Here is a 144,179-nt window from a genome sequence, read left to right as displayed (position 1 = left end):
TAGATAGTGACTTGTGCTTATGCTTGGAAGCACTAGCACCACTTTCTTTGCATCATGGTCTCTTTGAAGACATATTGAAGGGTTAAATGTCGTATAGTAACTTCTTGGGTACATCCTGAGTGTCATCTGCAAATAATAGATAACTGTGAAATGTATAAATAAATAAGTAAAACTCATCTGAAAAAAATTCACAAAAACAATTTCTTAAACAGTAACACAGCATGGACATAAAAAAAAAAAAAAAAATTATAATTTTTAATGGTAACTTGCAATTCAATAATATACTGTTGAGGTACAGTACACAAAATAATAATACACAAACTTTTCATTACTGTATTCAAAACAAAAGTAAAATTCGATATACCTTCAGGATACAGTAGCCACAAAAAAGTATAAACAATAACGAAGTCAATGTTACAAGCACCAAATTTACTAATAACATTTCTTATTCCACAAAATAACTCTCTCAAAGTTTTAGTAACTTGGTAAAATGTGAAGAAATCAACACTTAAACAAACAGGAGATTTGTTGTAAAATTTCCAACACAGTGTTAGCCTTATGAGGGTGTCTGGCCTTATGAGGGTGTATGGTAATGACTGGTAGCCTTATGAGGGTGTACGGTAATGACTGGTAGCCTTATGAGGGTGTATGGTAATGACTGGTAGCCTTATGAGGGTGTATGGTAATGACTGGTAGCCTTATGAGGGTGTATGGTAATGACTGGTAGCCTTATGAGGGTGTATGGTAATGACTGGTAGCCTTATGAGGGTGTATGGTAATGACTGGTAGCCTTATGAGGGTGTCTGGTAATGACTGGTAGCCTTATGAGGGTGTCTGGTAATGGCTGGTAGCCTTATGAGGGTGTCTGGTAATGACTGGTAGCCTTATGAGGGTGTCTGGTAATGAGGGTGTCTGGTAGCCTTATGAGGGTGTCCCAGTAGCCTTATGAGGGTGTCTGGTAATGACCGGTAGCCTTATGAGGGTGTCTGGTAATGACCGGTAGCCTTATGAGGGTGTCTGGTAATGACTGGTAGCCTTCTGAGGGTGTCTGGTAATGACTGGTAGCCTTATGTGGGTGTCTGGTAATGACTGGTAGCCTTATGAGGGTGTCTGGTAATGACTGGTAGCATTATGAGGGTGTCTGGTAATGACTGGTAGCATTATGAGGGTGTCTGGTAATGAAAGTAATCTTGTACAAATGGGGCTGTACAGTATGTGTCATTATTATTTAAAAAAATTCACTACTAAACTTATTCCATCTTGTCTTGCAGGAAAGAACAGGAAGCAATATTGTACCCCCCCCTCCCACAAAATAAATACAACCTGTACAACCTGTACTACTGCTACCACTTAATGTCTTAATCACTCATAACTATCTCACATGGTCAAGAAATTCCCACCTGGCAGTCTATATCATTTTAATGTTGACATTTATGTGAAATGTGGTCTTAACATCAATTCCAGATTCCAGCCAAAACTGACCTGGCACTGACTGTCTTTTGGGGTTAGATATGGTTCTTTATTTATAGAGGATGATATAATGTCAAACCACTTCAGATTAAATCAATAATGAGATTTTACAAAGAAAATATATCCATCTATTAGAGCTGTAAGTGTTTTGAGATAAAAAAATCTAAACCTATCAATTATTGAGGAATAAAAAAAATTAAGCTCCAAGTATTTCCAGATTCGAAAAAGAAGAAAAAATCTAGACCTATCAATATTTAGAGAATTAAAAACACTTCAATTTCCAACATGATCATTACTGTACCTTTGAAATTATAAACAAATATGATTCACTTAACAGAAAAAATATCTTTCAACCTTTAGTGGCTCACTATTGTGACCCACTAAAGGTTGAAAGATATCAAGATATCAACTATTAACATATGAAGCTCTTATTCAATGTCTATTCCTCAAAACATAACTCTTTTACAGTATTCCTGTTTTGCAAGTTTTCATTACAAAATGCAACAAGGCAAACTAAAATCCATCAAAAGTCAGGTCATAGCTTACATAAGTAATAACATGTAGGTGCTCTAAGAATGAGTTATGCAATTGTATATAACTTTTATGACTAATTAATCCAGTCTTTCTTAGTGCTGGATGTTGATGGTGTATCCACTTGACCTTGTTTCTGCCTTGGGCTAATACTACTGTAAGTCTTGTATGTCCTGGCTGTGTCTAGTTTTACCTGTAAAAACAAACTCCTTTTTCACTCTTATCACTACATAGTATACAACAATCAGGACTGGAACAAGCCACAAAATTTGTTGTGTACAGTTGTGGACAAAAGTCCTGTCACCTTTCCTGCTACTCCACAAACTGCGAGATTCAGGCTCATGAACCCAAAGCAGCTGACACGAGGCATTACTCTGTCCATAAATGCTTCAGATTCATGAGTCTGAATCTCAGGGTTTGTGGAACAATAGAGGTGACAGGACTTGACTTTTGTTCACGAATGTACATCACTACTCTTTAAGCAGTGTTTATTCACTTAGGGAGGGAGGGAGGAAGGAAGGAAGGAAGGAAGTGAGTGTGTGTGTGTGTGTGTTTTTTTTGACATTAATAATGCACAAAAAATTTTGACTAACACAATTAAAATCTCTTACTAAGCATATACAGTAAAACTCCCATAATTCGAAAAAATAAGGGCTCTAGCCCTTACAAAATATGAGATTTTACAAAATTAGAGGGACACCACCAGAGGGGAAGAAAATCAATGGAACTTTCCATTTAAACCTTAATGCAAGTAAATCACTGTAGGTGCGCGTGATCTAGGTATATGCTGATAACCACAAAATTGTCCAGCTTGCACAAGCTGGACAATTTTGTAATTAAGAAGATTTGTGACCAGGTGAGAAGGCCGGGTCACCTGACCATCTGACCTGACCACCAACCATTGTGTGCTATTTAAAGATTAGTAGGGTCATTACCTAATACCTGACCATTGTGGACCTGGTCTCACCCTTCTCTGTATATATACACCTTGATTTGTATTTCTCTCTCTAGTCTGTGCTCACCCCTGAAGATGTGAATTACACGAAAGCGCTTGGGAACTTCGTGTTTTCTTCTTTCTTTAAACCTTAATGTTTCTAAGTACAGTGCCAGATTTAGGTGCTTGGTCCAGGGTTACCAGATATAATGGCTCAAACACAGGGCAATGATAGTAAAACAAGTGGAAGAACCTTGTGAGGTATACCGTAGATGTATACCCCATGACTCACTAACGTGAACTGATCGTGACCAACGTGTTTACACTGAGGCAGTTGGTCACATCCCATGGTGACATGTGCGTGATATATATTCGTAAATATCTTTCATAATTCAAAATTTTACCAAATATTACGAAAAAATTTTAAACACATACACATGGGAATTAAGACAACAAGCATCCAGTCTTGTAGTGTGACTGCTTGAAGGTGAATTAAAAGATCAGCTGTTGAGAAGCTTATCGCTTGGCAACACTGGTGTATATTATACTACTCCTTTCCACTCCGTCTCTCTAATCACCCACACAGCTTTCTGTTTTCTCACTCCATATTTTAAAATGTTATGTAATGTAATGTTGAAGGGATACAACTTTGCGTGCAAACGCTGTACGGATCTACTCAAGTCTTAAACCCACCAGTTTACCATGTGATGGACTTCTAGTCGTCGGCTTAATAACAGTACTAATAATATTGATCTTTATTATTACTATGATAAATGCTTCTAATCTGTGTCTTGGTAGCAAGGCTTTAGCGTCAAGGTCCCTTTAAAAGCCCCGCTCCACTGCGTATCTAGGCCGCTTTGACTTGTGCCACCCACCAAGCTAACACAATTAATTTCTTCTGACTGAGAAATTTACCCCTTAGTGAGATGACTTCCTTTATAATCATCTACGACTGTCTGCTAAGGGAGATGTGAGGATCATGTTCTCTTGAAAGCATGCCTAGCTTATACCTAGGTATGTTAATGCCAAGCAATAACTCGCCAGGTCAACATCGGTTAATGAATTAGCTCCCATAAGGATCTTCAATTCCTTTAACGAACAAAACTTCGATTAACGAAATCCTTACAATAAACACGTTTTGTTGTGAGCATCAGCTGATCAGCTGATGGGCTAGTCTGCCAATTCAGTAGTCTGTTCTATGTTTACATTCATTTCCAGTGGAGTAAATATCAAGAAAGTTATGCTCTTTAATATTTTTGCATTTTTTACATTACAGTCAACCCTCGCTTTACGCGGTCCCACATTCCGGTTTCCACGTTTACGCAGTACCCTGCCGAAACCGGAATACTCACATTCCGTGGTGCGTGTACCCCTTTACGCGGGTGAAGTATAATTTTTTTTATTTAGCTCATAAAATTCATACAAATTATCCGGCCAGAATATAATTTACATTACTGGAATTCTTACAATTTGATGGTCATTTTGAATATAAACATCATAGATTTTGCATTAGACATACAAATTTTAGATCTAATGTAAGTATTTTGTTTACTCTGAGTAAATATGTTATCTTTTGTGCAAAATATGACTTTATATTCAAAATATTCCTGGTCTTACAAGGAATCCAGCAATGTCAATTATATTATCCTAACTTTAATTGAGGTATTATTTATTACTATACCTTAAAATCTAGTGGTTTTCCCCCCAAAATTTCTCAGAGGGAAGAACCAGCAGTGTAGTGTGAGAAGAGGGGGAGGGAGTTGAGTCCATTATTTGAATGGACATTAACTTGGCAACTGTATTTCTCTATTTCTCTTAAGTATTAATTGTGTGCATGTACCATCATAAAATTAAGATGATATTTTTACTAGAATTATGTGTAACGATATCACGGCCTATAAGACGAAATTTGAACATTAAAAAAATCTGCCCAAAGTTAGGGGGTCGTCTAAACCACCAAGTTTAAAATTCTTACCTCTTAAATATTGTGGTTTAGTGTGTCAAGAGTGGTGATGAAAACATCATAAGCCACTCACAAGGTCTTACCACTAATTATTTTATACTGAAACTTACGTTTGGCAAGCTGGATTCAAATTAAGATTACCGGTATATTAAAATAATAAAAATGTATTATAAACCTGTCTAACATACCGTAAAAGAGATTTATACCCCTGTAATAAACACAGCTATCATCACACACCCCTCCCCACGCCCCCCCCCATTTGCCAGTGAGGAGACAAGAAAGGAAAAGTGCATTAATTCTTGAAACTATCGACGGTTAATTACAGACGCTCAAGTGACGTCACTAGTGTTTACACTACACCAGCTGGTAATATTTGATGCCATTACTTGAAGTGAATTGGCCTTATTTTAAGTAACTAACTATAAATAAATACAAAAATTAAAAAAAAAGATCAAAACTGAGAAATAATATACTGTATGTATGTTGTGTTGTCAAAGTAAGAGGAAAAATTGTGTAAGTACGTAATATTTTTTCACTCAAATCCTAATGAAACACTACTGGAGAACATTCCTTTGTCGCAAAACAGTTTATAAATTAAAGAAAATAATTACAGTGTGTTTAATATATTACAGTATATTATAAATAAATAAATAAAACAAATAATTCGGTAAATCTATTTAAAGTAAATGGAAAATAAGCAAACATGTTATTTACCAAGACCCTTCCGTCTGGCTCAGGGTGAGATGGAGGGGAGATAAAGCTATTTATAGCCCATCAGAAGTGGCCAGTACCCTAATGCACCATAAATAATTCATTGAACATTCATTTTTTGTACTTAGTATATTCAGTATATATATATATATATATATATATATATATATATATATATATATATATATATATATATATATATATATATATATATATATATATATATATATATATATATATATATATATATATATATATATATTTGTGTAATAAATGTATGTAGTAAGTACATACTGGTAACCTTTTTCACTCAAATCCTAATGAAACACCACAATTAGAATACGGTGGTTGCTGTTGAACCACATGTTGTATAAATAGTCACACCACCAAGACGAGGGAACACTCCCACCACGCTTCAGTGACGTCACTAGTGTTTACACTACACCAGCGGGTATAATTTGATGACATTACTTGAAGTGAATTGGCCTTATTTTAAAAAATCAAGGATGGTTGGTAAAGGACTACTGAGTCAGTGGGTAAGTGTCACATTTGGGGTACTGGTCTTATACAGCAAATAGAGCTCAAAAGCTACTTTTTAAATGGAAATTTGGGGGGGGCGTCTTATGCACCCCGCCGCCTTATAGGCCGTGATATACGGTATTGTGTCGGAAAAAGTGGAGTTTGGGGGTCAGCCGGTCTCTATTTCATTTAATCCCATATGTTATGTTGTTCACTTTACGCGTTTCTCACTTTCCGCAGTACCCTGTGGGTTGAATTAACCGCGTAAAGTGAGGGTTCACTGTACATTTATTAGTCCTTTTAAAATTAATTAACATTGATAATATATGCAGTACAAGGAACTAGTTTTTTGTGCGCCCATCAGCAGCTTGACTCAGCCACCAGGTGTCAGTTTGGCATGGTTGACAGTGGAGTGAACATCAATTTTGTTGGTGTCTTGAATATTTTTGCATTTTTACATTAAAATTATGGGTCATTCTGAAATTTAGTTAACATATTGATAATATATAGCGCAGTGCAGTGTTGATTTAAATAAAATAATATTGAATTACAGCTAGTGAACTTAAAATTTTATTGGTGAAATTACTGCATCAAGCATGGGTTCGAAGAAAGGCGATTTCTCCTCCATTCACACTTCCTTCTCTTCTCCCTTCTCCACCTCCACCCCCACTTCTAATTCCCATCATCATCATCAGCCAGGAGCCTTCTACATACACACCTCAAAGTAAGTGTACTTTACTGCATTTTGTTTATACTTTGTATGTACTCTTCTGTGAGCTGGAACCAATTACCCAATATCCCATTGAAACAATGGATTCGGTTAACAAACGACTCTGTGGAAAGAATTGTGTTCGTTAACCGAGGAACCACTATACAGTAAAAATAATCAATAATGAAGAATGAATACAGTGTTACTGTGCACTTACCTTTAATGTAGTCAGCTGAATGCACACGGGTCCCCCATAATTTTCTATTTACAGGTATACATGGAGACTATATTAATTGGATGAAGCAGAGGAGGAGACAGGGCTGGGTGGGTCATCAATGTCACTTTCTTCAGACAGGTTTATGTACTGTGGAAACTTGCTGGTTGAAGGTATTGGATCATCTTTAGGGAGTGAAGAGGCAGCAGTGGTGGGGCGTAAGGAGACAGCAATGGGGGACTTCTTAAAATAGATGTCCAATTTAGACTGCACAGTTTACTTTTTCTGTTTGTTATAAATCTCCCTGTAGCAAGCAAGTGCATCTTGGACCATTCTGTCAACTTTGGCAAAACGCTCAACATTTTGATCCATTCCGTCAAACATTTGCATCCCCTTAGTAATTGTCGCAAATGCCTCTGCCATTTGCTTTACTGAAAAATTTTTGGGGGTGCAGGTTCTTCTAAATTTACTCTCTCTTCTTCCTCTGCATTTTTCTGTGCTTCCAGTTCGATAAGATCCTCGTTACTTAGCTCTTCTGCTACACTTTCAACCAACTGTTCAACATCTTCATTATCAATTTCTAACTCAAGCTGTTTACCCACCTCCACTGTCTTGTTACTAATCCCAGAAATTACTTCATCTTCATTAAATCCTCTGAAACTGTTCACATATCTTTTCAGGACTTTCTTCCATATTCCATTCATGCACTGACCTGTAACCTCATCCCATGCTGCAGCTATGTTCATTATACATTTCAAACTGTTGTAGTCCTTCCAAAACTCTGAGCATTTTCTCACCTTCAGTAGCAGCAACAGCCTGAGCGAAGGTCGTACGTAAATAATTTGCTTTAAAAGCTGCAATAGCACCTTGATCCATGGGTTGGATGATAGAGGTAGTGTTAGGTGGAATGTAGACTACCTTAACATCAGTGTGCATGTCGTCCAGGTGTGGTGGGTGTCCCAGAGCATTATCCAAAATTAACAAAATCGTGAATGCAATCCCTTGTTGCAGACAATACTCCTTGGCTCGTGGAATGAAACAAGTCATGAACCAATCCTCAAACAGTACTAGGGTCATCCAGGCTTTCTTGTTACTTCAATAAAACACTGGCAGTGTGTGCTTGCTGACATGTTTAAAAGCCCTTGGGTTCTCTGAATGATAGATCATGAAGGGCTTTATCTTGCAACCAGCTACATTCCCCCCCAACAGAAGTGTAATTCGGTCCTTGAATCCTGGCATTGTTTTCGCCTCTTTGTGGATGTATGTCCGTTCAGGCATGCGCTTCCATAATAATCCAGTTTCATCCACATTGAATATTCGCTCAGGCAAATAAATTTCCTTCCACGATGACACGATCTAGCTCCTCCTTAAAAGCTTCGGCAGCACCACCATCAGCACTAGCTGCCTCTCCACTCACCTTAACATTATGTAAACTGTAGCGGTTCTTAAATCTGTTAAACCACCCATGACTTGCTCTGAAGGTTTGCTCGCACTCATCTCCTGCCTGCTCCTTCAGGCTTTCGAAAAGGCTTCTTGCCTTAGCCTGTAAGGTTAGAAGGCTTAAGGGTACACGCTTTTGTATCTGGTCTTCCATCCACACCACAAGTAATTTTTTCATCTCATAAATGGGACCTTGTCTTTTCTTCCTTATTATAGTTCCCTTTATAGGTGCGGGAGGGGGTTTCGAGAATTGCAATTAAATGTCAGGTAGCGACGTATCCTCCTAATATTATGTATTTATGTAATTATTAGATGTTGTAATTGTCTGTATGTTGGCCTGGTGAGTTAATGCTAGGCATTTACATACCTAGGTATAAAGCTAGACGTCGAATTCAGGATTGAACAAAAATCCCCATTTCCTGGAATATTTTCAGGCACTGAAAATTTTTTCTTGGAATTTCCAGAAAATTTCCCTGATTTTAATGTCTCAAACCCAGAAAAAAATAATTCCTCAACCCTGAAAATTTTTCAGAATTTTCCAGAAAATTAGCCCCTCGGAAAATCCTTCCCAAACCGGAAATTTTCTGGAAAATTCCAAGCAAATTTCAATCCCGACTATCGAAGAGTTCCGGTTCAGAGGGATTCCGGTTAATGGATATATTTCTTATAATAACTTACTGTGACTAATATTCACAAGCCACATGGTGTGCCATAACCTAACATGTGGAGTTAAGGGAGATTTACTGTACATACCTGGGCACATGTAAGCTTCTTCACCTGTTCATTCAACTGTTGGCTAACTCAGGAACCTACACAGGCCACTGGCCTCCTTCCACCATCCTGTTTAGGTTGCCTTTAGGTGGGATGACCATTAGGAAGGGAAAATTGCATTAGAAGTTAATAAAACATTACACTCTAAAGACCACTGACCTTTTTCTTCTTCTTATGCAATGTTTCACTTGGAGATTTATTCTTTTGGCCAATTACAAAGGTAGAAGTTTGAGAACTATTTACATCACTTGTCTTGGTGGTTGGACGAACGATAGGAACAATGTTAGCTTTGGGAATTTTGTCACTTCCAACAAATGGTAAACGCCTTGGATGCCGCTTCACTTCCTCAAAGGCGTCATCAGAGTCGGCAATCTAGAGAGAGAGAGACAACTGTTAAGCTGTTGCATTAACACAAGCAACAGCCCTATTTATCCATATTTACAGAATATTCTGACCAGAAAACACATTTCAGAATTAAATATACTTACTTCTCATTCAACTATATAATATTAACAAAAGTACTGTATGATTATATTAGATTGATGTTTTTGTTTAATGTCAGCTAACCAGAAGTGACATTAAGATACTCACTACTACTATGCACAAACCCACGACATACAGTATTAAGGTACAGCATTAAAAAATTAAAATTAAAATCAATAACAAGCCAATCAGTGGCTAAGAGGATAAAGTATAAAGAATATGGTCATGAAACTGTTTTGTTCACCCCTTAATATGTACTATACAGGCAAACCACTGATGTGATGCAAGGTATGAACACTAATATCCCCTCTAGCACATTTGTAATAAAAAATAATTAATATAGTACTGTATATTGATTAAATTCCCATGTCCAATGCAAAGTCACTAGGTTTTTAAATCTGTACATTATCATGATATGCATAAACATTTTTGTCAGATCATCAGCAAAAGCAGAACTTTGGCCAAGGCTGGGAATATAATCTCTTTCTATGGAAACCTGTGTTTCTTTATACAGTACAATGCCGGTTTCACATATACAGTACTGACCTTTTCTTAGAGCACAACCCCTGGCATTAATAAAGCCAAGTTTTATGTTAACAACAGGGTAACAAAACATCTACTACATTGAGTCCAGTTTTCCATTGCATTCACAAAATGTCACATTCAGGGAAGTACTCTTACTTCCCACCACTTATCAGTTTACTAGTTGTTCAGATGGTTGGTCTGTTCTTTAGTACGACCCACAATAGTCCAGTGTTAGTGCAAGAGGAAACCCGAGTACCCAGAAAAAACCTGCAATGTTTGGTAGGATAACACTAGATAACACCCTTCTTACATCCAACCTGTTGATTGAACCTAGGACACAATGGTGGAGAGGCATGTGCATAACCATATCAAATTAAAAAATAAGGCTTTCTAGGTAAACATGGAGTGTACAATTTAAGACAAGTATAACTTACCTCAAAGACATTTGCATCAGAGCTTGAATCACCAGAGGTCTCACCCTTGCCACAGGATGTCCGAAATACCACACGTTTCTTTTCATTAGGCAAAAGCATGCGTCGTCCAGTCTTCAGAATACCAGCTGTTTGCTGCTGTCAGAAAAAATTAAATAGGGCTTGTGAAGAGTCATTTTGAAGCTGAGAGGGAAGTTCTGCAAAAGTATGTGTGAAGGAAATATCCCTAAGAACTGGAATTTAATAAATGTGAGACCCCCAAAAAATGACAACCAACATTGCAGGATTAGTTATAGACCTGTGAACTTAACCTGTACAGTACCTACAGTGTAAGGGAGAATGGACGAGTTGACGGTTCTGGGTAAGCACAAGAAATACACTCTGCCAAGTTTGTAGAGTGCTACGGTATATATAATTTGTAATAAAAGTTTAAAGTCCTGCTATAATAGTAGATAAGTTTATTTCTCTAGAAACAGAGCCGCCATTTGCAATGACGTCACTAGTTTCAAACTCATCGCTAGTTTCAAACTCATCGCTGCAGTCGGATGTAGTAGAAAGGATGGCCTCTTCAGACCCCAAATGCCATGTTCAATTAAGTTTTAAAGGTGTTTTTTATGGTCTAAGTCATGGACATTTCATAAATGAAGAAATATGCCATGAAGAGCTGCTTCAAACATGGGTTGGATGGATATACAGTATGAGCGATGGGGGCTTGGTGTAAATGGGATTGCACAGTATGGGCCAATAGGTCCGCTGCAGTTTCGTCCATACTAATGTTCTTTTGGACATAAAAAACGCCCATGTTCACACCAGCTCAGCTGTCATGTACTTTTACCTGGTAGACTTTTTTTTTCAGTGCATTTACAGAGTATATCGGAACTAAATGGATTGTCAAAATTTGTCCACCATGACAGATGAATCTTGATCTGAATAAGAAGAGAAAAAGCAATATTTTTGTTTCTGTGAAGCAACTTTGACCCCAGATGAGTTAGTTGCTTCTTCCTTAACTGGCCCAAGGGAACTACTAGGGTGGCAAAATTCAACAGACCCAGTAGGTTTTCCCAATCGTGCCGAGAAACCTCTTGATTTATACAAAAGGCTTCTACAGTATACAGTAGTCTGGATTTACGCGGTTTTTTGTTTACGTGTTTGGTCATTTACGCGGTGCCTTGCCAGAATGAAATGTTTTAATTACACGGTAAATTTGGTCATTTACGCGGCGAGGTCTGGACGCACCGCGCCATTTTTTACTCACGCGGTCCATTCTTGAATATACGCAGGAAGCGGCACGGTGAATGGTCCGCATTAGGCCGCTCTTACGTTATCGCTGATGTCATATGACGTATCGGACTGTGATTGGGCCACGCATCCTTACCGCCCACGCATTCCCTCCGCCGCTAGCTGTGATTGATCTAATGTAACATGACGTGCCCTGCCACCAGAGGGTAGAAGTCGCTGACCTAGTCGGGCCAGTCTCATTGTTCTCAGTCCGCATATACTGTTCTCTCTCTTGTGCCTGCTATTCCCCTCACAATGGCTTCCGCTAGACCCCCACCACCCGAGAAAAACCTTGAATTACCTGGACCAAGCCATAATAATGTGAAGGAAATCATCGAGTTGAGGGAGAAAATTAAGCTCATCCTTGACAACGACCCAGATAAGCATCGGTATGAAGTGTCTAATAATCATCTGAAGAAAGTTATGGAGCCGTATATCCAGATCTATCTCGACAACATCAATGCTAGTCGTCAACGTAGTATTAAGGACTTCTTCGCCCGCAACCCACCACAGCCAGCCCAAGTCAGTGACAGTAACAATATGGACTTTGAGGGGTTTGTCTGGGAGGCCCTGCAAACCTCTGCGAGTGGTGAAAGTGATTCATTGGAGGGCAACTAATCTGCCCTCTGCCTCGGTACCAGCCGCCATCCATGTGTGCCGACCCATCTTTTCTACTAACGTAAGTTGTTAAAAAACCTAATATTATTGATATTTCTCTTAAATATTAATTGTGTGTGCATACCATCATAAAATGAAGATGTTATTTTTACTACAACGTAGGTATTGTGTCGGAAAACGTGGAGTTTGGGAGTCGGCCCAGTCTCTATTTCAATTAATCCCATATGTTCTGTTATTTCGTTTACGCGTTTCTCGTTTTAAGCGGTACACAACACGGGTTCAATTGACCGCATAAATGCAGACTATACTGAACTTGGTTTATCACATCTGTTACCTTTGCTTCTGGTGGACTGTCTAATATCCATTGAATCATTTTATGTGCTTAGTAATATTTATATATTCAGAATAGTATTACTGTGCTGCACAGTAAAGCACAATTAATTATCTAATGATACTTATTTACAGAGACGATCAGCCCAGAAGGTTGGACAACTACAGTTGGCTGCATCCCGCTGGGAGGCTCACCTCAACCAGTGATGTCACAACCAATCACAGAGTTTTTCACAGTCACCTGACTTTAAGCAACTTTAACCCTTATTTTTACACTTTTGGGCCTAATTTATTAAAAAATATCATTATCATAGTGAATCTAAGCATATTCTTTACCCATTGACCTGCCATCTTACAAAAAATTTTGACCGTCAACTTGTCCATTATAATGGGTAATTCACAAAAAATCAGCTTAATTAAAGAATGATAGATCGGATTCATGCCTGATGTTCCTGCTTGGCAAAATTGCAGAAGGTATTGGATGTACAGTAGAATCCCAGTTATCCGGCACTTACAGAGATTGAGAGGTGCTGAATAGAGTTTTTCCGGTTAGCTGAAACTCACTCTTCTTAGGATCCCCCAATAAATCCTTCAATGCACAGTGCTACAGGCTGACCTGACAAATTCATGGCACAGAAAAACGGATTTCTTTAACATTTATTCCACTGTATAAAAAAATGTGGCTTTGAAATAAAGAAAATATGATATAAAACTATAAAATAAGAACAATAAAGAGGATGGGTGTATGTGTAGGGAGTGAATGTGTGCGGTGGTGGGCTATAACTACAGTCGGCCCTTAACATACGCGGGGGTTACGTAACAGAGATAGCCGTGGATGTTAAAAATCCGCGAATATGTGCTGCCCACCCCCCCAAAAAAAACCTGGCCCCCATGTCCTTATTTACCGTATATACCTGTGTGTAGTTTGAGTTTTTAAGACCAAATTATTTGGCAAAAAATTGGGGGTCGACCTCTAAAAGGGTAATAGTTTCGTTAGGTTGAAAAATATTTACCAGTAACTACCAGTAAACAATGGAAACGATGCACCAACACACCACCAGCTGTGAGTGTCGGTACAGTTGCCAGGGCAGATCTCTTGCGAGCCCAAAGTAGCCAAATCCATGGTATGGTAGCACAGGACGATGTAAAACAAAGTATTCATTTATTAAAGTTAATTTGTAGATACTGGACATAAATTTTTGTTCATTACATTTGAAACATCAATCTTTGTTAATTAAATTTGAAACAAAAGAAAACTACGATACTGGATTTTCATTAAAATATTACATCACAAGTACATTTTACCTTAACTGTGACTGAATGAATATATTCTCGGAAATAAATATGGAAATGTAATATTTTTGCTTGAATGACGTACATATTATAGTGGGAAGTGGGATAAAATCATGACGAAAGACTTTCGCTTTCTTTCGTTGTTCAAAATATTTTACCGTAATCGCTTTTCGAATGGTTTTCAGTTAAAAAACTGTTGTACTGTACTCGTACTGTATTACAATAATATTCTATCCTATCATTAGCCTTATAATCCCACAACTGAAAACCATTCGAAAAGCGATTACGGTAACATCTTCTGAACGAAAGAAAGCGAAAGTCATTGCTTTTGTCACTTTCCACTGTAATACGTACATCATTTCAGCAAAAATATTACATTTCCATGTTCTCAGAAATAAATGGTAGTTTTGTTGAAACATAATGTACAGTATTTAACATTAAAATGCAAAAATAGCTATAAAAACAATTAATACACCCGTAATGTACTGGCTGGCATCTCCACTCATCCCTGCTCCCGCCAGTCACCTCCTCCCCGCTCTATCCCTCCGCCTCCTCCCTGCTCTATCCTTCCGCCTCCTCCACATCGTCACTACTGTTGTATTACAATAATATTCTATCCTAAATGACTTGATTAAATACTACGATACCAAATTTGTAAATATAGTAGTCTTCTCGGCCAATCTAACTCAACTGGCTCCAGAAGGTCGTTCGTTAACCTAAACGCTCGTTAACCTAAACCATTGTTTCACCGGGTTTTTGCATTGTTCCAGTCAATTTAAAATTTCCTAAATTCAACAAAAATGGTAGAAAAGTTCACTTACTTGAGGTGTGTATGTAGAAGGCTCCTGGATGATGATGATGATGATGGGATTTAGAATGGGGGTGGAGGAGAAGGAAGAAGAGAAGGCATTGGGGTGGAAGAGAAGTCACCCCATGGTGCCATTTCACCCATAAAATTTTAGCTCTCTGGTTTAATTCAAGATTATTTTCTTTAAATCAACGCTGCACTGCATTATATATTGTCAATATATAAAATATATTTCAAAATGACCAATAATTTGCTTGGAAACACAGAAAAAAAGCGTTTAGTTGAAGAGAGTCTCAAGCAAGATGTTACCTCCAGTGAAAACAGAGAGAGACTGACGCCTGTTTGCTGTGTTAAGAGGCTGGATGCCGCGCATTAAACTAGTCACTTTACCTTCAATTTTGTTCAATAATTGTTAAAATTACTAAAAAATTGAATATTAAACTTTTAAAATTATTGAATAGTATAAACTTCTTGATATTTACAAAAATAGTAAGGAATTTAAGCCCTAGAACCGATTAATGTATTGGCGGACTGATACTAAAGCTGGTTGCCCGGTCAGTGCAAGCGAAAACATGTTGAGGTCGGTTCGTAAGAAGTTCGTTAAGCGAATTTTTTTTCGTTAACCGGACTGAAGATCCTTATGGAAGGCAGTTCGTTAATCGAAATTACGTTAACCGAGGTGTTCGTTAAACGAGGGGTCACTGTATTTTCATTAAAATCCATCCAAATCATTTTCCTTGCCATCGACTGCAGCACCAAACAGCTTCTCCCAGTCCTCTCCTTGAACAGGGCTAGAGGGTACGTGTTATTCAAATCGTTTTCAATTAAAAAATTTTTACATCACACGTATATTTTACCTAAACTGCGCCTGAATGAATATATTCTTGGAAATAAATAGTAATTTTGCTGAAATGTGATGTATTTCAATGTAAAATAGGATAAAATACATGACGAAAACAAAAGACTTTACCTAAGCTTCCAATGTTCAAGAGATGTTACTCGTTTTTTTAATAGTTTTCGGTTAAAATACTGTTATATTACAATGATATTATATTCATACTGTGCTTGATATACTACATTCACAGAAATGAAATATTTTTGCTGAAATTACGTAAATATTACAGTGGAATGTGGGATAAAATCGTGACGAAAACAATGACTTTCGCTTTCTTTCGTTCAAAAGATGTTACCGTAATCGCTTTTCGAATGGTTTTCAGTTTAAAAACTATTGCATCACAAGTGAATTAGGATAGAATATTATTGTAATACAACAGTTTTTTAACTGAAAACCATTCGAAAAGCAATTACGGTAACATCTTTTGAGCGAAAGAAAGCGAGTCATTGCTTTCGTCACTTTCCACTGTAATACGTATGTCATTTCAGCAAAATATTACATTTCCATATTCTCAGAAATAAATAGTAGTTTTGCTGAAACATGATGTATTTCAATGTAAATTAGGATAAAATACATGACGAAAACAAGAGACTTTACCTAACCTTCCGATGTTCAAGATATGTTACTCGTTTTTTTAGTAGTTTTCGGTTAAAATACTCTTATATTAGTGATATTCTATTCATACTGTGGTTGATATAATACATTTATGGAAATGTAATATTTTTGCAACTACAATGCTGATGTCAACACAAGTGTGGTTACAGCGAGACTGACTGAGTGAGGGAGAGCTATGCGTGTGTGTGTGTGTGAGGTTGCGGGAGCGGGCGGTGTCCCGTGTGAGGTGCCACGCGATTTGAATGTACTTCAATGTACAGAATATTCCTCCGGCAGGGCAATCCGCGTATTTGCAAATCCGTGTATTATAAACCCGCGTATGTTAAGGGCCGACTGTACATAGCCGACTCGCCAGCCAGTGTGCTACAAATACAGGTTGACAACCCTTTATCCGAAATTCCGAAAACCGAAAAGCTCTGAAAACCGAAAGGTTTTTTTTTTTGTGGGTCATTTTTTTTAAACAGGGATTAGCCCACCCGGGCATAGATCACTGACCCACATCAGGGCCTGGGGGGCGAAAATGTAATAGTAATAATAATTATAATAATAATTATTCAAAGTAAATAAAATTTTTAATAAAAATACACCAAAATAAAATAATGATAATAATAATAATAATAATAATAATAATAATAATAATATTAATAATAATAATAACAATAATAATAATAACAATAATAATAATGTAATGTAAAAATGTAATAAAATAATAATAATAAAGAAATACAAGAATGAAAAAAGATCAAAAGTGAGAAACAAGACCTAGACCTATGAATAATAATAATAATTATTATTATTATTATTATTATTATTATTATTATTATTATTATTGTTGTGGTTGTTGTTGTTGATGTTGTTGTTGTTGCTGCTGCTGCTGCTGCTGTTGTTGTTGTTGTTGTTGTTGTTGTTGTTGTTGTTTTTATTTTTATTTTTATTTTTATTTTTATTTTTATTTTTATTTTTATTTTTATTTTTATTTTTATTTTTATTATATTTTCGCCCCCAGGCCCTAATGTGGGTCAGTGATCTATGTCCGGGTGGGCTATACACATTATAAAAAAAAAAAAAAAAAACTAACCATTCTGAAAACCGAAAAATAACGAAATCCAAAATAACTCTGGTCCCAAGGATTTCGGATAAGGGATTGTCAACCTGTAATTGCTCTTCCACACTCAAACCATCTTTTGGTCAGTCAACCAGATGACTCACAAACAAGTGGCTGCTGTGCTGCAATGCCATGACCATCACATCAGGGGCACGGCTACACAGTTATAGCCCTCCGCTTCCATGCACGTTCACTTCCTACACATACATACCAATGCTCTTCAATTTACTTACTTATATCCCCTGTAGTTTTATATTTCGATACTTTCTTTATTTATATGCCACATAGATTATTGTAATGATTATTTAATTTCTTCAGAAAAACGGATTCCTGAGACACACATTTGCAAGGTACAGTAAACCCTGGATGTAGTATGCCATACCTCGATTTACCGAATTTTGGCTTTAATGAACCACGTGGGACCATCGAACATGTACCACTTTTAACAATGTTCTGTGTGGCCTGCCGCTAGTGACCTAGCTAGCTGGTACAGCGTGTTACCTCGCTAGGATTTGTGTGCCACTAGCCCACCACAGCAACTTCTCAACATAGTGCTCACACCCTCAATAATGGATGCGGCCTCCAGTGTAACCCTGTGTACATGAAGTCCAGTTGGCCTGAGTCGCCAAGTGACACCAGGCGCCACATTGGGTGCCATGTGTACATGAAGTCCCGTTGGCCCGAGTAGTCAAGTGACACTAAGCCCCACCTCTACCAGCCATGATTCATATTTTGTATGGTCTCCCTACTATGCTGCCACTATTCTGAATTTATTATTGTTAATACATTTTTGTGTTTATACTTATTTTTATTTCTCCTTTGGTACAATCATTCATAGTTGAGAGATAAATGCAGAGTTAATCATAATTGGTGTGAAGATCTAACAAGCTTTAACAAATACCTTGACAGGTGGTCACCCCTTTTAGTCCAGATCTTCGAGGGTTCACCGTATAATCGGTTTATGAAGCTTCCTGGAAACCTGATAAACAGTCCTATACGTGCCTATATACTGTATAATGGTTTAATAACTCCCTTTTCAGCCTGATTTCAGTTAGCACTCACTCTCTTCTCTAGAAATGCATCCTAATTAGGATACCTTATTACCATACTTTTCATTACATCATAAATTACTTACAGCATCTTCTGTAGAGGGAAGGAATATTGCTTCTGATTTTTTCTGTATACGAGATGCATCTGGTGTCTGTGGTTGTATGAAAGTATTAGATGGTTTAAAGTATTCAGCAGGACTTGGAGTCTTGAATACTGTTTCACTCACTGCAGCCTTACGTGTTACTTCATTCTTGGTCTGGAGGGAAGAAAATACATGAAGGTAAGAAAAAGCCATTTCTTTGTTCAATCCAGAATGCAACTTCTAGCTTTATACCTAGGTATGTAAATGCCTAGCATTAACTCACCAGGCCAACATACAGGCAATTAAAACATCTAATAATTACTTAATAAGTAATATTAGGAGGACACGTCGCTACCAGGCATTTAATTGCAATTCTCAAAACCCCCTCCTGCACCCTCCACCACACGCATTGCAACCGTCATCTCTTGGCCTAGAACGAGCAGTAAACAAATGTCAACTCTCAAGGGGTGGAGATGGGTGGGATGTCGACCTCGCATTCTGGACTATATCACAAAAACTGGTTTTAAAAAAAAAAGTACTTTTTGTTCAATCCAGAATGCGATGTCTAGCTTTGATTACCCGAGCAGGAGGTGGAGAGGGAGGTGACATTGCATATAAGGCTCCGCTAGCTTAGGTACAGGTTATAATTACAAACTTTTTGGAATATTTTCCAATATTAGGAACATTTACCAGAAGGTAAAATTTTAATTTACATATCCCAATTATGATACTCACTTTATTCTGATGAGGAAGAAGAAGGTCCTGGTTGTGGAGATTGACTAGGTGGGGGAGGGGACCCATGTACCACCACATGTGAAGCATCTTTCAGAGATAGATGAAGACAGCTGTTTTGAAAGGTTTTTGAAGATTTCCAAAAGCCCACTTCTTTGATCTGACTGAGGCTCATATGACGCAGAGAAGCCACAGACCCTGCATATTTCCTGGTGTCAGGTGCCAAAATTTCTAGCCAGGGTCTGCTTGACTCACTAACTGAGATAATGTTTTGTCATCTGACAAGGAGACAATTTTTTACCATCCTGTGAAGATAATACAGTGACCCCTCGTTTAACGAACACCTCGGTTAACGTAATTTCGATTAACGAACTGCCTTCCATAAGGATCTTCTATTCGGTTAACGAAAAAAAATTCGGTTAACGAAGTTCTTACGAACCGACCTCAACATGTTTTCGCTTGCACTGACCGGGCAACCAGCTTTAGTATCAGTCTGCCAATACATTAATCGGTTCTAGGGCTTAAATTCCTTACTATTTTAGTAAATATCAAGAAGTTTATACTATTTAATAATTTTAAAAGTTTAATATTCAATTTTTTAGTCATTTTAACAATTATTGAACATAATTGAAGGTAAAGTGACTAGTTTAATGTGCGGCATCCAGCCTCTTAACACAGCAAACAGGAGTTAGTCTCTCTCTGTTTTCACTGGAGGTAACATCTTGCTTGAGACTCTCTTCAACTAAACGCTTTTTTTCTGTGTTTCCAAGCAAATTAATGGTCATTTTGAAATATATTTTACATATTGACAATATATAATGCAGTGCAGTGTTGATTTAAAGAAAATAATCTTGAATTACACCAAGAGAGCTAAAATTTTATGGGTGAAATGGCGCCATGGGGTGACTTCTCTTCCACCCCAATGCCTTCTCTTTTTCCTTCTCCTCCACCCCCATTCTAAATCCCATCATCATCATCCAGGAGCCTTCTACATACACACCTCAAAGTAAGTGAACTTTTCTACCATTTTTGTTGAATTTAGGAAATTTTCGGTGAGCTGGAACCAATTACCCAAAAACCCATTGAAACAATGGTTTCGGTTTACGAACTTTTCGGTTAACGAACGACCTTCTGGAACGGATTGAGTTCGTTAACGGAGGGGTCACTGTACATAGGCGCCTCGATTAGGGAATCTGGTTAACCATCCTTGAAGATTCTTAACTGGGCACATTATAAGAGAAACCCTTGTCTCATCCAATAGCAGTTTCATCCTGATAGGTTGAGCTTGAAAATCTTCCCTTTCATTTTTTCTTAGAATATCCGTGGGAAAAAGGGTGACATCTTCCTCAGAAAATACCAATAATGATGGATTATTGGGAAATGAAATCAGTTCACTGATTCTCATACCTGTTGCTATTGCAAGAAGGAAGGCTGCCTTCTGGAGCAATCTGTCCCGGTTCAGATTTATATTGTAATTAGGGCCCATAAGAAATTTAGTAACTTTATCTATAGACCAAAGTGGGATTCTCTTAGGCCGAGAGGGTCTCTCAATGAAAAAGGACGATCTGAGCATTTGATAAATTCTTGGGTTCAAAGTAATATTAAAACCCCAAGCCAGAGGGTCAACCAATGCTCATTTATAAGATGCAGTTGTAGAACCTTGAAGGCCTTTAACTCGTACAGAAAATCTAAAAATTTAAACACCACTGTTTCCGAAAATCTGATTGGAGTCGTTAACCTGATAAATTGTTGAAAAAGTTTCCAAGCTTTCACATATTACATAGAAGTTTGGGGTCTATGACCTGCTATCACTTGGTTAACTGTATTGGCATTACCCAACAATCTATTTAAACATCTTTTGAGAAGCTCCAACCGTGAAGTGCCAAGGATATCTCACATTGAGGGTGCAGTACCTGGTCTAGACATCCTTGTTGCAATTGTAGTGGATGTGGACACCAGTCCAACAGATCCAGACACCACAGTTGTAGGATCCAACATGGTGCAGTTAAGAGGACCTTTCCCTGGAAGGATCTGAGTTTAACCACTTTGGGCAACATTTTCACAGGTGGGAACAGATAGATTGAATTTCAACAGTTCCAATCTTTGAGTAGAGCATTTCCTAAAAGATTTGATCGTTCCAGAGATGCATAAATTAGCATCTTGTGATTGTTTTGTGAGGCAAAGAGATCTACTTGTGGAGTCCCAAACCTCCTCACTAGACTCTTGACTTCGATATCTTTAGGGACCATTCTGTTTCCGTTGATACTGGCCTGGGACAGGACAACGCATCTGCCTAATTGTTTTGTACTCCCGGTATGTGAGTTGCTTTGACGTAAAGTCTTTGTGTTCCACAAACTTTGAATTTTTTTTTTTCAATGTAAGTAGGGGCCAAGATCTGGTTGAGCCTTGATGATTGAGACAAAACACTGCTGCTTTGTTGTCCATGGCAAACAGAAACGACATGTTTTTGAAATTTGGGTTTGCCAACAAAAAGAATAGGACTACTGCAAATTCTTTTACATTTATGTGTTTGTTACTTGCAAAATACAAGATCTTACTGTATATTATTCTATCACAAAGCTTAGTACAGGAACACATCCCCACTTATTACATTAATTTATATGGGATTTTTTTTTTTTATGAACATAATCCACCCAGTAAAAGCATTTTAGTGGAATTTAAACCTTTCATTCAGTGTGGACCCTCGCCACACTAGATCTTCCTATGAATGGTGAATCATATACACAATCACAGTCCTTAAGAAATCAGACAAATTCCTTTCTTTGTGGCATCAATTTTTTTCCTTTGTTACTTCCAGGCACTCATGCTTGCTGTTTCCTCCATTTATTCCACTTAAATTATTTTCAAGTTTCCACAGCAGTCACTGTTATCACAATACTACTGTCATATCTGAAGGCTGAAGCCACATAGTGCACTCTCTCATCATCCTAAGGATGGTCAATCAAGACCATGGACACACCTAATTTAAATTTTTGGTATATATCTTGGTATATGACATTGATTTTATGGTTGTACCCTCACAGCTCACCTCTAATCAAATAGAAAGAAAATTTCAATCTTTTCACAAATGACAACAAAAGTTCTACAACAATTGGCAACTGACACATTCACATCACTAAAATTATCTTGATGATCTTATGAATTCACTGCCCAATTTCTGTCACTCTACAATGCTACAATGAGGGACCAAATGTGAACACTCTTTGTTACAGGGACGCATCACGACACATAACCCACCTAAGTAAAAGATACAGTATAATGCACTTACCTGGAGACTGACAGTTTGCATCCTCAGTTCTTCTATTTCAGACTTCAAATTCTTTATCTCAGTTGCTTGACTTTCCTGTAGGAGAAAAATATTTTCTTAAAATCTTTCATATATGAGCAACAGCATGAAGATAATTATCTCAGTACCAAAATTTAAACTTTTGAGAGATAAAAAGGATAAGAAAGAGATATACATTTAAGTTACTTCTTTAGAAGAAATATGAAGCAGTATACTGAATCACATTTTAGAAAACATGGCTGTTTACTTTTACATTTTCATATTTTAATCTTTTCTCTCTACTCCTTCTACATTCCTTATGTATATATCTGCAGATCAGAGGCATAATGGAGATGAGAAGAACAGGAAAATGAACATGGCAAAGCTTAAATCTCTATCCAGTACAGTAGAATCCCAGTTATCCAGCATCTATGGGGGCTCGATTGATTGACTGATTGTGGTCATTATATCCCTGGCGATGCAACAGCTTAGGTCATATACCACCAAATTAAAATAAAACCTTAGAAGAATAAAATCAAATAATACAAGGTAAAAAACATGAATAATAAATAGCATAAAGCTTTATAAACCATTTAAACATTAATAAATAATACACAAAGTTTGTGTAGAAGGCCGGCTTCCTCCACAAAGGAGAAAACGTCCCCTCCCATGCTACCCACTCCAACCCTCCCAGCACCAAAGAGAGACAGTAAGACCCGTCTCCCCCCAGTGCCTCCACAGGAGGTGTCGAACAGTCAGTGGGACAGGCAGTGTTCACAGTGGCGAGGGGGCACCCTTCCCATTAAAAACCATAAGTCAGCAGTTTGTGGCCAATGTAGAGGCAGGCCAAAGCAGTCTCCCTGCTGAGCAATAGTCCCTAATTTGCCCAGGCACCCAAAGCAAGGTGGATGTTGTGGCGTTTGTTTTCTCCAATGGCATCCCACCTGCATTGCCAACTCGAGCAGATGGCAGATTTTATTATCGGCTTCATATCAGAGGCAAGTAGAGGGGAATAATGTGCCACAGGGCGAGAAGCAGTTGCTTTCACCACAGCATCATCATGCTCATTTCTTCTCCCCACATAGGTTAGAACCCAGCAAAAACTGATTTTCTCCCCCAACGTTGGATGAAAGGTGCCGGATAAAGAGATTTTCTGTTTAGTTGAACCTCACATTTAGGATTCCCCAATAAATCCTATAATGCACAGTGCTACAAGCTGACCTAGCAACTTGGTGTCTCAGAAGTTTGTTTTCCACAAATCAGTGCATTTTTATAAGTGTTCCCCAATTACTAAGTTTTTCACTTGTCCGTGTTCATTTGAGAGAGTAAAATAAAATTGTCTCGAAATTTAAATACTCACAAAAAATACAAGGATTTGCAGAAAAACAGACTTCGTTAACACTTATTCCACTCCGTATAAACAATGTGGCTAAGAAATAAATAAAATATAATATACAGTAAAACTATAAAATAAGAAAAATGAAGAACATGGGTGTGTATGTGTGGGAAGTGAAAAAGACCTGGGTGTGTACGTTGAAAATGAATTGCTCAGATCATCGTGAGAAGGTTAATCATACTATTAAAACTAATGTTTTTTACAAAGATCCAACACCTACCTAGATGATCTGTCCCTTATAAGGCTCTCTAAAAGTGAGGTGATTCCCCATGTGGAGGACTGTCATCCTGTTTCGTCCACGAGATATGTTAGAGAACGTCATTTGACTGAGAGTATCCAAAGGAGAGCCACCAGACTGGTGCCTAAATTCAAACAACTCAGGTACCCAGAGAGATTAGAATGCCTGCAGTTGCATGAATTGTCAAGCTTATACTACAGTTGGACAAGGAGTGATTTAATAAAATACTATAGTTGGACAAGGAGTGATTTAATAAAATACTACAGTTGGACAAGGAGTGATTTAATAAAATACTACAGTTGGACAAGGAGTGATTTAATAAAATACTACAGTTGGACAAGGAGTGATTTAATAAAATACTATAGTTGGACAAGGAGTGATTTAATAAAATACTATAGTTGGACAAGGAGTGATTTAATAAAATACTACAGTTGGACAAGGAGTGATTTAATAAAATACTACAGTTGGACAAGGAGTGATTTAATAAAATACTACAGTTGGACAAGGAGTGATTTAATAAAATACTATAGTTGGACAAGGAGTGATTTAATTAAAATCATTTAGTACAGTATCCTAGACAACATTACAACAGCCTCAGGTTAATGAAACAACAAGATCAAAAAATTGTCAGGGCAAACTTTTCTGGGGTGAGAGTAGTGACCTCTTGGAACAATCTGCCAAAGAGCATGATGATGATGTCGAGTATGAACTTATTTAAGGCCAGACTTGACCAACACTGGCACCAGTGGATGCCCAGTACTTGCCAACAGTGTGTAACAGAGTATGTGACTGACAATCCAAGAGGCTAATTTGCTGATCAGTCGCAAAGAGGATACATTAAAGTAAATGAACTACAGATGATGTGCTTGAGAGCAATTTGTGGGATGAAGAGGATACAGAAAGTAAGAAATACAAAAATAAAAGTGGTCTATAGCAAAAGTAGCGTCAGACAGAAAGCAGATCATAAATTTCTCAGGTAGTATGAAACTACCGGAGAATAGTTGTGAAAAATTAAATTCTGAGAAGGATGGTATACAGTACAAGAAAAAGTAGATCAAAGATGAAGAAAGGCTTTAAAGTGACCACTAGAAGTGAAGGAGATGAACATCCAAGAGGAACCATAGTGGTGTGTGTGATGTTTGGAAAGCATTTTGTTGAGAGTTTTTGGAGGGTTGGGAATGAGTGATACCAGATTGTGCAGTGGAAGAGTTAAAGCAGCAGATACAGTTAAGGAAGGAGAATGCCATAGAAGTGGAGAAAACCTTTTACAGCAGTAAGTACAATATAAGAAATTAAAGGTCTTGTGATATATACCTCACAGAAGGTAAATGGGGTATTAAAATGTAGGCAAACCCTCTGTACATATAAAGTTGACTATCAATTCTTTATTTACCTTTTCAGAGGTCACCTGTGCAATTTGAGCTTGGCTGTCTAGTAGCTGCTGTTCAACATTTTTTAGCTTTGTTTCTTTTTCGTTCTTGTATCTATCCAACAGTCCAACCATTTCCTGCAAGTAAATAATTTTTTAACTTTATACAGTATTACTAAATTTCTGGGAACTACAGCTCATAATAATAACAATTGTTGATGAGATGAATACAAGGAAAACAAACTTTATAGAACAGTAATACAGGTGTCTGCCAGTTAGCCCTTCTAAACCTAATTAAAAACCCTTTAGAGTACATAATGGTCATATTACCTTCTAAACTTCTAACAATTTTCATGAAAAAATCTCCAGTGTTTTCTGCATAATGAATGAAAATGGAAAAAGTGATAAGTTGGTAACTACTGTACTTCTTTTATGAAACTCAGAAACATTCAGAGTGGTCTTATAGCTAATCCTCTAAATTCTGTTCACCAGTTTTCATTAAATCCACATATGATTTTCTGAATCTTAACTTACTGTACTTAATGAGAAACGAGGAACTACTGTATCCTAAAATCCTGCCTTTAACCAGCATGGATCAGGTGACTCAGATACAACACCTAGATAGCTTCAGGTCAAATCTCTGTACTTGTGCTTATACACCAGGAATCCAGTCAAACCACAACACTATATAAAATATCTTTCAGCTCGATCAAATGAGGGGAAGGAGGGAGTAGCAAAGTTGAACCAGCTGCCCCAAATTACAAGCTTGGAATCTTTGCCACCATTTAAGATATGCATGTACGCCATGATCCACAGACCATACACCAGGTTCAATCTACAGACACCCCATTTTCCAGCTCACTCCAGCTTCCTAATGGAGGGCAAAGGGATCTGAGTTGCCCAATCCATTATCATTATAAAATTGGCATTGAGGATCAATAACTGATACAGCAGATCAGGCAACTCGTGTATGCTAAAGCCAGTCAGTACAGATGGGAGGAAGGAGACAAGATTCCAAGCAACAATGTAGGTCAAAAACTTTATTCCAGGAGCAAGGGTTTACACGCCACAACAGGTTCCCAGGTGCCATGCAGCCCAAATACACTAGAGAATCATCCAGATAATCCTAGATGAACTCCCTCTCTAATATTCATATTCCTCCCCAGAGGAAGGACTTCAGACATTCTTCATAGAAAAGCCAAAATTAAGTAGTTCCCCAAGGTCATGTCCATGCACAATGCAATCTGGCTACATGAGTCCAATGGTTTTCACCATGAAAACTGTAATGCCCTATAGGCCCCACACCATGACTTTTGGTTAACAGAGAGAAAGAAATGCTGGTTAAGCCGATCTGTCTACAAACATGCCTGTGATTCATTTTACTGGACCAGACTGAACAGATCCCAATATGGTTTCCATCCCTCAAAGCTAATCTTCTTATGCCCAACATTAGAAGTTTGGTTTGTTGACAGCACCAATACTGTGATGCAGCTTGAACCCCAACAGTAATGTACCAAGAGAAAGTAACCTTGCCGAGTCTCTGCAAAGACCAAGGATATGGGCTTTGGACCAGGATTTAACAATGGAGTGACAGTACAAAGCCTAAGGTCTTTCTCAGTACATGAAGTTCTAACATTCTACTAGAGCTGCCACATGTAAGCAACACAGCTAACATGAAAGTACAGCATGCCCTTACAATTCGTGCATTTTTAATTCGGGCTGGTCGATTATTCGCAGATGACACCCTGGATGTACCCAAGAATGTCTGCAGGTAGTTTTAAAGTTGACGGCACTTTCACAGCCGGGACGGGGAGCCCACGAGTTTTATGGCATCCAGCAAGGCATCTCTCTTGTCCCAGGTGGCTGGACCATGTGCACTCACACTGCCTCAGTGACAGTCCAGGTTAAACACTTGTCCATTTTGCATGTGTGCTACTCTGCTCTCTTAATAACTGTGCTCCTTGTGCTTGTGATGGCTCCCAAACGTCCTCAACCACTTTGATTCAGCTGCAGGAAGGTGCCCAAACAAGTGAAGAGAGAAAAGAAGGTCATGTATTTCTCCCATACGTACACCTGGCTATGCCTGGCAACAGGAGAGGGTAAGGAGTGAGTGCTAGTTAGCACGTCGTCTACAGTTGCAACTCTCCTCACTCCCTGTTTACTGATATAATAGTGTTTAATAGTGATTAATCATGGCATAGTAGCTAGGTTAGCTCATCATTGTAGCCACAAGGCTACTGGGCCAAGCTGTGCGGTTATGGTTTTTTCAACTCGTATTTTCGGGTAGATATACTGTATACAACTAGGGAATCTGAGTCCCAGCTGTTCTTCGTTACTATGGTGGAGCAGTTAGTGTATGCAAATGGTGACTGTGTTAAACATTCATTTGGCTTTTATTTACCAGTTTGTAAATAGTAATTTTTGTTGTAACTTATTTATTGGTATTATTTGTATTTATTCCCCACATTTCCTGGTACTGTATACAGTAAAGCCTCCGATAACGGTGGTTCAACTAACGAAGATTCACATCTAAGACCTTGGTTATTTTAGGACCCAATTCAATTTAGGCCATTATTTTCTTCGTATTAACGAAATTAAAAAATTATTAAATTTTTTTATAAATAATATAATTAAATGCAAATGACCTTTACATAAAGATGTATAATGAGAAAAGAAAGCAGCTGTGCAAGGTTCTTTCGACAGCTTTATTATTCGAAGGCCTAAACCATCAACTTGAGCTACACCATCAAATTCAGCATCATAAGCAGCTTCAACAACAACTTCAGGTTCAGTAACAGTTTCAGCAACAGTTTTATGGAAAGCTACAGCTTCAGCCAGAGTTGAACCCACAGTTTCAGCCTGAGTTGAACCTGATGACTTCGTCATCTGAGTAAAAACTCTACACATCATCATTGGCTGTCCTTATGTTTTAGAGTAGACTTTACCACCATTGGTGGGTAGAATTTTTGTTTTACATTCATAAGTATTATTTAAAACACATATGAACAGCAAATAAGTGTTGCTATCATATTCTTATATGTAGAGAAATGACGATATGTTTTCAGCGTACGCACTTACTGTACATACGTTGGCGTTCTAACGTCTCGCTTTATTAGTGGTTAGCTACTTCTAGTGTTTCATTTATTAACATTAAATAACATAACTTAAAACATGCATACAGGTATTAAATTTTTTTTACATTAAGTTCACTACGGCTACAACCAGGGTCTTATTTTCTTCAGTTTCTTATGTAGAACCATCGTCACTCACGAAAACAATTCCGTCTTGTCTCCTCGTGTGTGTTTTAATATTCTACGATATTAATGAATTGTATTGCTCATTTCGCATATATGAAGATTAATTCAATCAAATACATATTCTTAAAAGGATAAATGACGCGGTATCCTTAAATGCGCACATACTGTATATGTATGCGTTCCCAATCCATTTCACTTGTTTTTTCTTTGCCATTAGTGGTTAGCTACTTCTATTGTTCCATTTAATAACATTTAATAACATTACTTAAAACATATATATTAATTCTTTTACATTAATTTTACTACAGCTACAACCAGGGTCTTATTTTCTTCATTTGCTCGTGTAGAACTAACGTCCCGGACTCCCGGTAAACACTAACAAAAACAATGGCGTCCCATCTCCTCTTGTGACCATATTATTATTCATTTATATTGTATAAGGTGCATTCAGTAACATCATTTAAAGAATATAGTTTGCAATTTTCATTAATTTTTTTTTTTTTTGTGGAAAAGGGTAAAAAGCCACGAAAAAGATATGAAAAGGTGACACTTGGGAACGCATCTCATTATTATTGCTTTATTTTAATGGTAATTAGTGATTCACGATACGATGATTCACCTTACACTGCCATACTGGAGGACACATTACGTATCTGTTATTCGAGGCTTTACTGTACATTATTTTAAGAAGACTATGGCTGTTAGGTGTTATGGTTGTTTTACAACTCATATTTTCGGGTATATATACGAAACTCTCTTCATTCATTTTTGCTCCATTACATGCACACATCAACCTACTGTACATATAGTGAAAAAAAAAGTGTAGTATTAAGCCACAATTACCAAAATCCTTCATGTTGGGATTAGATGGCTACAAAAGAAATTCTGTAAGTTTGATCTACATACCAACCCAGTTAGCGCTCAGATGCCATTCATTCTAGAGACAGTAATTTTTACGAGGAAAAAATTACCGTGTGGCAACCCAACCAACCCAACTTTAACAACAAAGCACGGAATTTACTTGAGGGTAGACTCATTTTTTCTACATTTTGATAAATTTTTGTTGTCTTGTTTCTGATTATTTGTGAAAGGATGTACCCATTAGTGTGTGGGTATGTGTGTGTGGACACACACACACACACATATACAGTACAGGTAAAAGAAATAATTGTCCTAAGGGCAAACACATAAAGGAAATATACATTCCTTTGCATATGAGTAAAAATTTCCTCTCCCCCCCTCGTCAGCAAATGATATTCGAGCTTTTGGCAATTCACAGCCATTTTGGGACCCAAACCCCCATGAATTTTAAGGGCATGCTGTATACTCTAAAACCTCTTCTATAAAAGTCACTACACTACTGGGGGAATCAGACTCAGCATAGCTCTTAAACAGTAGTGAACCAACTGGTGTTAATTGTGGGGACAGTTACCCAAATTAATAAATGTTTATATGTTCCTTGTGTTACAGTTTTTATGCACATGGGGACGGATAAGGGCATCCTTACCCATAGTTTAAGGGTTAAAGAACGAATGAACGTTCCCCAAACAAGAAATATATTAACAGAAGAGGCCCTTGAAAGACTAACCAAATCCTACAGTGACAGGTCAATCACAAATGTTACTGAAATATTTGTAATGTTCTGTGTAGGAAGCAAAGTTTCTCACCTGTGGGTGAAATAAATATTGGATTCACCATTCTAATAACCATGGATGTGCTTCCAAAAGAAGTGATATTACCACTATCCACTGCTGGACCCCAATCATCATCCTCCACAGGGAATAATGACACTAATCTTGGCAATGTACATATCTCAAGTGAAAGAAGAGCATTGTTCCCCAGAATCCAAGCTTTAGCAAGAAATGAACACACCACTGAAATGGTGAGAGGTAAACAGAGCATTGTCTCCCACTAAGGGGAGAACTAGCTTCTCCTATAACTTAATACTGCAATTCATAAAGTGAAGGACTTCCGTTTGTAGTATCTTACATGATTTAATGGGAGAAGGAAAAGCCATGTTGTTGTTGTTGTCGTATCATGTGCCTCGCACATTCGTGATTACACAGGCCTAAACACATTCTAACTTTGTTAAGAAGTAATATAATATATAATGTATATATAATCAATATTGGCAGCATAAAAACATACACATATATAACACTGTTCTCCCTCAAAAATAAAGATGCTAACCACTATACTGCCAGATCTGGGGTCACTAATTCTCAGGGGGAAAACTTTACTATAGTCTTAATTTTATGGTCGCTGCCACCAGACCCCCTCTGGGCAGTATGTAGCTTGTTAAGTAGCGGGCAGAGTGGAATAGGCATGGATAGGGTTTTATTGACCAAATCGATAAGGGAGTGGTGGGGGAACCACAGGTTCACAGTGGATTGCATGCTGGGAGTAGTCACCACCTGGGACACTCACAGGGATAATGGCCGCCACCCAACAAGACAATCCGACCGCATGGGACCTGAGGTGATGTAGAACGGAGGATACTGAGAAATAATGCCTGATGGGCGGTTATCACAAACCCTAACACATTACTATTTCACTTATACACCAGGCAAAGCTTTAAACTGTAATAACTGCTATATAAGCCTTTTTTACAGGACGGGATGCAGCCCGATAGAGGACACTGACCTGAGGTGACGGTAGAACGGAGGACACAGAGGGCAGTGCCCCGTTGCTCATCACAGAGGCCTACAGTTTCCAATCTTTAATTTTTACTTTTATTTCTTACGGTTCTCACCTGAACACTTTCCTGTATATTGTAACTCATGCCTTATAAACACATATTTTAATCCTAACTTACACACTCAAGGTAAGGTTCTGGTTGCTAGTTCGTGGGTAAATTCATTGGGTTATAATATCAACGCGACACACTTGAGCGGCAAAGGACGCCTCCTTAAACAAAAGCCGAATGTTCATGGTGTGGGTATATCCATTTCACTTAAAACTGTAATTAGGAATCCTCCTCTCACACATTGCACTATTTGAACATGGACATAAGATTCTCTGATCACCGTACATGTCGTGGGTATACGTCACGTGAGGATACGAGATGTATTAAGTTCACACTGATGTATACAAGATATTTCCTTTCAAGTATAGTTTCTGGGTCACCTCCAACACCTCACATAGTTCAGATACATATATCCCTTTTCCAGATCATTGTTCTCATGTATTTTCATATGATATCTGTGGAAGTTATGTTCGCTACACGTTCACAGACGTAAATAGTATGACCGTCAAACCATAATCCACACTTAGTTCTACAGTACACTAGTCCGGCTCAACTGGACTTTCCCAATCATCTTATGGATACCTGGAGTTCTCCTTAATGCTATGAATACATACAATTAATATTATATAACCATACCTGGGTACAATACAACACATGATTCAGTAACATTGAGTAGGCGAGTTATCCTTTATCAATGTTTCCCGTTTTCTGAGATTCTACAAGCGGCGGATTTGAATGTTATGTTACGTAATATGAATTAAAGGGGGTTTTTAGGAATGACAATGATGTGCGCAGTACACCACTCCTTCAGAGGTTCATCCCTCCTTTATTTTTCTCCTAGTCATGTAAACTATGGACCAGGTTTCACCATAGTTGTGTGCAAGAAGTGGTTGGTCAGTGATAGCACCTCCAACAATAAAGCCTTCAGAGTTTTCTACTTTCCTGTAACAAGCATTCCTTAATCTGGGCAAAATAAATCAAAATAGTGTACTAATTTGCCCTTTAAAATTAAAAGGAGTCAACATCCCTCAAGAATCAAACCAAATCACAGCCAAACAAGGCTGAATCCATCTGCCTAAATTTCTAGTCCTGAGAGCAAACCATACTAACTTCCACTCTCATCAACAACTGACAGGAGAAAACAAGAATAATACACACCAAGGGTTCCCAGGGGTTCAGCCAATTTGGTAACACATCCTCCCTCAAGACTGTGAATTACCTAGCAAGGTTTAACTCTGAAGGCAACAAACTGCCCTGAACAACAGTTACCACAAATACCAGACTATACTTACACAAAGAAAGTTGACATAAATATTATGTTCTTGACTTTTCCATCTGACTCAAGCTTGGTTTGCAACTTCTCCTTGATGGCTGCACTAGCTTCTTCTCTTGCTTCTTGCTGATCTTGAATACATTTCTTCATTTCTGCTTTCAATTTTTCAGTTTCCTCCTGAAATATGTCCAAAATTTTGCTTAATTTCCCATAACACAAGTATTAAACCTTTATCAGAAAGCTTAACACCTTTTACTATAGATCATAAACGATGAAAGTGTTCTAGTAATTATCCTTAAAAAATGTCATATGGAGGTCTTCATTATACAACAGGGATGTGTTCCAGAGAAAATTTGACTTATAGTGAAACGTTTTATAATGAGGAATATTTCCCCAAAAGCATTATGTAATTAGGGTATATGCATTCCAACATGTACAGTAATACTACTTGAAAGCTCAGGATGTGTTCCTAGAGAGAGAGCTAGCAAATCAGTTTACAACAGGGTCATTATAATATACTGTACTGTATAGTATTTGCTATGGAGATATATTCCAAACAATGCTATTTGTTACCTTTGAGTGATACATGGTGGCTCAATTTGCTACTTGTACAATAAGACAACTTATTAATAAATAAACAAGGGTGTATGTAGGTACACAATACTGTATTCTTTGTCAATCCAGAATGAGACGCCTAGCTTATACCTAGGTATGTTAATGCCTAGCAATAACTCGCCAGGCCAACATACAGGCTATTAAATCATCTAATAATTACTTAATAAGTAATATTAGGAGGACACGTCGCTACCTGGCATTTAATTGCAATCCTCAACACCCCCTCCCGCACCCTCCATCACTCGCACTGCTACCATCATCTTTTTGCCTGGCGAATCAGCTATAAACACACACAAAGAAGACTCCGCTAATTTGTGTTGTAATAGCTGAATTACTAAGTGCCACGAGGATCAAAACCTGGGATTAAAGATAAACCAGGTCAAATCTAATCTCATACTATGTCAGATATTGGATTGGTTAGGTCTCTATTGGAACATAAATGAGCAGTCAGTCAGTCTACCAGGAGCAAAGGTAACAGATGTGATAAACCAAGTAGTAGCCTTTTGTGCAAAGAAAGAGGTTTCTCGGCACGGTTGGGAAAAACTACTGGGTCTGTTGAATTTTGCCACCATAGTAGTTCCTTTGGGCAAGTTAAGGAAGAAGCAACTAACTCATCTGGGGTTGAATTTGCTTCACAGAAACAGAAATTTTACTTCTCTCCCTATTCACAAGAATCTTGTCTTGGTGGACAAATTTGTAGAGGCAGTCAATGATGACATGCCATATTCTTTACAGAATGCATTGGTTCTAATGCCTTCTTCATGTTTCATAACTATTTCTGCACTGTATATTATCAATACGTTAACTAAATTTCAGAATGACCAATAATTTTAATGTAAAAATGCATAAATATTCAAGAGACCGACAAACTCGACGTTCACTCCACTGTAAACAAAGTTAAACTGAGAAGAGTTGGTGGGTGATTCAATTAGCTGAAGAGCACACAAAAACTGTTCCCTGTACTGTATATAGCCCTGTTCGGGCATGGTTGTGACCTGTGGTGTAACGGTCAGCATTCTCGCCTCGCAAGCGAGTAGACCCGAGTTCAATCCTCGGGCAGGGTGCAACTATGGGCAAGTTTCTTTACGCCATTTGCCTCTGTCTACCCAGCAGTAATTGGGGACCTGGACGTTAATCGATTTTTACGTATCGTATTCCGAGGTAATGGTTAGCCAGTGCAGTTGGCGAGATGTCCGGTCTTCTCGGACTATTCCTTGACACTGGGACATGTAACTCGTTAACTTGGGGTGTGGTTGTTGTGTTGGCGACAGCTGCTACACCTTAAACAAATTCACACCTACAGTAGGTGGCCCTTGGGCCAGCCATCCTCGTTACACGAGGGGCAACCATTATTATTATTATTATTATTATTATTATTATTATTATTATTATTATTATTATTATTATTATTATAATATATATAATCAATACCTGTATGTTAACTAAATTTCAGAATGACCAAAAATTTTAATAAAAAAAATGCAAAAATATTAAAGAGCACAACTTTCTTGATATTCACTCCACTGGAAATGAATGTAAACATAGAACAGAATACTGTATTAGCGGACTAGCCGATCAGCTGATGCACAAAACAAGGCGTGTTTCTCGTAAGGCTGTCGTGAATCGAAGGTTTGTTCGTTAATGGAACTGAAAATCCTTATGGGAGCTAATTCGTTAACCGAATTTCGTTAATTGAACGGTTTGTTAATCGAAGGACCACTTTATTCAAATTAATCACTATCTTATAAGAATTCCAGCAATGTAAATTATATTCTCCCCGGTCACTTCTGTGACATTTTATAAGCAAAAAACAAAACTAATCTAAAGGACATAAATAAACAAATAAATACATCACTAGACCCTCGGCCCCAACTGTCAAACATGTCACTGTTTTAGGCTTAAAGTTTTTATCTTATATAATGTCACAGACTTAAGTTAGAATATAATTTGTGTTGCTGGAATCCTTGCAAGACAGCGAATAATTTGAATATAAACATCATATATTTTGCATGAGATAAATATTTTTGCTCTTTGTACTATATTCAAATTAATCACTATCTTATAAGAATTCCAGCAATATTAATTATATTCTCCCATGTCAGCTCAGTGACATTTTATAAGAGAAAAACTTTAAGTCACTCTTAAGGACAGATAAATAAATAACCACCAGACCTTGGCATCAATTGTCAAACATATCACCTCACCTCCTTCCCCCCACCCCATCTTCCCAGCCAGTAAACAGACCATTTCGCAACTCATAAATTTAGCTGTGTTGATTTATGAATGTTTGTTTTAACATAATACAACAAAAAACAATGTTTTGTTTATTCTAGGAGATGGGCTGAGGTGCATCTGGGTAGACTGTCAGTCTTTTTAGTACAGTCAACCCTCACTTTACGCGGTCCCACATTCCGCGTTTCCACGTTTACGCGGTGCCCTGCCAGAACCCAGGATGTTCACATTCCGCGGTGGGTGTACCCCTTTACACGGTGAAGTATAATTTTTTTTTTTATTTAGCTCATAAAATTCATACAAATTATCCGGCCAGAATATAATTTACATTGCTGGAATTCTTACAATTTGATGATCATTTTGAATATAAACATCATAGATTTTGCATTAGACATACAAATTTTAGATATAATGTTTACTCTTGAGTAAATATGTTATCTTTTGTGCAAAATATATGATATTTATATTCAAAATATTCCTGGTCTTACAAGGAATCCAGCAATGTCAATTATATTATCCTAACTTTAGTCTGATTTATTATTTATTACTAAAAAGGTAAACAGTCTGGTATTCCCACACATTTATCTAGTAGGGACGTTGGTGGGGGGTGGGGGGGAGGGAGGGAGGGACCGGCGACCGACCATCTGTTACCTTGTGAAGAATATTTATTTTTTTAACTGAAGAATTTTATTTTAGCTCATAAAATTCATACAAATTACCCGGCCAGAATATAATTTACATTGCTGGAATTCTTACAATTTGATGATCATTTTGAATATAAACATCATATATTTTGCATTAGACATAAAATTTTTAGATAAAATGTTCACTCTGAGTAAGTATGTTATCTTTTGTGCAAAATATATGACGTTTATATTCAAAATATTCCTGGTCTTACAAGGAATCCAGCAATGTCAATTATATTATCCTAACTTTAATCTGAGGTATTATTTAATACAAAATGTTAAAATTTATTTTTTTCACCCACTCTTTCTCTTGAAGGGAGGATTGGTGGGGGGTGGGGGGGAGGGTTGGGACTGACCGCGCGGTTGGAAGAGGGGGGAGGCAAGGTGGGGTACTTTGATTGACAGATAGTGTCGTGAAGAATATTTTTTTTTTATTAACTGAAGATATTTGTTTTAGCTCATAAAATTCATACAAATTACCCGGCCAGAATATAATTTACATTGCTGGAATTCTTACAATTTGGTGATCATTTTGAATATAAACATCATATATTTTGCATTAGACATACAAATTTTAGATAAAATGTTTAATCTGAGTAAATATGTTATCTTTTGTGAAAAATATATGACATTTATATTCAAAATATTCCTGGTCTTACAAGGAATCCAGCAATGTCAATTATATTATCCTAACTTTAGTTTGAGGTATTATTTATTACTATACCTGGTTTCCCCCCCAAAATTTCTCAGAGGGAAGAGCCAGCAGTGTAGTGTGAGAAGAGGGGGAGGGAGTCGTGTCCATTATTTGAATGGACATTAACTTGGCGACTGTATTTCTCTATTTCTCTTAAGTATTAATTGTGTGCATGTACCATCATAAAATTAAGATGTTATTTTTACTAGAACATAGGTATTGTGTTGGAAAAAGTGGAGTTTGGGGGTCAGCTGGTCTCTATTTCATTTAATCCCATATGTTATGTTATTCACTTTACGCGTTTCTCACTTTCCGCGGTACCCTGTGGGTTACATTAACCGCGTAAAGTGAGGTTTGACTGTATTTTGTGTTTCTCTCAAGTACCAAACTAAATTATTCCATTGAAACAACACTTCGATTTAGTGCAAATTTGGGTTAAAGCGACCTCTCTTGGAACGTATCTCGTGTTATATCGACGTTCTACTGTATACTGATCTCCCTCGCATTCAGACACCATACAAGAAATGCGCCTTTTACTTTATAAATTATTACATATCCTTACACATCAAGTAAAAATTCACAAACCTGATGAATTGATTCCTTGTTTAAAAGATCCTTAGTGAGAGCTTCAGTAGTTTCTTTAATTTCTTTTTCATGAGCAATGGATGAGTTCTTGTGATCTTCTTGTGTCTTCTCTAAATCATGTTTAAGTTTCTGAATTTCTTGCTCATGGAAATTATGTGATTTACTAAGGTGTTCCTCCTTCTGGTTGAGGTCACTGAGGAGTTTCTCCATGTTAACTCTCATGGAAGTCTCAAGAATCTTAAGTGATTTTTCTTTGGATTCTAATTCACACTGGACCTTCTCATGTTTACTGAGGGACTCGGCTAACTCTAATTTGAGCTCCTCAATAGTCGTCAACCCATCGTTGAGGTGTCCTTCTCGAGTAGATACTTCTTCTTGGAGGGTTGCGAGCATTTCTTCGCGTTCTTTTAATCTGTCATCTAAAGCATGTGCTGAGTCAGTGATGGCTTTTAATTCTCTCTTCAATGAAATAATTTTTTCCTCCTGCATCTTGCTCTCTTCAAGTTTATTCTGAAAAGAGCAAAAAATTAACAAATACATACAATACATGGAGAGAATGACTGAGAAGGGAATCTACAAAACACAGTTTAGAAACAAGGAGGAAGATGAGGAATAATAAATAAATAAAATTAAAGTACAAAGATTGAAACCTTTTTAACATTATGATTAAATACTTTGTAAACTGAGAAAGGATATACCTGTATGGAGAAACAGGTGCATATACCTGTATTAATTTTAAGAAACAAGTACATTACCTTCTTCATCGTTGTCTTTAGTTCCTTTATAGCTGTCTTCAGTTCCCGATTCTTTGTCTTGTGTTCCTTCTCTGACTTGGCAACATTTTCATATTCCTTCGTCTTTTTCACTAGCTCCTTGCTGCAACATAAGCACAGTAAAAAAGTAAGAGTTCCTATAACACTATAAGTAACAACTAATTATGTTCTTAATCCTGAACTTTTACACCTACTCAAAAAAAAATATAGGAGAATATACAATTAATAATACGTAAAATAACTATCAAATTGACTTAACTTCCTTCCCAAACACTGGCAGTGCACCAGTTCAACATGACATTTTCCAGACTGGTAATGATAATGAAACACTGCATATTACTTTGCTATCACTCGGAATCAAATACGACGATCATCCAGCTATGATAAAATGATACAAGTTATTAAAGATGTGACTTAGGTTGGTGAGTTTTAAGGTGACTAAAGAGGCTAATATGGGACCGGCAGAGTCGATCACAGATGTTGCACATGCAGGGAGCTACATCTAGTGTTGGAGGGGCGGTGGTAGCATCTTTCCGGCATTGGCGCTTATCTGCCTCATTATGCAGTCGGGCTAACTCAAAAGTATTGACACCTTCTTGTGTGGTGCTCCTCCAAGCATTACGGTGTGAAGTAATCGTCTCCCAGATGAGAGGGTCGATTTGGCACTTTTTCAGGTTTGTCTTAAGACTATCCTTATACCTTTCCAGTTGCCCGCCAGCGTTACGTTTACTATTCGTTAGGCGACTGTAAAATAGCTGCTTTGCCAGTCTACTGTCGTCCATGTGGGTAACATGGCCAGTCCAATGTAGTTGTTCATGGATAATGGTAGCCTCGATGCTTCTACAGTTGGTGTCAGCAAGAATACTGGCATTTGTTCTCTTGTCTTCCCAGTGAACACAGAGGATGGAATGCACAGGGGTTAGACTAGGTTGGTGAAAGTTTCAAGTGCCTTGATCCTATATGTGACCCATGTCTCGCTGCCAAATAGCAGGGTGGGGAGGACCACTGCTCGATATATGTGTAACTTTGTAGATAATTTCAGCTCCCTACAGCTGAAGAGAAAGTTTCAAAGTCTGCCAAAGGCTTGAGATGCACATCTGATTTGATGCTGAATCTATTCATCGATGTCCACAGTGGTGGACAGGTGGGAGCCGAGATACCGAAAGTGGGTAACATTAGAGAGGGTAGTATCGTTAAGCTGGATGGATGGTGGAGGTGTGGCTGAACCAGGGGCAGGTTGAAAGAGAATCTGAATCTTACGTACATTCACCTCAAGGCCGAAGTGTGCATACACATCTGCGTATGTGTTCAGGATCTCCTGTGGGTCGTATTCAGTGTGAACAACAAGGGTGAGGTCGTCTGCATACTGAAGTTCAGTAATGGAAGCTGCCGACACCTTTATTCTTGCCTGGAGTCGTCTTATGTTGAAAAGACCCTTCACCCAGTACTCGATGTTTACCCCGCTGGCTAAATTGGCACTGGCACGAGTAAGGAAGGCAGCCAAGATGATGGAAAAGAGAGTTGGTACCAGTATACACCCTTGTTTAACCCCTGTTTGGATGGGGAAGAACTCTGAGTGGGTGTCGTTGTGCAGGACACTGCCGTTCATGCCATCGTGGAGTTGCCTCACAATGGCGATGAATTTTGGTGGGCAGCCAAAACGGTTGAGGATCAACCAGAGGGCTTCCCTGTTGACCGAGTTGAAGGCCTTGATCAGGTTAATGAAACCCATGTACAGGTCACGACACTGTTCTCTGCACTTTTCCTGTATCTAGCAGGCAGCAAAAATCATGTCAGTGGTGCCACGTGATGGTCTAAAACTACATTGAGATTCTGGGAGGAAGTTTTCCGCCTCAGGAAGGAGTCTGTTTAGGAGGACTCGGGCGATAATCTTGCCAGCTAAAGAGAAGCGAGATCCCATGGCGGCAACCACAGTCTGACCGTTCTCCCTTGTTCTTATAAAAATGTCGATGGATGCATCTTTAAGAGCTTGGGGGATTTCCTCCTTTTCCCATATATTCTCCAGGAGAGAGTGGAGACGGATGGTAAGCAGAGGTCCTCCTGCTTTATAAACCTCGGCTGGGATTCCATCAGGCCTTGAGGCCTGATGGATAACAGAAAAAAAATTCATATACAATTTACCAATTTGACGGAGGATGGAAGTTGGCGAGTTATTTAATCTCCCCATGATTCCTGATTATTTGTTTGTCCTTCATCAACCATGGCCTAGTCTATTTTTTTTTACTGATGATATTAAGCTATGTAGCCCCCCCCTCCCCCCCCCCTTCTTCTTCTCCAAAATCGTGAATTTGTTTGTGACTTGGATGGTAAGTATCTTTTATTTTAAACTTTTTTCCACTCACATCTTGAAAGTTAATGTTTTCAAGCAGTTATATATTTACTTACTGCATATTAAATTCTACATTAAACTAAGCCAGAAATGGTATCCTTAACATTTATATATGACAACAACAAACATGAGCACCACTCGTCCTCCCGGTGCACTACAGTAGCAAGCTATGTTCTATGGTGATGCCACATGGCAGAGATCGTGTAATTCAACGATTATTATCGGTCAGTATTGGTGTGGCTACTACTTATCATCGGTGCTTTTTTTTTGTTTTTTACCTTGTGACAAAACAGCACTATTGATAACTTTGTACTCTGTTTTGGTGACTGTGAAGTGATCTTTGCTATGTTTTTTGACTGTCTTGTGCTTTGGCCCAACGATGACCATCGTTCATGCAGATTGTTTACATCATAGATGGGGGTGGTCTTTATACATCACCATCGTTAAAGCAAATAATGAAGATAGGGAGATCATAGATCGGGGGATACCTGTACCAGTAAAATATTATGATCTAAATTATTTTTAACTTGTAATTTCTGGTTAAATATAAGTAATTCTCTTCATTTTATTTTTACTCCGATACACACACACACACACAATCCTACATACAGAATGTGCAAAACTAAATTAAATAAATAATTATCATAAAGTATAATGTTTCAAGTGTGTGGAGGTTGGAGGGTCCGTAGCAGAGCACCATTGCTAGGGACGGTACTGCGTTGCTAGGGTGAGCACCAGGGGCGACTGCTAGGCTACGCAGGTTGAACACTAACTTGCACCATTTTTGTTCTATTTATTCTTACATTAATGATATGTATACATGCTTTTGTTATCGCAATTCATAAACCTAAAATTTTAAGTTTTAATGTTACAGTGTACAGTTAAAGCTACTTACAGGGGTGAATCTAGAGAACTGAACAGTCTTCATGGGCAGTTCCATTTTAGGCATGGCGCCCCAAATACCGGAAAAAAATTATCTCGCACAACCCCAAGTTCCAAGCACGCTGGATAAATGGTAATATACCTGTACAACAATTTTATATACATTATGTGTACTATGTGCATTCAATGATTACCCATGAAATGGTCACTTCTGGCTTACAGATAGCTTTCACAAACGGAACCCATCAGTAACCTGGGGAGTATCTGTAGTTATACAGGATGGTCACTAGTCATATACTGCTGGTTCCAATCATATTAGGGACTTCTCATTCATAACCAAACAATTAAGATGTAAACTTCTTCAGGTTAGAGCTCATCACACCTGGGACTCACAAAGATAGACCTAATCCTATCAGTTAGATTACATTAGGATCAAGTGGGACTTGGACTCACTTGCTTGGTCACCATTAAGAACTTATACAGTTGTGATGCATAATGTATCAAATTATGTACAGGGATATAGACTGAGATGTATACAGTACTGAAATACAGCCTCACATATTTTTGTCGGTTCTTGTTCCCTGGGTGAAGTAGTGGGACATAAGTGTACCTAAACTTATAAATTATAGTCTCCATACCTGGACTTCGTGATCTGCTCTTCAAGGGAAAGTATTTGTTGTTGCTGAGCTTCTTCCTGCTCCTCAGATAATGTCAGTTTCCTTTTAACCTCCAATACAATATCACCCATCTCCTAAAAAAAAAAAAAATTTTTTTTTTATAAAAAACCAGTTTTTGTGATATAGTCCAGAATGCAACATCTAGCTTTATACCTAGGTATGTAAATGCCTAGCATTAATTCGCCAGGCAAACATACAGACAATTAAAACATCTACAGGTAACAGTTACAGTGGTCCCTCAGTTAACGAACACAATTCGTTCAAAAAGGTCTTTCGTTAACTGAAAAATTCGTTAACCGAAACCATTGTTTCAATGGGATTTTGGGTAATTGGTTCCAGCTCACCGAAAATTATATACAAAGTAAAAATAAATACAGTAAAGTACACGTACTTTGAGGTGTGTATGTAGAAGGCTCCTGGATGATGATGAGAATTAGAAGTGGGGGTGGAGGAGAAGGGAGAAGAGAAGGAAGTGGGGGTGGAAGAGAAATCACCCCATGCTTCATGCCGTCATTTCACCCATAAAATTTTAAGTTCACTAGGTGTAATTCAGGATTATTTTCTTTAAATCAACACTGCACTGCACTATATAATGGCAATATGTTAAATAAATTTCAGAATGACCAATAATTGTACTGTACTGTAAAAACGTAATAATAGTTTATGTTCAAGAGAGCCACAAGCAAGATGTTACCTCCACTGACCAGAGATACAAACTAATGCCTTGGTGGGTGAGTCAAATGGCTGATTGGCACACCAAAAACTAGTTTCCTGTACTCCAATTATGTTATATAAATGTTAAAATTACTAAAAAATTTAATATAAAACTTGGAAAATTATTGAATAGTACAACCTTCTTGATATTTACTCAAATGGGAAAGAATTTAAACCCTAGAACCGATTACTGTATTGGCGGACTAATATTCCAGCTGGTGAGCAAGCGAAAACATGCTGAGAGGAATTCGTAAGAATTTCGTTAACCGAATTTTTTTTCGTTAACCGAATTGAAGATTCTTATGGAAGGTAATTCGTTAACTGAAATTTCATTAACCGAGGTGTTCGTTAACCGAGGGATCACTGAACTTAAATACGTAATATGGTAGATTTGATTTGACCTGGTTTATCTTTAATTCTAGGTTTGAAATACAGTAGTACTAGTGTACGTTGAGTCGCCCTTTGACAATCTTCGAAAGAATTTCCCACTTTCAGCCAATCGTCTAGATAAGCAAAAGTTCTTATGCCCTCCTTCGCAAGGATCTCCTTGGGGATGTTCACCAGTTTTGTAAACACTTTTCGTGCAATTGTGAGGCCGAATGGCATCACTGTGAATTGATAACTTACATCCCCCACTGCGAACACTAGAAACTTTCTGTACCAGGGAGCAACAGGCACATGATAATAGGCATCTTCGAGATCCACTTTTGAAATCCAGGCATTGGGTGGAAGTAGATGCCTCATATGATCGTAAGTGAGCATCTTGAAACTTCTTTTGATAATGAATTTGTTCAGGACGGAAAAATCTAAAATCCACCTCAATTTGTAACTGCCTTTCTTGGGAACTGGGAACAAGCAAGACATGAAACACTTCTCTGACTGCAACAGTTCTATCACACCTCTGTTTAACAGCTGAATTACAAATTCTGTGAGTAAGGGGGTTGGTTCTGACCCCTTTTTGGTAACACTAGGGGAGGGCGCCTGAACCAAGTCCATGTGAGGCCCCCTATGATTGTCTTGTAAGCCCATATGGAAGAAGTCCACCTGTTTTCCCAACTTACAAGACGACCCAGCTGTCTGGCTTCATTGGGAGGGAGTGGTCGCTGATGTGGTGGGACAAGGTCTCCTTCCACTTCTAAACAAATGGCCACCCCCACTACGTCTTGGATTGTTTCCTCCTCTAAAGTTTCCTCTAGGTTGATAACTGAACCTAGCAGCTGGTCCTGTTCCCCTGTTAATCCTTCCTCTTTTAAATTTCCTAAAGGTCTTAGAACTCCTGGGATCAGTAATATGAATAGCTTGCTCAACAGCTGATCTATACTTAATTAATGTTTGTTCCTCAAACAAAGCAGGAGAAAGAGGGGAAGAACGTAGCAATAAATAAGCAACTGGTGCTGAGAAAGTTAAATAAGTGTTATACTTCATAAAACTTACCTAGAATTAGGGCTGTAATGACCACGGTCGAACATGTTAGTTAACGCAAAATCAGACGATTCATATTACACTCAATAGCCCATAAAACATGGAGCTATGCCTTCATTGTTGAGTCCCCCATCTGAGGCGCCAGTACTCTCCCCATTTCAGGCCTCCGTTTTCTCTCAATCATTTATCTCCGAGACTGATGTTTCTTAATACCCCATGTCATGTTCAGAGATTTGAAATTGAGAGCGAACACAGTAATATTATAGTGTATTAGAGGGGATACTTGTGACGACTTGTTAATTTGTTATCTGGATGATTTAGGAATACTACTGTAGTACCATCATTTTTGTGCTGCAGATTTCCGTGAAGAACTGTGTAAGTTAAAACACTCATCGTTGTCTGAGGTCTGAGCCAATACATCTTCAGTATCCCATGAGAAATCTCTAGCTACTGCCACAAACGCTTCTTGCACAATGGAAATCTTTGACTGCACATCGCTACTTTGTTGTAACCCTGAGCTAGCCTGACCCATCTTAGCTTGAAATAAGGATGAGAAACCATGGCAAAAACAGCTAAATATCTTCTTGAAACCAGTAACTATTGCAAAAAGCAAAGATGAGCCATAGCTTTGCATCTTTGTTTGAATCTGTTCTAACTGGTTGTTGACAGTGAGCAATACTGGAATCAATTCCCCACAGAAAGTCTGTCTCTCTCACTGAAGGTGATTAATTGCACAAGCAATAGGAAATAGGGTTATTTTGTATTCTTCTAAGAATTGATTTTTGGGATTCTTGATAAGTGGCAGCTGCATAAATGTCATCAATTTAAGTTTAGCTTTATGCTTGAGAAAGACCGAAAGACCATCATATAAATAATTCCAGAGTGGTGGGCATGGAATCTTTAAACTACAACCAAAGATTTGCTGAATCACCTCTGCGGACATGGGACAGCCACCTTTTCTCACTCATGCACACACACTCAAACAATGTTCTTTTGTATTATTTTTATGGTATTGTAGTTATTTTATTGCATTATATGGAGTGTACTGTACCTATATATAAAAAAGTATGTTGCTAATAAGAAATATGAAGAACATGGGTGTGTATGTGTGTGAAGTGAATGTATCTGTGGACTTGGCAGGTCACCAAGTTAGACTGTCCCTGTAGCTAAATCCCCCTACCAGGCCATTAATCATCTTAACAACACTCACTAGAGGCTAACCTCATGATATCAGACAGCTCATTTGTGTATTTTCAATTCTTGTATGCATCAAGTTGTTCACATGTATGGACAAAAAACTCTGATCATCCATAAAGTAACACCTGTATCTCTCACAAGATAAGCTTCACTTGCAGCATCCACTGTGTCATCCACGTTATGTTTATCACTGGTTTCAGAACATTTATAAAAAAAAAGATAAAAGTAAAATTATCTCAGTTTTTTATGATATCAGCAACACTAAAGTGCTCAACAGACAATGACTTACTGTAAGTTTTTCCTTCAATTGTGTAATAGTTTGGCTCATATCTAGATTTTCTTTCTGAAGAGTCTCTTGTCCATCAAGAAAATTCACCTTCATTTGTTCAAGATCCTTTATAGTCTCCTTCAGTATTGTCACCTGTAATTGAAAGGTAAATTAAATAGTGAGGCTAATATAACTCTAAACCAATGGTTCTCAAACTTTAAGCATGACCCAATTTTGAAAAACTCAAACTTTGTGACCAATTGATTCAAATACAAAAAAATTAACCATCAAATCAAATTTAATGTCACATCAACTAGCAATTTAATAGCAAGGTACAAATAGAGTGGTTGAAGGCTCCCATTGGGTACTGGTGGCCTAGAGAGTTTAAATAAAACAGAGGTAAAAAGCATAACTTTTTGGGTCATCACGACCCATTGAAAATTGACTCGCAGTTTGAGAACAAATGCTCTAAACACTGAACATTGTGGGGTTTTTTCTTCTTCTTTTTATTATTATTACAGTATTTTTCCCCCTCACCGTGCTAAGATGTATACTGCAATACCAAAAATAAAATCCTCGTGGCACTTTATATTTCAGCTATCACAACACAAATTAGCGGAGCCTTCTTTGTGCGTGTTTACAGCCGATTCGCCAGGCAAGAAGATAATGCTAGGTATTTACATACCTAGGTATAATTGAAGAAATGGCTGCTAAGATTCAATGTCAAGAAGTGTAAGAGGATGCACCCGAGGAGTACCAACAGTAAGGAGGCGTATCATATGTCCCAACGGGATGAAGAACTGCACTATTTGAGACTGAATGTGAGGACCTAGGTGTGTATGTTGACAATGAGCTGAAGTTCTCGGGCCATTGCGAGAAGAAGGTAAATCAGGCAAATAAATTATTAGGTCTTATAAGAAGGTCGTTCAGATATCTAGACGGTCCATCCCTTGTAGCGATCTTCAAGAGTGAAGTGCTTCCCCATCTGGAGTACTGTCACCCGGTCTGCTCCCAGAGGTATGCTAGGGACTGTCAGTTGGTTGAAAATGATCAAAGGAGGGCCACCAGACTGGTACCTGCACTTCAGCACCTCAACTACCCTGAGATACTGAAGCGCCTGAACTTGCCTAGCTTATACTACAGACGGGCAAGGGGTGACCTAGTTGAGGTGTATAAGCATCTCAAGGGGCACTACTCAGTCGAGTGTCCTTACCTAGAACTGGCGGAAGCTCGCCCCACAAGGGGTCACAGCTCAAGATTGAAGAAGTCGCAGGTCCAGAAAACTGTGAGGGCAAACTTTTTCGGAGTGAGAGTTGTGAACTCTTGGAACAATCTGCCAGAAAGTGTTGTGACGGCACCGAGTGTGAGCTCTTTCAAGACCAGACTTGACCAACACTGGAGCAGGTTCAAACTGTGTATAGATCTACACCTATTTAAAAATAAAGAAAACAAAAACAGTACTTAGCTGCCTTCTGCTGGTTTTAACCTCCCCTGTTGCCTTTAGAGTTGTCTTCTGTTTTTCTTCTTCTTTTTTTTAGTTCACTTCGGCAATTTGTCAGTATCTATGTGTTATCTCTATGTACACTGCATTTTGCTATGAATAAGGGATTTTATACGCCCACTCAGACCTTTAGAAACACAGAAAATAAAATAAAACTTTCTTTGGGGCAGTAATAGAATGCCTCTTGACCTGGGCTGTACCTCCAACTTGGTGGAGATTGAATTTTCAAAAATACAATCGCGTCTAGCATTAAAAATCCTACATCGATTTACACTTTCACATCACTAAGACATGTTTTGTTTAATACTAAATGTACTAGAGGGAATAATATAAAAAAACATGACAGAGTTATCGAGTCAAATCATACAATACAAAATAATCTTACGAAACTCGAAACCTATAAAATCATTATACAATATTACACTACAAGATGAAAGCGAGTAGCCTAGACCCGCATATGAGAACAGACAGTGGGACACAACTGAGTGCGGTCACTACCACCCCTCGCTCGCCAATTCCCGCTCCCAGGATATTTGAAAATTAATTATCTTCCAAACATGGTTAAGGCATGTTTGATGTGGTTAAATAGTAGCATCATTTTCAATTAATAAACCACAGTAAAGCCCTGGCCTGCATGTCCAATCCACACACTGGCACACCTTCAGCATGTTCTTGCATATACCACTTATACTGTACTGTACTGTACTGTACTGTACTGTACTGTACTGTACTGTACTGTACAGTGCTTGGTCTAACCCTTCATAGGGTAACTTTCTCTCTAAATACTTTTTCTGCACACTCACTTCCTTCAACTTAAGTTGGTAATTTCTTCAGTTTGTCCTTAGCCTTTAAAATATCATACAGGGAGGACACGCAAAGAATGTATGTTTCCAGCAGCTCTAACATAACACTCAAGAGATAGTATCAGCCTCTTTTTCCGGGGTGTAGAGGAAGTAGCACCCCTTGAAGACATGTTTCAGGCATAATAAAGTGCTTAAGTCTGAATAAAATGGTCACTGCAGAGCAGGCTTGGGTTCAAGTACTTTTCTCAACTACAAGTGCTAGTACTTTTGGTATATCAGCAAGTAAGTACAAGTACTAGGTGTCGAAAATTTGGTCAAGTTTTTCAAGACCATTGCAAAATTTTATTTGTAAGTAAGATCAATGCACTTCACAAACATGACTGTTTCGAAGTTTTCATAAGTCAAATGGCAATGATCTAATCGGAATACTTTTCCTCCAATGCTAAAAGCTCTCTACTGATGCTGAGGATGCTTGGATAGTGAGGTGAAACTGGCTAGCTTGGTTAATTGTGGGAAGATGTCCTCATGTCTCTTCCAGAAATCCAAGGGATTACTCTCCTCTGGTTCGCATGGCATGTTGAGGTAGCGTGTGATCTCATGATCAACAGTATTATCAGCAACAGGTTGGTTAGCATCAGGATCTTCCATAAAACTGAACATTTTACATCTCTTTTTGGGTGGAGAACTAGTATTTACTGGACCAGCCAGCATTCCAGAATCTACAGTTATCTGTGCAGTAAACTCAGTTGTTCAGTCAGTTTTCTCCATTTGATCCTGGCACCACCATGCTTTACAGCATGGGTCAAGTACAGCAGCAAAGCGAAATTGTTTGCTTGCCTCGTACTGGATTAGTCGCTTTTCAAGTGAGTTCTTCAATGCTGCCACAAAGTTATTGTTATATTTTGATTTCCTCTGCTCAAGATGTTGTCGAAAGCCACAAACACATGGAACTACAAAGCTAGCAGATACTGTGTTCTGCCTCTAGGCATAGTCTGTAGCCTCCTCAAAATATTCAAGAATATCGAACATGTCTTGAAGTATGTTCCTTTCATATGCTCCAAGAAGAGTGACACCTTCCTTCAGTAGAGAAAATTTATCTTCTGGGATAGCAAGTACAGATCGAACCATTTTAACTTGAGAGTTCCACCATGTGACATTTGCAGCTTCAACCCTGTTCTCACCTTCTAGTAGTTCAGTGGCTACAGTACTGTAGATCTGTGTACTGTACATGAGATACAATCTTTTGTGTTTTATCAAGTATCCTGTTCAACTGGGTGGCATTTTTTTATCCATCCTTTATAACCAGTTGCAACGTATGTGCAAAGCAAATAGCATGTTGAGCAGGGAGACCTGAATACTCCTCAGTCACTTGTGTTGACTTGAATGGCATCTAAATACTCGCTGTCAGTATCAGGCAGCAAACTGAATCAGACATGCTTAAATGCGAGTGAGTTGCCACATCTTTCTTCAAGTTGTAACTGGTAAAATGTATCAGTAGATGCTTGGAAGTACTTCAAAGGTATTTGAAAGTACTTGAATATTTTCAAGTAAATTTCATCAAGTACAAGTACAAGTACAAGTTGAAGTACCAACTACTGTATTATGAAATTGCAAGTACAAGTAGTTGAAAATTGGTACTTAAGTACCAAGTACAAGTAAGTACAGGTACTACTCAACTTATGACCACCCGGACATACGACCGCCACAGTCGTATAAAATATTTTTCAAATTGCGTATTTTCGAGTCCCAACGTTAGTGATCGCGCTGTGTACTGACAAAATTTTTGTTTGTAATTCCTTTTAAAATGGCTGGCAAGCGTAAAAGTGAGAGTTCTCGTGGTGCTGAGAAGAAAAAGAGACACCCATTTTAGATTTTCTTTGTATTATTTTTGCATTTTCGACTTACGACCTAATCCTGTCGTAAGTCGAGGACTGTCTGTACAGTAAAACCTCGATTAACCGACTTTCGGATTAACCGTCAATCCCGAACTCCTAATTTTTTTTTTTTTTTTTTTTTTTTACAGGGATTAGCCCACCCGGGCACAGGTCACTGACCCACATCGACACATCGAGGCCTGGGGGGTGATAATGCAATAATATTAATAATGATAATAATAATAATAGTAATAAGAACCATAAATAAATGCAAAAATGAAAAAAAAATCAAGAGTGAGAAACAATATATGTACCGTATGTTGTGTTGTCAATAGTAAGAGAAGCAATTGAGACCCTGCAATTGTGTGTAAATGAGGCAGAAAGTCAGATCAGCAACCTGGGACTTGGTCACAATTTTTGTGATGACATGTTCTTTGACTTTTCCATTTTTTATTCACGGTTTCTGCGCTGGTTAATATTTATTTACTAAAGTGATTAATGTTTTAAAGCAAATTCTATTGATATATGAATGGCAAATGAACAAAAATGAATAGAGGGAATTAAATGAGGGAGGCTAGGGAAAGGTACTTTGAAAATGTATGTTTTATTTCCGTAGTCTTTATGTACTATTAACCGACCTCTCGGATTATCCGTCGGCTCCTTCCCCCCATATGTGGTCGGTTAATCGAGGTTTTACTGTACTAGAACCCTACCCTGCTGCGGAGTCTGTAAACTGGTGTTTACAGGATGAGTGACGCGTTAAAACTGGGGTGAGTGTGACAGCCAACCACAGCTAGCAGAATAAACAAAGTTGCTGTACACGTACAATACAGTACAGGTTGGTTGTGATGTTGTGAGGGAGAAAATTAAATGTAACAATGATCGTGTCACTATCTATTATGAAATTTCACATTTTTTGGTGAGTAAAAAAAACTACAAGAGAAGACCAAAGAGCTAGCAGCACTATGCAGGGTAGGGTTAAATGGGGTATTACTGTAATTACAGGTATTTGTGATAAGTGCTGGAAATGATAAATAAATTATTTGAAGTGCTCGATGGAACACTGACATATCAACCAATCGGGGAGAAATGAGATTCTTGACTCATGTAGCCCAGGTGGATCCCTGTAATGCTAGCTGAGCTGGTAAAGGGAAATACGACTTTGGAGCAATAAAAATTTTTGTTATAAAACAGGAATTTCAGTTTTTTGCACAGTTTCCATGTGGCACGTGTACTGTAGGTGAAGGCAATGAGAGGCCACAGATGCGAGGGTGTATGCAGCCTTGGGAGGGGAAACTACAGGTTACGTTAGAGCAGTTTAGTGTTTATATTTTTACTCTACCCTTACTTAATTGTTAACCAGGGTGTTCCTGTTTATAAATCCAGTACAGTACATATGTCAGACTCACCTCTTCTTTCAACTGTTTAACATGGAGTTCCTCACAAGTGAGATTTTTCTTGCAGATACCTAGTTCATTATATATTCTCTCCTTCTCCAACTGAAAAGAGCAAACCAAAACTGTCAAAATATGGACACAAAAAACAACTAGTTTCTTGACACTGCTGTGACTGTTACCATAATAATGCAAAATTTTAGCATTTGCTATAAATGTGTTCTGCTAAGGAACATTATTCCTTTTCACAACAATGCCTCACATGTACATCTGTTTTGCCTCTGCCATTATATAAAGTCAAGCATTTACCATTAACAGAAAAGCCATCCCCAAAAGCACTTTACACTGTATTAACTGGTTATTAAAGTATACTATAGCACATCAATGCTTCCTGAAGACTACCCTATCTCACGTTTAGTACATTTTCCACTCTCCAACAATCCACCTCTTAATTTCACAATCTTTTTTACCAACCATTCTTTCACATAGGCGCCAGGACGTGTCCACATGCCAATGGACCTATGCGCCATTCCTCTGGCTCTGGGGCCCACTGCTGCTCCAAAATCCTCTGCTGGTCTAGCCGGGGCCCACGAAGAACCCAGTTACCGTGTGTTGCCACGAGGAGGAACAGCAGGAGTCTTGATGGTGAAGATGCTGTGTACTGCCAGGCAAAGACTTGTGCAAGTTGCTTCCCTGTTCGCCACGAGGGCTAGCCAGAGGCAGTGACTGAAAGCGAGAGGGAGCAAGCAGTGCTTGCACCGTAACACTAACATAATGCTGCCACACTGGAAACATTACACCAGCCTGTGTGTGTGTGCATGCACGCGCACACACCTACCAGTGGTGTAATGGTCAGTATGCTCGCCTCGCAAGCAAGTGGTTCCGGGTTCGATCTCCAGGCAGGGTGAAACTTTGGTTAAGTTTCTTTATGCCATTTGTCTGTCTACCCAGCAGTAATTGGGGACCTGGATGTTAATCCACTTGCTGAATATGTTCCAAGGTAATGGTTAGCCAGTTCTGTTGGCAAGTTGTCCGGTTTTCTCAGACTGCTCCTTGACACTGGGTCATGCAACTCATTAATTTAGGGTGTGGTTGTTGTGTTAGGAACACCTTGTACACCTTAAACAAATTCACACCTAGGTAACCTTAGGACCAGCCATCCTCGATTTCGAGGGGCATCCATTATCATTATGAAAATAAAATCTGATATTGTGACAACGCAAATGGACTACAAAGACTAATTTTTTTACATGTATACAGTACAGTAGAATGTCGATTTAAAGCGATTCAATTTAGCATTATTGATTTAATGCGACACCCACAATTAAGGACAATGTTTTAATTTAAAGTGAATCTTTCCTTTTATGCGCGAGTCAATTTTGCTTTTAATGTTTCCCACGAGACTCGTCTCTGGGCACGCTACACGGCTGCCTGCCACCCTCCCACATCCTCAGTTCTTGCACTGAACAGACATGCTGTACTGTGTGACACCATCTCCTTCTACCACGTGAATCAACCATCGCCACCATGTCCAAGAGGCCAGCTACTACTTCATTAACTACCCCCAAAGACCAAGAAATCAAGGCAAGCAATTACACTGGAGCAGAAAAACAAGGTGCTGGAAGCACTGCAGTGAGGAAATGGTGTTTCCCGCGTGTCAGATGCGTCCACAGCCACAGTACTAGACAGTGATGTGGATGATGAGCTGGTCGAGTTGGGCTCTACATCTTCAGAGGATGAATTGCCTAAGTAATGTTGAGTGAAAATCAAATTTTTATAGCATAAAGTAATTAAAAAATAAGTTGAGAGGAAAGTGAGTGCTGGGTGAGTCAGGCGGGTGGTGAGTGGCACCAGCATGACCAGCCTCTCACATCAACTGATCGCTATAGTGCGGTTTTTTCAGCTGAGAAAAGATTACATATCAGTAACAGTACATTATGCATACATAACATTTTAAAAGATCAGAATCACATTGAAATATTACATGACCGTTAGTAGAGGCGGGAAAAATATGAAGTAGTTCGCAGTCATATTTCCCGCCTCTGCTGACGGCCGTGTAATATTTCAATGTGATTCTGATCTTTTAAAATGTTGTTTTTGCATAATGTACTATTACTGATATGTAATTTGTCTTAGTATGCCTTATTGTAGGTAAAAATAAATATATATTAAATGCATCCTCCGAAAACGTGAATTTGCTACCCGAGTTTATCAGTTAATTCATGTATAATATTTCTGATAAACTTCCTACGTGTTCATGTTTGAAATAATTAACATATGTATCTTTGTATAACTTAGTTAAATATCTTTCTCATCAGAAACGGTCATTATGAATAAACTCGTTTAAAAATACATCATTACTCAGGACAAACTCGTACAGGTTTGCAACAGCCAATCAACTGTAACTCTTGAGGAGGGGGCGGGGCATCTTTTCTCAGCTGGGAAAAAATGTGCTATAGTACACAGTCCATTTCACGTCCCATAATTTTAGCCGTGTTGATTTATGAGTGTTCGTTTTAACATAATACTATTGGATTTAGTGCTAATTTGGTTTAAAGCGACCTCTCTTGGAACGTATATCGAGTTATATCGTCATTCTACTGTACAGTATACTGAACAAAGTTGGGTATTAGATGAATATTTCGGAATTGTTTTATACTGTAAACCTCCCTATACCGAACTGGCTGCTCACCAATTATTTTGGTATAGAGATATACAGTACATTGTTTCTTTACTTTTATCCTCTTCTCCATATTCTTTTATCCACCCCATATAAAAATGGGAGAGGATTACAGACGAGCATCAGAGAACTTTTATAAACTGTAAGTATCCTGTACAGCACAATATTAAAAAATAATAATTCTGGCACACATTAAAAACTTACCTCCTCATTTCTCTGCTGTGCACAAAGGTCAACAATTCTTTCGTTTAATTGTTGAAGGTCCAAAACACTCTTGCTGTGAGCAGAGTCTTGTGTCGCGATAACCTCTGCTTTATAGATGATTTCCTGGTAAAACAAAAGGAAAAATCATGATTAACTAGGCTAGTTACCCGGCATTACTGGGGAGATAATCCATTATTGGAAATGTCCCCCCCAAAAAATTATTTTGATTCTTCTAATAGCTTTTTATATGAGCAGATTGACTGAAACCTTTGGATTAAATGTAAGGCTGAGAAATAATACAAACATGTGTTTAATTTTATTTGTTGTATTCTGAAATATCACAAACAAAATGGAAAAGGAAGCCCAAAAATTAACTACTGAATTAACAAAAAAAACAAAAAACAAAAAAACAAAAAAACAAAAAAAAACCCACTACAGATTCTTGGAAATAGGAGAAATGGCCCAAATACTCCAAACCTTAAAGTTTTGAAATGAAACCCAGTTAAGAACTTTCTGTGAGTCAAAAGAATTACAAGGTTACCAAATATGTAAAGATTGTATAGCACGCACGCACGCACACGAGACAGAAACTTCCAAATATATATGAAAAAATGATATATCACATTCTAAATTTAGAGATACAGTATAACATATATTTGGTGTATACAGGGTGATGAGGCAGTAAACTGCTCATTAGTTATTGTTTATGACTTAAAGGTTGAGTTTTATACCAGAAATGACCCAAAACTTATAGTGCCACACTACACCACTGCTAGACCATCACCACTATACCACACCATCACCACACTACACCACTGCTAGACCATCCCCACTCTACACCACTGCTAGACCATCACCACTATACCACACCATCACCACACTACACCACTGCTACACCATCACCACTATACCACACCATCACCACATTACACCACTGCTAGACCATCACCACTATACCACACTACACCACTGCTAGACCATCACCACTGTACCACACCATCACCACACTACACCACTGCTAGACCTTCACCACTGTATCACACCATCACCACACTACACCACTGCTAGACCTTCACCACTATACCACACCATCACCACACTACACCACTGCTAGACCATCACCACTATACCACACCATCACACCACACTACCACTGCTAGACCATCACCACTATACCCACACCATCACCACACTACACCATCACACCATCACCACACTACACCACTGCTAGACCATCACCACCACTATACCACACCATCACCACACTACACCACACTAGTACATCACCATACTATACCACACCATCACACATTACACTGCTAGACCATCACCACTATACCACACCATCACACCACTACACCTAGACCATCACCACTATACCACACCCACACCACACTACACCACCGCTAGACCAACACCACTGCTACATCACCACTATACCATCACACTACACCACTGCTAGACCATCACCACTATACCACCATCACCACACACCATCACCACACTACACCATAATTACACCACTGCCAGACCATCACCACTATATTACACCATCACCACACTACAATCACTGCTAGACCATCACCACTATACCACACCATCACCACATTGCACCACTGCTAGACCATCACCACTATACCACACACCATCACCACATCACACCACTGCTAGACCACATCACCACTATACCACACCACCACACACTACACCACTGCTAGACCATCACCACTCTACCACACCATCACCACACTACAACTGCTAGACCTTCACCACTATACCACACCATCACCACACTACACCACTGCTAGACCATCACCACTATATCACACCATCACCACACTACCCACTGCTAGACCATCACCACAATATCACACCATCACCACACTACACCACTGCTAGACCATCACCACTATATCACACCATCACCACACTACACCACTGCTAGACCATCACCACACCACACCACTGCTAGACCATCACCACACTACACCACTGCTAGACCATCACCACCTACACCACTGCTAGACCATCACCACTATACCACACCATCACCACACCGCACCACTGCTAGACCATCACCACTATACCACACCATCACCCACACTACACCACTGCTAGACCATCACCACTCTACACCACTGCTAGACCATCACCACTATACCACACCATCACCACACTACACCACTGCTACACCATCACCACTATACCACACCATCACCACACTACACCACTGCTAGACCATCACCACTATATCACACCATCACCACACCTACACCACTGCTAGACCATCACCACTATACCACACCATCACCACACTACACCACTGTTAGACCATCACCACTATACCACACCATCACCACACTACACCACTGCTAGACCATCACCACTATACCACACCATCACCACACTACACCACACCATCACCACACTACACCACTGCTAGACCATCACCACTATACCACACCATCACCACACTACACCACTGCTAGACCATCACCACTATACCACACCATCACCACATTACACCACTGCTAGACCATCACCACTATACCACACCATCACCACACTACACCACTGCTAGACCATCACCACTATACCACACCATCACCACACTACACCACTGCTAGACCAACACCACTGCTAGACCATCACCACTATACCACACCATCACCACACTACACCACTGCTAGACCATCACCACTATACCACCATCACCACACTACACCACACCATCACCACACTACACCACTGCCAGACCATCACCACTATATTACACCATCACCACACTACACCACTGCTAGACCATCACCACTATACCACACCATCACCACATTACACCACTGCTAGACCATCACCACTATACCACACCATCACCACATTACACCACTGCTAGACCATCACCACTATACCACACCATCACCACACTACACCACTGCTAGACCATCACCACTCTACACCACTGTTAGACCATCACCACTATACCACACCATCACCACACCTACACCACCGCTAGACCATCACCACACTACTGCACCATCACCACTATATCACACCAATCACCACTACACCACTACCACACCATCACCATTATACCACTACCACACCACCACTATACCACTACCACACCACCCACTATACCACTACCACACCATCACCACTATACCACTACCACACCATCACCACTATACCACTACCACACCATCACCACTATACCACTACCACACCATCACCATCATTCCACCACTACCACACCATCACCACTATACCACTACCACACCACCACTATACCACTACCACACCATCACCATCATTCCACCACTACCACACCATCACCACTATACCACTACCACACCACCACTATACCACTACCACATCATCACCACTATATCACACCACCACAACACTACACCACTCATCACTTTACCAGACCATTACCACACTACACCACTACACCACACCATCACCACACTACATCACTACCACACCACCACACTACACCACTACCACTATACCACACCACACCACACCCCAGGGGCGGATCCAGGTGTCCGGGTCCAGATCCCCCTTTTCAACAGAAAATTCCAATACTTTTTCTTTAATGTAGTTCTGTACTCAGGCATTTTTGTGTAGTAAAAAGTAATTACTATTGACCCTATTAAACTGCCACCACACCACACCATCACATCATTCTACATCAACATACCACCACGTCACTCTACATCAACGCACCACCATCACATCATTCTACATCAACATACCACCACGTCACTCTACATCAACGCACCACCACCACGTCACTCTACATCAACACACCACTATCACACTACACCGGCACTAAACCACCAATTGACCACCACCTCATCACACCGTACATTACACTAAACCCATACCATACCACTACCAACACCACACCAGTCTTTGAGTCCAGACTAAAAGGACTTCACTCTAGGTGCTACTCCATCACAGGCTACACAGGCTATTCCGAAAGTCCACAACACTTGCTCCAAACATGTCAACTCTGACAAATTTCAGTATTGCCAGCTTATTAAACTGGAGGTTGTGACCTCAAGTGGGGCGCATCCATTGAGTCCAGATATGTAAATTTGACTGAGTAATGCCCCTTTAGGCTTCAAACGTCTTTGAAAATACTGGACTGTATATAGGTATTGTAGTACAGTACTAACATTAGATCCCAGGCCTCACTGCATCAAGACCAGACTCATTACCAAGGACAATTTCCTACTGAAAGTCATGTACAGTACACTAATTCTGACGTTCCTTGACAAGAAAGCGGAGTTTGAAACACTAATGAAGGTAATCAACCCAATATAGTAGGTGTTGTAGAACTGTTGTTAGAGAATCAAACCGGAGGAATGCGAGTTCAATATAGACGGGTATGACTCATTTAATAACCTTTCTACAAATTGCAAGAGGGTGTGTCAAGCAGCTAGAGGTGCTACTCCCTACACAAAGTTGAAATTAAAAATGCGGGTAGGTGTATCACACCTGAGGTTTGAAGATGGTAGTTATTGATTCTTACCAGAACAAGGCGGAGGCATTGAACAAATTCTTTTCCTCAGTGTTCATAAAGAGAATGCAAACAATCTTCCTGCATTTGAGGAAAGACGGTTTGACACAGTGCTGAGCCACATTGTCTTCTCAGAAGATATAAGAAATAAACTGTCAAAACTAACAATTCATAAGAGTCTCAGCCTTGATATGGTACACCTCAGAGTGTAAAGAGAACTATGTAGCAAGCTTGTAAAGCCCCTTAAGACCCTGTTCTGCAAATGCCTGGATAAGCATGTCTGGATGAGCAAAAGGTCCCTGATGATTGAAAAATTGCTTAAGTGAGTTCTATATTCATAAAGGGCGATCATCACCCCACAAATAATTACAGTAAACCCTCGATAACTCAGCACATGTGGGGCTCTGGCCTTGCCGAGTTATCCCACATTTTTACTTATCGAGGCACTTCCCCCTCCTACAAAAATAAAAAATAAAATAAAAATTATCAACCCATATACAGGTATGTGTTCACCAAATGACAAATTATTCGGCATTTATGGCGTGATACAATATGACACACCACACGAGAATATTTGAAAAAAATCCTGAGGTAGTTTGCATGGTTGGTATCCCTGGCCTGCAGAGTTGTGCACCGAGGCCTGCTCGTTCCACGCTTATGCAAGGTGTCCCAGTTTCATAAGAGCTGTATCCATCGGGCTACGGTGTGCTTGGACAACCCAACTCGCCTAGCAATTTCACCATTGTTGAGGCCCACACCTTGTAGTGCGAGCGATTGCTGCGCGTGTCTTCTCCGAGGTTCTCATCTTGTCTAACATAGCTATGATTTGAAATAAACATTACGATTCCTACTGTTCGCTCCGAAGCTCAACTCAATGCAGGCTGAACCAGTTCCGTTTCCACCATATTCGATACATTGTAGTCATATAACGAGCCTCCTGTGGTAAAAGTCTGTGCTAACACTAGCATTGTTTGTTTGTCTCACATGAATTTCACTGTCCCGACTGAGTCTACCCAGATGCACCTCAGCTCATCTCCGAGAACAAACAAACACTCATAAGTCAACACAGCTAAAATTAAGGGATGCGAAATGGTCTGTTTACTAGCAATCAGCTGATCTGAGAGGGTGGTTGCTTGGACGCAACACCACCGCCTCTTGTCTGCCTCACTCCGTCCCTACTACTCACCATGCACTTTCCTCTCTACAGTCCTTAGTTTTTCATTACTTTATCCTATCAAAAACAGATTTTCCCCCTGCTTTACTTAGGTAAGTCATCCTCTGAAGATGCTGAGCCCAACTCAGCCAGCTCATCATCCGCATCACTGTCTAGTGGTGTGGCTGTGGAAACACCTGACACGCAGGAAGCACTAGATGACGGCCGTGTCTGCATCTTCCATCTCACCATACATAGCAGACTTCAGGTGGAGTTTACCCTTGGCAACATCTGGTGAAACATAGGCTGCTCTAATTTTCTTCTCGTTGAGCTTGATAGTGCAGACAGAGCTCTCCGATAGTCCAAATTGGCGCCACACACTTGAATCACCATGTCCTCACTGCCGTGCTTCCAGCACCTTGTTTTTCCGCTCCAGTGTAATTGCTTGCCTTGATTTCTTGGCCTTTGGGGTAGTTAATGATGTAGTAGCTGGCCTCTTTGACATAGTGGCAATGGTTGATGCACATGGTAGAAGGAGTTAGTGTCACACAGTACAGTATGTCCGTTCAGTGCGAGAACTGAGGATGCGGGAGGGTGGCGGGCAGCCTTGTAACGTGCCCAGAGAGGCGTCTGGCGGGAAACATTAGGCACAAAACTTAAAATAGTGAGTACCAGGTATTTCCATATGATCATCCAAATTTGACTTGCATAAAATAGGAAATATTCACTTTAAATTGATACGGTGTCCTTAACTGTGGGTGTCACTTTAAATCAATAATTTTAAATCGATTCGCTTTAAATCGGCATTCTACTGTAATACATTCCGAGACCACATCCATGCCGAGTTATATGAAATTCCGAGTTATCGAGGGTTTACTGTATAGACAAGTGAGCCTGACCAGCACAGTATGTAAAGTACTTGAGAGCATTATAAGAGATGCCATGATGGAACATCTACTACTAAAACAACCTTGTAAAGGATTGCCAACACAGTTTTATGCTGGGGCGCTCCTGCTTAACACAATTACTCAAAAGTCCTGGAGGTTTGGACTCAAATTCTAGAACAAGGTAGAAATATCAACAATATATACCTAGATTTTGCTGAAGCTTTCGACAGTGTACCCCTGAAAAGCTGAGAATTAAACTGGAAGGGTACGAGTTCAGGGAGTGTCCTAGAGTGGATCGGAGACTTTCAGCATGACCGCAAGCAATGTGTGGCGATTAATGGCCTGAAATCGTCATGTGTACCCGTAACAAGCGGGGTACCACTGGGCATTGTATTGGGTCCGCTGTTGTTTGTTTGCTTCATAAATAATATGCCGACTATACACTCCTCCATACAAATATTTGCAGATGACGCCAAGTTATGTAGGGAAATTAAGAACCAAACAGACTGTGAAGAGCTACAGAAAGCTCTTTATGAGCTTCAAGAATGGTTGAAGACTTGGCTGCTAAGATTCAATGTCATGAAGCGTAAGAGGATGCACCTACTGTAGGTCACATAAACAGTAAGGAGGCGTATCACATGTCCCAACAGGCCGAAGAAACTACATTAATTTAAACCGAATGTGAAAAGAACTGGATGTGTACATTGATAAGGAACTTAAGTTCTCTGGCCATTGTGAAAGAGGTAAATCAAGCAACGAAACTAGTAGGCCTTACAAGTTGGTTTGTTTAGATATCTAGACGGGTCGTTGCTCAACACGATCTTCAAGAGTGGCTTCCCGCCTGGAGTACTGTCACCTGTCTGGTCCCCGAGATATACTGGGGACTGTCAATTGATTGAAAAAGTCAGGCCACCAAACTGGTGCCTGCTCTACAAAACCTCAGCTACCCAGAGATTAAAACGCCTGCAACTGCCTCTTAGCTGCCACTACAGGCGGGCAAGAAACAACTAATCGAAGTGTATAAACATCTCATGGGACTACTCAGTCAAATGTACATACTCTGGAGCTTGAATACCCTCCCCAGGTCACAGCTCAAGGCTGAGCTACAAGGTGAAACAGTGAGGATACTTTTTTAGGAAGTGGCAGACTCTTGAACAATCTGCCAGTGCTGTGACGGCACCGAATGTGAGCTCATTCAAAGCGAACTTGACCAACACTGGAGCAGGTGCCGATATATTCAGGAGTCACTTCATGCCCAGTACTTGCCAACGATGTGCATCAGAGACGTGACCAACATGCCCAAGTGGCTAACAAGCCAATCAGTGGTGAATAGGATAAAAGTAAAAGTAATGGAGCCATCCAGTATAAACACATCAATTAACAGAAGGATGATCAGAACCAATGTTTCCTCTAAGCTAGGTTCCTGGCCTGCACAACAGTTAATAGAGTGCTGCCCACACTTATTTTTTCCAGCTGCACATATCATCAACGATGGTGACATCTCTTATTCATACCAAATAAACATCTTGATCAATGCACCTTGTTAGCTATTCCTTGTTTTTTATTCTTTCTGCTTCTTACAGGTAACAAATACATTACACAGTAGAATTTCACCCTTTTTCTACTGGTGGCACACATCTACACACTACCTTGACATTAGTGCACACAAACAAATTATTCTTTGCTGTGGTGTAAAGATAAGTGAACCTTGGACAAACCCATTTCTACATATTCCCAATCTTACCGGGTGAGTAAAAAAACTGTCATCCACACATAGGTGCAGGAGCCTTGAAACAGAGCAACAGACTAACTGCTGTGTTACTCATAACACAGTGGTCCTACATTCAAAAATTTTTTTCACCTGTTCTAATTCCTGCTTACGGGAGGTAAACTTTCTCTTTTATCCAATAGTTCACTTTTAGCTCCTTCCAGTGTGTCATTACTCTTCTTTAAATACTGAATCTTCTCAACAGCTTCCTCAAACTCTTTCTGACTCTCCTTAAGTCTAGAAAGAAAAGTTATTTAATGAAGCATAACTAAAATAAAAATCTCATTTAATTTAACAAAGTAAATGTATGTAAAATATATAATCTTGTACTTCTAACCAAACTTTAAATATACAGTACGTTATTAATAAAATAACACTTCAATCTACTTACTGTAATTTTATATCATACACATTATGTAAATCTTGCCACACTCAGCAGGGTGATGCAAGCATATCATAATAATCTCCAAACCCATTACAACCCCCAGCCTTAATAACCTATTACAACCCAGGCTTAATAACCCATTACAACCCAGGTTTAATAACCCATTACAACCCAGCTTAACAACCCATTACAACTGTAATATATATATATATATATATATATATATATATATATATATATATATATATATATATATATATATATATATATATATATATATATATATATATATATATATATATATATGAAGAGGTTAGGTTAGGAAAATAAAGGTTAACATAGGAAAAATAAAGGTTGGTTAAAACTAAAAATTGGTGGAACACTTATGGTAGTAGAGAGATGGTGGGCATACGAGGGGATGGAGGCTGGTTCGGCAAGGGCAGATTACTGGCCCTCAGGTGAATCACCATTACTAGGTGAATCACCATCACTGTCACTGTCACCATCACTGTTTCAGCTTTTCATACAGTTGTCAGGGCTTCGACAAATCCTCAAAGTCATCTTTCACTGTCACTATCACTGGCTTGGGCTGGCTGTAGGTTGCGGCTAAGAAATTCCACAGGCGTTTTTGCTGACGGCTACGCTGATGTTGTCGTGATACACCTTGATGTACGGCTCCATAGCCTGCACCAGCCGGGTATGGAAGACTTATAGCGGCCATCGTCATTGTCGCTGTGGAAAGGAAGGACTTCATTTTCTGCACACTCCATGGCACCCTTTAATATCACTATGACTTAAACTAGGTTCTTCGGAGAATGACGACCTTCTTCCTCCTCTTCACTAACATGTTCTTTTCTCTTCCAACATCTCGTCGGCAGTCACTTCAGGATCTCTGATCACCTCCAGGATGTCGCGTCGTTGGTGGTCTCGAGAAGTCTGAACCAAAGTCTGCCAGCTTCTCTGGTAAGGTCCACTGCTACTGCAACATTCTGAACCTCGCCAGTCACAGATTGATTCTCACCTGGTATTCCATGCAACACATGTCTCCATGCATGACGAATTGGTAGCAATAGACAGCTGATCCATGACTCCACCAAGAAGTCCACAGCTTTCTTGATGTTAAATACTTCCAGAATTCGTTTGAACAGTATTTTTTGCTGTTCCAAACTGTTGATCCTCATCTTCTTCGCTTCTTGCTATCGTGGTGGTGGTGTCACTCAGGTTACGTAACTCTCTGGTGTTGGTGTAGTCGTTCGGTGAGCGGAATTTTTTTGTTGAGAATGCAGCTTTACATTGCAGATTAACTCCTGTCCATGGGCTGGATTAATGACGTAGTGTTGGGAGTGAAGGAAGACCACTTTTACGTTGGGGTGACGATCTAACAGTAGTGGGGCGAGTGTCCTGGTGCGTTGTCCAGCAGCAAAACAAAATATTGAATGGCACATTCTGTCGCTCAGAATTTTTTACATCGGGAACAAAACAGTCATCAAACCAGGAGAGGGACAGTGTAGAGAACATCCATGCCTTACGCGCGGTCAGCCAGTGGACATTTAGTTGGTCATGTCCATGGTTTTGTAGGCGCTATATTTATGCGTGTTGTGTGGATCACCGATAACTTGAGCTTACAGGTACCGGAGGCATTTGGGTAAAACAGGACGGTGATGCTCCTTCTGCATTTTCCGCCCATCCTGCTGGCATTCTTACAACTTAAGGACTTGAAGGTAGCCTAAAAAGAAAAAGACCAAGATTCGTCCATGTTAAACACTCCGTCGTCACTGTACTGTCCTTCCTCCAATCTCACGTAAAAACGGAGGAAATTCTTGGGTCAGCCGCACGATCAGCACTGCTTTCTTCACCACCAATAAGCGAGAGACAGGATCTTGTTCGATCTTAAACCTCTGTAACCCAGAGGAAGCACAGCGGTTTGGGCCTGTAATTCCATCTTCGTGCCACTGCCATGTACAGTTCACGTGCTTAGTCTTAACAGAGCTGCCAGGTCGACTGGCCATGTTTCGGCCGCTACCGGACGACTCTACACTTACAAGTAATTTTTCTGTTCCTGGAGAAGCACCTGGTTGTGAAAATACTTGGATCGCAGCTACCAGTAGACTTTGTGATCTTCATGTGCCTTTATCTTGGCTGCATCCTTCTTTATAGTCCGGATCGTAGATCTGTTCACACTCCATAGGTTGGCCAGCTAAATCATCCCGTTTTGTTCTTTCTCCAAATTTTGATGATGGTACACTTCACCTCGAGCTTGGTGAACGTCGGTCTTTTGGCTTAGTGTCATGGTCCAGGTAAGGAAAAAGGTTTCTTCTGGGGTGGATCATGCAGCTGTTTTTACGGAACAATGGATGCGCTACACACGGAGGGCTCGAGGGATGAACTGTCACAAGCAGGTCAAGCTGCCTTTTCCTTCCCTCTCCTCCCTCCCGGTGACACGCCATAATATTTAAGCCACTACAGCTAGCAGAGGGGGTAGGGAGTATGGCCAATCACAGGTCTGATACGCCAGTATGACGTCAGTGATAACGCAGTCAAAGACATCAGCAACTTACTGGCGCCGCTTGCCCAAGCAGAGGGAGGAGGCGAGAGCACAGGCAGGCAGGCAGGCGGTGGCGGGTGGGGCGACCTAAAATAGCGCTGCCGACACTCTCTCACAGAATGGGGTTCACGATCGCTGTAATTTGAGCACGTGAGGTTTCAGCAAGGCACGCAAACGTGAAATGAATGCGACCGCTGTAAAAGAGGGTTAACTGTATATATATATATATTGACAGCACCTCGACTTTACGACGAAGGGGACCCAAATCCAGGTCAAGTCCGACATGGTCGTAAGTCCGACATATAGATAAAAAAACTAAAAAAAAAAAAAAAATATTTCAATTTTTTTTTAAAATCTACAATGAAATACAGTACATTAAACATAAAAAATAATGATGAATGGATACAGTACTCTAAACGTAAAAAATAATGAGGAATGGATACAGTGTGACTGAGCACTTACCTTAAATGTAGTCAGCTGAATGCACACAGGGCCCCCATAATTTTCTATTTACAGGATACATGGAGACTATATTAATTGGAAGAAGCAGAAGAGGAGACAGGGCTGGGTGGGTCATCAATGTCGCTTTCTTCAGACAGGTTTATGTACAGGGGTAACTTGCTGGTTGAAGGTATTGGATCATCTTGAGGGAGTGAAGAGGCAGCACTGGTGGGGCGTGAGGAGCCAGTACTGGGGGACTTCTTGAAATAGATGTCCAATTTAGACTGCACAGTTTGCTTTTTCTTTTCATTATAAATTTCTCTGTAGCAAGCAAGTGCATCTTGGATCATTCTGTCAACTTTGGCATAACGCTCATGATTTTGATCCATGTCATCAAACATTTGCATTCCTTTATTAATTGTAGCAAATGCCTCTGCCATGTGTTTCACTGAAAACTTTTTGGGGGTGCAGGCTTTTCTTCTACATTTTGTCTCTCTTCTTCCTCTGCAACTTTCTGTGCATCTAGTTCAATAAGATCCACGTTACTGAGCTCTTCTGCTACACTTTCAACCAACTGTCCAACATCTTCAGTATCAATTTCTAACTCCAGCTGTTTACCTAACTCCACTATCTTGTTACTAATATCCAAAATAACTTCATTTTCATTAAATCCTTTGAAACTGTTCACATATCTTTTCAGGATTTTCTTCCATATTCCATTCATGCAATGTTTTGTAACCTGATCCCATGCTGTACTAATGTTCTTTATACATGACAAAATGTTGTACTCCTTCCAAAACTGTCGAGCGTTTTCTCACCTTCAGTTGCAGCAACAGCCTGAGCGAAGGTCATGCGTAAATAATACGCTTTAAAGGCAGCAATAGCACCTTGATCCATGGGTTGGATGATAGAGGTAGTGTTAGGTGGAATGTACACTACCTTAACATCAGGGTGCATGTCGTCCAGGTGTGGTGGGTGTCCCAGAGCATTATCCAAAATCAGTCAAATCTTGAATGGAATCCTTTGTTGCAGACAATACTCCTTGGCTCATGGAATGAAACAAGTCATGAACCAATCCTCAAACAGTACTAGGGTCATCCAGGCTTTCTTGTTACTGCGATAAAACACTGGCAGTGTGTGCTTGCTGACATGTTTAAAAGCCCTGGGGTTCTCTGAATGATAGATCATGAAGGGCTTTAGCTTGAAACCAGCAACATTCCCCCCCAACAGAAGTGTAATTCTGTCCTTGAATGCCTTGAATCCGGGCATTGTTTTTGCCTCTTTGTGGATGTATGTCCGCTCAGGCATGCGTTTCCACAATAATCCAGTCTCATCCTCATTGAATATTTGCTCAGGCAAATAATTCCCTTCCACAATCACGTCATCTAACTCCTCCTTAAAAGCACCAACATCGGCACCAGCTGCCTCTCCACTCACCTTAACATTGTGTAGACTGTAGCGTTTTTTAAATCTATCAAACCACCCATGACTTCCTGTAAAGGTTTGATCACATTCATCTCCTGCCTGCTCCTTCAGGCTTTGGAACAGGCTTCTTGCTTTAGCCTGTATGGTTAGAACGCTTAAGGGTACACGCTTCTGTATCTGGTCTTCTATCCATATCACCAATAATTTTTCCATATCGTGGATAGGACCTTGTCTTTTCTTTGATATTATAGTTCCCTTTATTGGTGTTGTTCCTTTCACTACTTCACGAATACGTTCCTTGTCCTTCAGAATAGTGGATATAGTCGAGTGTGAGAAACCTAGGTCGCGTGAGATTGTTGCTACTGTTTTTCCATTCTCATACTGTGTTATTATCTTCAGTTTCATCTCAAAAGTAATTGCCTGTCTCCTTTTCTTTGAGCACCACCAGCACTCTCCCTTTTACGCTTTCCAGTCATTATATAAAGTCAATTAAATACGATAATAACGAAAGTTCACAGCGCGATCAGTATAGGATACGATAGCCAAACACAAACAAAGTGCTCCACTGAGTGAGTGTACCCACGAGGCGACCCAAGACACCCCTCCCTCTCGCCCGTGACGGAAACGTTTCGGTATAGAAAATGCGCGCGTCATTTGAAAAAGTTTTTGGTCACGACGGTCGCAGTCGTATGTCCCACTTCTATTTTACTCAACTTGGCCTTTTATACATGTACCTATACAGTACAAAACAGGTAGTGTAGCAGGATAAATGACGTATATCTTCTTGCCCTCATCATGAAACAACATTAATAAACTATTAATTTATTGAATATATTTTAAAGTTCTCAAGCTTTATTTTGTAAGAGGACATTTAACATCATGTATGGGCTGTAATACTTTATATAGGATAAAATTCCAATAATGGACGGATGGTATCAGTGTTCCCTGGAGTTATCAACCTTATTTTCCCACTACTGTATATAACGCATTTACAGCTAGTGGTGAAGAGGACCAACTAAGTACCAATGCACAATTTCCTAATTGTCTTACCACATTTGAGACACAACCTTCTGCGAGAAATTTGAGTTTATCTTACACTGTTTCCAGAATGGGTATAAACACGAGTTACTATTGACTTACCTGTATACATTTTTCATCGCTCCCAAATATTTCTGATAGGAAGCCAAATAACTACAGGAAGGATGTAGCCCATTATTTTCTACATTAGTGGTACACAAGTTCTTACTGGTGAGTGAACCACATACTACATTGATGACACACTCAATTCCCTTCCTAAAACCTTCCCTCTCAAGAACACTGGCAGGCAATAAGTAAAAGTTGGTTATCCTTAATTTAATAAAACATAAAAATGAGAACTGATTTACTGGTAGAAACACACTTGATGGATATGCAGTTGCCATAAAAACTGCTAAGACACTGGGATACACCTACCGAATTTGTTCACACTTCAGTTCATCTTCAACCTTGACCAATTGGCTTGCTAAAGCATCTGTCTGTTTCTTCATTTCCTCTTGGGTCTCTGTCAACAATCTCAAAACCTGAGAGCAGAGGGAACAAAAGTTAGTCAATAATCATTGTATATGTAGGTGGATCAAAACTTTATTATCATTTAATTATCAGACTTCCTCCATACTATGCACCTTATCTCACAGCAAGACAAAGTAGTTCAGTTTCCTTAGGGTATGGCCTTCAGGTTCCCAATTCTGTTTAAAAGATGTTAATTTTTTTAAGCCAACACTAAAGACACCTCTGAGAGCTTCTAGAAGAATCAAGAAACTTTTACTGATCCTAAATACTGTACCAAATGAGCAAGAGAGTTGTCAATTGTCTCCAAATCATTCTTTCAGAGGCACATTTATATGAGACTGATAAATTTGCTGTCAATCAATTCTCCTAAAAATCCATTTTGTCTATTGCATCAAAATCTTAAGGGAAGAATCTAAAAAGATCCTACCTTCACATTATCTGAGCAGTAGTTTCAAAAGAAAAGTAAAATTTGCAAAAATCTCAAATGTGAAGACAAGAACTAAGGAGATGGATAAGAAGCTATCTCCTCCCCCAACTCTCTGAAGCAAAACCCAAAAAAAGAATCTGTATCAGATTCTGCTGAGACAAACAAGGAACTATTAGACTTTAGTTCTGTAGTATGCTGGAGGAAACATGTATACCTGGTCCCTTCCTACACTAAAGCATCTGACCTCAGGGATCCTTGAAGCTGTGGGGAAGCTGTTGTGAGAGCATGACAAACACACAGTACAGTACAGGGACGTTCCGTAAAATGTACTTTATAAACAAGATAGAACAAGGACACCTATGCATAATATACTGTACAAATCCCTTTATCACTCTTTGTCTTGCCCTCTACCTTATAGAATAAACACCCATTTCACTCAGTTTTTACTAACCATTCTACTGGTATGTCTACACAACCTGAGCCACTTTCTTATCTATTCTAATCTGCTCCTTCTTCTTATGCTCACACAGTATTATAAAATTAACTACAGTAAATACATTATAATCAAGTCTCCTTTCCCTTACCTTTAAATACTGTACGTACAACACTAGGTTTTTTCTCAAGAAACCCTATACAAGTGATATCCCCAGTAGCCAGAACAATTTGTGCAGAGCTCTTCCCAGGATAAGAGATTTCTAGGTAACAAGACAACTCTCTCAAACCCAGAAAAAATCCCACATCCTCGAAATTTTTCCGGGAACTGGGAAAAGTTTCCGAGTCTAAATTAGGCATCTTAAGTGGACAGACATTATCACACATTACCAGAATGTTTCTGGGTGATGGGGAAAGTTTTCCAAGGTTCTAAACTACATATCTCATCATCTCATCTCGCAATTACACTCTCCCATTACATTAAGACCGCAGGCACGAGCAAAAATATTTACTGCTCATGAAAAAGTGCACAAACTTTTATACATATGATCTGTTCTAATTGTTGGAGAGATGAATTTGGTACTATAATGATCCTGAATATATCTCTACAAGACTGTTTTATTAAAGAACCTTAAACATAATATTTCGGCACAATATAATGATGGGGACTCAAGAAATTAAACTTGAAACACCGAAGGGTCCAATACAGAGTAAATGTGATCCCCTGCCTTACATGCCTCCAACTCTTCAATATTAATCAAAATATTCTCCATAAGCGGCCAGCCGGCCATGATCCGCGTATTTTCAGTGGGAGAAATTGCTGATTGGTTGTTAGCCATTTGGGCCGCTCGGGTGCTGCACAAGGCTAACGCCTGATCGAGGTGTTAGCTTTCCCTCTGAATGTGTCATGAGCACAAGTCAAAAGCAGCGTCTGCGCATACAGAATAGCTAACGCGTAGGCTAATCCGTGCATCAAAAACGCCTTACAATAAACGCCTATACCTGTACAGTAGTGGAATGGCAATGTATACTTGCGCCTTCAAGGAAACCGTGCCATTTATCTTATTAAGAATATGTACAAAAGATTCGTTATTGTTTATTACTGAATATGTATTTTATTGAATTAATGTTTATATATGCAAAATGAACAATGCAATTCATTAATAATACGTAGAATATTAAAACACACAAGAGGAGAGGAGACGGCATTGTTTTTGTGAGTATTTACACCCGTGAGTCCGTGACGATGGTTTTACATAAGAAACTGAAGAAAATAACACCCTGGTTGTAGCCGTAGTAAAATTAATGTAAAAAATTATATGTATGTTTTAAGTAATGCTATTTAGTGTTAATAAATGGAACAATAGATTGGGAACGCCATCGTATATAAGTGCGTATATGTGAAAACACTGTCATTTCTCTACACAAGAACATGAAAGCAACACTTATTACTGTTCATATATGTTTTAAATAATACTTACTAATGTAAAACAAAAATTCTACTAACAAATGGTGGCAAAGTCTAAAACATAAGGTCAGCCAATGAATATTGTGCGAGTTTTTACTCAGATGATGAAGTCATCAGGTTCAACTCTGGCTGAAGCTGAAGCTTTTCATAAAGATGTTATAGCTGTTGCTGAAACTGTTACTGTTCCTGAAGTTGTTGTTGAAGCTGCTTATGATGCTGAATTTGATGGTGTAGCTCAAGTTGATGGTTTAGGCCTTCGAATAATAAAACTGCCAAAAGAACCTTTCACAGCTGCTTTCTTTTCTCATTATACATCTTTGTGTAGAGGTCATTTGCCTTTTTTTTCATAATACATATCAGGATTTAGTTATTATTTATAAGAAAATGTAATTTTACTTTATTTTTTATAATATTTTTGTCGTAAATACAAAGAAAATTATGGTGTAAATTGAATTGGGTCCAAAATTAACCAGGGTCTTAAATGAGAATTGTCATTAAAGGAACCATCGTTAACGGAGGCTTTCCTGTACTATGTATACTGTATACCTGATCAGTACAAAATAATGTCATTCAAGACATCTTCAGGTCATATGACCCAATAATTTCCCACCCAACAATGAGTGACCTGACATTGCATCAGGTCAGGTAAGTAACGTGACCCAATAATCTCCAACCCAACCTCCATCACATTACAGTATTATCCAATCACAGTGCACGAGCCTAAAGCTCATGCTACCCAAGCGGTTTTCCCTAAGCGGTTGGGACGCGGTGGAGCATGATGCAATTTCTCGGAACTCCCGGAACATTTGTTTGCAGACCCAGAATTGAATTATTTTTCCAGAAAAATTTCGGGCCAATTTCAGTTCCAGATATTGGAGAGTTCCGGGAACTGGGATTTCAACTAACAGGAAGATTATTGTATTAGGCCTGATGATTTGTGTAACTATGTCTTTATTGCATAACTTTTACCATGCCAAGAAATTCCTTTACAGCAAAAAATGTAGTTAAAAAATATTATAAAAATATATAAAGAAATGTGCAAATGATATGTACTTGTATTAATTAACACCAAGTAACATTAAATAAATATCCAGTATTTATCAGGTGCCACCAAGAGTGTCCCAGCTCCCACTCGGCTCAGCCTTGCCAATATTGTTCACTTTGTATCTGCATATTTCTGGCTACCTAAACAGTTTAATTTCAAAGTTTCAACAAACCTTATCCAAACGGGAGTTCAAAGCACTTCTATCATTCTCTGTGGCACTCAGATTTTCAGATAAGTTTGCCACCATTTCTTCTAAGTGCTTCAACTTCTGAGTAAGAGCTGCCAATTCCTTATCCTTAGCAGATATCTGATGATTCATCTCTTCCTTCAGCTTCTCCACAAGACTCGTATTCTTCTCCTCTAATTGATGGAAGAAAGGATATCATTATGTATTAGGACTGGTGGCGACCCATAGAATGAAAGAAATACATTTCCCAATTTACAAGGAAGAAGGTGTCAAAAGTTTGTCCCAATATACACTACAAGACTCTGTTAAGTGATTCAAGAAGTAAGAGGACTAGAGAAAAGTAAACAAAGATCATAAACAGACACAGGAATAAGAAAACCTCCAAGAGTGATTAAAGAAATAATTTTGGATAAATAATTACCAGTTCTACAATATTTAAGAATTTATAAAATTATCACACCGTATAGAAAGAACAGAATGAATTATAACAACGTAAAGAGCATGGATGTGCATGTGTATGAAGTGAACGTATATGTGGACTTGGCATGTCGCCTGTTAGCCACTTGGGTAGTTGTTCAAGTCTCTGTTAAACACTGTTGGCAAGAACTGGCACCAGAATGTATCATTTATTTTCCTCTGAACTGTATTTTTTCTAATTTCCCATCGCCAATAATTAAGTAATCGAGCCCCTACTAGTAGTAGTACAGGATCAGCTCTATGACCATCAACTCATTTAAAAATTAGGGTTCAGCCTACAACTCATGATTTTGTGAATACTACAGTAATATCTCTGTTAGCCGGAATCCCTTAAACCCGTCAAGCCAGCAAGGGCTGCTTAGAAAATTTTAAGAACAATGTGAAACTTACTGGGGAATCAGCATCAGCAGATCAACAGGCCACTGTGATGTATCCCCCAACAATTAAAAAACTTAATTCAGGAGAAGGGTTACCTGCCGGAGCAGTTATTCAACAAGGACAAGACTGGTCTTTTTGGAAATAGATGCAGAAAAAGAACCTGCATTTCAAATGCTAAGAAGTCTGCTCCAGGATTTAAGGCAGTGAAGAACAGGCTGACCCGTCTCCTTTGTGGTAAACCTCAAAGGACTACTTCATCAAGCCTCTGAACTTCAGTGTCCTGAAGGGCAATAAGAACCGCCTCCCAGTCCTTTAGGTCTTACCACAAAGCCTGGGCTACTGCTGCCGTCTTCATGGATTGGTTCAATAACTGATTTGTCCATGAGGTTGAGCGGTACCTTGCAAAATAAATCTGGGGTTCAAGATGCTATTCATTATCAACAAACACCCAGTCACCCTGAAGCACTGCAGATTGCCCATCTCAATATAGAAGTGGTATTCCTGCTCCAAATACAACTTCACTGTTTCAGCCCATGGACCAGGGTGTAATAGCCACCTTTAAAAGTCATCACACTCACCGCACCTTCAGCCGTATCCTTGATGCCATGGAGGAAAACACCACCTTAACAGTATGGGACTGCTAGAAGAGCTTAACATCATGGACTACATCAGCATCATCAAAGAGTCTGTGGATGAAGTGAGGCTATCAACAGTGAAGGCATGTGCTGAGGGAAAATTTGGCCTGAGGTAGTGCATGACTTTCATGATTTCCCTTCAGTAGATGCTGAGATGAGGTGCATCTTACAGATTGTGCAATCTTTGCCAGGCAAAGGGCTGAGCAACATGCAGGCTAATGATATAGAAGAGCTCCTTAGGTCCCATGTGGAGGATTGACCAAGGATGACCTACAGGAGTTGACACAGTCCTTAGCAACCTTAACAAAGGAATGCTCACCGCTTCAAAATTGGCTGAGCATTTTATAGAAATTAATCCATTTATGGAGCACATCCTTACTTTTAAATGTGGGTTGGATAATTTAATGAGGCCCTACAAGGGTGTACAGGGATTAAAAAAAAAAAAAAATGAAGAACCGTCTATCCTAAGTTTCTCTGCAAGATAGTGGCCACCGATGCTACAATGGCGTCGATCACTAACCCACAATTGTCCACCAGCGGTTAAACTCCAGCCACCACCAGCGACCCTCCACCAGCCAAGATGTCACCGAGTCACCCACCTAATCACACACTGATGAGCTTGGAAGAGGTGCAAGAAGAGAGTGGGCCTCTGACCCACTCTTCCTTTCATTTTCTGCTTTATATCAATTACTTTACATTTACCAGCAGGTCCTGCACTCTTACTATCACGTACATGCTTTACAGTCATTTTGCAACACCATTAAGGGAAATTTATGTAAGAAAGTTCGGAGATGATGCGTAGGCTTGTGCAATGTAGCGATCTAACGTGACCGAGTGCCAAATGGTACCTTACGGGATGCCTCGCCCAGTCGCCTTATGCCTACTTTGCGGGGTTTTTCCGAACTGCTTGATGTCCTTAACAGATACTGTACTAGTCCACAAACCAAAAATGTTCTGTACTTATGGCAGAGCATCCGTAACCCAGGGAGTGTCTATATATATTTGTTGGAAACCATATTTTGATAATTATTTCTCATTTATTTCAAGAAAAGATATAGTACAGTAGTCCTACCACAAGTACAAAATTTTCTGTGGCCAAGTGTATTATTATTTTGTATGAGTCGCTGAGTGTACCCAATTCCTTACTGTTAGCAGTGGCTGACAGCTGGTAATCCAGACACTTAATGTATCTTACATTTTTCTATGGTTAATTTGGGTGTCTTATGGTGTGCTGGTAATACATTTTCACAAAAGTATTGAATTAATACTGTACCTTTTGCATTGGGTTTCATAACATAATTTTATTAAAGGTAAGGGAATTATTTGCAAATACAGCAAGTAGGTAGTAGGCAGCTATCAAACAGGGAGGTACTACCACCTCGTAAGATATTGGAAGCGTAATGTATTATCTAATGGTAGACCCTGCTGCCATATGGCATCAAAAAAATTGTGACCAGGTTGCTGATCTGACATTCTGCCTCATTTACACACAATTGCAGGGTTTCAATTGTTTCTCTTACTTTGACAACACAACGTACATATATTGTTTCTCACTATTTTATTTTTTATTTTATTTATTAATGGTCCTTTATTATTATTATTACATTTTTAATATTTGATATTTTGTATTAATTATTAATATATTTTTGCCCCCAAGCCCTGACATGGGTCATTGACCTGTGCCCTGGTAAGCTAATTCTGTAAAACAAATATATAAATAAATACCTAATGGAATCCGATATCACAATATCTTGATTTAGGGGAAAAGCATTTTTCGGTATTTTCCGCTCGATTTAATGAACAAGTTCGCTAAATTGAGATTAGTTCTGTTAATACACTCACACCTTCGGAGACACCTCAGACACATTATACAGTAACCTAGTTCAGCCTACGGTGAGAGTGCTAAATGTATAAAAACGATAAATAATGATATAAAGCAATTTCTGGAAAATCTGAGAAAATGGCGAGAAAATCGCTCCAAACCTTTCTGCTCCGGGCCTGGGGACAAAAATTCCCAGCGTGATGAAAGGTTGCACCATGGCAGCATCCTCACTTGATTGATGAGTGGGTGGGAAGAGAGAGGTGACATGCCAAGACACTTACACAGCACACACATTAACAGTCCTGTACTACTAAACTACAGGTGTATTGTCTTATAGCATTTGACTTTATAATTTCTTTTTTAACATTAATTGATACATGATTGCTCGATTTGGCTACTTTTACACTTCAACAAATGATCAGTAATAAACCAGGGCATATGGTGAAGCATTATACACGAGTGATGTCATGAAGCTTTGCAACTGCAACCACAATGCATAAATTCTCACAACCTGTACTCAGATTTACTAAGTTAATAACTAAAAATTTTGTCTAGTACAAACTATGGAATATTTATACTCAAATTAATAGCTATCTTGCAAGGATTTCAGCAATGCAAGTTATATTCTGCTAAGTCAAGTCGGTGAATTTTTTTAAGTGAAAAACTTAACTCCCCGGTTTTTTATAATCCAGAGTTCCTCCTGACCACTCTGCTGATAACTGTGCACCTGTCCTGGCTGTAGCCTGTCCACCAGGCATTGCCTTCGTACACCGGTGTTATTGTTGGGTTCCCATGGTGGTCACCTCTTCCGCTGTTGGCGTCTTGTTGGAGCTCTGTAAGCATGTCTGCCTGATGCGGGGCTCCACCGCAGATTTTTCATTTGGAGTTTACTCCCGTAGCCTAATACCTACCAAGGTTAATCCGTAAGGAAGCGGGGCGGTGGTTGGTAGGCACTAGGACGTGTCCACATGCCAGTGGGCCTATGCGCCGTCCCTCTGAGGCCCACTGCTACTCTGATATCCCTTGTTGGTCTAGCCTGGGCCCATGAGACACCCAGGAGTCTTGATGGTGAAGAGGTTGTGCACTAGCAGGGGAAGTCTTATGCATGTTACTTCCCTGTTCGCCACGAGGGCTAGCCAGTGGCGGTAGCTGAAAGCCAGAGGGAACAAGCAATGCTTGAACCTTAAAAAAAAAAAAAAAAAAACACACACACACGCGCGCGGGAATTAAGGCAGCAAGTATGAGAAGTGAGGGTCTTATTGTATGACAAATTTGTGCATGTGTGACTGCTTGGTACTGAGTTAAATGTCAGCTGGTGAGGAGAGCTTGGCAACACTCACTTCCACTCCATCTCTCAAATCACCCACACCTTTCACTTTCTCACTCCATATTTTAAAATGTTATGTAATGTAATGTTGAATGGATACAGTTTTGCTTATTTATACTTATACTGATCACAATCTACCTAAAGGGGGCGCCGATGGTAGAACGGTACTTTAGCTTTGTCTTTATTCAAGACATCTTCAGGTCATGAGACCCACAAGTCCCCCACCCAAGAAAGGGTGACCACTAATCCCCACCCAAGAAAGGGTGACCACTAATCCCTAACCAAGAAAGGGTGACCAATAATCCCCACCCAATAAATGGTGACCAATAATCCCCACCCAAGAAAGGGTGACCACTAATCCCCACCCTACCTCTACCTGGCATTACATCAGGTCAAGTCAGGTCTCCCCTCAAAATACTTTAACTTTTGTCTTTATTCAAGACATCATCAGGTCATGAGACCCTCGAATCCCCCACCCAAGAAAAATTGACCTGACATTCAATCCTTGTAAATTCAGTTGCCTCTGAAGATGTCTTGAATAGAGACAAAAGCTAAGGTGCTCTAGTATATACTTAGTTGACCGAGAGGTAGCAGAGAACAACACATGCGATGGCAGCAGGACACACTCTGAGCAGCGGTAAGCTCGATTTAGTGGAAGTTTTGATTTAACGAACAGGGGTGGCTCAAATTAATTCGTTAAATAGAGAAAATACTGTATGATGCTTTACTTTACTTTTATCCACTGATCGGCTCCTTAGCCACTTGGGCGGTCTGTCACGTCTCTGTTTTGCACTGTTCCCAAGTACTGGGCATGAACTGGCTCCTGAATATATCGGAACCTGCTCCAGTGTTGGTCAAGTCTGGCCTTGAATGAGCTCGCATTCGGTGCCGTCACAACACTCTCTGGCAGGTTGTTCCAAGAGTTCACAACTTTCACTCAAAAAAAGTTTGCCCTCACTGTTTTCTGGACTTGTGGCTTCTTCAATCTTGAGCTGTGACCCTTTGTGGGGCGAGCATCTGCCAGCTGTAGGTAGGCACACTCGACATAGTAGTGCCCTCCGAGATGTTTATACACCTCAATTAGGTTTGCTCTTTGCCCTTCTGAGGTATAAGCTGGGCAATTGCAGGTGTTCTAATCTCTCTGGGTAGCTGAGGTTCCGTAGAGCAGGCACGAGGTCTGGTGGCCCTCCATTGGACATTTTCAATCAGCTGACACTCCCTAGCATATCTCGGGGACCAGACTGGGTGACAGTATTCCAAACTCACTCTTGAAAATCCTAATAAGCGACGGACCATCCAGATATCTAAACGACCTTCCTATAAGACCTACTAGTATTGTTGCTTGATTTACCTTCTTCTCAAAATGGCCCGAGAACTTAAGTTCCTTGTCGATATACACACCCAGGTCCTTTTTACGTTCGGTCTCAATGCAGTTTCTTAGTTGTGTAGCATATAGCTCTTTTCCAAATATATAGGCCACCCAAAAATAAAGCATCATTTGTGGCTTGACAATTTACTATTCTCCTTTTGGAATTATTTCTTTATCTAAAAAAAAAAAAAAAAAAAACACTAGACCGCTACAAAAAGCCTGCATTTTCACCTTCTCTCACTCGCATGCACGGACACACACAAACACACATGAACACACACCAAAACAAAACATAATCAGGTAAAGTAAAAGACAGAAACATATTCATTTTGAAATTTTAGCACGAATCTGTCACAGCCAGAATAAATCTGAGTAAGCAGAGTGCAGAAGTGTGATGATTTCAAGTGGGCAGGAACTAGAGATTCTTATGTGAATTGTGAGTGGCACAAACATTACACATTCAATCACATGTTTACAATGCAACAACCTGACATGATTACTGACACCTGTTAAACACTACAGTACTGTAATTAGAGGTATAATATAGTACAGACAGAACAATGTTTAAAATCCCACTATATCACAGCCTAAGTGCTTATATACATCTAAAACCACTTAATTTAAGAGAAAAGAAGAAACAATGACAAAATACAGAAACTGAAAGTAAAAAATAGGTCATCAGGTAAAGGAACAGTAGTAGGCAGTTATGAAAAATGGAGGTACTACTACTGCCTAGGAAAATGTTGGTAGCATAATGTGATGTCTAGAGTGCCTGGGTGGGCAAATACCCATAAAAAATTAAAAAAAATTAAAAATAAATAAATAAATAAATAAAATTAGGTTTAACTATGGGACTTCATCTCGGCGGATGTTCGTAAGTCTGACGTACATAGCCCGGGGATCCCCTGTAATAATCATTTGTTATCGACAATATATCACACAAAAAAGAATAACGTGATATTGTGTTTATTGAACTGTGTCTTCATGATGAGATGAAAATCAAACCTAGCAACCCCACATGCCTACTTGTATCCTCTTGCCACTGATTGACTGGCTGATCCTTCCACCACAACTCCTGTATGGTACAGTATCTTCAATCAACCCACAGTTGATGTTCTTGCTTCATGGTAATAACTACAGAGACAAATTTAACATTTCTTTTCATAATAGAGAAGATCAGTGAGAAACATGACCCCTCCCCCACACACACAGTACATCCCCACTTTCTTTGAATCAGGCAGATAATGTACAGTGCCTAAACCCATGTAAGACATTTATCAAACAACAACCTACCTCTGAGGATATGATTCTGTATACTGTTTTGGTGGCCCTGTGATGCCTCCTGAAGGTCTTTTAATTTCTTAATTATATCCATGTGCTCTGAAGTAAGAGAATCTTTAACTTGTTGAAAAATCTTGGTAGTCTTCAGCAACTGTTCATACTGTTCTTCAAGGTTTGAGAATAGCTGTCGTGTGTAAGTCACCCTGAAGACAAATAAGTAGACCAATGAACAAAGTGTAATTCAGATATTTATCATAACTGTAAGATAATATCCAATACAGATATCAATAACCAATGAAAGCACAGCTTCAATGGTTACTTCTCTGGTAAAGACAAACTTGTTTTACAATGAAAAACTTGAAATTGTTATTAATCTGAAATACAGTACCTGTATTGTGGAATATCCAAGTTAGATGCCAACATAGTAGTGGAGATATTCAAGTGATAGAACACTCACTCATTTACTCACTTTTTCAAGCCCTTCTAGTTTTTAGGCTGAAAAAAAAACCTTCTTTGGTCACTCTTACTGCTGTAATATTCCCATTAACCACTCAACATTAAGCTCTTCCATCCACTGCTTCCTACATGTCCTTCACTTCACTCTTTATATCCCCTACCAATCTCACAATATGTCTATACCACCCATGCAAACCTTAGTCAGGTCACTGTCCAACACATCTAATTGCTGTATTTCTTATTCCCTGCATTCTATTCACTTAACAAGTAATTTTTTATTACCTCAGGAATGGCAACCCTACAAATAATGTCCAGTTTCCACTCAGCAAAAGTGGTTTGGCAATGGGAAGGGAATCCAGCCCTGGACACCAGAGCTTTTTGCATATGCAACATTCCTCTAAATGCTGACTCTTGCATACACTTTGAGGGTGGCAGCCAAGTGGATATAGCACTCACCAACTATCTTAAGGGCCATAGATTCAATCTCAGGGCACCCCCAGTCCATCCAGCTGTAAATGACCACCGAATTTTACAGTTGGGCAAGTTCGGGCACTTTACCATTCTTAAGCCTATTTACAGCCTGCTACATCAACTTATCATTTTTCTTGTTTCACTACAGTACAATATAATGCTTTCTATTCCCCCAAACCATATAGTTCCACTTCTATCTCATCAGTTTCTCCAAGTATTTTCCTAATTACCCTTTTACAAATTCCTTCTCTCATTCTTAACTGTGACTTACAATTGTTTATTTGGCTCTCTCACCTTATTCAGTCCCCTTCAGAACTTTTAAATCTCACTACTTTTGTATATGTACAATCTGAGTCAGCCAGCAGGACTGAAATGAATAACCTGGCTTGGCTCTGCAAAGGATGACCCAGGTGGAGATGAGGCACTCTCTTTTTCCTTACTTAATGATTTGGAACAAATAATCAAACACCCTACACGCATTCCTGATCGACACGATCAACTTGCTAACATTGTTGATCTTTGTTTTACCCCTAACCCCTCACACAATTCATACTCAATTTCTGCCCCCTTAGGGTTTTCTGATCACAATCTTATTTCTATTAAATCAAACTGGGCAAGCTGGCAATCCTTGCGAGAATTCTTCACCGACTTTCCTTGGGATGAAGGTTGCTTTTCCACTCGGGATGCCTCAGTTGTGCTGACAGCATTGCTGGGGTTATACAGGGTGGTATGAGTGCATTTATCCCATCTTCTACCAAAACTTTCACATTACAATCATGGTTTGATCGCTCCTGTTCTCTTGCATGCAGGGTGAGAGATAGGGCGTATCAAGCCATGAAACTATCGTCTCCTATTACCCACTCCTCTTTCATTACTTCTAGGAATCGTTGTAAGGCTATTCTTCGTAGGGCCAAACGAGAATTTTATAAAAAGAAAGACCGCTGTCCTGACTACAGCTCCTCCCCAACTAACGACCACTCGCACTTACGACCTGCCTCAGTCGGACCAAATTTTTGTCAAATTACGTATTTTCGAGCCCCAACGTCAGTACACAGAGAAAATTTTCGTTTGTAATTCATTTTAAAATGGCTGGCAAGCTTAAAAGTGAGAGTTTTGTGGTGCTGAGAAGAAAGAGATACACCCATTTTATATTTTATGTATTATTTGAGCATTTTCGACTTACGACCTGGATTTGGGTCCCTAACCCTGTCATAAGTCAGGGAGGAGCTGTAATCCTTCCTCTAGTAAATCCTTCTGGCCCTTAACCAAAAACATATGTAATAACTTCTGCCCTCCTCTTTTCCGATCTGATAACTCTATAGCCAACTCTCCCCCTGACAAAGTCAATCTCTTTGGCACCTTATTCTCCTCTAATTCCACCTTAGACGATTCCTACTCTATCCCTCCTACCCCTGCTCATCCTACTGAACCTATGCACTTTCCTATATCCCCACTCGCAGGGTTATCGGTGTGTTATCCAGGTTGGATGTGAGTAAGGCGCCTGGACCGGACGGAATACCCCCTTGTGTTCTGATGGAGTGTGCTGAAGCTCTGAGCCGTGCTTGCTAGCCTCTGCCTCAAAACCCAAACTTTTCCTTCTTCTTGGAAGCATGCCTCGGTTAAGCCCATCCCAAAGAAGAGTGACCATTCTAATCCCTCTAACTGTCACCCCATTGCCCTAACTTCATCCCTCTCTAAGAGTTTCGAAACTATCTTGAACTCCCATTTTCTCCGTCACCTTGAACGCCATTCTCTTTGGTAGGATCACCAGCATGGCTTTCGCCAGGCGAGATCTATTGGTGATCTGCTCTCCTACTGCACCCATCTTTGGTCATCCTCTCTTAGGGATTATGGGGAAACTTTTGTTGTGGCCCTCGACATCTCCAAAGCATTTGACAGGGTATGGCACAAGTCTTTGCTTTCTAAACTTCCCTCTTATGGTTTCTCTCCCCGACTTTCTTTTCGAATCTCTAGCTTCCTTGAGAACCGATCAATGGCAGTTGTTGTCGAGGGATCGATCTCTTGCTCTTGCTCTACCAATAGTGGTGTTCCACAGGGTTCTGTTCTTTCACCTACTCTCTTCCTTCTTTTTATCAATGATTTACTTCACACTACAACTAATTCTATCAATTCTTACACTGATGATTCCACTCTTCACTCTTCTTCACATTTTCCCCTTCCTCCTAACTCTCAAACTAGATCTGTTTCTAGAGCCGATATCATTACTTCTACCAATGCAGATCTGTGCAGCATCTCTGAATGGGGAGGTAGAAACTTGGTTAAATTCAATAGTAATAAAACTCAGTATTTACCCATTACACTTTCTAAATTAGATGATCTCCCACCAATTACATTTCAGGATGCTATCAATCTGCCAAATTTTGAAATAGATATGCTAGGCCTCACCATTTCCTCCTATATGTCATGGAAATCACACATCCTTAACATAGCTAAAGCTGCCTCCCGAAAGTTGGGAATGCTGTACAGATGCCGTAGCTACTTCACTCCTGAGCAGTTGCTTCAAGTATATAAGGGATTCATTCGTCCTCACCTGGCGTACTGCTCTCATATCTGGGGTGGCTCTTCTTCTGTCCAACTGTTAGATAGGGTGGAATCAAAGGCATTTCGTCTTATTAACTCTCCTCCTTTAGTTGATAATCTTTCTTCCCTTTCTCTTTGCCGCAATATTGCTTCACTCTCTCTCTTTTACAGGTACTTTAACGGGCAATGGTCGGTGGAATTGGCATCCTATGTACCGCCGGCAAGGCCGTGGGCTCGTAACACACGTCTTGCCCACGGTGCCCACCGTTTCTCTGTGGATGTCGATCACACTAGAATAACCAGTTATAGTACCTCCTTCTTTCCTCACACAGCCAAACTGTGGAATGCTCTGCCTTCTTCTGTGTTTCCATACTTATACAATATGTCTCATTTTAAAAAGCTGGTTTTCCGGCATCTTCGTGGTGTAGATTAACACAGTATAACCTTTTTATTCTCTATTTGTAATTTCTTTTTTCTTATTTTTCCGTCCCCTAGGCCCCGTTGTGGGTCGTTCGACCTGTGCCCGGGTGGGCTAATCCCCGTAAAAAAAAAAAACCCTACCTTCAATAACAGTGAAAGATCAAACTGACATATACAGTAATAAAACTCTGACTAAATCTTAATTAAAGAATAATCAAGATGGTCCCACAACTGAAATACCTTCCAGCATCCTTTATGGTCACTGAAAAAGCCGTTTTTTTTTCTAAAAAAAAAGTTTTTGTGATACAGTATACAGTAACCCAGAATGCGATGTCTAGCTTTATACCTAGGTATGTTAATGCCTAGCAATAACTCGCCAGGCCAACATACAGGCAATTGAAACATCTAATAATTAATTAATATGCAATATTAGGAGGACACGTCGCTACCTGGCATTTAATTGCAATCCTCAAAACCCCCTCCCGCACCCTCCATCACTCGCACTGCCACCTTCATCTTCTTGCCTGGTGAATCAGCTGTAAATACGCACAAGGACACATACCGTACACACCATATCAAAATGATCACATTAACATTAGAATCGCTAAATTGACAATCAGAACCCAAGCCATCACAGAATACATAACATACGTTAAACTCTGTTTATGCAAGTAAATATAAAATATCAAAAAGACTTATTGGTAGTCTTACGTGCAGACATCACAACTGTAGACAAGATGTAACACATGTTGACAATGTGAAGCCAGGCAGGGACCTGTAAGGTTTGTGGTCTGATTCTAATGTTTGTGATAAAAGGTCCATGTGAAGCAATGGTACCTGGTACTCGTTGACTTTCAAGACTAACAACAAGATCAGGGTTGTACTTCATAACCTTAGTGTGAATGGGTACACAATTGTTTATAGCACTGGCAGTAAATCTGAGTGAACAGTGTCTCTACCTCAGAATGACTACAGTATTACTATGTCCCCTATCAAGAGGTGCTCATGAGTGTGATCTCACAGGTTATTTAATGAATGATCTGTGTGCCATTCGGTTTCTTGTTGCTAAATATGAGCACATGAGCTGCCACACAAGATTATGACAATATAGATAGCATTCAGAAATAATTACTCACTTGGTAATAACTAATTCTCGTTCTTGACGTTCCCTGAGTAAGTTTTGTGACAGCTGTTCTGAGTGGAGCTGCAATTCCATTAAGTTACTACGTTGATCTTCAATGACACTTTGAGACTCCTGCAGCTGTCGCTCTAATTGCTTTGTCTTGACCTGACCAAAAAATTTACAAAGAACAGTTAATTTATTAAAACAAAGCAAGAGTTTTGTCTGTAACCTAAATGAAGCGAAAACTGCAGGAAATTTCATAGATGATCCCTTGACCAATTTTTTCTTAGCAAAATTGACCTGGACTTTTGATTCTATGGAGAAAAATAAATAAATAAATGAGGTAGCTGCTGAGAATGTGATGCAATGTTTAAAAGTTTGGAGCTAATACTGCATGCTAAATCTGGTTTAAAATTTACAGTAGGTGCACAACCAAAATTACTTTCCTCTGCAAAAGATCAGCTTCAAACTTTACTTTAGACCAGTGGTTCCCAACCTTTTTTTCTAGAGACCCCAATCATGCACCTCTAGCCATAAGTGCAACCCCACTGGTTAAGGTTAATTTCATTCAACAACTCCCACATAGGCCTATTTCTCCTACAGATTTGTGGGAATTTTCCATGAAGTGGCAGAACTGCTTCACGACCCCAAGAAAAACACTTGGCGACCCCATTTGGGGTCGCGACCTCAGGGTTGGGAAACGGGGCTTTAGACCCACCAACCTGATAAGATAGGTGTTGTGGAACTGTTAGGAAAAAGAGAAACATTCCACATGAATTTGAGTTTAATATCAATGGGTATGATTCATTTACTAATCTTTCTGCAGCAACTTGTGAAGGATTAGTTATTTATTCTAGAAAGAACCTTACAACCAGTCAGGTGAGGGTGAAGGGGAAAAGGTTCTTGATAAATAAGTGTGTAAAATTAAAATGAAGACAAGAGACAGTCAATGTTGAAAGCATTTAGTATAGTTTATTAAACTAAACAATAAAAGAGCACAGAACACAATTCTAGCCATCTCCTTGTACTGTAATGGGAGATTTCTATTATGGTGACATCAACTTAAACAATGACTGAACACTTAATAACCTTAATAATTCTGAAAGACAATTTCCTGTTCCAGCATACGAAAGCTCCACCTCACTATAGAGCTGAACAAACACCAAAACCACTGGATCTCATCATAACCAATGGGAGAGCATGGTGGCCAAATTTTAACATTTATTCCACATTGGCATTAGCCATCAAATGCCTCTCATCGTCAACGTTTATTGTCATTTTCACTGCTCTCCAAGCTGCACTGGCTCTGCATCCCTCCACATTTAGGCTCTTATACAATCCCAGATAGAAGTTTGTGATACAGTCAAGGTGGAGGGTGTAAAGTCTGCCCCACCCTTACTGTGAACTGTGTACTGTGATGGCAGTGATGATAACACTGGTCTACAAATTTTGTGCTTCAGAAATAAAATGGTTTTTCCTTATGTATTTTAGGCTGATGAAAACAAATATAACCATAAAAACAATTGATTGGTTACAGTTACCAAGAAAATTAAATTGTCAAATTTTTTATATATGTTTACAATGTATTAGTAACATATAATGGTCACTTACTTATCTTGATTAAACCCGGCATTTTAATTGCTTGTCTCTTGTACTCAAGTTCTGGAGCATGATGAAGAATGGGGCAAAATCTTTTTGGTGGTCACGGAACTCACACACTCTAACACCTTCAGCAAGGAGATTCCACTGCTGCAGTCTGGAGCCCAACAGTTCTACTTTACTCTTTGGCAATTCCAGATCTCTGACAAGGTCGTTTAGTTCATTCTGAGTTATCTTGTGTGGTTCAGAAGATGTCAAGCTATGAGCGAGCTCAGGGTCTTGTGAAGTTGAAGGCTCACAGGTTTCGCAGGTTCCGTCATCCTCTTCGTTCTCTGACTCCAGGGAGAATGAGTCTGGAGGCTCAGGAATGGGTAGTCCTTCGCCGAGAGGTACCGGGAGTATAGCAGATGGTATATTCAGATATTGTAAAGTCCAGTTTCTTTTCATGCAAATACCTTTCCTAACTGGAGGCACCATGCAGTAGTAACAATTGCTTTCGTGATCTGTTGGCTTCCTCCACACCATTGGCACTGCAAAAGGCATAGCTTTCATTTCCAATTCAACCACTGGCAAAGGCTCTTGTCCTGACTGCCAATCTTACATCCAAATTAAAGATGCTAGGTTTTCCTAATCAAGGCCATTATAGCACGCTTTCGTGATGCAAAAGTCAATTCTCCACAAACATAACAAAAGTTACCTGCACTGTTCATGCAATTATGAGGCATCTTTGTTCAAATTTGACTAAAAATCATCAACGTCAAAAGGAAACACTGAAGAGACTTTATGAAAGGATTATGACACGCTTGTACTGTATGACTTCCAGGAATGAATTGATGCAATCCAGTACGTAGGGTGATGTAATACCTGAGATCTGATTGCATCATCCACTTCCTGTCCTCAAGGTTGCCCAAAAAGCAAACAGTACAAGCCTCCCCCCCCCCAAAGTGTATTCAGCACCACCACCCCTTCTCTAGTCAAGGATACTGGCTATGGACCTGATCCCATGTACTGTATTCATATAGGGCCAATTGACAATTCTAACCATCATTCTTGTACTCAGCGCCCTCAAATTAGTAAAGATTGACTACACTCGTTTCTGAAGCATTTTGGCTGTAGACCAGTGTAATTTTTGGTATGATGTGGTGATGGCCGTGGTGATAGTTATAGTGTTGATTACTCCTATTTTTTTTCACATGAACAATGAAAAGAAAATATGATGAATCCTACCTTCAACAGATCAATAATGCATCAGCATCCGTGGGAATTACAGAGTGAACTGAGCTGAGAGCACTTCAAAGGTAGGAGTGTAGAACTTCTATTGTGAAACGTGTTATCAGGGCAAGCTTGACCTGGACTAACCAAACCTGACCCAAGGAGAATAACTGCTTTAATCTCCTGACTATAATTTATGGTCCTGACTTAATGAGACAGCATCTGTCAGCCACATCCTTCAGCCCTTGACACCTGGACAAAAAAAAAATAAAAAATCCCATGTGACCGCTGCAAGACCCAAGTGACTACAGCGACCCCATGAACTCTATGCAACCTCTTATGGTGGACCTTATGACCCCTTATTTGGGAACCACTGGTCTAGATCTATACAGTGGTCCCTCAGTTAACGAGCACAATTCATTCCAGAAGGTTGCTCGTTAACCGAAAAACTCGTCAACCGAAACCATTGTTTCAATGGGTTTTTGGGTAATTGGTTCCAGCTCACCGAAAATTGCCTAAAATCAACAAAAAAGGTAGAAAAGTACACTTACTTTGAGGTGTGTATGTAAAAGGCTCCTGGATGATGATGATGGAAATTAGAATGGGGGTGGAGGAGAAGGGAGAAGAGAAGGCATTGGGGTGGAAGAGAAGTCACCCCATGGCGTCATTTCACCCATAAAATTTTAGTTCTCTTGATGTAATTCAAGATTATTTTCTTAAAATCAACACTGCACTGCATTATATATCGTCAATATGTAAAATAAATTTCAAATTGACCAATAATTTGCTTCGAAACACAGAAAAAAGCATTTAGTTGAAGAGAGTCTAGAGCAAGATGTTACCTCCACTGAAAAGACAGAGACTGACGCCTGTATGGTATGTTGACAGGCTGTTTGGCGCGCAAAAAACTAGCTTCCTATACTTCAATTATGTTCAATATTTGTTAAAATGACTAAAAAAAATTCATATAAAACTTTTAAAATTATTGAATAGTATAAACTTCTTGATATTTACTAAAATAGTAAGGAATTTAAGCCCTAGAACCGATTACTGCATTGGCGGACTAACACTACAGCTGGTGGACCGCCAAATGCAAGCGAAAACATGTTGAGGTCGGCTCATTAAAAACTCGTTAATCGAGGGATTGCTCGTTAACCAAAGTTAAGAATCTTATGGAAGGTAAATCGTTAACCGAAATCTCGTTAACCGAGGCGCTCGTTAACCGAGGGATCACTGTACTGTATTAACAATACAATATTGCCAATTTGCCACCAAGCTCCAGGCATACTGTATGATAAAACCTCAGTAGATTCAGGGATCTGCTCACTAAAGTAAAATAGGTCTTACCTCCGTGGAAGCTTTCCAACGAGCAATATTTTCAGTTTCATCCTGAAGCCGTTGGTGGATGTTTAGTATCTCTGCCGTTTTGTGCTTCATGATGGGATCTGTATAAAATTAATGTTAATTACACAATTGTTCAGAGGATGAACAAACTGTTGTATAATGTGGATAGCATTATACAGTAGTTTTATAAGGGATTAAAGTACTGTCCTGTACAGTACAGGGGGAGGGTAGTGGAAACAAGTGTGCCGACACAGGGCCAGGGGGCAGCAGTGCACCCTCCACCCACTCAACCCCCCACCCGGGAGGCGGCACCAGCTCAGCCTACCGGACAGGAGGGAACGAGCGCCGTGTAAACAATGACATTTCTAACCACACCCTGCAAAATACAGTGTACTTAGCAAATGCTGCAGCTTCTGAGAATGTGGGGGGAGCGGGTTTATTACTAAGAGCAGAGACGTTGCCGAGAACAAATTCTGGCTTGAATGTCATGTACACTAATACTGGCACGTTCCTTGATAAGAGAGAGGAGTTTGAAACACTACTAAGAGTACACCAACCAGATATTGTAGGAGTTGTAGAACTGTTGTACAAGAACAGGAGAATCGACCCAGAGGAATGCGAGTTCAGTATTGCTGGATATGACTCATTTACGAACCTAACTCAAGAATCCTGCAGGAGGGGTGTGGTTATCTATGCTAGGCAAGACATTAGAGCCAGCCAGGCGAGGGTACAGGGAGAGGATGTTTTTGAAGAGTCCAAGTGGTGTAAAATTAAACTAAAAGGAAGGGACTTACTTATCGTCGGGTGTATCTACAGATCCCCAAACTGTGGCCCACTAAATCAAAGGAACTTAAGAACCTTAATAAACAATGCGGCGATGCTCAACCCTAGCCACCTCCTTATCATGGGGGACTTTAACTATGGCGACATCGACTGGAGAAACGAGTCCACCCCGAATGACTTGAATAACCCTGCTACTCTTTTTGTAGAAACTCTGAGAGATAATTTTCTGTTCCAACATGTGAGAGACCCGACACATTACAGAGGGGAGCAAACACCCAAGCCACTTGACCTCATCATAACAAACGAGGAGGGTATGGTGGCCAAACTGGAACACCTTGCCCCAGTTGGCACCAGTCACCATACAGTGTTGCCATTCAGATTTAACTGTTACCTAGTTCAAGATAAGGCCAGGCCAAGGTGCAAATATTACAAGGGAAATTACAATGGGATGAGGGAAGAGATGAGGGGTATCAACTGGCCTGACTTATTAAGGTAAAAGAACGCAGACACTACGCTGAATATCATAACTAGTAAAATGACCCATTTGATCGATAAATATATACCCAAGACCAAACCCAGTGCTTCTAAGAATACGAGGGGATCACTACACATGAACCATGCGGCGGTCGACAAAATTAAGAAGAAAACCCAGAAATTCAAGACGTGGGTTGGGTCAAACGATGAGCAAGACAGGAGGATGTATGCAAGAGCCAGAAACCAAGCAAAGATACAGTGTAGGAGGGCTGAAAAGGAGTTCCAGAGGCTGGTTGCACGCGAGGTCAAGTCAAACCCAAAGGCGCTTTACCGCTATGCAAAGTCGAAATTGAAAACGCGAGTAGGAGTATCAGACCTGAGGCTTGAAGATGGTAGTTATGCAGATTCTGACCAGGATAAAGCTGAGGCATTGAACAGCTTCTTTTCCTCAGTGTTCACAAGAGAGGATGCAACTAACCTTCCTGCGTTTGAGGACAGACGGTTCGACACAGCACTGACCCACATTGTGTTCACAAAAGAGGGTATTAGAAATAAACTGTCCAGGCTAAAGGTCCATAAGTCCCGGACCTGACATGGTGCATCCTAGAGTGCTAAGAGAGCAGTGCAACGAGCTTGCAGAGCCCCTGAAGCTCCTGTTTTGTAAATGCCTGGATGAACAAATGGTCCCCAGTGAATGGAAAGTGGCTCATGTGAGTCCTATCTTCAAGAAGGGCGATAGTCACTCCATGAACAACTATAGACCGGTGAGCCTGACCAGCATAATATGTAAAGTACTTGAGAGTATTATCAGAGATGCCGCGATGGAACATCTACGAAACAACCTTGTAAAAGATTGCCAACACGGTTTTATGCCGGGGCGCTCTTGCTTAACACAATTGCTCAAGGTATTGGATATTTGGACCCATATTCTGGAACGGGATGGTAATATCGACAATATTTACCTAGATTTTGCCAAGGCTTTCGACAGTGTACCCCACGAAAGGTAAAAATCAAACTGGAAGGGTACGGAATTCGGGGAAATGTCCTAGCGTGGATAGAAGACTTTCTACATGACCGCAAGCAGTGTGTGGTGATTAATGGCACGAAATCGTCATCTGTACCTGTAACAAGTGGGGTACCACAGGGCAGTGTATTGGGCCCGCTGTTGTTTGTTTGTTTCATAAATTACATGCCTGACGTTGTACACTCCTCCATACAAATGTTTGCCGATGATGGCAAGTTATTTCGGGAAATTAAGAACCAAGCAGACTGTGAAGAGCTGCAGAAGGACCTCTGTGGGCTCCAGGAATGGTCGAAGAAATGGCTGCTGAGATTCAATGTCACGAAGTGTAAGAGGATGCACCTGGGGCGTATCAACAGTAAGGAGGCGTATCATATGTCCCAACGGGATGAAGAAAATGCACAAGTTGAGACTGTGTGTGAGAAGGACCTAGGTGTGTATATTGACAATGAGCTGAAGTTCTCGGGCCATTGTGAGAAGAAGGTAAATCAGGCAAATAAATTATTGGGTCTTATAAGAAGGTCGTTCAGATATCTAGACGGTCCGTCCCTCGTGACAATCTTCAGGAGTGAAGTGCTTCCCCATCTGGAGTACTGTCACCCCATCTGGTCCCCGAGATATGCTAGGGACTGTCAGTTGGTTGAAAATGTTCAAAGGAGGGCCACCAGACTGGTGCCTGCACTTCGGCACCTCAGCTACCCTGAGAGATTGGAGCGCCTGAACTTGCCTAGCTTATACTAGTTGAGGTGTATAAGCATCTCAGGGGGCACTACTCAGTTGAGTGTCCTTACTTGGAGCTGGCGGATGCTCGCCCCACAAGGGGTCACAGCTCAAGATTGAAGAAGCCGCAAGTCCAGAAAAACCGTGAGGGCAAGCTTTTTCGGAGTGAGGGTTGTAAACTCTTGGAACAATCTACCAGAGAGTGTTGTGACGGCACTGAGTGTGAGCTCTTTCAAGAGAAGACTTGACCAACACTGGAGCGGGTTCAGGTACATTCAGGAGCCGGTGCATGCCCAGTATTTGCCAACAGTGCGTGACAGAGACGTGACCGATCGCCCGGGCGGCTAACAAGCCGATCAGTGGCGAAGAGGATAAAAGTAAAAGTAAAAGTATATCTTGTTGGGCAATTCCTGGAACAAAATGAGTGAAGTCGCGACAATTCATGGTTAGACACCAGAAGACATCATGAATAATCAAATCACAAATTATTTTAATTGATTTAAAAGGAAATAATTTGGTAAGTTCCATGGGCCAAAAAATATGAATAAATTGTTCCAACACTGCTTTAACAACCAGTTAGCCCTTAGGCCCCGGGTGACGTTCCAGAACGTCAGCCTATCCCATTTTTTATTATTATTATTTTTAGAAAAGTTTATTTTTTTATCTCCATGGGGGGGGGGTTGTACTGCCAGTACCACCTATCATACATAATACTCTATATCCAAAATATATTGATATATAGATATTGTACAAGTACTACAGTAGTTCTATATACAGGCAGTCCCCAACTTATGACAGGGAAACATTCCTGAACCCTGATCAAAGGTCGATATGTTCTTAAGTCAGAACAGTGTTAATTTCAGAGTTTAGGTTAGAATAAAGCACAACCCTGTCCATACAAAAAACATACATAATAAATAATGTAAATACTGTAAATAAAATGATGATAAACAATATAGAATACTGAAAATAAAGCAAAAACTGGGATTTTAATTAAAGTTTATGGATGCATACATTGGGATCCCATTCATCAGTGCAGGTGATCGTGAGTCGGACGGTTGTAACTCAGGGACTCCCTGTATTACATAAACACCTTCCTGGCTGGCTGGTCACCTGTTTGCTCTATGTAAACAAAACACCTGGAATTTAATATGACAGGATAACACTTCTGGGGATGTGTGGGATTTTCCCCCAGGAAAAGTTATTATTTAAAAACAATGTTTTACTGTAAGTACTACCCTGGCGCAAGATATTGACTGAAAACTTTCAAAAAGTAAAATATTGCAATTTAAAAAAACATGTAAAACAATACAAAATACGGGGTTAGTGACTGGAGGCCCCCAACTGGTAGCCATGGGTGTTAACTTGGGTGTAGCAGCTGAGTGGTGGATACAGCACTCACCTCCTTCCCTATGGTCTAAACATATCCACCTGAACATTTGGCAAAAATACCTCGAGCCTGAGTACACTGGGAACAAATTCTTCATAAATTGGCAGATCTTTGAATATTGTACTGTACTACAGTACTGTACTGTACAGTACAGAATAGCTACTGATTACCTGAACTGAACACATAATACAGTAGACTCGCAACTTACGCGTATTTTTCTTACCCAGTTTTAACTATACTGTATGCGGATTAAAATTAGGTTACAATTTCGAATTTCAAGCTCAAAACTTTCAAATTGAGTCACAAGCCAGCCAAACGATAGCCCGCCATCCCACCTCTATCTGTCTCAGTTTCAGCTCGTGTATCGTTGGAGCAACAGCTGCCTCTCGTGTGTGTCGATTTAGTGCGCTTAAACCTCTCTCATACTGGCTCATAATGCCCAAACACAAGCCAACCTCTGCCTCTGGTCCTCCAGCGAAGAAACAACGCTCTGTGATGACCCTGGAAGAAAAAGTGGCCGTGTTATACTTAATAAAAGGCAGCATGTCGATCGCTGCTGTGGCAGAGATACGGGCGGAACGAATCAAGCGTGAGTTCCATCAAGATTCGGGAGAAGGAAATTCGTGAAACCGTGTCTAATAAGTGCCTTATTTACTGCTAAGGGGACTAGCCAGGTTAGAGACGTAACTCCAGTGAAGGTAGAGAAGGCATTAAACATCTGGGTGGAGGATATGAACCAGAAACGTGTCCCCATCGACGGCAACGTGCTCAGGTAGAAGGCACCGAGTCTTTATGATCAGTTTAAATCTGAGGTTCCTGAGGGCGAAGCATCCACCAGCTCTGAGAAGAATTTTAAAGCCAGTGCAGGTTGGCGCAACAGTTTCAGGAAGCGTTACAACCCGAAAAATATTACTCACTGGTGAATCGGCATTGGCGGACGAGGCAGCTGCACGGGTGTTCCAGGATGAATTCAGGAAATTGATTGAGGGAAATGGATATCTTCCAAAGCAGGTGTTCAATGCTGATGAAACAGGTTTGTTTTGGAAGAAAATGCCAACCAGAACCTACATTTCCAAGTCTGAGAAGCAGGCCCCCAGGTTCAAGGACCGCATCACACTCCTACTATGTGGCAACGCAGCAGGGCATATGATAAAGTCTGCCAACTCTCGTGCTCTGAAGGGAAAAAATAAGAATCTCCTCCCCGTCTTCTGGCAGTCAAACAGGGAAACTCTGACTGATGGAGAGTTGAAGGAAATAGTGAGAGCGGACGAAGAAGGCGGCGGTGGCGACAATGATAAAGAACAAGAGCCAGCATGTTGGGATATACAGTACACATGTTTAGTGAAGTGTTTCAGGTGGCCAGGCACTTGAAAACTTAGTGTCTGAGTATGACCCCTCTATGGAGAGCAGCAACAACTTCTCATTAGGTCTTACAAGCCTTATGGCTCAGTATAAGAATATGTTCCAGCAGCTTAAGAAACAACAATGACAGCTTTCCATCACCATGTTTTTAAACCTTAGGCCCCAGGTGACATTCCAGAACGTCCGCCTATTCCTGTCACATTTTTTTTGTTTTTTAATTTTTTTTGAAAAAGGTGGTTTTCTCTATTTATCCCCACGGGTGATGGGGGCCCTGCCAGCAGCACCCTAACCCGGGGCTTAAGGGTTAAGAAAACCTCAGCATCAAAACTGTCAGCAGATCAGCCAACGCCCTCAACTTCTCACAGTGACCTTGAGCTGCCCACATCCTCCCCTGCATCATTATCTGAGCTTGATGATCCCCCCACCGTGATGTGGGAAGGGGGGGGGGGTGAATAATCTCAAAACAACAACACATGTCTGTCTACATACAGGTAATGTCACATACAGGTAATGTCTGTGTTGTGTTAATACAGTACTATTGGGCACTTGTTACAGATAATATTACATTATACAGCAGTGATTAATGAGTTCTAGTGTATATGTACATATATACAAAATAGTGAGTTAAGGGTGATTTAGGGAATTTTTAGGAGTTTCTGACTTTACGCATTTTTTTGCTTTCCATTGGGTCCCAGGAACGTAACCCCCGAGTAAGTTGCGAGTCTACTGTACTCCACAAAGATCTCACCTTTATCCTGGTTTATACTTGTCTCAGGCAACATTATTCCCCTGGAGTCTTCACTATCACTCCTAAGCCGAAACATCTGCAAGAATAAATGGAGTTATCAAAATGATATAATTTATATATGTACTTATAGACAGAAAGACTAAGACAATAAAATTAATAGAAAATGTAGATATGAAGCACGTATATAAGTACTGTATTGAAGAATAAATAGACTAAATAAGAAATAAAAACGAGCCCCTTACACTATAATATAACATGTGGTGCAATCTGATGTGTTGGGTGGTATGGTAAGAAGGAATGACCGAGGTAAGGAGGTCAATGGTTGTTATGAAGAATGGAGATGATAATAGTAGTTATTTGATGAAGGTCATGTACTGGTATGAAGTGTAATAATCATAATAGTAGGCCAACTATTTTTGTATTGTGACTGGATGCAATATGTTTTGGTCAAGAAATAAATTAGTTAAGTAATGTTTCAGCCTTCCTCCCACTCTCGATTTGGTCAATGAAAAACCCAACCCAATGCCTAGTTTGCTCTGCCAGCTACCTAAACAAGCTACATACTGTCCATGGGGTCTGGTGGCAGCGACCATAAAATTAAGAGTAGATTTAAGTTATCCCCTCAGGAATAGTGACCCCAGAATGGGCAGTATACTGGAACATCTAGCCCCAGTTGGCACCAGTCACCATGTAATGTTGTCATTCAGATCTAAGTGTTACCTAGTTCATGATAAAGCCAGGCCAAGGTGCAAATATTACAAGGGAAATTACGACGGGATAACGGGTATCCATTTGATTGATAAATATATACCCAAGACTAAACCCAGTGCCTCTAGGAATACGAGGTGCCCCCTACACATGAACCATGCGTCTGTCAAGAAAGTTAAGAAGAAAACCTAGAAATTCAAGACGTTGGTTGGGTCCAACGATGAGCAGGACAGGAGGATGCATGCAACAGCCAGGAACCAACCAAAGGCAGAGTATAGAAGGGTTCCAGAGACTGGTTGCAAGCAAGGTCAAGTCAAAACCAAAGACGTTTTACTGCTATGCAAAGTCGAAATTAAAAACGCGACTAGGAGTATCAGACCTGAGACTTGAAGATGGTAATGCAGATTCTGACCAGGATAAAGCCGAGGCATTGAACAGCTTCTTCTTCTGTGAACACAATGTGGGTCAGTGCTGTGTCGAACCGTCTGTCCTCAAACGCAGGAAGGTTAGTTGCATCCTCTCTTGTGAACACTGAGGAAAAGAAGCTGTTCAATGCCTCAGCTTTATCCTGGTCAGAATCTGCGTAACTACCATCTTCAAGCCTCAGGTCTGATACTCCTACTCGCGTTTTCAATTTCGACTTTGCATAGCGGTAAAGCGCCTTTGGGTTTGACTTGACCTCGCATGCAACCAGCCTCTGGAACCAGCCTCCCCCTATCTTGTTGGTTCTGCTCTGCACATCCTCCTGTTTGACCCAACCCCCGTATTCTAGAAGCATTGGGTTTATCTTGCATATATTTATCGATCAAATGGGTCATTTCACTAGTTATGATATTCAGCCAGAGGTCTGCGTTCTTGGTACTTAATAAGTCAGGCCAGTTTTGATTACCCCCCACCTCTTCCTCATCCCATTGTACTTCCCCTTGTAATATTTGCACCTTTGGCCTGGCCTCCTTTCTTGAACTAGGGCAATAAAGTAAATCTGAAATCGACAACACTGTATATGTGACTGTTAATCAGCAGCAGAATGAGTTTGGCCACCATACCCTCCTCTCGTTTGTTGTGATGAGGTCATACGGTGTTTGTCTTCTCAGCAATGTGTCGTATTCCTCATGTTGGGAACAGAAAATTATCTCTCAGAGTTTCTACAAAACAGAAAGGCAGCAGGGTTATTCTGAAGTCATTCGGGGTGGATTTGTTTCCAGTCGATGTCGCCATATAGTTAAAGTCCCCTATGATATGAGGTGGCTAGGGTTGACATCGCATTGTTTATTAAGGCTCTAAGTTCCTTTTGACGAGGGCCACAGCCTGGGGATCTGTAGATACACCTGACGATAAGTAAGTCTCCTTCTTAGTTTAATTTACACCACTTGGACTCTTCAAAAACATTCCTCACTCCCTGTACCTCGCCCGGTTGGCTCTAAGGTCTTGCCTAGCGTAGATAAATTCACAATTCTCCTGCAGGATTTCTTTGAGTTAGGTCTGTAAAATGAGTCATATCCTTGAAGCAATACTGAACTCACATTCTGGGTCAGATTCTCCTGTTCTGTACAACAGTTCCTCTACAACCCCAAGCAATATCTGGTTGGTGTACTTCTTAGTAGTGTTTCAAAACTCTCTCTCTGTCAAGGAACGTGTCAGGTATTAGTGTACATAACATTCAGCTTCAGAATTTGCCCTCGGTAACGTCTCTGCTCTTGCAATAAACCTGCCCACCCACATTCTCGTAGAAGTCATACATTTGCTAAGTACACTGTATTTTGCAGGGTGTGGTTAGAAATGTTATGGTTTACACGGCGCCTGTTCCCGTCCGGTGGCAGGCTGAGCTGGCGTGCCGCCTCCCGGGTGGGGTTGAGTGGGTGGAGGTGCACTGCCACCTCGGCCCCTGGGTGGTGTCGGCACACTTGTTTCCACTCACTCCTCCCCTGAGCATAACCCATGTACACCTGTCCTGTCTCCTCCTCGACTCCTCCCTCTTCATGCTTCAAGTCCCTGCAGGAGCTTCTTGTGCTGTTCTCTGCATTACCGTGTTGGGTCTGGGGTGGAATGAACATCCCTGAAATGCCCCTGCCTTGCTAGTTTCTTGCCTGCCGAATAACTCTGCCATTTCTCCTCCCTCACTCACTAGTGTGATCCTGAGGGGGCGAGGCTTACTCTGCTTTGTCCCAGCCTCACATCCAGAGGTTGATGAAATTCAGAACTCCCAGTAAACATTTTTGAAACAGCAATCTTATCGTGCTTCCTTACTCACAGTTCCCCTCCGCTCATTCTCTGTGACTCCAAAAACTATTACACAAAACCTGCAGCTGGAGCCGTTCCTGGTGTTCTCCTCTCCCCCAACAGTGTAAGGTCCGTTAATTTTTCATTTCTTCTGACACACTTTCAAAGTCCCAATCTGCTGAACAACCTGTACTGATTCCCCAGATATCTCCCCGTGGCCCTCCTAATACGCCTTCAAAGCATAACCTCCAGTTAAACTAACCTATTCTCCTATTAGCTACTTCCTCAGTCTTAGCAAGGATCTCTTTCTCAACTTGCTCCAGTTTGTCAACCAGCAGGGCTCCTGCTTCATCTATTTTCGTCCCGAGAGAGCTCGTTCCCTTATGGCTTGCAATCGCTTCATTCACCTTGACTATGCAGCCGGAGCAATACCAGCAACAGCCATCATGCTTTACGGCAGTTAGTAACCTCCTAAACGTTGCATTAGTCAGGCCTGTATCCTCCATATCCGACGTCTCCCTGCAGTAATCACATATCAAACTCATGGTTGTTGTTGTTGTGGGGGGGGGGGTGCAGACTGTGTATAGATCTACACCTATTTCAAAAAATAAAGAGAGAAAAAGTACTTAGCTACTCTCTGTTGCCTATAGAGTTGTCGTCTGTGACTGCGTACACTGTATCTCCCTGTGAATGGTGTATTGTAGGCACAGATTCAGTCCTTGAGAAAGCACACAATCAAAATAAAATGTAAAGTCTCTGTGGCACCTATGACACGTATAGGCTGGCAGTTGTCCTTACCAGCTTGGGTGCCAATATGTATTCACTTTAAGTTATTTATAGTCTCTTCTGCATTCACTGATGACAACTATGAAGTGATTTAACTGAAGGCACAGTACTACACTCCCTGGTTGGCCTTTATCACAGCCGTGACCACAACACCCTAAAAAATAAAATAAAATAAAAGCTTTGTCATGTGGCAGTGATTGTGTGGTTATAGGCCTGTGACCCTGGCTGTACCTCCAACTCGGTGGAAATTGAGTTTTCAAAAATACAATCGTGTCTAGCATTAAAAGTCCTACATCGATTTACACTTTCACATCACTAAGACGATCTTGACGACCTTATGTAATCACTGTCCAATTTCTGCCGCTCTACATCGAAGGCCCGAGTGCCCAACACGCTTTGTTACACGACCACCCCGCCCGCCCGCCCGCCCGCTGTTTAATTCAGATTCCCTTACGGTATCTGTGATTACACTTAACATCAACATTGTGCTGACATCACTTGGCATACTAGTTATAGTACAGGTACTTGCCAACAGTGAGTAACAGAGACGTGACGGATCGCCCAAGCGGCTGGCGAGCCGATCAGTGAAGGATAAAGAAAAAAGTGAAATTTGAGGCATTTCTGGCGTGAGATGATACGGCCACACAGGCGCTATGCAGCCCTGGCGGGTTAGTCCTATATATTAACCAAAGCTAATTGGCAAAGTTGAGGGAACAATTACACAACAAGAGGCAAGACTTGTCATCAACCAGGCTGCTCCATTTCTCGACCAAAAAACTAAATTCGTTAAAAAATTTATCTCACGCAAAGATTAAGTCAACTTTACATAACAACATCATCAGTGATATATAAATGATCCTATAACACTACCAGAGAAGGTATATCTTACCTTAATAAGTGATATATTTGCCCTGATGTTATCGTCAATCCTCTGTAGTGAAGCTGTAATGGCGGCTGTCGCTGTTGGAGTCTGGCCCGACACTTTTCTGAACAAAATACTATATCTTACAACAAAATCACACAATAGTGGAATAATAATTAAAATAAGTGTAATAAATTGTAATAAAAATAAAAATAAATAAATATTAAAAAATCGTAGTAATTATTTCAAACATATAACGGGTAGAGCTTCTGTGTAAAATTCTATATTTTTGTTTTTAATTTTGTAATACTGCTCAAACAGAAGCTAATGATCCAGGTCATTGAAAATGCGTCAAATTTTAATATATATTGTATTCAACTATCAGGTAGAAGACAGCAGTAGTGAAATACTGTGATCAGTGACAAGACCTTCCAACATGAGCATGCGTCCCTGAATTACGCGCAAACAATCTTGAAGCCTCGCAACTGTGATCTACATTCCGATGGCGGATAAAGCTTGGATTCCATTACGCGTTTGCAGTGCGTTTGCGTTTTCAATCGCTACAGGGAGCGATTGGCATGTACTACAAACGCATAACGCAAACATGCCAGTGGAAACAACCATATACATTCCAATGTGATCTAGGTTTTGCTTTTTATTTTGTATTTAAGGGGAATAGCTCACCCGGACATAGGTCATCGACCTGCAGTGGATACTCTCCCCTACAACTGCTGACTGATCACTTGCCGTCAGCTTACCAGCCAATGAGCAGCGAATTCCACAGACCAAGCCTCACTAGCGCACTGCACGGTGATCGGCGCCCCTCATCTCGCACCTCGCTCCTCTGATCCTGGAGAATCGCATAAATACGCCTCAGCCTAGCCGTGAACATAAGTTTACTCCACTCTCCAGAACCAACAAGAGATCTCAACAAGCTCCTCACCCAACAAGACCTCTCAACAAGCTTCTCACCCAACAAGACCTCTCAACAAGCTTCTCACCCAACAAGACCTCTCAACAAGCTCCTCACCCAACAAGACCTCTCAACAAGCTCCTCACCCAACAAGACCTCTCAACAAGCTCCGCACCCAACAAGACCTCTCAACAAGCTCCTCACCCAACAAGACCTCTCAACAAGCTCCTCACCCAACAAGACCTCTCAACAAGCTCTCTCACCCAACAAGACCTCTCAACAAGCTCCTCACCCAACAAGACCTCTCAACAAGCTCCTCACCCAACAAGACCTCTCAACAAGCTCCTCACCCAACAAGACCTCTCAACAAGCTCCTCACCCAACAAGACCTCTCAACAAGCTCCTCACCCAACAAGACCTCAACAAGCTCCTCACCCAACAAGACCTCTCAACAAGCTCTCACCCAACAAGACCTCTCAACAAGCTCCTCACCCAACAAGACCTCAACAAGCTCACCCAACAAGACCTCTCCAACAAGCTCCTCACCCAACAAGACCTCTCAACAAGCTCCTCACCCAACAAGACCTCAACAAGCTCCTCACAACAAGACCTTAACAAGACCTCAGCAAGCTCCTCACCCAACAAGACCTCTCAACAAGCTCCTCACCCAACAAGACCTCTCAACAAGCTCCTCACCCAACAAGACCCTCTCAACAAGCAAGACCTCTCTCACCCAACAAGACCTCTCAACAAGCTCCCACCCAACAAGACCTCTCAACAAGCTCCTCACCCAACAAGACCTCTCAACAAGCTCCTCACCCAACAAGACCTCTCAACAAGCTCCTCACCCAACAAGACCTCTCAAAGCAACCCAACAAGACCTCTCTCTCCTCACCCAACAAGACCTCTCAACAAGCTCCTCACCCAACAAGACCTCTCAACAAGCTCCGCACCCAACAAGACCTCTCAACAAGCTCCGCACCCAACAAGACCTCTCAACAAGCTCCGCACCCAACAAGACCTCTCAACAAGCTCCTCACCCAACAAGACCTCTCAACAAGCTCCGCACCACACAGCAACTACCTAGCTCCGCACTGTACTTACAATATATGCACATACGGAGAACGCCAAAGTGAGTTTCACTTACCTCCATCCTGAGTGCGAGATCTCCTACGTGTACGTGTGTATGTGAGCGTATCAAAGAGAAGATAGACAAACAGAGAGAAATTTGACAACTGGCCACATACAGTACGCTACAGACCCACAATGGGGCCTTGGGTCGAAAAAAAGTGAGAGTAAAAAGAAATTAAAAATACAAAAGAAAAGGATTACAGATTTAACTGTTACCTAGTTCAAGATAAGGCCAGGCCAAGGTGCAAATATTACAAGGGAAATTACAACTGTCAGTTGGTTGAAAATGTTCAAAGGAAGGCCACCAGAGTGGTGCCTGCACTTCGGCACCTCAGCTACCCTGAGAGATTGGAGCGCCTGAACTTGCCTAGCTTATACTACAGACGGGCAAGGGGGGACCTAGTTGAGGTGTATAAGTATCTCAAGGGGCACTACTCAGTTGAGTGTCCTTACTTGGAGCCGGCGGACGCTCGCCCCACAAGGGGTTACAGCTCAAGATTGAAGAAGCCGCAAGTCCAAAAAACTGTGAGGGCAAACTTTTCCGGAGTGAGAGTTGTGAACTCTTGGAACAATCTACCAGAAAGTGTTGTGACGGCACCGAGTGTGAGCTCTTTCAAGACCAGACTTGACCAACACTGGAGCAGGTTCAGGTACATTCAGGAGCCGGTGCATTCCCAGTACTTGCCACCAGTGAATAACAGAGACGTGACCGATCGCCCAAGCGGCTAACGATCCGGTAATTGGTGAAGAGGATAAAAGAAAAAGAAAGAAATATCAGGCGCTCAATACTCTTAGGGTAGCTGAGGTGCCATAATGCAGGCACCAGTCTGGTGGCCCTCCTTTGCACGATCTTCTTATACTTTTATTTTTACTTTTTTACTCAAGACCTACTTAACTGGTTTCGTTGGTTGATTCACCTTCTCACAATGGCCCGAGCACTTCATTTCATTGTCAACATAGACACCCAGGTCCTTTACGCATTCGATCTCTATTAATGCAGTTTTTTCGTTCCGTTGGCGACTGGTTAAGGATGTCGAATAATGGTGGGTCGGTGTGCTCTATCTCTCTCTATCCTGTGTGCGTGTGTGTGTATCATGTTTGCGTAATATAGAACGTCTTTCTCTGTCTTACTGGATAGGCGACAGCATAAGATGGGGTCGCACAAAAAACTAGACGATTTTCATCTCTGGCTCTTTTGATGTATCTTACCCTTAACCGAGATATCGATGACATCGGGAGTTAAATTGAAGTAATAACTATGCATTACACTCCCTGCATCTGGAAATTAATAAGCTAAATGTGTCTTGTCAAGTACTAGAAACAAGTGTGCTTTTATCACAGATATTGTAAAGTGTTATTTGAAAATGAGTTCTCTTTTTGAATTATTTCAGGTTTAACTATCACGTTTAATATCTAAAACAAGCCCACAAACTTAAAGGCAAATAACCCTTCAATTTAAATGTAAATTTCAATATTCAATATAGAAAGGGTATATGATCGGCTCGTTAGCCGCTTGAGCTCCTGTAAGAAACTGTGACCCACGTTTTGAAATTTGCCACTAACACGGTCGATTTTTATCACAGTGTTAAGTGTCTTGTTTGATACACGGAAATGCACCTATTTGCAGCTGAAATTCCCAGAGTGAAAGTTAAGTTGAATTCCTGACGTCACCGCCTAAAGGAGTGTGAGGTAATGTTTGGTTCCTTTGTTGAGGGGCGGGACACACCTCCCCCCTACTACACTACTACGGCAGTACGGTCACCAGCACGGCCGCTCAGGGGTGTTCCTGGTCTCTGTGGTCTTGGGAGGCAGACAGAGAGATAGTGTAGTTAAATAAAGTGATGGCGGAGTTCCAGGTACGAGCGATGGCAGACGGAGGCAGCCCTGAAGACTTACCTCAGCGAGGAAGAGTGACTGAAGGTGAGCCAGTTCAGCCATTGAAGGTTGTTTTTTAGTGATGATGGAGTAATAATAGTGACTGTTTCTGTATTTTGCCCCTTTCAACAAGTTACAATACGGTGATATTTTGTGATAACTTTGCTCTAGATAAATGAACTTTCATCTTAAGTGACATATATACAGACGTGAGGGCCAAGTAGACCTCAGTGGCAATAAGCAACAATTTTTAGGTTATCTTGAATTTGAATGGACATATTGGTTACCACTGTCAGCGTGTATACAGGTTATGTTTGTTGAAGTGTTTATGTCTGACAATTTCTGAATGACTAAATATTGGTAAAGATATACAGTGACTGAGAACATAATGTTTGTTTTCTTCTGGATGTTGATACTGTACAGTGTAATGTGTATTTCTTTTAATAAGACCAATAAAACTAACCAAACAAACCTAACCAAACCTGCTTAAGCTTACCTAAATTTAATATACAGTATTCTAAATTTGCTTGGTTAAGTTAGGTTTGCTCTGGGTAGTTTGTTTGCTTGTGAGAAATTATTGTTATTTCAAGTTTTGGTCAATTTGTAGTTTTGACCAACCATGGCTCTTGAGTTGAGCAATGTGTTTTTCTGAAGGTTTAGACAATTTTATGACACTTTTACTATGACGTTTCCCTCGCACATGACCTAAAATTACCTAACCCCCTATACGGGGGCCCCGCCCTCCTGGATGCTCCTGTATATTTAAGCCATGGTTGGTCAAAACTACAAATTGACCCAAGTTTTTGTGATGTATGAGAACATCATTACCACCAGAAGGACTTGTTCGATTTTGTTTATCTTTGCCACAGATGTTCTTATCATAATAGTAAGTATTTTAAAAGAGGCAACATTTACTAGAACCTTATAGAACTTGGTAAAATTTAGTTTTGGTCAGCCCTGTATTTAGATATCCTAACTACCGGTATGTGATTTTTGACAGATATGAAGGTCCAAATCGTTCAAAACACATCAAAAGCCACCGGAAAATCATACGGTAGTTGGATGTCAAACCTAACCTAATTCCTAAGATTCCCCGGATGATCGAAACTAAAATAATATCGAGAACCTGACCTAACCAACCAGAGAAACCTATCTAACCTTACCTAACTTCCTAGCTGGGGGGTGGACCCCCTCCATATTAAATATAAATTAATTATTTTGATATCTGGTATCAATGAAACCAACTTTGTTCATGTGTCAAGGAATAATTTATGTTTTGGGGGTAAAAGTTACTTCTAGTCCTATAATCTTCTAGTGACTTAAAAAATATTTGTCCTATGTATTTTGCTGTGTTTTGAATGAATTTGACCTTCAAAACTGTCGCAAATCAAATTTTTTTGAGTTATGACCACCATCAATAATGGGGGACCCTCGTGGGAACTGGGAGTTTTGGGTGGGGAGAAACTCAAGAACGAGTGATTTGCACCAATTTTGAAGGTCAAATTCGTTCAAAACACAGAGAAAAAACATATTTTTCATCATTGAAATATGCATCCTAACTTTACCTAACCTAACCTTGCGACGGAAATATCATAGAAGTGTGAGCTCTTTCAAGACCAGACTTGACCAACACTGGAGCAGGTTCAGGTACATTCAGGAGCCAGTGCATGCCCAGTACTTGCCAACAGTACGTAACAGAGACGTGACCGACCGCCCAAGCGGCTAGCGAGCCGATCAGTGGTGAAGAGGATAAAACAAAACAAAAATAGAACATTTCATATTCTGTACTACACTGTTTGTTAAAAAATATATTGAGTTACAATAAGCTGTGATACTGATTGTCATAATATTTCAGGCTTCTACTTAAAAGATTTGTTTTAACTCTTAAGTCTGGTCTGGGAGCAAGTTTGAATTTACTGAGGAAATTCCAAGTTGGCTGTGTGTGACCTCGGCACTTTCAATGCAGGTACCTTGGTAAATTTGACAAATAAAAAAACACTTGAGAACTATGTGTGAGTACTGTGTGTATTGCACAGTTCATCATTTGCCGATATTACTAAAATAGAAATGATATTATATGGCAACAGTGCTGCAGCAACATCAGAACAGAGGACAAACATCTCAATTGAAATATAGACAGTAGTTCACTTGCTGACAGCTGTTATATTTTAGTGTATTTTGTTCTGCGTCTGTATTGAGTAAGATAATAGTTGTAGTCCTGGTTATTTGAATTTATTGTCCAGGGTAAAAGGAAAACAAGGCTTTGATTGTCCTCCGTATTGCTACCACGTGGTCGCCCAGAAGCTCCGCCCACAACTGTGTGACTTCAATGACAAACTGTGCCATGTTAAGAATGGACCACTGAGTACTACCATAGCAAGAATGAGCCCCTGAGTACTACCATAGCAAGAATGAGCCCCTGAGTACTACCATAGCAAGAATGAGCCCCTGAGTACTACCATAGTAAGAATGAGCCCCTGAGTACTACCATAGCAAGAATGAGCCCCTGAGTACTACCATAGTAAGAATGAGCCCCTGAGTACTACCATAGCAAGAATGAGCCCCTGAGTACTACCATAGTAAGAATGAGCCCCTGAGTACTACCATAGTAAGAATGAGCCCAGTAGTGCTACCATAGCAAGAATGAGCCCCTACTAGTAGAATGAGCCCTACTACATAGCAAGGCCAATGGTTCCTGAGCCCCTAGGTTCTACCATAGCAAGAATAAGGCCCTGGTACTACCATAGCAAGAATGAGCCCATGGTGTACTACCATAGCAAGAATGAGCCCTGAGTACTACCATAGCAGAATGAGGCCCCTGAGTACTACCATAGGAATGAGCCCCTGAGTACTACCATAGCAGAATGAGCCCTGAGTACTACCATAGCAAGAATGAGCCCCTGAGTTCTACCATAGCAAGTGGAGCCCTGAGTACTACCATAGCAAGAATGAGCCCCTGAGTACTACCATAGCAAGAATGAAGAATGAGCCCCTGAGTTCTACCATAGCAAGAATGAGCCCCTGGTACTACCATAGCAGAATGAGCCCCTGGGTTCTACCATAGCAAGAATGAGCCCCTGAGTACTACCATAGCAAGAATGAGCCCCTGAGTACTACCATAGCAAGAATGAGCCCCTGAGTACTACCATAGCAAGAATGAGCCCCTGAGTACTACCATAGCAAGAATGAGCCCCTGAGTACTACCATAGCAAGAATGAGCCCCTGAGTTCTACCATAGCAAGAATGAGCCCCTGAGTACTACCATAGCAAGAATGAATCACTGAATACGTACTGCTAAACATAAGTGTGCAGTACAGTATAACATTTAGAATCAGAGTTCTGTGGCCCCCAATGATCAGAAGATTTTAATGGCTTTCTTCGGCTAATCATTGGTTAAATTGTCTTATTGTTTACCATTATTTGTTTGATGACTTTGTTGGATAAGAATTTAATGTCTTAATCTCTGTCATGATGTTTTGTTAAATTTGCTAAGACATCAAAATAATGTCCTTCTTGTCAGACTCAGTCATTGGTTTTCTCTCTTCTCCATGAACATATTTTATACTACATGGCTTGTGTATTTGAAGAAAAAAACAAAATATAGCTAAATTCCTGGAGTCAGTATTTTTATTTACTGAATATCTATCTATCTTTATCTGATGTTATGATGTTGAAATATATTTACCATGAAGCAGCTCTAGCTCATGGTCCAGTGTACCTGTTATTGACATAGATAACCTATTTTTCTGTGGAGTTTGTGTAAAGATAAAATGAAACTTAAGGTGTGTAAAATAATTTAAATGAAGTATACGTATTCCAGGATTGTTTGGTTAGGTTAAATTGTCCACAGATGAAAGGTTAAAGAGCTGGATGCCATAAATGTTTCTCATTGTAATGGATGGGGTTTGTGTCAGTATAATTTAATAAATTTAATCAGATCACCTGAAGAATCTCCACCCCAGCTTAATTCACTGTATCAGTTCCAGGCTGTTTTGGGGTTACCTTCCTTGAGTTGCTGGAAATTGTCTTAAAAATGTTAACTGTACCACAGTGAAGATTACTGTCCGCCAAGAGTTATGTAGTACTGATACTGTTTGCTATAACATCCAGACACCATCTCACCATATGTTAATATCAGGGCTTCATCTTTTCTTTCAGTTTGTCGAGAGTGGCTGTTGCATGAAGACCAAGCTTTGGCATACAGGCTGCAGAATGAAGAATGTAAGATATAGTAATGTTCAGTTATACATACAATGGTTTTGGTAACGTGAAAAGGTAAGCAAAATTTTGACTTCGTGGCTCAGTGTTGTAGTATTTGTCAGTGAAGAAAATGGTCCTTGGGGTGATGCCCAACTGGAGTGGAGGAATGAGTTCCTCGTCCTTCACAGTAAGCTTTGCCTACTTGTTGAACAGCCCTTCTGCTTATGGGTTAGGTTTCTGGACCCTGTTCGTAGTGTTGATGCCATAGGTTAAGTTAAAGCCCCATCCTGCCCATACAAAACAGTAAACATAATAAATAATGTAAATACTTTACTGTATATAAAGCGAAGTTAAGCAATATACCGGTAAAGTAATGTAAAAAAATATGTACTGTATACAGTATATGTATTATTATACAGTACTACAGTACAGTATTTACCTTGAGCCATGAAGCTGGCTTTCTCTTTGGTTCTCAATCCATATGGAAAAAATTGTTTCCATTTCGGCAATACTCGTATATCCACTCCTCTGCTTGGTAATAATTGTAGATTGCATTGAGGCTGACCCCTTAACATGTTCATGAATTCTGGCTTTGTCAGTGAGAATTATTCTAATGGTTGATCTGTTCATCTGCAGCGATCTACCAATATCGCTTGAACTTTCACCTTTTTCACTTTGTTTTATTATGTCCGGCTCCATTTGAAGTGTTATAGACTGCCTCTTCTTGGCAGGTGTACCATCAATGATACTATCATCACTCTTATGCTTACCAGTCATGATGAGAGTTTGTAAAAATCTAAAAACAGAGCAGCAAAGTTCCAAGTAACACACAAAATGGTGTGAACCGGTGGACTCTTTGTTGTTGTTGCCAGAACGCAGAGCCACCAATCATGGGTGAGGCTGACCGCTGAACAAAATAATGCTGGTTCATGAGCACCAGCAAATGGCCATAAGTCGAAACTAATTTTTGTGATGAATATATGAGATCTCGTATGTAAGTGCGGTTGTTGGTAAATCGGGGACCCACTGTATACTGTCAGGAGGGTGAGGTAACCCACTAATTTTTTTTTCACCACTGATTGGCTCGTTAGCCGCTTTGGCGATTGGTCATGTCTCTTATTTTTCTTATTCTTTTGTCCTCTTCACCAAATGATCAGCTCGTTAGCCGCATCACATCTCTGTTATGCACTGTTGGCAAGTACTGGGCATGCACCGGCCCCTGAATGTACCTGAACCTGCTCCAGTGTTGGTCAAGTCTGGTCTTGAAAGAGCTCACACTTGGTGCCGTCACAACACTCTCTGGTAGATTGTTCCAAGAGTTTACAACCCTCACTCCGAAAAAGCTTGCCCTCACGGTTTTCTGGACCTGCGGCTTCTTCAATCTTGAGCTGTGACCCCTTGTGGGGCGAGCGTCCGCCAGCTCCAAGTAAGGACACTCGACTGAGTAGTGTCCTCTTTGAGATGCTTATACACCTCATTTAGGTCACCCCTTGCCCGTTTGTAGTATAAGCTAGGCAAGTTCAAGCTCTCCAATCTCTCAGGGTAGCTGAGGTGCTGAAGTGCAGGCACCAGTCTGGTGGCCCTCCTTTGAACATTTTCAACCAACTGACAGTCCCTAGCATATCTTGGAGACCAGACAGGGTGACAGTACTCCAGATGGGGAAGCACTTCACTCTTGAAGATTGTTACGAGGGACAGACCGTCTAGATATGCGAACGACCTTCTTATAAGACCCAATAATTTATTTGCTGCTGAGTACTAAGAGTCAGTGCACCACCACCACCTTATATCATAGCAGGAAAATGATTATAAGACTGAAAAAGAATCTTAGTACAGTACAGTACAGTAATTATACGCAGAAGAAGACAACAAGGCAATGCAGATGTGATGAGTCATGGATAACATGTACTGTAACCTAATTGTGTGGAGGTTATGGTGTCTGAAGGGGTGTGGCATCACTCACCCTGAAGGATATGAATACATGTGTAGACTTTCTGTACAGTTTATATATCATAAAGTCATAGTCAGTAACATCTAATAACCACTCAATTTATTTATCCTGTTTGTACACTCTACTGCCGCCTCATCAAAGGATGGCAATGGATATTAACTTATTACTGTATGCCTGTCTTGAATTATGCTTGGTTAATTGACTTTTATTTACCATTGTTTGTATAACTGGACTGTCTATGTTTGTATACAGGTTGACAGGTTGACAATCCCTTATCCGAAATCCTTGGGGCCAGAGGCATTTCGGATTTCGGAATTTTTCGGTTTTCAGAATGGTTAGGGTTTTTTTTTTTTTTTTTTTTTTAATATGTGTATTAGCCCACCCGGACGTAGATCACTGACCCACATTAGGGCCTGGGGGGCGAAAATATAATAAAAAAAAAAAATAATAATAATAATTATTCATAGGTCTAGGTTGTGTTTCTCACTTTTGATCTTTTTTTCATTCTTGTATTTCTTTATTATTATTATTATTATTATTTTATTATGACAGTATTATTGTTATTATTATTAAATCTATTATATATTATTTTATTTTGGTGTATTTTTATTAAAATGTTTATTTACTATGAATAATTATTATAATTATTATTACTATTATATTTTTGGCCCCCCAGGCCCTGATGTGGGTCAGTGATCTATGCCCGGGTGGGCTAATGCCTGTTATAAAAAAAAAAAAAAAATTGCCCCCAAAAAATTTTCGGTTTTTGGAATTTCGGATAAAGGGTTGTCAACCTGTACCTGCACTGGCTGTGTACCTTTTATGCATGGAATGTGTGTTAATTGTAAACCTGAACTACATTTACATTGTATACCTGGACTGTTTATGTACAGTATACCTGGTCTGTCTATATACTGTACTTTTATACATGGCCTGTACGTACAGTTGCCTACACATGAACGTACCACGGCCTGGAAGTGTGCGAGGGCACAGATACGAGAAGTGACAACACAGCACCATAGTCATGAGCGTTAAACCATGGATTACCCTGTTTCCTGGTTAGCCATCTATACATTGATAAATATCTGCAGTAATATGAAACCAATAACAAAAGAAAATAAAGCATCCATATGATAAATGTTCTTCAGCACTGATTTGTGGCCACACAAACAGAGTATTTTCAATATTTCACTCCCATTCTTTCAGTCCTGACTACAGAATGGTGCTGCGTTGCCACACGTCGTACCAGAGCCCTCACACACTCCCAAGCTGTGGTACATTCATGTGGAGGCAACTCGACAATATACTGTACAGTACAGTACAGTATATCCGCAATATTCTATGCATGTTGCATGCATGGATTTTATGTACAATGTGATACAATGGACGAAAGATTTTGACAACCATACCTAGACAACAGGTGTCACGGTGTTCATATGAAATTCATCGAACCCATCCATAAAGATAGCTTTTGGAGCAAGTTTACTTACTTTTATATACAGTGGTCATTCAGTTATCGAATACAATTCGTTCCGCAGAGTCGTTCGTTAACTGAAAATTTCGTTAACCGAATCCATTGTATCAATGGGATATTGTGTAATTGGTTCTAGCTCACAGAAATGTACATACAAAGTAAAAAATAAATGCAGTAAAGTACGCTTACTTTGAGGTGTGTATGTAGAGGGTTCCTGGTTGATGATGATGGGAATTAGAGGTGGGGGTGGAGGAGGAGAAGAGAGAAAAGAAAGAAGTGGGGATGGAGGAGAAATCACCTTTCAGGGGACCCATGCTTGATGCAGTAATTTCACCAATAAAATTTTTCTGTTCACTAGATGTAATTCAAGATTACTGTATTTTATTTAGATCAACACTGCACTGTGCTATATATTATCAATATATTAACTAAATTTCAGAATGACCCATAATTTCAATGTAAAAATGCAAAAATATTCAAGACGCCAACAAAATCGATGTTCACTACACTGTCAACAAAGCCAAACTGATGCCTGGTGGCTGAGTCAAGCGGTTGATGGGCGCACAGAAAACTAGTTCCCTGTACTGCATATATTATCAATATGTTAACTAAATTTTAAAATGACTAATAATTTTAATATAAAAAATGCAAAAATATTAAAGAGCACAACTTTCTTGATATTTACTCCACTGGAAATGAATGTAAACATAGAACAGATTACTGAATTGGCAGACTAACCCATCAGCTGATGCTCACAACAAAATGTATTGCTCGTAAGGATTTCGTGAATCGAAGTTTTATTCGTTAACTGAATTGAAGATCCTTATGGGAGGTAATTCGTTAACCAAAATTTCGTTAATCGAACCGTTCGTTAACCGAGGGACCACTGTATATATATATATATATATATATATATATATATATATATATATATATATATATATATATATATATATATATATATATATATATATATATATATATATATATATATATATATATATATATATATATATATATATATATATATATATATATATATATATATATATATATATATATATATATATATATATATATATATATATATTATATATATATATATATATATATATATATATATATATATATATATATATATATATATATATATATATATATATATATATTAGGTAGTTCTCCTATAACGCGATAATTGTGTTCATGTAAAATATCGTGTTATAGAAAATCGCGTAATAGAAATAACAGGGCTTATGGAGAAAATAGGGTTAGGTGCAGATTACTCGAAATCGAAAAAATTTAGTAGTTAGCCTAATACAAAGGATAGCACAGTCTAAATAAATGTTACATTCATATCTAATAATGAAATCATACAGTAAATGTAACACTTTAGTTGATGGGGGAGAAGGGTGATTTTGAGGTTGATAAAATCGAGCTTCTCTTCAAGTGTTATATCCTTTCTTTTACGATCATCACCGGGAATTCTATCACCAGAACGCTTCTCGTTGATATTCTTTACAGTACTATATTCACAGTTAATACAGTGGGGTATGCTATAACGAACGAAACTCCTACAACGAACATTATTTAATTTTTTTTTTTTTTTTTCTAATTTATTGTTTTTTATTACAAATATTAATGATATTCTTTATTTCAGGGGTTTAGATACATATTTATGCACTTTTTTACAATTTTTACAATTTTATATTATATTTTTCAGTGTTAAGTGGTTGTATTTGGGGGCCTGGAACGGATTAATCCTATAACGAACGAATGCTATAACAAACAAGGTTCTAGAACCAATTAGATTCGTTATAGCATACCCCACTGTACCACAAAATTGGAGAAATAGTAAGCAAAAATCGCGTTATAGCAAACAAGCGTTCGCGTTATACAAATATCGTTCCTAATTCATAAATCGCGTTAGAGCAAATTCGCGTTATCAAAACACGCGTTATAGCAGAACTCACTGTACATACATACATACATACATACATACAGTGGTCCCTCGGTTAACGAACGCCTCAGTTAACGAATTACCTTCCATAAGAATATTCGATTAAGTTACCGAAATTCTTACGAAAACATGTCAACATGTTTTCGCTTGCTCATCAGTTGGTAAATTAGTCCGCCAATACAGTAATCGGTTCTAGGGCTTAAATTCGTTCCCATTTGAGTAAATATCAAATAAGTTGTGCTATTAAATATTTTTCCAAGTTTTATATTAAAATTATTAGTCATTTTAACACTTATTTAACATAATTGCAGTACAGGGAACTAGTTTTTGGTGCACCCATCAACCACTTCACTCACCCTCCAAGGCGTCTGTTTGTGTCTCTGTTCAGTGGAGGTAACATCTTGCTTGTGGCTCTCTTGAACATAAACTATTTTTATGTTTTTACAGTACAATTATTGGTCATTCTGAAATTTATTTAACATATTGACAATATATAGCACAGTGCAGTGTTGATTTAAAGAAAATAATCTTGAATTACACCTAGTGAACTTAAAATTTTATTGGTGAAATGACGGCATCAAGCATGGGGTGATTTCTCTTCCATCCCCTCTTCCTTTTGATTAATTCTTTATTATGTATTGGTACTATACAGTATTTGACAACCTTTAAAATGTGAATACTTTTGTGGTTCAGCACAATATAGTACTAGAGGATGGATACAGAAGGAGCCAAACTTATCTGAACTTGTAACCAACCAGAATCATCTTACTGAAACTGTGGCTTTGATAAAGTTATGTTTATTTTAGGTGAGGTTATAGGTTAGATTATGTGCCGGGTATGTTAAATGGGGCAATGTACTGTAGGTTAAGTTAAGGGAATTTGGGTATGGTTAATTTTAGGCTAGTTCATGTTAGGTTAGTTTAAGTTAGGTTAGTTTTAGACTAGTATATAGTATGTATTATTTTTTTTTTGTCTGAGCATTAGTGAATCCCATTGTCTGCATCACAGTATTTGAATCAATTCTCCATATTACTTACAGAACTAACCAAGGCTTTATTACTACTTACAGATCAGTCTCACCTGGTTAATAACAGAGAGAGAAACCAGCTGCTGCGTCAGGACACTCCCAAGGCTCGTGAGGAACAGACCAGGGAGGACCATGAAGCTGCCATGGCCCAGACTGCCTATGAGCTGTCTCTGGCCCAGCAGTGAGTACTGTACTCTAGTGTTAACATGGTGTTACATTACTGTGTTGTGTGGTATGGTTCTATTCTTGTGGTATTCAAGCCCTGGAACTAACAGAAGCTAAGTTTTGTATCCAGACTCATTGGGCCTCTTTGTAAAATCATATCTGTATGTGTATAAGTATTGTACCTCACACTACTCCATGGTTTTGTGTTGGCTATTGCTTATGAATACATCTATAGTACTGTACCCATAAAATTCAATTTAGTTAATCGACCACCTGTGTTTCTTACCCAAGTAAATGCTTTAGTAAACTTCATATGAGGCATTCAGAATCATAGCTGGCCAATATGGCAGACTGTAGGTTTAAATTCTGACCACCTTATATGCAAAGGGAGTTTAAATGGGCATCAGCCCTAATAGGCCCCATCTTACCTGACCTAATCACTGTAATTGGGGCCCAGTCCTAGTGGGTCATAACCCTAATAGACATACCACCATGATGGACTGACACTCAATTGATCATGAGAAAGAGAGGAACACTTTGAAAATATATCATGAAAGTTAAAATATTTCAATCATTAGGAAATTGCTACTTCCTATTATTTTTAGTGTCCCATTAGCTTTTGAGTCAGTAGGCTTCAATATGTATATTGTCACCATAGTTCCTCTTCTCTGGGTTATCTTCTGTTTCCTCCCTCTTATCTTCCTCAACTCTCACAATTAATTACTAACTTTAACCATCTATTGTACAGTCTAGTTCTACCCTCACACCATCTACTGTACACTAAAAAAATTTAAAACTCTTAATCAGCCATTTTCTGCTATGGTAAATGGTAGCTGGAATCAAGAGCAACCTAGACTTTTCTCACTTGCTGTTAATTCCCTCTCTGTAACTGCCACACAGATGTGTTCTACTCTGGTGTCCTCTTTCAAAAAAAGGCCACAAGATTTTGGTCTGGTTTACACCCCAACATCACACCTCAGTAGTACAGACACTCCCTGGGTTACGGATGGGTTCTGTTCCTGAAGGCTATGTATTAATCAAATTTTCTGTTAGTCAGAATAATTGAACACACAGTACACATAATGTGTATAATTCCTCTACAAGTATGGGACCATTCATCTGGCATGCTTGGGACCTTGGTGTTGCCAGATGGGTGTTTTCCGGAATTTGCCTAAAATTTACAAATTGTACAGTAAACCCTCGTAACTGGCTGTGAAGACTGTTCAGATCACTAGATTCATCTTTAAAGTTATAGTCATATAAACATGTATAACAAAAGCATATAAATAGCATTAATATTCGCACGGTCTTGGATGCCAGGGGCGCGTCCGAAACTTTTCGCTACGCTCATGATCTTGGACTCACAGATAGCATGCTCAAGATTAAAATACAGCCAGTAATTATATTTAAAAAGACAATAATGTCCACTATGGAAGCATGAAATTTGGATGGAGTACAGGTTGTAGCATGAAGATCCATGGTAATGTATTGTACCTCTGGCACCCTCTGTGTCTGCCCACGGGAAAAGTTGGTATCGCACGTGGACGTTTAAATTCCACCATACGCCATCCACTTGACACCACACTCCGACCCCTGGATAATGTATGTGTGAGTGAGTACAGTATTGTTGACTGTGTATATTGTGGATAATGGTTGGGATATTTCCAACAGTGTAGTGATTATTGTGATTCAAATTTAGCCCCATTTTCACGACTCATTGTGCCTCGTCGTCTATATCGATTATTGAAGAGCAGCAAAGAATTTGAGTCTGCTTTAGCTAACAGTGATAGTGATAAGGGACTAGATAACAGCAACCAGTTCTCTGGAAAATTTATATGATCATGTTGTATAACCATCTTATATGCTTTTATATATAAATAATATCTAGTGTGAAAGATATGTGTTCCATACAGTAGTTATTTTTGCCTGACAGGATTTTGGCTCCTCACATACTTTTTTTTTTTTAAATTTGCATGAAATTACACTAGGCTTCAGACAAATTCTAACAACATCGTAAAATCTCTTCAGACCTGAACTAAACACTTGGTAAATAAAGTATTAAAAAAACTAATAATTTTGAAGAATATTGATAAAATATGTTTGTTGGGTAACTTTTACAGTATTTTCTAAATCCATTACAGCCTCATTATTCACCTTAAAGATTTTTTGTTGTTACCAGAGGAAAGCTGAGAGTCTTGTGCTCTGTTGGTGTAATGTATAATTAATTTTAGAAAATATTGTTTTATATATTCAAAACATAAATTGGTTGAAAATGTAATTTTGAATTTAAATTTATATTTACAGTACAGTCAGTCCCCGGCTTATGACGGGGTTAGGGGCCGACGACCAGGTCGTAAGTCGAATTGGTCGTAAGTTGAAAATGCGAAAATAATACAGTGGTCCTTCGATTAACAAACACAATTGGCTCCAACTCACAGAAAAAGTACTGTACATACATACAAAGTAAAGCCAAAAAATGCATGAAGTCAGAAACACTCCTAAAAATCCCCAAAATTGCCCTTAAATCACTATACAGTGGGGTATGCTATAACGAATCTAATTGGTTCTAGAACTTTGTTCGTTATAGCATTCGTTCGTTATAGGATTAATCCGTTCCATGCCCCCAAATACAACCACTTAACACTGAAAAATATAATATAAAATTATAAAAATTGTAAAAAAGTGCATAAATATGCATCTAAACCCCTGAAATAAAGAATATCATTAATACTTGTAATAAAAAAACACTAAATTAGTAAAAAAAAAAAAAAAAATTTTTTTTTTTAAATAATGTTCGTTGTAGGAGTTTTGTTCGTTATAGCATTCTCAATTTTAAAGGTAAAACCGTTCGTTATAGAAAAACTCGTAGTAGGATCCGTTTGTTATAGCATACCCCACTGTATATATACAGTGGTCTCTCGGTAAATGAACACAATTCGTTCCAGAAGGTCGTTCGTTAACCGGATCAATTGTTTCAATGGGACATTGGGTAATTGGTTCCAGCTCACCGAAAAGTACGTACAAAGTAAAAACAAAAATGCAGTAAAGTACACTTACTTTGAGGTGTGTATGTAGAAGGCTCCTGGTTGATGATGATGATGATGGGAATTAGAAGTGGGGGGTGGAGGAGAAGGGAGAAGAGAAGGAAGTGGGGATGGAGGAGAGTCACCTTTCAGTGGACCCATGCTTGATGCCGTCATTTCACCAATAAAATTTTAAGTTCACTCGGTGTAATTCAAGATTATTTTATTTAAATCAACACTGCACTGTGCTATATATTATCAATATGTTAACTTAAGTTCAGAATGACCAATAATTTCAATGAAAAATGCAAAAATATTCAAGACACCAACAAAATGTCTTCTCTCTTGACAGTAAACAAAGCCAGACTGAACCTGTACAAGGAGTACTGCATATAATATTATCAATATGTTAAATAAATGTTAAAATGACAAATAATTTTAATATAAAACATTCAAAAATATTAAAAAGCTGAAATTTATTGATATTTACCCCATTGGAAACGAATTTAAACTTGGAATAGATTACTGTTTTGGCAGACTGGGCCATAGCTGACCAGCTGATGCTCACAACAAAACGTGATTTTCGTAATGATTTCGTTAATCAAATTTTTGTTCGTTAACCGAATTGAAGATTCTTATGGAAGGTAATTCGTTAACTGAGGGACCACTGTACACACACACACACACACACACTAGAACTCTTAAATCACTACTGTAATGTGATACAGTTGATTAATTTTTATCTCTTGTGCAAAATATATGATGTTTACATTCAAATTATTCGCTGTCTTGCAAGGATTCCAGCAATGCAAATTATATTCTCCTAACAGAAATGGATGAATAACAGCATGTGAGGGAGAGTGTGCTGCCCTTGATTCCTGCTACCTTAGGCTTTAGTGAGAAAAGGCTTGCAAGTGTGAAAAAAATCACACTTATTTTCTCCTATTACATACTTATGCTTATTGACTAACATGTGTAACTTTTCCTCTGAATTATATTCCACCTGAATTGTGTCATCTTCCATTTGTAACCTTTGTCCTTATCAACCAATCTTGCACCAATTCAGCTCTCATGAGATATAAAGTAACTAAGTTAGTTTTATAGTGGCAGTACAGGGTATTGACATTCCTTGCCAAACACAGGTTGTATGAACCATTGGCTTACACCAGCTGGTACGTGGGATCTGGTCATTGTCGGACCATTCTGAAAATATATTTTTAAGTCTTTTCTTGTGCTTAAAACCACCTCAGCAATATTTCATAAATCTGAAATTCAGTTTGTCATTCACAGTCTATTGTTGCTTTGTATCATACAATTGGGTTTCTCCAACCAGTGGGCAGTTTTTAGACTTGCCTTGCTGGAATTATCACCATTCTGCTTATTTCACTGATAATCAGTTTGGGAAATTGATGAAATAATTCAGCTTCCAGAGATGCCATGATATTACCAAGAGTGAGTAAGAACTTAAGGTAAGTATTGAGCCAATCTTGAGGGTTCAGAGACTGCCAGCTTTTCTGTTTGTTCTGCTAGATACAAGGCAAATAATTATAACCAATATGGTGATTCTTCTATTAAGAACATCTGTATCAGGATGCCAAGTTATCAGTGTCATTGAGGCAGCCACTCTGGTATCTCGTAGTACTGGTGGACACTGTAGTACAGTATTACCATGATCAACCTGATTAGCACTTTCATCTGATAAACAGAAAGAGTTCACAGTTTAGAGACACAGAGACCCTTGATTATTTGTGGGCCTATTAATCAATACTAAATCCTTTGTGGGAACCATTTCCCCAAACCTGTAATCTCCAAGATGACTTTAGAGAAGTAACCCTTATGGAGGAGGTCTTTAATAAATAGTAATTTAAATTATCACTCCAAGGAATGTCCCTTGTATGGATCCAGCCATCCAACCTACAACACCTTTACATCTGGTATCCTGTAGTAGTTGGCAACTGTCAATTTAACCATAACAAGGACGTCCCATATGACAACTTTTTACGTTAACCATATGAATAGAACGTCTCCTTTCTAGCAAATTCGTTCAACCTGACACACCTTTTTGTGTATACAGTATGTCTTACCAGAATATTCATCCTAGTATTCTCTTTTTTAAATTATAGTATACTGTATGATGTATGAAATCAGGAAGAGGACTTTTATTTTTGTCAGTCTTTCAAGAGATACTGTACCTACCATATGTGTATGGCCCATTGTTGTTTATAAGTTAGTGTCCCTTGGGAACAGAAACTTTCTTATTATTGTTTTTGTCATCTGGTACTGTATGAGTGTCTTGGGTCACATCTAATATTCTGGACCAGTCATAAAGAATGGTCTGAACATGTGTTTATAATTAGGTAACTATGGCTAAGGAAGTATAAAGCATCAAGTGGAGTTCACAAAGTTTTTCCCAATAGTTCATTATGTGCGTGTCAGCTCAACAAGGCCTCTGGGTCATACAACCTGTGTTAGTGTGGTTGGCTAGGAATGTTACATTATACCAGTATGATGGTTGTACAGCACCACATAGTGAAGGTGGGACAGTCCCAGTTTATGTGTTCATCCCTCCCCAGCCATGAAATGGGACTTCACAAGCTTTGTCCATGCCTATGTTACTGTAGCTTTGTAAGTTATGTTTGGCCTGAGTTGTGCTTCACTCAGAGATATTTGTACATACGGCACTGTAATGGTAAGTACATAACTTATTCTGGGCTTTTTTTGTGGGTTTGTGACTTGTGAATCGTTGCTCAGGGAAGCTCGTGATGCAGACTTGGCAGCCAATTTGGCTCTGAAGTTGAACGTTCGGGACCTGGAGAAACAGCGGCACCAGGAGGAACAAGATATGTTGTATGCTCGCAATCTGATGGTCAGTCTGTGACATGCTTTGATTTTGCTCTGCTATTGCTTTAGAAGATCTTAAATGTTTTGATGCTTTTTCTCTTGTTATTTGCTCTTCTGCCATTTATTGTTTTTAGCATACAGTAATTTGTAATTATAATTTTTATTGGGACTTGATAGATGTAATGAATAAAAGTCTATACACAAAGAAGCTTGATGATAATCCCTGTCTCTCTATTCTCCAACCTTAACTACTATACCTGTACAGTGTTACATCAACTTACCCTCATCTTCCCCCACTCCTCATGTTAAAAACTCCTCTTTTATTCTACTTTGGGATTCATCATGAAAGGATTTACTAAAGAAACCTTACTTGTGTTGTGAATTTGTTATTGGCATGCTTACGTCTACAAATATGGTCATATAAATTTACTGAAATCCTTAAATTTTATGGGAGACTAACCTACACACTTTTCACAGACCAACAGCAAGTTGTAGACACTTATTAACCTATCACAGGCTGAATAGAAGCAGATATAAAGTTGAAGTTTGAAATTTGTAGTTTAGATATATCCCAGATTCATGATCCTTTTTACACACAGGAACCAATGACTCATACCAATATGATCACAGGTATTGTGGAATTATTGGCATTTATGTTATTGTTGTTTCTTTGTTTTTAGTCCTTATATTAGCTTTCTTTGTAGTATTTATTTTTAAGATTACAATATCTGAGGCATGCAGATTTGACTTTGAAGTACAGTCAGTTCTGCTATAACGCGATAGTTGTGTTCTTGTAAAACATCGTGTTATAGAAATTCGCGTAATAGAAATAACAGGGCTTATGGAGAAAATAGGGTTAGGTGCAGATTACTACCATACTCGAAATCGAAAAAGTTTTAGTAGTTAGCCTAACACAAAGGTTAGCACAGTCTAAATAAATGTTACATTCATATCTAATAATGAAATCATACAGTAAATGTAACACTTTACCGTGAAGAAATATGAATATACTAACTTGATGGGGGAGAAGGGTGATTTTGAGGTTGATAACATCGAGCTTCTCTTCAAGTGTTATAGCCTTTCTTTTACGATCATCACCGGGAATGCGATCAACAGAACGCTTCTTGGAGATATTCTTCTTTACCATATTCACAGTTAATACCACAAAATTGGAGAAATAGTAAGCAAAAATCGCGTTACAGCAAACAAGCGTTCGCGTTATACAAATATCGTTCCTCTATTCATAAATCGCATTAGAGCCAATTCGCGTTGTCAAAACACACGTTATAGCAGAACTCACTGTATGACTAAACCTTTTAACCTATGGACTCACTCACTTCATACTGGATTCCTATGTTGAAGATGATCACATCTGAGTACAGGTACTACAGTGAGATTTAAGTCATTTACACTGTGTATGGCACGACTTATAAATAATAAGAATGTAAGTTTTGATGAGTTTTCAAGCAAGTAACAGCTGTTAGAAGGCTCAACTGTGTGTTTACCTTATGTCACTGTACTAAGTTGTAGGTACTGTACTGGATCTTTCATTTGCCTGACTATGCCTGTATAGTTTCAGGTAGTTTCTACTTGGACTTATTCATTCAACAGACTACTAATTAGTTATGCTTATCCTTTTTCTTACTGTTGCTGGACATTTTTATCCTGTTCCTGGTACAGCATGAATCCCCCACTAAGAGGCCTTGTTGGAAGTGATATCCTTGTTTTGAAAGTTTAGATGACCGAGGTGCACTGTGATGTGAATGTTTTCGTGTCTCTTGTGTACAGTATTCATGTTATAGGGAGACATTGTGTGTTTGGGTTGTTCATTGACTTATTAATACCATTAGATATGTGATGAGTCCAGTGGTGGAGTAGCAGACATGGTGAACTAGAAGTCCATTGGTCCTGGGCTGTCATCCCCCACTGAGGAACCAATGAATGGTTGATATCCAGTGTAACCGAGTATAGTACAGTACATGTAGTATTACCACATAACCACAGTCTTGTGGTAAAACCTCAAGTGGCTCACAGATATTGTATCCAGTAGTTGTGATATGTAATGTAATTGATGGAGGGATTGTTGACTTGAAAGTGTTTTATGATTTACTGAATGAGCCAAGGGTGATTGTAAGTCACATTGTCATGGCACTTTGTACAGTTGTGGAAATGTGTTCCTACAACCCCTGAGGTAACCTGTGTCTCCAAATGGCACCGTATTGGTTGTGTAACAATAGATGTGATTGGTGGATAGGTTTGCAAAGGTCATATAGATTGGCCGTTTGGAGACTCGGGTTACCACGAGGGCGTAGGAACACATTTCCGCAGCTCTACCTCTGTATATCACAAAATAAAAATATGAGTGTCAAATAATTTTCTTTGCAGGTAAGATGGCCTGAATGCCATTAGAGAGTTTCAGATAAATTATAAGTATATCATAAAACCTCACCTATAATACTTAGTGAATTTATATGAAAATGATGCGAGTCAGTATGGATACTAAATATTCACTTTATATACTGTACTGTACTTAATATGTAGGTTCAGGGTTTGACCAAGTATGTGTGGATATTTTTATTTAATGTCATTGCACTCTTCCGTTGTTTGTCATTGTATTCCCCCTTACGGCCTCTTTACTCCGTGTTCCGTAAACTATGAGAATACTGTGCAGAGCCTGGCTTGTCACTCTTCTTACTTAGTTAATCCTTTCTATAATTACTAATAGATTATTATATTGGTAGCCAATACACTTCTGTCTCTGGTTTTATAAGTATTATTTAAAAAGTTTGCCTGGGGGGCAAAAATGTAATAATAATAGTATAGCAGCTATCAAACAAGGAGGTACTACCGCCTGGGAAGATATTGGAAGCATAATGTGTTGTCTAATGGTAGACTCTGCTGCCATATGGCATCAGGAAAATTGTGACCAAGTCCCAGGTTGCTGATCTGACTTTCTGCTTCATTTACAGGGTCTGAATTATTTCTCTTACTATCGACAACACAACATACAATACTGTATATCGTTTCTCATTCTTGATTTAGTTTTTCATTTTTTTATTTATGGTCAATATCATTATTATTATTATTGTATTTTTAGTTTTTATTATAATTTTTATTAATTATTAATAATTGTTATTATTATTGTTGTTATTATTATTATTATTATTATTATTATTATTATTATTATTATTATTATTATTATTATTATTATTATTATTATTATTATTATTATTATTACTGTATTATTATATTTTTGCCCCCAGGCCCTGATGTGGGTCAGTGATCTTTGCCCGGGTGGGCTAATCCCTGTAAAAAAGAAAAGAAAAAAGGCACTGTATGCTTGGAAGCTTACAAGACTGATGTCTTTAGACATAACATAGATTTCAACCCACAAGACTTTTTATGCTTACATTATTTTGGTCCTGAGTCACATTTTTAGCTTCCAAAAGCTACAGATAACATAATGGACCTCTCAGAAATATATTTTTGTGGGTCAGTGTGAACCTTGAGCTAAATGCAGCTCACCTCACTGAGTGTCGTCTCTGGGTTTAAGTTTGCTAACATAGTTTGATATGAATTTGGACTTCTGAAGCCTTAAGTTTTGGACCTTTTGATCCTAAATATTGCCAACCTTTTTGAAGTGTGACTCAAAACTGGCTTAATTAAACTTGTCTTTGGAGGTTGACTGTTGTCAAGAACATGCTGTTGTTACGTACTGTACTACAGTACTAGGAGGGTGTTGGTTAACCTGCCCATGAAATTTGTTTCAATGTTTCAAACTTTTATTCTAACCAAACCAGATTGAGGAATTTTTTAACTTTAATTCATACATTTTCAGGAACGAGAAAAAGAATCTGTACGACAAATTCGAGAGTTACGGCAAGTAGAGAGGGAAGCAGCTTACCTTGGCATTAACTCAGGGAGTGACAACGTGGCCTTACTGTCTCGTAAAGAACCTCGGTATGTTGTTATTCTCTTCAGTTAATGATTTACCACAGTAAAACTAGCATGAGCTTAATCTTTCTTCCCCAGGAAAGGATGAGGTCTTTCCATTTTAAAAGAATTAGTCTTGGGATGGCAATATGATCATCTATTTAACAGACATTTATATTAAAACCCTCATGATTCAGTATGGGGGTCTTTAATATGTTATAAAATATTTAATACAGGTGGACTATCAAAAATCCGGCAACCGAAAACCGGAACCTTCAGATTTCCGGCATGGATTTCGGAGCTCATTTTCAAATATTTCTTTGTTTATTTAATGAAGATATATGTTTTAGCTCATAAAATTCATACAAATTACCCGGCCAGAATATAATTTACATTGCTGGAATTCTTACAATTTGATGATCATTTTGAATATAAACATCATAGATTTTGCATTAGACATACAAATTTTAGATCTAATGTTTACTCTGAGTAAATATGTTATCTTTTGTGCAAAATATATGACATTTATATTCAAAATATTCCTGGTCTTACAAGGAATCCAGCAATGTCAATTATATTATCCTAACTTTAGTCTGAGGTTAAAATCTAGTGTTTCACCCAATCATTTCTCAGAGAGGTAGGGGCCAGTGAGCTGGGAAGAGGGGGGGGGGATTTGAGTCCATTATTTGAATGGACATTAACCTGGCGACTGTATTTCTCTTATATATTAATTGTGTGAGCATACCATCATAAATTTTAGATGTTATTTTTACTACAACATAGGTATTGTGTCGGAAAAAGTGGAATTTGGGGGTCGGGCCAGTCTCTATTGGAATTAATCCCATATGTTCTGTTGTTCACTTTACGGGTTTTCACTTTCCGTGGTACCCTGTGGGTTCAATTGACCACGTACGTAATCGGGGTACTACTGTATACAGCATATATAATAAAATTTCATTTGCTTTTCATTTAGTGTTTAATTTTCTTTGTTTAAAGGACTGTACAGGTAGTCATTTTCTGTTAAACTTATACAGCAAATATAACCATCAGTTTTCCGGCATTTTCGAAAATCCGACACTCCTCAGGTCCCGAGGTTGCCGGATTTTTTATAGTCCACCTGTAGTACATTTTGCCATATACAGTCTCTCCTCGACTTACGATGGGGTTCCGTCTCGACGACCAGGTCGTAAGTCAAATTGGTCGTAAGTCGAGTATGTCGTAAGTCGAGGAGAGACTGTACTGTCACCAACAAGCTGCTTACTACTTGTTAACAGATAATGATGATGATCATAGCATTAGCTAAGTCAGATACTGTTCAGTGGTTAACACAATGGTAATGTTATTACCAACAGGGCTTAAAATACCTGTAGGATGATCACTAGTAGTGTACATGTGAGCTTCTAGTTGCTTGGTGCTAAATGTCACATGATATTTGTAAACTTGTAATCATAATTAATAAAATCAACATATCTGCAAGAGTGCAATGAACTTTATGCCACTTTGTATAGATGTGGATGGCAGATGTAGCTATACTAAAAGTCTGTACAGTACAGCCAAGGGTAGGTATGTCATTTTAAGATGCTTTTGTTAATGGGCTCAGAAAGAAAATCTTTGTTATGTTTAACTCGGATAACTCACGCTTTAAGCCAATTAAGTACAGTACTTGCAAGCTTAAATGTAGTCAATTCCTTACAGGGAACACGACTTGAACGGCACTGTCAGCAGTGATCGATCAGCACAGAGCAATGCCAGTGCAGTGTCCTCAGATCTCTCTGACCTGAGTGACTTTTGTCTGCAGCCCACAGATGACATGGATGAGGAGGAGCAAAGGGTTCTACAAGAGGGACAAGATGCTGTGAGTTTATAAAATGGTCATTGCGGTGGTGCTCTAACACACACCTATATATTTAACCTATTAACACTTTTAGATACCCAAATTAGTGAGGTGAGAATACCCAACTTAATTCATGAGGGAACAAAGTGGAAACTAGAACTGAGTTTGAGGATCTCAGGGTTATGAAACATCTCCATCCTTCCTCAACCTGTTTTCTTTTCTCCTGTTAAAAATTACCATAAATGTGTTGTGTCTTCACCTTGTTGAACTTATCCACTTCCATAAAAATCTTCTCCATTCTTATTTAATCCATTCACACTTCTTATAATCTATAATGAATTTACGTAACATTGTGTAACTTACCGCACTTGGGGTCTGTGATTCCCTGGAGAATATTCCAGCACCAGCCAGGGTAAATCTGTTAATTCCTTGTTCATCAGCCTCAGATAAGAGGGATGTGACCCACTGATTGCCTCTGTGGTGCAGAGGTTTTATTAAAGCTGTGATTGGCTAACCACTGGCAACTTCTCTATTGTCAACAAATTTAAATGAATCCAAGTCATGTCAACTGGTTGTACTGTAGTTCCTGTCTATCTACTCTCCGCTGATTTGCTTTTACAATATTCCACAAAATAAAGTGTCAGCCCCGTGTACTGTAGACACATCAGGGATATGTTAGTCAGATTTACTATTGATCTTGGTGTTATTAACCCTGTTGATGCAACATGACATCAAATTATTCCCTTTTTTTTTTAATTTCATGCAGTCAAGTTCAGTTTTGCAGTGTAAGCCTCAACTTGAGTCACAAAATAAAGAAAAAATATGAAAATGTTAGAACTGGTGGTAAATGTCAGTGGGGCATTCAGTCCAGGGACTTAAAGGCCCTTAGTCAGTTGGCCAGTATTACGAGAGCATTCTTATATTGAGATCTGCCAGAAAAGGGGATATCAAGATTAATTATTATGTACAGTATTGTAAACATCTGGGGGGGGGGGCTGCTCCGGTCCCCGCACTTCCAGGCACTCTGTGCTCTCCTGGTTAGCATAGTAATTATACAGTTCATATGTGCAAAACACAAACTAGTAAAAGAAGACTGTGCTGATTGGAAGCACTTTAGTGGAAGACTAAAATCTCATGAGTCATTCAGATGAACACTTGTTCAACTTAATCAAATGGAGAGAAATGAAAAGAAGGTATATCAGAGATACATGCATGTTACAAGACTTGAATAAAGAAAAGGAACCATGGTGATCAGTTCTAACACGTATTATAGCAGCTGAGCACAACTTTGCTTTGGACAAGTCATTGGGTGTTGGAAATTCTCACGATGTTGACGAAGCCGAGTTTTTTCAGAGCTTCAAGTACTCCGAGAATTCATTCCCAAAGAAACAAAAAATGCACTTCAAGTCTTTCAGTTTCTAAAACTCTCAATGGTTTCTTCCCTCATGCAGAAATAGCAAATAGGATTTTGTTGACAGTCAGAGTGGCATCAGGGGAGCAAAGTTTCTCTAAACTCAAATTGATAAAAAGCTATCTTAAGGACAACTGCTGTATACAGTATATGTCTCAAGAGAGGTTGAGTAGACTTGTGATGCTTACCATCAAAAAGGAACTGGCAGCAAGTTTGTGCTATCATGAACTGAAATGAATTTTCTGTAAAGAAAGCAAGAAAGATTAATTTTCTAAAGTAAGGCTGTGTCTGCTACTTCACAAGTGCTTTATGAGAAGTCATAGAATATTACATTAGTTATTAGTTATGTTGCCATCAAGTTTGTCATGTCTTATGGCATTTGTCTTGTTTATGTTAAAAAAAAAATATATATATATATATATACAGTCGACCCTCGTTAATTCGGACTGATAGCGGGGGAAGAGTGTCCGTTTTAGCTGATTGTCCGAATTAACTGATTTAGGGGTTAATATTGCATTATATTTCAAAGAAAATGCAGTGAGTTTGTCCTTAGCCTTGCATACCGTATATACTCGTCTATAACCTCCCCCCCCTCGTTTATAGGTCGACCCTGATTTTTTGACCAAGAAATCGTTAATTTATGATATTCCTCGTTTATAGTTCGACCCAAGTTTTTGAGGGTAATGGAACAACAAAACCTTCAGTAAAAACTCTCTACGTCCTATAAACTGAGGCTCGCCGTGCATGAAACACCGAGTGCCGAAGCAAATTGTTTACCATTTATTATTAGGACACTTTACACTGAAATGTGGGTAGTTTCAACAAAAATATTGTATATTTCCATTCAAGTATTTATTCAAGTCAATTAGGAGGGAATATTATTGTAATACAACAGTTATTTAACTAAACCATTCGAAAAGCGATTACTGTAACATCTTTTGAACGAAAGAAAGCGAAAGTCATTGTTTTCGTCACGATTTTATCCCACTTTCCACTGTAATACGTACGTAATTTCAGCAAAAATATTACATTTCCGTGAATGTATCATATCAAGCACAGTATGAATAGAATATCATTGTAATATAACAGTATTTTAACCGAAAACTATTAAAAAAACGAATAACATCTCAAGAACATCGGAAGCTTAGGTAAAGTCTTTTGTTTTCGTCATGTATTTTATCCTATTTTACATTAAAATACATCACGTTTCGGCAAAACTACTATTTATTTCCGAGAATATATTCATTCAGGCACAGTTAAGGTAAAATATATGTGTGATGTAACAGTTTTTTAACTGAAAACGATTCGAAAAACACGTGTACCGTCTAGCTGACACTCAACAGCTGGTGGTGCGTCATGCGTCGCTGTAAACAATAGGAGGTTGAAGTAGATTACCGGGTATTATAATAAGTGTGAAATATCGAAAAGGTTTTTATTACCGGTATTTTTTGTAGATCAATGAGAACTGTGATACCGTATATGATATGATAAGTTAGCCTGTACTAAGAACGTCAACATAGACTACTGAAAACACGTTGTAAGGTAATTTAGCCTATTGTAAGTTGGTGAGCTTCATTTACTGAAGGAACTGCACAGCTTTTCATTACTAATTGGTACATATTTTACGTTTCCATTGTTTACTGGCAGTAAATGGTAAATATTTTTCATGTCTGAAGCTAAAAGTTGCATCCCCCCCCCACACTAGTGGTGGAGATGTTACATTTAACCAAAAAGACGCTGGTGTTTTATCCCAGCAGTGGGTGGACCAGCATTTTAGCTTAAGGTCCGCGTAGGTAATATTCCTAAAAAAAAAAAAAAAAATTCAGATTTTGTCCGAATCCGAAATCCGGATTAAAGGGGTCGAATTAACGAGGGTCGTATATATATATATATATATATACATATATATATATATATATATATATATATATATATATATATATATATATATATATATATATATATATATATATATATATATATATATATATATATATATATATATATATATAATAATAATAATAATAATAATAATAATATATATATGTTTTATTTTCTATGTACAGTAGCTAAGACAACTATCTGTGCAGCTGGGGTCGGTATGCTCCAAAGTTTTACGTGTGACCAGTGACAGCCAAAATTTAACGTCCATGGTCTCATATTGTTTCCCACAAAGTGTGTACAGATAGTTGTTTTAGCTACTGTACAGGTACAATAATATCACCAGATCTTATTTTCTTTATTTCTGAATCTCATTTAAAATATGTTCATAACTTTCAAACAGTTAAGTTATCACATACAGTCTAGGGGGGGTCACAAATCTCTTTCATTTTCTTTTCATATTTTGTGTTGCAATATTGTAAAATTACTAACTGTCGTCACTTCTTTTATTTTGTAATTACGTATTAAAATAAACCAGGAAATTTACCTTTTTTTTATTTCACGATTGTACGCTATTGATTTTGTATGTAAGTATGCATGCAGTGTATATATATATATATATAATATATATACTGTATACAGTATATAATATATATACTGTATATATATACTGTATATATATATATATATATATATATATATATATATATATATATATATATATATATATATATATATTTTTTTTTTTTTTTTTAGGCAAAGGGCCTAAAGGGGGCCCCGCAATGATGATTTGCCCAGGGCTCCCACACCCCCATAGGGACAGCTCTGACTTTAAGCTTAAGTTCTCCCTGTTAGCAAGGAAAAGGTGGACAAAATTTTTTTTTATTTTTAGAATTGGCCATTAAAGGAAAACCTTATTTTTACTCTGACATGATTCTTTTATATTACTGTACAGTTTTGAAAGTTTTCAATTTTATCATATAAATGACATTGGCAAAAGCAATGTCCAATTTGGGTGCACGCGAGCACAACTAATTTACAGGAGTTAGCCCGGCTACTTCAGGAGCAGGACGGGAAGAGGCGCGGGGACCTCCTCCACCAAGACCAACTTATGGCTATCGAGGCGCAGGACAGAGAGTTGGCCAAGGTGCTACAGGAGCAGGTACATAATTATCATTCTTGATGACAATTTTTAGAGTGAGGAAATATTTAAGATGTAATAAGGTAGAAGATGTGTTTAATTTGTCACCTTACTCATTCAGTGTCTCAGGGGAGGTGTATAGATATGAAGAAGATATGATATCCGAGGACCATGTACACGATCACGTGCTAAACAATGGTTATCTGTCTTATTTATTGTGATGGAGTGGCAGTCATTTGGCTGTTTTAAATTGTTAATCTCTCCCATGAATTTTTGTTCTGAAAATCTCAGAAATAGTCAAGTTTATCAACAACTTATTGGTTTGGGAGGAAGACATAGTTGGGTTAGGGCAGGAAGGTAGAAAGGCTGTTAGGTATATACGCAGGGAGCACAGGTGATTTAATCGATATTCATTATTTCAGGAACGAGCTAAAGCTAAAAAAGCTCGTGAGAAGGCTCGGCAGAAGGCCCTTCAGAAAAAGCAGTCTCAACGTGCACATCTGTCACCAGAACTTATGCCAGGAGCCTCTGGACCCTGCGCCCAGGTAGGTTCCTTTACTTCCCACAAATTTTATTTCTTCTACTTTTCTTAATGCAGTAAATCCTCAAGTTACAAGTGTCCCACTTTAAAGATTAAAAAAAATAATCAAATAATTATTAATTAAAAAAATTCACACTTAAGAGTTCCAGTCAACCATTTGCTACTGCATCACACTGATGACCTGTAAGTCAAGATTTTTTGGGGGAGCCTTGTTTTTAAAAATTCTATTAAAAGTAATTGGAGAGAAGTGATTAAGTGGGTTGGTAAAAACCCCAAAAGTAAGTGTACTACTTTAAGTGACCAGCTAAAACTATTAAATTGCTCTGACCAAGGTGAAAGTTAGTGGATATTTCTTAGGCATTGGAAGTGGCAGATTAGAGCCGGAGCCAGTGGACTAGCTGCCAGGCTAGTACAGGTCCTGATGTACTGTATTAACAACACCGTTGTGCCGGGGATCTGATTAAAAGCTGTCTGGGACCCAGGTGTGGGTGGGTTACCCCTGCCCTCTAAGGCCCACAGTGGGGAGCGAGAACCTTCAGTTACAAGTTAGTACAGTAGTTAGGGTGGGGCAGCTTTTAACCCATTGTAGTCCATTGGACTAACTGCCTGACTACCAACTGTGATGGCCCCGGTTCGAGCTCTGCACCCAGAAGTGTAAATTGCTTACATCAAGATCTGACCTTGTCTCATGGAAGGCCATGTAAAATGTTACAACAATAATGTTTCTTCTCTTCAGTCTTTCTCAAAAAATTTTTCTATATTCATCATCAACTTCAATGATTTACAGCAATTTTCCACACTTGTATTATATAATTTTGGTTGGTGTAGTTTAAATGACTGCCTTTAGAAATTTTTTTCACCAAGTGTTGTCTTATTTTACAGAATGGAAGAGGCAGCAACTCACCTCTAGTATCACTCCCACCAACCTCTGACCAACCTGGACCCTCTGGCTATTCCCACGAAGAATCTCCTGGACTCACAGACTATGCAAGCTCAAGCCCCACCTACATATCGCCAGATTCTCCGAGACAAGAATCAGATGTAGATTGGCAAGTTCCTCGTGGAAGGCCATTACAGAGACCCAACTCACTTGACCTGCCCGGACCATCACATTCTTCTTACGCCATTCCCCACCTAGAGAGATCAAGATACGCTCATCGCCAGTTCCCTGTGGGCAAGACAAATAAACCAAGGTACTGTACATGGTACTGTTTCAGATGTTCTTAGTTGTGCTCACTTTGTTCATTCAATACACATTAAGTATATTGACTCGCATAGCCTTCACATCACGGGGTTGAAACTAGAAGATGGTTTAATGTTAACCTTAATAATTGAGGCGTCTAGAATAGAAGAGACCAACTCTGCACCTCCTCAATTTATTTGATTTCACTAAACATTTTTCAAATTTCAACCAGTACAGTATAAGACAGTTTGTCAAATGGACTCTTCTTCCTGCCATATATTCAGTGTGTGTATACCCTCTGCAGTCTGCACTACATGGTGGAAACAGGTAAAACACTTTTAAAAACCATTATCTCAAAACAGGGTCTTGGTGAGTTTATCACTTATAATATGGATGGGTTTTATATGTCTGATGAAATTATGTAATACCTGTACCACATAAATCATGATACTGAAATCTCACAGCTGGAGAAGATAAAACACAGAAAAACTAGACCATTGTATCTTTCAACCGTAACATTAGAACATAAGAAAATAAGGAGTCTGCAATAGGCCGGTTGGCCTGTGCATGGCAGCTCCTGTCGAGAGTTACTAACCACTCTCTATCATCCATGAATCTATCTAGCCTCCTTTTGAAACTTTCCAGAGTTCCCGCACTTACTACAAAGTTGCTAAGCTTGTTCCACTCGTCCACCACCCTATTTGTGAACCAGTTTCTTCCTATCTCCCTCCTAAACCTAAACTTATCCAACTTGAATCCGTTGCTCCGAGTCCTATCCTGCTCGGATATTATAAGAACTTTATCTATATCCCCTTTATTGATTCCTTTCACCCACTTAAATACTTCTATCATATCTCCCCGCACTCTTCGTCTTTCTAGGGAATGCAAGTTAAGTTTCTTTAACCTATCCTGATATGGAAGGTTTCTAAGTCCCGGAATCATTTTCGTCATTCTTCGCTGCACCGACTCTAGTGAATTTATATCCATTCTATAATAGGGGCACCAGAACTGAACCGCATAATCGAGGTGCGGCCTGACTAGCGCAAGATATAGTTGCAATAAGACCTCTGCACTCTTGTTACTTACACTTCTAGATATAAAACCCAATACTCTGTTTGCCTTATTTCGAACATTAACGCACTGTTTTCTAGGCTAGGTCCGGGCTTACAAGTACCCCTAGGTCTCTTTCACAAGTCGACTTCTCTAGGTTGATGTTGTTAAGGCTGTATACATTATAAGTATTTGTTCTTCCAATATTAAGTACACTGCACTTGCTGGTGTTGAATTTCATTTGCCATTTTTCAGACCACCCCTGCAGTTTATTTAGATCCTCCTGTAATGCATTTGCATCCTGCCCTGAATTAATTTGCTGCCCTATTTTGGTGTCATCCGCAAACTTGCTTATGTCACTGCTGATCCCAGTATCTAGATCGTTTATGTAGATTATGAACAAGAGTGGGCCTAGTACTGACCCCTGGGGAACCCCACTGGTTACACGGCCCCACTCAGATGTAACACCATATATGCTGACCCTCTGCGTTCTATCGGTGAGCCATGATTTTATCCAATTTAAAACTTTCCCCTCGATACCATGAGCCTTAATTTTTCTCAGAAGCCTCTGATGCAGTACTCTGTCAAATGCTTTGCTTAAGTCTAAGTAAATAACATCGTAATTTTCGTCATTATCTACTACCTCGAAGACTTTCCTAAAAGACGTTAGCAGATTTGTTAGACAAGATTTTCCCTTTGTAAACCCATGTTGAGAGTCGTAGATTAATTTGCTTTTCTCTAGATGCGATCGGATGCTATCTGCTATAATTGATTTAAGAAATTTCCTCACTACTGACGTCAAACTGATCGGCCGGTAATTTGACGCTGATGCTCTGTAACCTACGGTCCCCTTCAGCAGTGTGAAGAGGACTTCAGTTTTCAGTTGAAATACAGCTACTGTGTTTTATCTCCTACAATTGGATTTCAGTGTTTAATATGTACTGTATAAATGAAAGCGAATATAAAATCTAAAGGGATTGTTTCTTTGCTGCTACAGTATTTGATCACAATGGCAGATGTGTTAGAATTAAATTTAATTATTTTGTTGAAAATTGCATGACATCCTCTTTTGTAGATAAGGATATTGGCTATTTATCTTAACATGAAACAATGAGAAGATATTGTGTGTGTGTGCGTGCGCAAACAATTTTTCCAAAATAAAATTGCCCTTTCTCGAAGTAAAACGTGTAATTCTATGAAAATCAAGATTTCCTAAAGAAAAAGGGAAAAAATTAAGTGAAGAGGGTTAAAAAAAATATTGATTTTAAACAAGACTGTTTCAATAAGTGGTCAATAATGATGTTACTTCCAGACTCCCTGACCCTGAAGCTCCTGCTGTAGAACTAGCTGGTGAGAGCAGCAGCAGCATAGAACAGAGCCCAGCAATGGGGTTCACAAATATTGCATGTGCTATTGACCCAACATACCAGCGTCGGGTGATGCGGGGAGAGCTGGCCTCACCACAGTCATCATCGTCATCATCCACAACCAGCAGTGGCACCGGAGGCTTGGCTGCAGCTTCACTGACATCCCCAATCTCACCCCTGCCACCTCCAGGTATCTATCGTACAATACTGTTAAATGAAATAATTATATATAATGTAGCTGTGCTCATCAACTACATTTGTAACTTACTGAGGTGAAACAAAACTTACCCTAAATTAATTTGTATTCATATTATATTTAGTAAATTGAGTAGATCAAGATTTCCATACCATTTTAATATGATATTTGTTATTGTTGTACCTGGCAGTGTAAGAATTAATGTAGAACTAGAGATGAAGATGAAGTGAGACAACAAGAGCAAACCTTTTAACTAAACTGAAGGTGTTTGGTTGTGAGGGGGAAAACTACTCTTTGAATGTATAGTTGAACATTTTGGGGATGGGAAAGTGGAGAACAGATTTGTGGTTGGATGGAGTTGAAGTACATTGAAGGTAACTGAGTTGTACTTACAGATGACACCTGTATTGCCATGAAACCCTACTTGATCTCTCTGATCACTTGGTAGTTTTGAAATTTGCTTTGTAGGCATCTCATCATTCTAACTCGTATAACTTATTTCACCATTTGGTCCATTATTAGTATTGATATTTTTGTAAATCCGGTAAGATGCTTCAGGGATTTGATTTCTCCATTCCTTCCGGTTTTTCTTTTTCCATCGTTTTAGGTGATTCACGCAAATTGCGTAGATCCGTTGAGAAAAATGGGTGGGGGGGTTATGACCATGACGAGAGAAATGTTTCACAGTAAATCACAATAATTGACCCTCTAAGGTCGATGGGCTAATTTACTGACTGCTGCACTCTACATGTTCATGCATTACATCATATACTCTATTTCTCGCTGGCTGAGTATTGCTTGTTTTGTATTATTCTTCGATTCTTTAATATTTCATTGACCAAAGATAAGTGACGTCATACAACGCCACTATTAGGAGCATTATAATATGCTCCTCCACTTGATCCACCCAGGGCTAAGCATTTTTCAATACAATCTCTCCTCGACTTACGACATATTTGACTTACGACAACCCGGACATACGATGACCATGGTCGTATAAAATATTTTTTACGTTTACTGTATGTCTGATTTTCAACCCAGGGAGTTCTGTTTCTTATTTTTTTTACTTTTGATGTCATTTTCTTTTAATAACCTTGTTATACAAGACCTTAGTTGTTGAAGTGCAGGGCTGGTGAGTTAACAAGCCCAAATGGCATTCTGTTAAAATGATAACATCCTCCATTTGTGACAAAAGCTGTTAAAGGCTTTGAGTCGTCCTCCATCTCCACCTGCCAAAATCCTCTACTCGGGTCTGTCTTAGAGAAATGCCTTTTCCCTTGAAGCTTAGTCAAAATGTCTTCTGGTCGGTTCATTGGCTCACAATTGAACTTGGTAACCTTGTTGAGTTTCTTATAATTAACAAAACCTGTAATGAACCATCAGGCTTACCAACCAGAACTACAGGTGAACAATACTCTGAGTTTGAATGCTTGATAATCCCTTCCTCCAGCATTGCTTCTTCCTCTCTCTCTACTACATCTTCTCTCTTATTGGGCCTTCTATTATTAATTTTATCTTGTGCTTTACTGTAACTGTACAACCTGGAAATATCAGAAAACTCCTCGCATAACTCTCGTAGATTATCCTTCCTCTCGAGTGACAACCCTGGATTTATAATGACATCCTTGTGCAACTCTCTTCCTCTCACCTCAGGTAAATCAAGCAAATCATCTTCCTCCATTATAGTACTTGGTATTACGGAGGCAGCAGCTACAACTTCACTGGGTCTAGACTCATACTTCTTTAATAAGTTAGCGTGGAAGACTTTAGATCTGACATCATTTAACATGATCCGATAATCAAAATACCCTACTTTCTCTAAGACTGTATATGGACCCTTCCAACTCAAAAGTAATTTATTAGAACTTGTTGGTAACAATATCAGAACTTTATCTCCTACATCAAACTCTCTATTTTGGGATTTCTTGTCATGATGATGTTTATACTTCTCTCCTGATGATTTTTAAACTTGTCTGAGCTAATTTACAGGTCTCTTCCAAACTGTTTCTCAATTCCATGACATACTGATAGGTGTTGTGCACCTGTGGATCCTCACCAACTCCAGCCCAGACCTCTTTCAATAGACGCAGGGGGCCCTTAACTGTACAACCATAGAGTAGTTCAAACGGTGAAAATCCTGTACTCGCCTGTGGTACCTCTCTATAAGCAAAGAGCACTGCTGAAAGATATCTGTCCCACTCTAACGGGCGCTCTTGACAAGTCTTCTTCAACATTCACTTAAAAGTGCCGTTAAACTTTTCACATAAACCATTGGAAATCGGATGGTAAAGTGTGGTAAATGACTGCTTAATACTTATGAGTCTACATATCTCTTGCATTAAATTTGAGGTGAATTTTGAGCCCCTATTACTAAGAATTTCTTGGGGAACCCAACTCGACTGAATATAGCTAGCAAAGCCTCTGCAATGCTTTCTGTCTCCATCCCTGGAATAGCTATGGCCTCTGGCCTCCTTGTTGCATAATCCACCAAAGTCATAATCCACCTATTCCCCTGGGAAGAGGGTGGACTGATCGGGCCGACCAAATCTACTGCAACTTTCTGAAAAGGGATAGACATTAAGGGCATTTTCCCTAGGGGTACCTTAGGTACCTTCCCCTTAGGTATTGTCCTCTGACACCTATCACAACTATGGCACCATCTTTTAATATCTCTCTAAACTCCTGGCCAGTAAAATGAACTCGGAACTCTATCCTCAGTCTTTTTCACCCCTAAAGACCACCCATCAAAGCTTCGTGGGCCAAAGTTAGTACATAGTCTCGTCTGCCCGTAGGTAATAAAAGTTGCTCAAATTCCTCCCCATATTTGCGAACCTGAAGTCTGTACCACTATCCCTTCAGTTTCACTCGCCTTATTTTCCCATTTACAGAATTACTAATTAATCTTTGTAGGGATTCATCCCTCTCCTGCTCTTCTATTGTAATGGTAGAATCGTTATTAACTGCATATTTTACTTTACTAATACATAATGGTTTAAACTCTTTCCTGTTTCGCTGTTGTGCCCTTGTCTGAACTGCTCCGGTGACAAGCAGAGACGCTGAAGCCCTCTCTTCTTCTACGTCATCTGTAGACTGGTTTCTACTCATCGAGTCCAGGCTCTGGGTCATGTGTCTTGATAAGTGTGTGGGTGTTGTTCCTCGACTGGAAGCATTTGTCTCATCCACTCCAAACAATGCGGAAACAGATTGTTCCACACTCGCTATTGGTACCGCCTCCGTAGATGTAACCACCCGGCGATGTACAATACTCACACCAGAAGATGACCATGAGGTAGAGATGTCTCCGGGTTCAGGACTCTCATTCTTCTCCTGAAATGACGACGACATGGCCGGCACTACACAGGGACTGGGAAGCACTTTCTCTGTCACTGCTGGTGGCGAAGTGGGAGAAATATCCTTAAACCTGGTTGAACCAGTGTTTACCATTAATGGTGTAGGGGCCTCAGCAACCTTCACAAGTCCTGGTAGAGCTCCAGGAATGTTCCCAATGATTAAGTCACATATGGCATCATTCATACACGTAGCCTTCACAGCACCAGAAAAATAAGGCGTGTCAGCATAAACTTGGGCTACTGGATAAACTATAACTGATTTATCTAATAGTACAAACCTCTTTTTGCCTTCTGTCAACTGATGATCTTGAACGTAGCGCCGCTTGACCACCACCCCTGTACAGCCGGTGTCGCGGAGTACCTCTACCTCATGGGCGTCGACATACCCCCGAGTAGTCTCCAGGTCGTTTTTCATCGATCCCACACCAACAATCAGGGGTACCACCTCACCAGATGGCAGAAGCACAGTCTGATCCTGGGGTGACTGTGACAGGCAAGCTGCCGCTCTTTCTTCCTTGGCTCGACCTTGGCTGTCTTGAGCCTCCTGACAATCCCTTGCTATATGACCCTTCTTATGACACAGGAAACCAACCTTTTCTCGTAGTGTTGGAAAAGTTGGTGATGGCTTCTTGTCTGGAGTTGCTTCAGTTGTAGTTGGGCAGGGTGTTCTTCCCTCCTTTTGATGCCTAGGCTGATAAGTCTTCCACATAGGACCACCGTGTGCTTCTAAGTAGGTCTCAGTCAGTTCCCTTATGGCTTTGATTGTTGGTTTTCTCTCTTTCAAAAATAGTCGCAACTCTAAGTGACACCATCTCTGGAACTGTTCACGGAGAATCAAATCTTTAAGTCTTTTAAAAAGGTCTTTTCGATTCCCGATAAGTCTATCCACCGTTCTAGAAACCGAATCATGCGAGACGTAAACTGACTAACACTTTCTCCTTTGTCCGGTACCGAGTCACGAAACTTTGAACGATAACCTTCTTCTGTGAGCATGTATCTTTCTAAGATAGATTTTTTCACCAATTCATAATCCGCTGCTTCAGTTGGCGACAAGGCAACATAAGCTTGAAGAGCTTTACCAGTAAGTTGAGTGTAACCGCCTGGTGAGCGACTGTGGGATAATGAGACCCTTGCACGTAGGACTCGATCGTTCTTTATTCGGTCAAAACCTGCAGAGTACAAATTACATATGTTACATATGAGATAATTAATTCACTCGTACGTTCCTTCACTATTAACAACTACATATGATATATTTGAGTAGAGTGGGGTGTTAAACCATATAAAAACTTACGTGTTTCGGGTCTAATGTAGGCCTTGTTAGCTCACTGGACGGCTAGAGACTATCTTCTGAACCCCACAGGGAACGAGTTAGTCAGCCCTGAGGCGAGGGCCATCTGTTTCACATTTACCGGTAACACCTCAGCAAAGTTCGTTATAAACTCTCACTCTGCCTCTCTCTCTCCTGTCTCCCTTTCTCTCTCTCTCTCTCTATCCCTCTCTCTTCGAGTTTATCCTACTGTGGCGGTAACATAGAGAGCTTAAATTAACTGCCCACTGATCTATCGGCCACTCACTATTAGTTGCATACCTTTCATACCTCTCAATATATGCATCACTGTAGTCAACTTGTTCCTCAAACTTGGGTAACTTTGGCTTTGAATAATAAGGGAGAGTTGGCCTGGGTTCGGGGATGTCCTGATGAAACTGAAGCACTTCAAATTCATGTTTTCGTTCTCTCTCCTTTTCGGCTCGTTCCTTCTCTCTTTCCACTGCTTCCGTTTCTCTAATTTCTACTTCCTTTTCTTTAATTTTGATCTCGTATTCCAATTCCTGTTCTGCTTTCCTTAACTCATACTCTTTTCCTTCTTTTTCTCTTCTTTCTTCTTCTTTTCTTCTTCTTTCTTCTCTCTCTTGCTGTCTTTCGTCTTTTAGAATTGATTGTTGTTGGGTCACAAACTCTTTCAATTCAATTCCATCATACCCCAAGTCTCGACCAGTTTGATTCAATTCTTCGAGATCCATTGTTAGTTGATTTAAAACACGTCATTCCTTATGTGACCTTCAATAGTCGAAATGTCTCCTTCTCTACTGTTACTTAGTCCTCACCTTGCACTTCCAATGCCTTCACTCAGTCTGTATCCCGGGTTGGGCACCATTGTCAGTTGTCACAGGATTTTCAGACCAAGAGGAAGGGCATATGGAAACTCGTCGAGTAAAAATGACATATATTACACTATTTACATTCACAGAGCAAGTTTTCATGTCCAAATATTTCCAATTACTTCACGCACAACTTGGCGGCTATCTTGTACCCCTAGTCGGCGTGTATATACTGTACCAGGCCCGGAGTTCCTGGTTCTTGGTGCTCTTCGGTTCAGTCGGTGGCTCTGCCGTGACCCTCACTACCACCACACTAATATGGCTTGGTTGTCAACTAATCCTAATACAATACATTAAAAGTTTTACACCTTATACCCTATAAAACAAAATATGGTTCTTACATAATGTTTTAACAACCAAAACTAAATAACACTGATATAAAAAAACATCGTAAATCAAAACATTAGAAAACTTATATAAGCATACAGGCCTTGAACCACCCTCATTGACATTGGTCATTCTCGGGTATCACCTAATTAGGCAATCATAGACAGCGGTGTGGGCCGACATGTGACAATGACAACAACTGATTTTCTTTAAACAGTTCAGATAAGCAGTGTTGCCTCCACCCATCTCCCCCATATATTCGCTTTTTTTCGGGCTGGGGTCTGCTCCAATTAATCCAGTTTATCGAGGTTCTACTGTACTGTATAGGCATCATTCAGCAAAGTCATAATAATCTTGTGCCTCATCTTTTTATTTCTTCCCTGTAATAACGTGAGACTTCACAAACTTTAATCCATTCTGTTTTATTCTCTCATTGAAACAGACAGTGTTCCCATCTGTCAGAACTCTAAACACTTTTCCCTGTCAGGAGAATAACTCTTAAACAGATATATATTAGATAAAGTAATGGAATGCAACATGAATGTGTTGTGAAATACTAAACACCAGATTCAAAGGTCAAAATTTTCAGTGTGAGTGTATGTACAATATTCTCTTATGTTGCTTTACAGTGTTTGATGATGATGATGACTACCCAGTGCCACCATACATGCCCATCCAAGGTCAGCGTCGCACAGCCAGCCTGGAGAAGAACCACAGAATAAAGCCACCAAAGGAGAAGTCTAACAGCAAGGATGGCTGTAAGCAACAGTAATATATATTTGCCCTGACCACTGTTTACCTTGTGCTCTTCCAAACATTTGGACATTCCCTTTTATGAAACTTACACGGAGAGGCACTTCAGCAGCCACAGTGATGTACTGTGTTTCAATATTATGGTTGATAGTCTCATTAATTTCTGCACAAATGTATTGAAGAGTTATGTATAGTCTTAAATTTTCCTCCTTTCCCACATGCTTGGGATGGATCAAGAAAATTAAACCTCAGGAAAGGGAGGAACGTGTGAGGGAAGTGAGAGTGGTGCAAGAAAAGTGGAGAGAGAAACAGGGAGAAACTGAAAAACAATTAGGAACACTTTACACACCCTTCCTTCTACCCTTACCTTGCATACATAATACACTAAGTGAATCATCCCTGATCGTCACAATGATTATGATATACAGTATACCATGTCAAGTCTGTGGGTTATTAAGTTGAGTCATGGATCACATTCCCACCAACACCTACAACATCATATACACAACAGCTTCACTATGTACAGTGCACAATAATTATCCCAGTATCTCATTCTGAGTTTTCCCCCCTCTTTAATATCTCCGACCTTTCTGTTATAACTTATAGGACTTGTTTATTTGTTTCTTAGTAGTTGTTCATTCCATTTTACAGACACCGCCCTACTGCTACAAATATTATCAATCTCCCCAACATATATCATATTTCTCAGACTGTCCAGTTTTTTTTTTTAGTTTAACAAATTTATTGACAAAGCTTTTAGTACATTTTGCCTACTCTGAGTAATTCAGTCAGGTTTTGACACTTAGGGTGGTATCACTTCTCACTGCCACGCAGGACAGAGGTTCGTACACAAAGAAATACATCATATTCATTAGCACTATATATAGGTCAGATTCATGTGGGTGATGTCACTGTTCACTACCATGCAGGACAGAGGCTCGTACACAAAGAAATACATCATATTCATTAGCAGTATATATAGGTCAGATTCATGTGGGTGATGTCACTGTTCACTGCCACTCAGGACAGAGGTTCGTACACAAAGAAATACAACATATTCATTAGCAGTATACTGTAAATAGGTCAGAGTCATGTGAATGATGTCACTGTTCATCTCCATTCTCCTGCCCTCAGGCTAGATCTGTCACTTCTCTGAAACACCATTATTTAACACGTGACAGTTGGCAAATCTGAAATTGTTCACCACTTTTCTTATTCTCTCTTCCAATCTCTACTCTCCCACACACCTCTTTGGTAACTTCCAGTGTAGCATCCTTCATGTGTCCTTATAATGCATCTCTCTCATTAGATGAAAGTCTGCACAGTTTAATATTTCCTTTATTGTGTTCTAAAAATTGGCTCATACCTTTATTTTTCAACTTGTCAGCTTGATTTTTTATTTGTGCCTCATGTTTGAGCTCTCTTTGACTCTGGTTCTACATGTCCCTCTACCAACATGTGATCAGATAAGTTACCACCACCTGAGACATTCATTGAACTTACATTACAACCACTACTTTTCCAGATGAAGACGCATTGACAGTATCACCCTGTTTCCCTTCTGCCTATACTATGCTGTACGTATTTTTCCATTTATGTTGAGTGATCATGTTTGTCACTCATAGGCCTAGTGATGCCCACAGTTCACATACCCTCACTTCATTATCTTTTGCTCATGGAACTCTAAGCCAACAGATCACCTCTTTCCTCATTCTGTTAACCTCTCCACCCATTCAGGTTTCCCACTTGACCTTCCTAACATTGCCTGGAGCATAAGAATTTCAAGACACATATCACTACCATACCCACTTTAAATTTTGCAACCTGTATTTGAAAATTTAACTTAAAAAAAAAAATCTCATATCATTAATCTTTTCTTAACAGTTCCACTCCTTTGCTGCTCCTGCCATCATCCTCAAACAAACCAGACTTCACATCATTAACATCATCTCATGGAAGATTTTCAAACGTTGCAGATATATCCAACTCAATCACCCCATAAACATCTGCCACTTCCAGTTTTGTATACTATACATATATCATTCACACCTTTTTTTTGTTCCACTCTCCCTCTCACACCACCTACTAGGTCTATTGAGGG

The 144,179-nt window shown here is 39.4% G+C and overlaps 3 protein-coding genes across 7 annotated transcripts in view; 2 read left to right on the top strand and 1 right to left on the bottom strand.

Moving 5' to 3' along the window:
* The window catches only part of LOC121873813 (nicotinamide phosphoribosyltransferase-like), a 79,430-nt gene extending 66,185 nt beyond the window's left edge, over positions 1 to 13,245 (top strand). Inside the window, exon 14 of one of the 3 annotated variants that reach the window (XM_042377525.1) lies at positions 13,063 to 13,245. The gene's annotated coding sequence lies outside the window, so the exon portion shown is untranslated. Of the gene's footprint in view, positions 1 to 1,271; positions 2,842 to 4,211; positions 4,260 to 13,062 lie in introns of those variants that run through there. The other 2 variants (XM_042377527.1, XM_042377526.1) reach the window with 2 other exon arrangements.
* A 19,369-nt stretch (positions 13,246 to 32,614) lies between these two features.
* On the bottom strand, positions 32,615 to 87,313 carry LOC121873960 (protein lava lamp-like). Its single transcript, XM_042377839.1, has 16 exons — positions 86,818 to 87,313; positions 85,885 to 85,907; positions 85,176 to 85,327; positions 80,164 to 80,354; positions 72,848 to 73,035; positions 69,208 to 69,314; positions 63,073 to 63,196; positions 54,624 to 54,746; positions 51,755 to 51,844; positions 48,967 to 49,200; positions 46,189 to 46,320; positions 42,528 to 42,640; positions 38,640 to 38,760; positions 37,885 to 38,394; positions 33,092 to 33,249; positions 32,615 to 32,762 (listed from the first exon to the last, which is right to left on the bottom strand). The coding sequence occupies exons 1-16, from the start codon at positions 87,311 to 87,313 to the stop codon at positions 32,615 to 32,617; spliced, it is 2,910 nt and encodes a 969-aa protein (XP_042233773.1).
* Positions 87,314 to 104,119: 16,806 nt separating this feature from the next.
* Positions 104,120 to 142,886, top strand: LOC121873812 (coiled-coil domain-containing protein 50-like). 3 transcript variants are annotated; one of them, XM_042377522.1, is made up of 11 exons: positions 104,122 to 104,355; positions 108,469 to 108,531; positions 114,962 to 115,100; positions 120,859 to 120,973; positions 124,787 to 124,908; positions 126,577 to 126,736; positions 131,071 to 131,169; positions 131,571 to 131,693; positions 132,572 to 132,882; positions 135,235 to 135,479; positions 141,955 to 142,884. In XM_042377522.1, the coding sequence occupies exons 1-11, from the start codon at positions 104,277 to 104,279 to the stop codon at positions 142,095 to 142,097; spliced, it is 1,599 nt and encodes a 532-aa protein (XP_042233456.1). In that variant the 5' UTR covers positions 104,122 to 104,276; the 3' UTR covers positions 142,098 to 142,884. The 3 variants fall into 3 exon arrangements, with proteins under 3 accessions (XP_042233457.1, XP_042233456.1, XP_042233455.1); XM_042377521.1 differs by having other exon boundaries at positions 131,050 to 131,169; XM_042377523.1 differs by lacking the exon at positions 108,469 to 108,531 and having other exon boundaries at positions 104,120 to 104,355; positions 131,050 to 131,169; positions 141,955 to 142,886.
* The last annotated feature ends 1,293 nt before the right edge of the window (positions 142,887 to 144,179 follow it).

Source organism: Homarus americanus, unplaced genomic scaffold (genome assembly GCF_018991925.1).
Source record: "Homarus americanus isolate GMGI-L3 unplaced genomic scaffold, GMGI_Hamer_2.0 scaffold25827, whole genome shotgun sequence".
NCBI lineage: Eukaryota > Metazoa > Arthropoda > Malacostraca > Decapoda > Nephropidae > Homarus > Homarus americanus.
Note: the sequence above shows the minus strand (reverse complement) of the source record. Positions and strands in the feature narration are given on the sequence as shown.

Coding starts and splice junctions, on each gene's coding strand:
- LOC121873960 (XM_042377839.1), bottom strand. CDS start 87,313: ATGAAAGCTATGCCTTTTGCAGTGCCAATGGTGTGGAGGAAGCCAACA. Junction 54,747..63,072: donor AAAGAGAAAGTTTACCTCCC/GTAAGCAGGAAT, acceptor TTGTTTTACCAG/GAAATCATCTATAAAGCAGA. Junction 33,250..37,884: donor ACAAGGAATCAATTCATCAG/GTTTGTGAATTT, acceptor GACATATTTCAG/GAGGAAACTGAAAAATTGAA.
- LOC121873812 (XM_042377521.1), top strand. CDS start 104,277: ATGGCGGAGTTCCAGGTACGAGCGATGGCAGACGGAGGCAGCCCTGAA. Junction 115,101..120,858: donor GAGCTGTCTCTGGCCCAGCA/GTGAGTACTGTA, acceptor ATCGTTGCTCAG/GGAAGCTCGTGATGCAGACT. Junction 131,170..131,570: donor CCAAGGTGCTACAGGAGCAG/GTACATAATTAT, acceptor TCATTATTTCAG/GAACGAGCTAAAGCTAAAAA.